General features: G+C 36.0%; 10 protein-coding genes and 1 long non-coding RNA gene across 16 annotated transcripts; 8 read left to right on the top strand and 3 right to left on the bottom strand.

Moving 5' to 3' along the window:
- Positions 1-912: 912 nt before the first annotated feature.
- LOC110709606 (caffeine synthase 1-like) lies at positions 913-6,262 on the bottom strand. Its single transcript, XM_021887819.1, has 4 exons — positions 5,031-6,262; positions 2,620-3,042; positions 1,927-2,199; positions 913-1,642 (listed from the first exon to the last, which is right to left on the bottom strand). Exons 1-4 carry the CDS (start codon positions 5,103-5,105, stop codon positions 1,301-1,303), a joined length of 1,113 nt encoding a protein of 370 aa, XP_021743511.1. The 5' UTR covers positions 5,106-6,262; the 3' UTR covers positions 913-1,300.
- Positions 6,263-7,396: 1,134 nt separating this feature from the next.
- LOC110709705 (serine/threonine-protein kinase PEPKR2-like) lies at positions 7,397-10,792 on the bottom strand. Its single transcript, XM_021887931.1, has 3 exons — positions 9,652-10,792; positions 8,157-8,453; positions 7,397-7,957 (listed from the first exon to the last, which is right to left on the bottom strand). Exons 1-3 carry the CDS (start codon positions 10,436-10,438, stop codon positions 7,599-7,601), a joined length of 1,443 nt encoding a protein of 480 aa, XP_021743623.1. The 5' UTR covers positions 10,439-10,792; the 3' UTR covers positions 7,397-7,598.
- Positions 10,793-28,203: 17,411 nt separating this feature from the next.
- Positions 28,204-33,384, top strand: LOC110709704 (phosphoribosylaminoimidazole-succinocarboxamide synthase, chloroplastic-like). Of its 2 annotated transcripts, XM_021887929.1 has the most exons (13): positions 28,207-28,456; positions 28,660-28,993; positions 29,451-29,552; positions 29,631-29,760; positions 29,878-29,970; positions 30,052-30,140; positions 30,531-30,611; positions 30,796-30,885; positions 30,985-31,074; positions 31,222-31,272; positions 31,374-31,420; positions 32,688-32,745; positions 32,827-33,384. In XM_021887929.1, exons 2-13 carry the CDS (start codon positions 28,667-28,669, stop codon positions 32,884-32,886), a joined length of 1,218 nt encoding a protein of 405 aa, XP_021743621.1. In that variant the 5' UTR covers positions 28,207-28,456; positions 28,660-28,666; the 3' UTR covers positions 32,887-33,384. The 2 variants fall into 2 exon arrangements, with proteins under 2 accessions (XP_021743622.1, XP_021743621.1); XM_021887930.1 differs by lacking the exons at positions 32,688-32,745; positions 32,827-33,384 and having other exon boundaries at positions 28,204-28,456; positions 30,985-31,115.
- Positions 33,385-34,041: 657 nt separating this feature from the next.
- On the top strand, positions 34,042-45,865 carry LOC110709703 (chaperone protein dnaJ 1, mitochondrial-like). Of its 3 annotated transcripts, none has more exons than XR_002509015.1 (19): positions 34,042-34,605; positions 34,717-34,780; positions 34,917-35,015; positions 35,113-35,204; positions 36,665-36,748; positions 36,849-36,887; positions 37,092-37,238; positions 37,433-37,474; positions 37,555-37,642; positions 38,178-38,242; positions 38,350-38,412; positions 38,503-38,575; positions 39,368-39,459; positions 40,174-40,245; positions 41,195-41,251; positions 42,436-42,484; positions 42,599-42,668; positions 44,216-44,377; positions 45,221-45,324. XR_002509015.1 is itself a non-coding variant. In XM_021887928.1 (19 exons), the coding sequence occupies exons 1-19, from the start codon at positions 34,549-34,551 to the stop codon at positions 45,211-45,213; spliced, it is 1,368 nt and encodes a 455-aa protein (XP_021743620.1). In that variant the 5' UTR covers positions 34,042-34,548; the 3' UTR covers positions 45,214-45,322. The 3 variants fall into 3 exon arrangements, 2 of the variants coding, with proteins under 2 accessions (XP_021743620.1, XP_021743619.1); XM_021887928.1 differs by having other exon boundaries at positions 44,216-44,302; positions 45,186-45,322; XM_021887927.1 differs by having other exon boundaries at positions 34,046-34,605; positions 44,216-44,302; positions 45,221-45,865.
- Positions 45,866-46,714: 849 nt separating this feature from the next.
- LOC110709702 (probable carboxylesterase 18) lies at positions 46,715-48,501 on the top strand. Its single transcript, XM_021887926.1, has one exon. The coding sequence runs from the start codon at positions 47,189-47,191 to the stop codon at positions 48,251-48,253; it is 1,065 nt and encodes a 354-aa protein (XP_021743618.1). The 5' UTR covers positions 46,715-47,188; the 3' UTR covers positions 48,254-48,501.
- Positions 48,502-51,700: 3,199 nt separating this feature from the next.
- LOC110709701 lies at positions 51,701-52,968 on the top strand. Its single transcript, XR_002509013.1, has 2 exons — positions 51,701-52,077; positions 52,714-52,968. It is a non-coding gene; the product is annotated as an uncharacterized LOC110709701 (long non-coding RNA).
- A 2,811-nt stretch (positions 52,969-55,779) lies between these two features.
- LOC110709724 (purine permease 3-like) lies at positions 55,780-58,121 on the top strand. Its single transcript, XM_021887952.1, has 3 exons — positions 55,780-56,669; positions 56,987-57,417; positions 57,536-58,121. The coding sequence occupies exons 1-3, from the start codon at positions 56,384-56,386 to the stop codon at positions 57,881-57,883; spliced, it is 1,065 nt and encodes a 354-aa protein (XP_021743644.1). The 5' UTR covers positions 55,780-56,383; the 3' UTR covers positions 57,884-58,121.
- A 1,164-nt stretch (positions 58,122-59,285) lies between these two features.
- LOC110709604 (extensin-like) lies at positions 59,286-60,889 on the bottom strand. The gene has a single exon (XM_021887816.1). The coding sequence runs from the start codon at positions 60,498-60,500 to the stop codon at positions 59,691-59,693; it is 810 nt and encodes a 269-aa protein (XP_021743508.1). The 5' UTR covers positions 60,501-60,889; the 3' UTR covers positions 59,286-59,690.
- Positions 60,890-74,666: 13,777 nt separating this feature from the next.
- On the top strand, positions 74,667-84,138 carry LOC110709700 (AT-rich interactive domain-containing protein 5-like). 2 transcript variants are annotated; one of them, XM_021887924.1, is made up of 14 exons: positions 74,667-74,977; positions 75,280-75,648; positions 75,786-75,922; positions 76,045-76,084; positions 76,858-76,910; positions 77,123-77,168; positions 77,628-77,717; positions 80,173-80,292; positions 81,632-81,683; positions 81,769-81,835; positions 82,194-82,260; positions 82,384-82,434; positions 83,195-83,287; positions 83,759-84,138. In XM_021887924.1, exons 2-14 carry the CDS (start codon positions 75,289-75,291, stop codon positions 83,861-83,863), a joined length of 1,281 nt encoding a protein of 426 aa, XP_021743616.1. In that variant the 5' UTR covers positions 74,667-74,977; positions 75,280-75,288; the 3' UTR covers positions 83,864-84,138. The 2 variants fall into 2 exon arrangements, with proteins under 2 accessions (XP_021743616.1, XP_021743617.1); XM_021887925.1 differs by lacking the exon at positions 80,173-80,292 and having other exon boundaries at positions 74,668-74,977.
- Positions 84,139-84,801: 663 nt separating this feature from the next.
- On the top strand, positions 84,802-91,653 carry LOC110709699 (protein DETOXIFICATION 28-like). Of its 2 annotated transcripts, none has more exons than XM_021887922.1 (9): positions 84,802-85,538; positions 87,081-87,364; positions 87,650-87,736; positions 88,040-88,096; positions 88,189-88,427; positions 88,512-88,630; positions 89,358-89,444; positions 89,564-89,703; positions 91,067-91,653. In XM_021887922.1, the coding sequence occupies exons 1-8, from the start codon at positions 85,254-85,256 to the stop codon at positions 89,615-89,617; spliced, it is 1,212 nt and encodes a 403-aa protein (XP_021743614.1). In that variant the 5' UTR covers positions 84,802-85,253; the 3' UTR covers positions 89,618-89,703; positions 91,067-91,653. The 2 variants fall into 2 exon arrangements, with proteins under 2 accessions (XP_021743614.1, XP_021743615.1); XM_021887923.1 differs by having other exon boundaries at positions 85,427-85,538; positions 85,760-87,364.
- A 9,581-nt stretch (positions 91,654-101,234) lies between these two features.
- On the top strand, positions 101,235-105,903 carry LOC110709575 (protein DETOXIFICATION 27-like). The gene is made up of 5 exons (XM_021887791.1): positions 101,235-101,770; positions 103,330-103,416; positions 103,583-103,639; positions 105,441-105,679; positions 105,821-105,903. Exons 1-5 carry the CDS (start codon positions 101,235-101,237, stop codon positions 105,901-105,903), a joined length of 1,002 nt encoding a protein of 333 aa, XP_021743483.1.
- Positions 105,904-121,045: the final 15,142 nt, after the last annotated feature.

Below are 121,045 nucleotides of genomic sequence, written 5' to 3'. Positions count from 1 at the left end.
AGACTGAGAAATTTGCCTCGTATTTATAGAAGAAATGAACAGAGTGATGCACGAAACCCTAGAAATGAAATGTGCCGTGGAGGAAAACCTAAAAATTGTCGTGACACGGCAAATGTGTTTTCTAGATTTCCGTCCAAATTCATTTTAACCCTATTTCTTGATCATTAAGTACGTGATATTTAGGCATCGTTTCAGAGTTCCGAACCTATTTAGGGTTTTATTATTTATTAATCGGGCTTAATTAATAAATAACGAAATGGATTAAAAAGGGTTTGAGCTACACTGTGAGTTGGACAATGTTCGAATAAATGTTTGGACTGATTTGTTGACTGATGTGTATGACTAAACATGGATTTTAAGCACTCCCAAGATTAAATACTCAACCCGACCAATAATGACGGAGAAAGGTTGTTCATCATCGGGTTTAGTTTTTGGGTTTTTGGGAGACATTTTTAGGTGTCTACACCTCTAAAAAAAATTAAATTTACCTCCCAATGCATTTGGGCTGCTAGTGAATGGTTTTACTCCTCAAAAGATCATGCAACTAGAATAGAGCCCAACCTGGATCCCCCCTTCCTTCCTTCCTTAAGATTAATGTTGATGCATCCTTTGTCAACCACTCCAAAGAAACTGGCTGTGTAAGAGTTTGTAGAGATGAGAAGGGCCAATGGAAAGGTGGTTTTCAATGGAAGGGTTATTCTACTTCACCCAAGGATGCTGAATTACAGGGCATCTTGTTAGCAGTGGGTTGGATTCATGCAAAAGAGTGGCGTAAGTGTTGTGTGGAATCGGACAACAAATACCTAGTGGAAGATATAAATGACAGCAACTCTACCTATACGCTAACACCAAAATTGAATATTTGCAGGCTGGAGTTGCAGGAACTACTTGAGGTGAAGCTATACTATGGGAAAAGAGGGAAAAACAAGGTGGCTGACATCCTGGCGAAAGATACAATAGGAAATTTAAATATTTTGAACCAGATTTGTAATATAGTAGATCTTCCTCCTACTATATGTATTTATGCTTTGGAGAATGACTTAGTAATGGTAGCACGGGATGAAAATCCCCAGGATGTAATTTTGGGCTATCCTATGGGAAGCCAACCAAACTATGTTAACTCTTTGCGTATGAATTAATTCCCTCTTTTACCTCGGAAAAAAAAAATAATTTGTTTCACGATAGACATGAATACATATGCATTTAAATTATAAATTGTGTTATACTATGAATGAATAACAGGGGAAAAGGGAGAAAAAAAAAAAAAAAACAAGAAATTTTTACTATAATCTAATGATGCTTATTTTTTTCTAAGCAAGACTGTAACAGCGTGGTTCTGAGCAGGTTGAGCATGATCCAAATGTTGGAATGCATAATATATGAGTTTATCATATAAAGGGGTGACTATGTCTTCTCCAAAATGACGCGATACTAATGATTCGGAGAATGCTCTAATGAAGTTCGAAATGATTTGAGCTCGTTCCCATTTGTCTTCAACTTCAGGTGCTATATCAAGTACCATTGTCCTTGAAATTTCAAATTCAAATGACCCTTCCTTTTTCACTATGCTTTCAAGTTCCTCTGTGTTTGCGAAATAGCAAGGGAAATCGAAATTGTCGAGCATTTCTTCATTAATCAATCCCTGAAAAACATTCACGGTTAGCTATCAATTGTAGCCCTAATATAGCAAATTGAATATTTAATAGAAATTTGGTTTAGGTACGTAGTACTAACTTCTAAGGGTTAAGTTGAATATCTTTTAGTTATCGATGCATTAAAAATACTAGTTGATGTACGATTTTGTCTAAACTAATAAATTTATTATTTTAGAAAAAATATTGAATGTTTATATTTAACCCTAAAGGTATGGCATACTGACATTAAAAACAAAAAAGAAAAATGATAGTAGCGGATGGAGTGTAAGACCTCGGAAACAAGGCAAGTAAGAGCCTTAATAAAGATTTTGAACTCAAATGATGTCCAAGTGAACGAGTCTGAAGAACATGGTCGACCTCGAAGGGTCAAGAGCATAGACCCGTTGGTTACCACTTCTTTCGAGCGGCATTTGAGGAACTGGATGAAGTCTTGCTCAAATTGATCCCGATAAGCTATAGCAACTGGTCTAGAACTTGTTTCGGATATATAAATGTTCCTCTTGTTTATTGACATGCCCTGCTCATCATAAAGTCCTGGTGGTGCCTGTAATATACATAGCACAAAGTCATGAAAACGCTTGTTAATTACCAAAAAATCATAATAAGTTTAAATTTTAATTGTAAAAGTTTTTCCATCAAAAAAATCAAGAAATTTTGATAGAAAAATAATGAGATGGTTTATGTCATGTTAGAAGATGGTGTTAGTTAAACTCTGTTTTATTGTTATATAATATTTTCACATGAAATACATAAGACTCATAATATTTTATTTTTTTGGTGTTTAGAGAGTCATAAGGGCGAGGTGAGAATCGATCTCAGGATCTCTTGGAACCGGGAGGGAGACTCGTAAATTGATAGGCTTAACTTGTCAAATTTAAGATATATGATATTATATTACACATGATTACAATTTAGGTATATTCTAAGAAAAGAAAATTAAGTAAAACAATCTAAGAAAACGAACCTTAGACAACCAGTGAAGAGTGTAATTTGCATGAACAAAATGCAAAGTGTTGCAAGGAAAAAGTACGTCATAATAGGAACCAGGTACACCCATCACGAAGCACAAGGGCACGCCATCATCTTTTCTTTTTAATACCTTCAAACTGAGCAAATCTTTGAACAATAAGTTGAAATCATTTGAGGGAAGGTCATTCATGTACATTTGAAGTTTAGACACTTGATGATGAGTTTCATTATTGAGCTTCAATTCCTTGCACTTCCTTTGCACAACTTCCATCACTAATGATATTAGAGTCAAAGGAGCTGGGCCTACGCCACATCCTAAATCAGCTATATTAAGACCTTTAGATAAGCCAATTTGCTCTGAAATTAGAGATTGAATTGTGCTCTCTAATATATCTTGGTTCATTGACAACGCTTCCCTCTGTTGCAATAATTGAATATGATTATCATTTGAATGATATTGAATCGAAGCTATTCAAGTATGTGATTTTAAATGAACAAACAAAATACCAGTCACTCAGTTCTATTTCCATCATAAAATTCGTTTTAAAAAATTCTTTAAAATATATAGACATGGCACACCCATCAAGAAGCATGGCTGATTCTGTTTGAGCTTATTTGCATCAAGATTCATTATTTGAGCTTGAGTATTGTATGCTGTTTATATCCATTTATAATATCTCTTATTTAAACTGTTTATTTACATCAAGATTCATTATTTGAGCTTGAGCAATAATGCCCCGTGTTATTCGTTATTATATGCTCTTTATTGTCCACTCTTAATCATTATTAGATTTCGTGAAACGATTCATGTAATATTGCGTGACGTAGATTAGTGGATGAATCTTTGATAATCAAGTATGAGGTTGTGGATTCAAACCTTGCAAGTTGCATCAGTCATGTTTATATCTTATTTCCATATAAATAATAAAATTATTATTAAAAAATAAGAAAATTTGTCAAAAATCACCTTTTAAATTCTTATTATTATTAAAAACCACATTAAACAAAATGTTGTAAAAAATCATCACATTTAAACTTTATGTTGTAATTCACCACCTGTTGCATGCAGGAAAATGAGCTTCAACCATTAACAATTCAATTGTCATCATTTGCTCGGTTGTTGATGACAAATTACAGCAAAAATTCTAAATTATGTGGTTTTTACAACAATTCATTTAAAAAAAGGTAGTTTTTCACACACAAAAAAAGGGTTTAAAATGTTTCAAAAAAAGGAGGGGGGGGGGGGGGTTTATAAGGTGATTTCTCATAAAATTTCTACAAAAATACATTATTATTTCAAATTTAATTCCAAGTATAAAGTAAATTTATAATAATCTATCAAAATGTGTTCCCAATAAAGTCAGTATCTTGAATTGATAATCAAAGACTTATTCACTTAGTCGTCCACGTTAATTTACATTCATGTTCTTTTTTCTAAACAGGATAATTATGAAGAAAATGTCAATTAAGAATGAAAAACGAAGTGTACGTAATAACTTGAAATACCACCCAGAAACAAAACTAATTTATGGAGTACTTAATTGTGTGCATTAAAGCTTTCTGTTTATGTATGGGCGATATCTCAAGTTATTATTTCCTGTTTATGTAGCATCTTACTCAACGTACAGTTGTTAGAACATTATTTCATGTCATATAATGTGATCTACGTTACGTTTAATTTTCTTGCTTGTGTAAGTTGTTTTTATTGCTTTGGTATATATTGATTGTTTGTGAAACATTTCACATGTTATACAACTATATATATACGTAGTATATTTCATTAAATTCACGAGCCATTGTGGCAGCCACATATACGTATACAATTCAACCTTGAAAGCTCACCTAGGAAGACTGGTTTACACACTAAAGTTTGTCAATTTTGATCATATTTGTAACGATTAATGTCTTATTGTTGATAATAACATGAGTGTAGCGCAAACCAATAAACCCAATCCAATAGACAGGATGTAGATCACTAGATGATTCAACAAACCTATTGATAACAAAACCTCTAGGAATTAAGATAAGATTTTTACCAAGTGAATGAGTCAAGCTTTGATTGATAACAAACCAAAAGAGTTGGTCTAAATATTATTCCATGGATTTAAATATGAATCAAAATTAATTAATGATATACCAAGTTTACTGATGTTTATGCTTTAATATTTTCAATAGAAATTTACTGATGTTTATGCTTAAATTTAATTTGTTCATTAAAAACAAACAACAATATGAAAATTATAAACAATAACAAGATTGTATAACGAATCATGGGTACCATATAATAATGTGCTAGTTTACTAAAAGACCTAAACTTTTATTTCAAGTTAAACAATATATAATCAAATTAAGATTAGTAACATTAATTAATTGGAGAAAAATCAAGATTAAATTGTAATGAGTTACCTGAACAGAAGAATTTTTAGCATAACTGAGCTCCCCATCACCTGTAGTCATGTGGAAAAACTCCTCCATTCTCATTTGCTTTTAATTTCTAGCTTTCTTTTAATTAAGTGCTCTTCTTTTTTTCTTTCCTTTCTTTTAATTAATATTGGCCAAAACCCTCTTCTATAAATAGAAGTTCATTTGATGGAACGAGCCATTTTAAACAACCTATTCACACCGTGTTGTCTACTTGTCTTTTTTAATTGTTAGAAAATTTTATTGTTTATTTGTGTTGTATTAACAACGTTGCAAATTAAATGGGCTGGTCGTCAGATTATATCATGTGCGGAGTGCCAAATGAGGATCTTAATTGTCGGCAATTTTTGGTTCGTTGAATATATTCCAGCTCATGGAAAATCAAGTGGTTTACGCTATTTCTGGGTGATTTTTTTTTTTTTTTTTTAAGGCAATGAATTAAAAAAGAACTCTGATTAAACCTTAATCCTTGATGATATTTAATTTAGTCAATATAAGAAAATAAAACACATACATTGCACACGTGAAAGTATGAGACCTCGTTTGATTCATATATACTTCGTATATTGATACATTTATAGTATTTTAAACTTTAAAGTGTAAATTGTACAAAGAATGAAATAAGACTAACAAGTAACATATAAACAAGAAGGGAGTAGTCCATAGATACGTTAATCAAAAATTTGTAAAAAATTATGAAGCAAATTTCCTAGGATAAATTATTTTCAATGTACTTATATATTTTTTCTATAGCAAAAATGTTATTTTGTTGAGCAGAATAAGAGTCTCCCATGAGAAATTCTACTTACTTAATTAAGTAGTAGGGTGGGCCTAATACCTATTTTAACAACTTTCTTTTGTAGAAAGTATGTAACTTCGTAAAAAGTAGGACTTCTTATGATTTTGCTAACCAAATAATTCTATAACGATATTTCATTTAAACTAACAAGCACCACTAAATAGGCCGAGAATATAATATTAGTATTTGTAAAAAAAAAAAAAAAAAAAAAAAAAAAAAAAGTTATTTTATGTCGTTAACCACCAATTATGGCAGCTGGGCATACATATTGTACACGACAATATGACATTCGATTTACAAAATCTTGAAAGCTCACCAATGAAGACTAAAACTTGTGCATTCGATCAATTTAGAAGGCCACCAAACTAGAGATCATACAAAGGATCGATAAGGATGTACATTATCCAAATAATGTATTTTCCGCCTACCTTAATTTGAAATATACTACATGTGCTTGTTGATTTTCTTTATCTGTATGAAAGCAGAAAAATTATTATTAATTATTAATTTTATAGTTTTATCATTTATGTGAAACACATTCTTGACGATCAATTGGTTGAATTCTTAAGATCCTTTCAACATAAATAGAAGTTTGGTTATTACCATCCATGTCCTAATGTCCTACTCCGTATTATAGTGTAGACTTGTCCACATTATTGCATGCTTATCATATACTTCGTATTCTACTTTTATACCAGAAATAAAAGCAAAGTTATGGTCCTGAATTCCTAATTATTGTATGTTAGTTTGAGGTTAAAAGGGAATTATTATTGTTAAATTGGTCTAACTCATAGGTCTTATCATAGTACGACCATGCTTAATTCATCTTAGTTTCACTTATCATGTTATTGAATAATTACGATAATCTTTATTTTTCATTGTTAATGTTACTCCGTAAATGAATTTCGAATCAATGGATTAATCTTAGTACAGAGTATATAAAATCAAACAGAATAATAAATCTATGAGCACATGCCAACAAAAAATAGCTAGGCCTAACATACATCATATTGTATATATGGCCCAATTCAAGTTTGATATGCTCGTGTTTTTCTCAATCATCGTCAATTCAGAATTGACAATTTACAGACTTCAGCAAATGATGCAGTATATACGGACGTTGAGGTGTAATAATGTTTAGCCAAATGAAGGAAATAAAAAGGAATTATTATCAGAGAAGCTTTGCTTAAGCATAAATATAGCAATACATAGGCAATTCGCGGATTTTGTGAAGCCCATACGATCAGGAATTGAGGGGAGAGATGAGGAAAATAAAAGCACTCGTATGAAGAGAAGAGGGTAGAGCAAAATCATACGCAAATAAGAAAATGTTGTAATAAATACGAGTAGTATTCTATCATTCCTTTTTGGTTGTTATGCTTTTCTCTGACAAAAACATTTTAAACATGACCATCAAGTAGGAATGGAGAGAGTAAGAACATAGATCAGTCATTTTATGATCCAGTCATTTGCCTCAGTAGTAAGAACTAAGGAGGGATGCGAATTCACCATTGTTGTGGCTTCACAATAGAGTTCACGTATTAACGTATGGTGATTGCAATGAGCATAATCAAGTGATTATATACATGATCAAGTGTACTGTTTGGATTACAATGACAGTGAGCTCATTACACAGAGCCAATTAGGTTGATTAGAGACATTAAATTGATGCTACAGCTTCCATAAAGCTAATTACAACCACCCTATCCAATATTAAGAGGAGAAAATAAAGTTAGCTATGTCAGCCAACTAAATTAGAATGCTTTACAGAGGCTGTTAGAAGAATACTGCAGTTGGACTGAGCTGCTGTCGGAGAAGCACAGCCTACTTCTTTTCGGTTCTGAAATCCTAACTTGTGAGATTGCTACTACAAGTACATCCATTAGACCACAGTCATCTTGCTTGTCAGTATCACAAGTCACGAGATGCTTGGTTGTTACAGCCGGATCTAAATTCTCATTTGATGGGCAAGAGCTAGGCAGGAGTTTGTGTGATTCAGGCAACGAGGTTTTGTCTGATTGGTGGGAAGGAGTCACTGATACATTTCTTGAATTAGACTTGATGGAAAGCGATTTTAATGTCCTCTCTGTATAGAACATTATAAATGGATGCCCTGAAAAATACAAATCAAGGAAAACATTGTATTAAAGTACTCTTCCATCCGGAAATTAAAGTATTAACTTATTTGTCAAAAAAAAGTTGTCATACTTCCTAAAGTTCCTATGATAGTTTCTCCCACCCATAATTAGATTAACAAGAACTTTGTTTGTTGAAAAGAGCTTATACATAAGTAATATAAAAAAAACACTTACCAAGAACTTCATCTGCTGAAATCCTTTCTGAAACATCCCTCGTCAACATTTTCTCACCTAAATCTCGTGCAAGTTTGGAAACCGACAGCCATTCGCCAGAGTGGAAATCTAGTTTATTATTCTTGATTGCCTCAAAAACCGTTTCTATTGACTTCCCTTGGAATGGAAGAGAGCCTGTCAAAAGGGCATGAAGGAGAATGCCAGCACTCCAGATATCCACTTTCTCCCGGTAAGCTCCGGAGAGTACTTCAGGTGCAACATAGGCTGGACTTCCAGCTACTCCAGTCAAGCTCTGACCTGTTCACATACACAAAATGAATACAAGCCAAAATTTGTAAAGACTAAAGTACGCATAGCATCCACAACACCTAAAGAATGAAGAAACCATCGCACAGAACCAGAACACTGCAGCTTAGAAACAAGTGACTGTTAAAATATTAATCTAAATATGATCTGAATTACTCTTAAGAAAATATCTAATATAAAATAACTAGAAAAATCATGTAACCAAAGTATCTAGAAAAATCATGTAATCAAAGTATCTAGTATATTCTAGTATCGAATGTATCTAGAAATCAACTAAGGAAAAATCTAGTAGATTGATATCAGACTATCTAAATTAATCAAGAAACATTGTAAAAATTATTGTAAGTTGGTAATGCATGATCACCGACGTAACTACATGATCTAATATGAAGCAATGTAATGAATACAGGATAATCAAGTTCCACTCAAGTATTTTACCATCAACGCCATTTTATCGCATTTCCTCTCCAGATATAAAATAGCCCACTACTACTTCCGCACAACTATTTTCCAGCAGTGACAATTATGTGCTATTCAACGAAAAATATCATACTCATATACTCCATGTCTCGTGAAAAAATATCACATAACAAAATGGACAGATTTTGCATGCAGTGTGAATTTGCAGATGAAACACAAGTTTAAAAAAACCCAGCAAGCATAAAACAAAGGAAAAACAAATAACAATTGGTCAGTTATTTTGGACACTGCACAATGAATGAATCAAACGAATGACAAGTCCACAGGCAATACTTTTTGTAGCAAACATCTGATAAGAGCCTAAGAGAGACTTAAGGAAGCAAAAACCATCTACAGATACTGAACTCCCAAATTGGATACATTAATGACCAATCTACAGCCAGCATTATTATGATTGCATTGCTCCATGCTACTAATTTCTATAGACGTAATCGTATAAAAAATCATGCAAGTATTGTTCACAAAAGCACATTCCAGGGTGCAGGCAACATGAGTTTGTTACTTGCCAAGCACATACTTCAAATCGTACGCAAGCTTACAACATATAACTCTTTTCAATATTCAAGATCGCATTTTCAAATCACACACCTTATTTTTCCTGTAACATTCAATACCAGAAACAACGGGAAAGCACCAGAATGTATCATCCAGATAACAACTAACATACATGATTAATGATATTGAACAGCAGAAGTTTTAAGAGATTTACCACTAGCAACTCTGACAGCCAAGCCAAAATCAGCAAGTTTCATCTTCCCTGAACTTGTAAGCAATATATTCTCCGGCTTTATATCTCTATGCACAACTCCCATCTCATGACAGTACTTGATCACAAGCATCAATTCCTTCAATATATGCGCAGCTCGTTGTTCCGAGCACCTATTCTCCTTCATCTCATCAACCAACCTGCCCCCGGAACACAACTCCATCACAAGATGAAAACAATCAGAATCCTCATACACTGCATTCAACATCACAATCCCAGGATGCCCTGATAAATGCTGCATTATCTCGACTTCCCTATGCACCGTCTCTTCACCTTTCTTCAATGTCTTACACGCATATTCGCGCCCACTCGCCTTACACCTACACAACCAAACCGACCCGAATTTCCCCTGCCCTATAGTCTTGATCATAACATAATCATCCTCAAGCTTATTCTTCCTGCTACCAATTTGTGTAGCAACATCAATACACCCAATCTTCCTCTTCAAACCCCGACTCGGTTCGACATACGACAATCCAATCGAAGGGGGAACAGTCGAAACCCCAACAATTCTATTTCTAACACATGATGATCCATCAAAAACATTATTACTACCCACATCTTCTTTACACTTCTTCTTCAACCTAGAACAATCTTCAAGCGATAAATGTGCCCTAATAATCGACCCTCTATCTTCATTAATCAATTGCAACGGATTAATTGGAGTCTTAATTAGGTTTTCACAATCATCATCAATTCCGCTTCCTTTTCTTTTCTTCTTATTCATCATTATTGTTCGAATTATAACAACAACATTGCCATCAAAATCCAAACTAATATATCGATCGAATTAAGATATACCAATTAATCAACCCTAATTTCGGTAATAACCCAATAATATAAATCGATTTCTAGGGCAAGAAAAGCACAAACCTGCGGATCAATGCGGTGGGAATCAGAAAATTGAGGGTTTGCAGAAACGGAAGATTGAAGAAAAGGGGGAGAAATTTGGTGAGAGATTACGTGAAGATGCGGGGGATCAGACATCAGAGTAAAGTTGCGCGGAGGTTAGATTTGGGAATATGTTTTGGTAGGGAATGTGAAATTTAACCGAAAAAAAGTTGCCAAGAATAAGGATATACGTAGAACAAGGCTACGAGCATATACTTACCAAAAAAGAAAAAAAGCAATACTAAGGCATTGTTAGGCTATGTTCTTTTGAGCTGCTCTGTTCTACTCAGCTCTATTAAAATTTGCTCTGCTCTTCTCTGCTCTACTAAAACCTGCTCTGCTAATTTCTGCTCTGCTTTACCCAAAAGCTCAAAAGAACAAGGCCTTAGTCTGTTAGGCAATTTTTTTTTTTGTTTTTATTAGGCAATATACTCGTTGTTTTTTTTTTTTCGAGGGAAACGCAAAGCTAGTGCATTAATTCATAGACAAAATGTCCGAGAGTACATAAGGAGAGATCTCTGCGGGACAGTGATTCTTCCAGACTTGTTCCACACTAGGCCAAACGACACTAACTTAGCTAGGTGATGAGTTACAAGATTCCCATCCCTTTTTACATGAGACCAAACTAAAGAGTTAAAAGCACTACTCAAAAATAGAATATCTCCTAGCACATTATCTAAATCTGTGAAAAAGACTGCTTCCTTCAAGAGACGGTTCACCAAGACTTGACAATCGGATTCAAGGATAACATCACCATACCCATGTTGCTTCGCAAGCTTAACAGCCAAGAGGAGTGCCTTACCTTCAGCAATGTCAGGTGACCACCAAGCCCAAACTCTCCTAGTTGCTGCAAACAACACCTTTCCTTCAAAATCACAAGCAACGACCCCCATGCCAACCCATCCATCACTGCCAACAACTGCATCTGCATTAACCTTCACACAACCATTAGGTGGAGGCTGCCATGTCTTGCAAGTTGAAGGGTGTCTTCTAGGGGTTGCTGGGTAGATTTTCTTACCATAGGCTCCAAATTCATCCACCAATCTTGTTAGTCTAGCGAGCAAAACTTCATCAGGGTTACACCCTCCATAAAAAAACCTTGTGGTTCCTCTCCCCACAAATTATCCAAGCAAGGTATGTAGCTTGTTGAGTGAGCTTGGTATCCGTACTCTTCCAGCTAGCAATCATATCACACAAGCTATCTCCCCTCTTGTAACAATATCGAGGAACCATTTTCCTCCTACATATCATGAACTTTAGAGCAATCAAACAAGGCATGTGTAGTTGTCTCATCCTCAACACCACACCACGGGCATCTAGCACTGTCAACTAAGTGGCGAAACTTCAGCAGCCGTTTAGTAGGTAAAGTATTAGTGCAAACGCACCAAAGAAAGTGTCGCACTTCTGGGGATGCATCAAGCCTCCAAATTTCAACCAAAGCACGATGGAAAGCATCAAAGTTGTAGCCTTTACCCAACATATATGATGTTTTCGTAGAATACTCCCCATCCTTAGAGAATGCCCAAGTAAGCTTATCACTTGGAGCTCTAAGGCTCAAAGGGATCGAAAGTATGCACTTCTTATCCCTATCGTTGAAGACATTAGAGATAAGTTCTTCATTCCATTCCATTCTCGAAAAATCCACAAGATCACACACTTGGTTCACACCTTAGGCCACATTACTAGTAACAAATCGCCCCTCCTCATTGGCTAACCAAGGATCCGACCAAATATTAACATTAACACCGGTCCCAATCCTCCATATCATACCCTCCTTATTAGAGCTTTAGAGCTCCAAACGCTACTCCACGAATAGCTTCCGCCATAGCCCAGAGAGGCTTCAAGGAACGAGCTATGGGGATAATACTTTGCTTTCATGACTCTTCCAAGTAAAGAATCTTCCCTTTGAACTAATCTCCAAGCTTGTTTCCCGAGAAGAGCAACATTGAAGATCTCCAAATCCTTGAAACCCATTCTTCCAAAACATTTTGGAGTACACATATCATCCCACGATCTCCAATGAACTTTTCGATTGTTACCTCCTTTCCTGCTCTCGTAGTTTTTAGACCCGGACGATGCCTCAAAACGATGTATCTCCTCAATGTTTAGACATTACTAGTATAATACCCGTGAAATTGCACGGATATAAAAGTTCAAATATTAAATCTCACACAATCGAAACTAAAGTTAGCTTAATGCACAATAGTGATATTTTTTACATTATTTGATTATTCATTCACAATAATATGTACCCATCTTATCATGATACTGTGTATCATAATTTTAATTCAATGTTGAATAAAAAAATTTAGATTTAGAGATATAAATAAAAAGGTTTATGGCCTTTACACATTTTATCTTTTAGATTTACTTTTGGTTTAATCAACATAATAAAATGCTCTCTCCGTTTCTTAATGTGGTCACAAAATTTTAAATCATTTAATGAAAACCTTATGTTTTGTATCTAATTGAGACCGTGTACTTTACATTATAAAATTATATGTTTAGCTTTTTTTGTTTTTTTTTTTAAAATCTTAATGCATGTTTTTTAGGTACTTAAATTATTTTGTAGCACCATTTTTTTTTTTTTTTTGCCTTTAAAAAATAATTAAGTATTATTGTAGTATTTCATAATAATAAATTGCTAACCAAATAGGTCTTTTTGTTAGAGTGATTAAGAAAACACTTGGATCCCATTATCACAAATCACAGATGTAGATTCCTATAATATAAATTTCATGATTTTTAAGTACATAAATCAATTATTTTTAAACAACATCATATACTTAATTATGTAGCAACTTTTTATATAGTAAAATTTTACCTTATCTTTTTCAGGCCAGGCGAAACTTCTTTTAATTTATTGAAAGACTGAACATTGACATCATCTTCTTGAAAATAATAAAAAAAAAATACAATACTTGCATCGTAATTGAACATAATACGTCAATCTATCCTTACCCCCGCGACCTCATTACTATTGACTTCCAAAAAGGATTTTGTTAATTTCTCATCATTACTTATTTTGAGGACTATAAACTTATCCCAATTTATTTCGAGATTGTACTTTGAAATATGAACCTTGAACAATAATTTTTTGTCCAAAAGTAAATCAAGTTCTTTTGGATATGGATCACTTTTACCTTTCTGCATAAAAAATAAAAAATAAAAAAAATCTATAACTATATATTATATAAAACTACTACTAATAGTTACTTCTATCTTTTATTTTTAAGATTTAAGCCCACCAATAAAGTTATGAATAAGAAAATGTATACTGTATGTTGTATTAGAATGATTGAACAAAGAAGGGTACGGTCGGCTAGTCAAATAATATGAGTATTAAAGCTCAAAAATGTTGTACTCATATTTTCAATTACCTTTGATAGCTTATCCTTCAAATCCATTGCTGATATTTGCAGAATTTGAAATATTTCACGATCAAACAGGACAAAAGTTGTTATTCTGCCATCATCTTCAATTGTTACAGTCACTTTGTATCTACCACTAATAGAAATTTAATATTGTAGATTATATTACAAAAGTACTTAGTATTTAAAATTTTTATATAACCATGTACTATTTTTCGAAAAAGTACCTTGGTGGTGCAGATTTGACATGTGCGTTAAACTTGTCGCACTAATACTTTCCACCTCCTTCATAATCAACCTTTTTGTTACGTTGCTTGCAAGAGCTATAGTACTACACGGTATCAGATTCTATACTAACAATGGTACCAAATGTCACAAAATAGCATTCTCGTAAAATATTAACACATACTAATTAGATTATTTTTTAAGATGAATCTCATTAACCCAAAAAAAAAAAAAAAAAAAAAAAAAAAAAAAAGAGTGAGGTAAAAAAAATCTATAACTATATATTTAAAAGGAATTTATTATCCCGCAAATTTTTATTATATCGAATATATTACTACGTATATTATGTGATTGGATTAATAAAAAATTCTATAGAATATATTACCTAAAGAACAACTTCTAGCAAGATACTTGTAAAACTACTATATTCTATCTATAAAATAATTCTGTATACTTTATAGATATTTATATACACACATAATTATTAAATTAGCTTACTTTATTAGTCTCACATATTAAGATTTTACTAAAATAAAAAGACCCGTCAATTATATAATAGTGGAATATTAAGATTTTACTAAAAGTTTACTAAAAAAATCATCACCGGGATAGTAAGTATTTCGGGGTTTCCTGATATCCCGCGAGAGAGTTACAATTTCGGGACTGGTATCCTTGCGCTTGTACCTGCAAAACAACGGAGATTCCGGGTGATGGGAGTTCCGCCTCCGACGGTCAAGTTAGTACTTTTTTGAGGAGTAATTAAGTGCGGAAAAGTAAAGGTGGGAGATCTGGCTCCTCAAGGGGAGGAGTGATTAGTGTGTTTAGGCTTCTCCAGGTGAGAGCAATTAATTCTGGATTAGTCTTTAATGGAGGCTTAATAACGGTATTTATAGCCTCGAGATGCGTGCCTAATTCTAGGGTTTTTGGTAAACCGTAGAACTGACTGGGCTTCCCTCAGGAATTGGGCCTAGGTGGCCTCTTTCCAAGATGGCAGTCATTAGGCCACGCGGCATGGCATGACTGGTCCATGGTGGACAAATGGTCGTATGCCACGTGGCAAGCCCTGATAGGTCCAAATGGGGGACACTTGGCAGGACCTGATTGGTCCACGTGGCGCACACTGATTGGGCGAGGAAAATCCCCTAATCATTTGCCCCTCACAGGTGGCACGTGACTGGTCGCATGTCACCTGTGACAGGTGTCGGCCTGTAACAGGCGACGGCCTGCTACAAGTGTCGTCCCGTGATAGGCCGAGAGTTTTTCCCGCCTTATTTCAAATTTTGGGAGTGACCCTTCGCATTCTCATTTTACCCTATATAAGGGCATGTTGACCAAGTCTTTTGTTCACATTTTGCGAACTTTGCAAGAGACTTCTTGAACCCCTGAACTTGAGCTCTAATTTTCTAGACGACTGATTTTACCAACCGCCTGCTTTTATTAGACGCCTGTTCGATCAAGCTTCCTTTCAGAACTTAAGTTTTATGTTCCTTTGTCCTTTTCTGCTTTGCTTTTGCATTTTTTCTTTCTTTTTGAAAATGAGGCCTCAAAAGCATCCGGCACGGCCTAGGTTAGTAATCAGCTGGTCACTAGGGACGGCTGAGTCTAGGACTAGGGGTGCCGACTGCCCTGCAGTACTTCAAACTTTGCGCAAGTCACGGAATCCAACTGTCTTTGTATCTATGCAGGACATTATGGCAAGAACCAAAAGAACAAAGAGGATTGAAAACTCTGATGGCTCTTCATTCCGGGTTCAAGTTAGCGAGCTATCGGACCAGATGCCCGATACCGCCGGGACCCGAGGTGGCTCTGCTGCCGAGAGCTCTGAGGAGGGGGCCAAGGTGGCTGCTTCCCATTTTACAGTTGACTTAGCTGGTCAGTAGTCGGCTCCTTCTGAAGAAGAGGGGTCGGCCCCCTCAGGGAGAGGGGAGTCGAGCTCCTCTGATAGTGAGTCCGAAGCCAGCTCTTCTAGCCGCCTTTCTCTAAGTTCGAAAGAGAGGCATTCTCGTTTACATGAGGCGAGACGTTCTCATGTGGCTGAAAAGGGGGATGACTGGTCAGAACCATCTTCCTCCCATAGGGAGTTAAACACCCCTTATTACTGTCACGTCCCAAAAGGACGAATCAAGGCTATGAAGGAGCGAATAGAGACTTTTCTCTCGGACCATGTGATGGGTCCAACTTTTGAGTTATTTATGCCGAATGCTGAAGATACAGTCGTCTGGCATGCAGGGTCTAGTTACGGGGACGCCTGTTTTGGCTGCTATGAGGCGGCCATTAAGGCTGGACTCCGATTTCCCTTACATCCGGCAGCTCAATAAATCCTTGATGGATACGAGGTGGGGCTATGGTAGTTAGCTCCCAATTCTTAGTTCAACATCCTTGGCTACGTAGCCGGATGTGAGATGTGTTAGGTTTTACAGTAAAATGCAATCAAGCAAAATACTTAAAGTATGTGTGGGAACAAAACCTAAATTATATGATTACAAAACAATAATGTATTGCAATAATTCAAACACAACACGATGTGTTACAATCAAGTATTAATAAATTTAAGAAATTACAGTAAATTTCTAGAGACAGCACTAATGTGAAGTTTAATTACACTTGCCTTAACACCAAGCCGATCAAACACACATGAACATGAGAATAGCAATGCCCCTTGAGACTACGACCTTGATACACTGTCAAAGGCGTATGAATACTTTCCTAAAGGGATTAATTTCCCCCACACGGTGCTTGGGTTATTCCGGAGATTCCCTTTAAGATACAATTGACAGCCCTTTTCGTTCTTAGCACAAAGAATCGAAACAAAGATGAACAAATTCACAATATTTTGGAATGATTGCAAGAGTTTTCTCACAAAAGTTTGCAAGGATTCTGAGAGAAAATAGTAGAGAATACTTATGGAGAGAAGAAGAGAAATTTTTTGTGTATATTCGAATCTGAAAACAAGCCTTTTAATAAAGACTTAACCGTCAGAATTTCGCGAAAAAAAAAAGACTGGCGCGGGCGCTCCTAAACAGGAGCGGGCGCGCCTCTTCTGAACTTACGAAATTCACAAAGGAAGGCAGAGTGGTACGCGGTTTAGGCGCGACCACAGGCGCGGGCACGCCATCCATGATGCGCGGCCGTGCCACCAGACGCGCGGCCGCACCAACTTCCCCCTTCCAAATATCCAAATTCCAGTGAGGTCCGCGGTTTAGGCGCGACCTCAGCGCGGACGCTACTCATGGTTCGCGAGCGCGCAACCTAAACAACAATCTAAATATTCCAACAAGATTCACGGGGTAGAGCCGAATTTTGAGGCGTTCGCCCATATGAACTATTTAAGCCGAACCCCCAAAGCAAGAGGTACCGGCTGGTACCAAATAACAAGCCACAAAGGCTATTTGATGACTAGGGGGAAAGAAAATAAGTGGAAAGATTGGAGAAATACTTTCCTCCTAGTCTTCAGTCCTGACAAGCTCCTGAACAAGTGGTACAATAGGTGGAATAGGGATTCGCCTCTTCTTGCAGGCGGTCCTAGCATGCCGCCTGTTCCTCGTCAGGAAAGGGAAGAAATCCTTGACCGAGGACTCTTCAAAGTAGAGATTAGGGCCAACTCTACTACTGGTTTATGGGATCAAGTGCCTTTGAACTGCGTTCCCAAATTCTAATGGCTGTACGATGAATATTTTTTGGTCGCCTGTGGCCTGAGTAGTCGGACCTCCAGAGGTAGCCGGCCTCTTATGCCTGTATATGCGTCATTTGATTAACTTTCTCAAGTTTTACTAACACTTTGTTGTCTATTTTCAGTCGAAGCTATGGACAACATCTCCGCATCTAAGAAGGCGGCCGCCCTTCTTCGAACCTCCATAATGAGCCTCAAGCGGACCTCATCTGATTCTCCTGCCAAGGAGACGCCCATAGTGAGTTTCTGATCTTTCGAGTTTCTCTTTGAAATCCTCTTTTTGCCAGTGCTGACTTTTATATACTTTTGCAGACGGGCTCGTCCAAACCCTCTTCCTCCCAACAGCCGGACTCAAAGGTTCGGAAGGCGACAACTGGGAGTACGCCTGGCTTCGCCAGGAAGCTGGCGGCTAAAAAACAGTCGCGCACCCCACAAAGTGGGGGAAATCAAACACAAGTCCCTATGGACAGCCGGCCTTCAAGAGGTATAACCAACCCTCTCGAACCTTGTCCCATTCTTCTTTGATATTCCTTCTTTGTTCTGACTTACTGTTTTTGAATACCGGCGGCCACCAAGAACCTGACTTGGTCCAAATGGCCAAGTTTATGGTTAAAGCCATCCCTCTAGAGGAGAGGGATGCGGTCAAGGGAGTTGGCACCCTTGACCTTGACGGGATCATGGGTCTCCTCTCCGAGGTATATTTAGCATTTTTGTAATGTTGAATGTCTTTTCCTGCCGCCTGTTTTTGCAAATCTAACGCCTGGTGCTCTCTTTTTTCAGACCATGCTCCGTGTACACGGCCTCCGTAGGCCGATTAGCGCCAAGAATAAAGAGGTAAAAGCTGCCAAAGCCATGGTCGCCTCTGACTTTGACAAGGCAATGTTTCAAATTGCCTAAAATGAAATTTTGACAACTGATATTCTTTATTATCAGGCTTAGGCCACTTCGGAGATCAAGGAAAAGTTGGAGGCGGCCAATAAAAAGAACCAAGAGCTGGAGAAGACGATCAAAAGCCTCCAAGATGAGTTGCGGCCACTTAAACATATTGCACATCATGCTCAGAGCCTTCAGAAGTCTTTGGATGCTGTCAAGGACCGCTTAGTGAAGCAGGAGGCGGCCATCACTGAAGAGCTCAAGGCCAAGGCTGAGAACGAGAAGATGGCTTTGGCTCAAGCCATGATGGAAGACTCGGCCAATATCATGAAGATGACCTGGTCGTCCCTCTTCCCAAAAGCTAGCTATGCCGTATGGGATAAGAAATTCAACGCTTGTACTGAAGAGTACAACAGAAGAATCATGCAGCAGGCGGCTGATGAGGACGAGAAAGAAGAGGAAGCGACCGGCTCCAGCTCCGAGGAGGAAGAAGAGGTGGTGGCCCTAGAGCCAATGGAGGAGGATGCGCCTAAAGCTCCTTCCCCTGAAGACGAGTCAACAAAAGAGGATGCTTTGAAGAATCAAGCGCCCGTCGTTGAGCTCGATCAGCCGGCAGTTGAGACCCAAGCCCCTCCCAATGTTTAAAGCTTTTATTTTTTTTAACTTTCCACCGGCCTGCGTACCGTTTGTTTCCTTGTATCTTTACCCGACCAAGGGGTCGGGGTTATGAATATTTTGTCGGTCTTTATGGCCGGCTGTTTTATATATGAATCTGGCAACCACGTTTTGGTTGCCTTTGATCACAACATCTTGTTTATGCTCATTTTTGCCAAGTATAGAGGGTCCTTGACGTCTGCTTGAATGCCATACCGACTGTTTCGACTTGTATGATTTTTAGAATTTTGCAATTTTAGAATTTTGCTTAAATTTTTGCAAGCAAAGTTTATCAAGTATCGACTGCTTATGCCCCTGGACGACTTGTTGTCTTGGCTCCAGATGGGCGACTAGTCGGCCATGTATCCAGTCGGTTTCCCAATGTATTTTAGGGAATAGGTTAGGTCTGTTTAACTTTTTCAAGTTAGAAGGAACAGGCCGCTTGCAAACGGGCAGCCTGTTCGTTTAAGTAGAAATAGAGTCCTTGCTTGCCTTTAGCCAGGCGGACTCTTTATACCTTTTTGGATCCACACTAAGTATGTGGGAGTGACTATGAGTAATTTTTGAGATTACCCAGTCGTCACTTCTCTTGCTTGAGTAGTAGAGGTACCAGGCGGCGGAGGCCGGCTGATCCCCTTGATTCGCCAAATTTTGTTGGCTATTAACTCAAGAGGTACCCCCTGTACTTATCCCAAGTGATGCAGGTGGTTATCCGACTTGGATGTCAACTGCTAACACTTGTTTGGTTAGTGTTAAGAGTTATCCTTGTCTCGAAACGGCTACGCGGCTCGTCCTTGGGGGACAGTCGTTTAGATGCCGTGTACTTGGTTTATAGAGCATTATTCCACCCAAAAGGGAGCTGCTCTCTGCGATGAATCTCATCCAGAGGGATGTCGCCGGACGCCTGCTATTATGTTGGGAGAGTATTAGTTTAAAAGAGAGGATCAGTTGTCTAGGCGCCTAAGCTGATCATCCGGCCATAGGCCTTGTTTAGTTCACGGTGAACAAGTATAGGAGAGTAGCCGACTGTAGAGTTACAGGCGGCATGCCCCTCTGAAACAGTACAAAGTAAAGAAAATGGGGAGTAGCCGACTGCCAATGAAACAGGCGTCATGCCTCTCTGTTTACTTATAATATAAATGAACCACATTTGCAAGTTTTATTAGCTGCTCTCAACAATTACATCATTCAAAAATAATACTTCTTTAAATTATCTACATTACCGACTGCTTCCATCTTTCGTAGTACAAAGTCCCCCATTTTGAGTGGACGCCTGTGTACCCTTTTGTTATATGCCCTTGTCATTCTCAGGCGGTAGATTTTGTGGCGCAAGGCTGCATTGCCTCTTCGTTCTGGGAGTGAATCCAATGCTAGGCGCATGGCTTCCCAATTTGCTTCTTCGTCATACAACATTATTCGAAGAGTCGGCTCGTAGCGTTCGATTGGTAGAACAGCTTCTGCCCACAAGTTAGGAGGAATGGAGTCTCTCCAGTCGCCTCTTTTTCAGTTGCCTGAGGGCCCAGAGAACATGTGGTAGTTCGTCTGCCCATAGGCCGCTTGCTTTTTCAATCTTCTTCTTAATACCGTCTGAGATGATTTTATTGAAGGCTTCTACTTGGCCGTTTGCTTGTGGTCGGCCGGCTGATGCAAAACAGTGCAAGATGCCTTGGTCTCCCAGCCAATTTTTTAGAACAGGCGTCTCAAATTGGGGACCATTATCAAAAACCATAGACATGGGTACCCCAAACCGAGTGATGACATTTTTCCAGATGAATGAAATCACGTCCTTTGTCTTGATACCCTTAACTGCACTTGGTGAAGTAGTCCACTGCAACCAGTATGTACCGCTTGCCGCCTGTTGCAGGCATATATGGACCTAGGATATCCATGCCCCACTTAGCGAATGGTATAAGACTATGGATGGCCGTGAGGGCTGTGGCCGGACGATGGATTAGCTTGCCAAACCTTTGGCACTTGTCACATTTTTTAACCATTTCCATAGTATCAGCTTCCAAGGTAGGCCAGAATTAGCCTTGCTGTCTGGTTCTTTGAGCAAGCGACCTTCCGCCTACGTGAGAAGCGCAGTACCCTGAATGTAGATCTTCTAAGACCTCTCATCATTTTTCTGGGGTAACACATTTCAGGAGGGGCTGAAGATACCCTTTCTTGAAAAGTTCCCCTTTACACATCTCAAAGTTGGACGCCCGTTTTTTAAGTAAGGCCGCCTGGTAATGATTACTCGGCAAGGTGCCGGCTGTTAAATAGGCTCGGATGTCATCCATCCAAGTTGAGCTTCTATCAAGGATTCCAATAGGTTCTTCCTCAATACTTCGTTTCTCCATAACTTCCCAGAAAACGGTCCTTGGTGTGTCATAGGAGGCCGAGGATGCCAGTTTAGAGAGGGCGTCTGCCTGGTTGTTCTCGGACCTGGGTACTTGAGTTAAATGAAACTCTTCAAGTGACCCAACCGCCTGCAAATATTTAATCATGGCCGGATGGGTTGCTTCATATTCGCCGTTGTATTGGCTTACTATCAACTGTGAGTCAGAGCAGGCGTCTAATTTTCTTGCCCTAGCCGCCTTGCTCATGCGGATACCGGCCAATAAGGCTTCATATTCCGCCTCGTTGTTCGAGGCTTGGAAGTTAAAACGTAAAGCATACTCGTACCTGTTGCCTTCTGGCGACTGACATATGACGCCTGCACCACAACCATTCGAAGTGGAGATCCCGTCCACATAAACCTTCCAGACTTGGTTTGGAATTCCAAAATCAGAGGGCCGAGTCATCTATACTATAAAGTCAGCAAATGCTTGTCCCTTTATTGCTTTTCTTGGCTCGAACGTAATTTCAAGGCTCTTAATTTCTATTGCACATTTGATCATTTGGCCTGACGACTCCATGGTTGTCAGTGGTCGCTTGATTGGCTAGTCTGTGTAGACCACAACTGGATGCGCCAAAAAATAGGGCTTCAACTTTCTAACTGCCATGAAGAGGCAAGGCCAAATTTTTCAACCAAGGGGTATCTTAATTCGGCATTTTTCAGGACGTAACTTACAAAATAGACCGGGAGTTGACAGCCGTCCCTCTCAGCAAGGAGGACGACACTTAGAGCATGGTCGGACACTACAAGATACATATAGAGCACTTCTTTAGGCAAAGGGCTGACCAGCCTTGGTAAGGAGTGCAAGTGTTCTTTCAGCTTTTGGAAGGCCGCCTCAGCATCCGGCCCCCATTCAAACATAGCTTTCTTTTTTATTGCTTGAAAAAAGTAGAGGCACTTGTCGCCTGCCCAGCTGAGAAATCTTTTGAGGGCCGCCAGACAACCTGTTAACTTCTGGACCTCTCGGATAGTACGGGGCGACCGCATGTCTATGACCGCCTGTACCTTCTCGAGGTTAGCCTCTATCCCCCTTTGATTGATAAGAAATCCGAGAAACTTCCCAGACTCAACTCCAAAAACACACTTCTTGGGATTGAGCATGACATGGTGCCGCCTGAGTGTGGTGAATGTTTCTCGGAGGTCGGCTAAGTGGTTTGTCTGGAGTTTGGATTTCACAATCATATCATCTATATATGCCTCCACATTCCTTCCAATTTGGTCAAAGAAGACGGTATTTATCATTCGCTGGAAGGTTGTCGGGGCATTCTTCAAACCAAACGGCATGACCGTGTAACAATAGAGGCCCTGATCTGTGACAAAGGCCGTCTTCTCTTGGTCCTTCTTCCACAGGGGAATCTTATGGAAGCCAGAGTAGGCGTCCATGAAACTCATTAAGCGTGTCCGGCTGTAGAGTCGACCGGGCTGTCGATCTTGGGCAATGGATAACTATCTTTCGGGCACGCCTTGTTTAAGTCTGTGTAGTCCACACACATACGTCAGGTACCATTCGGCTTTTTCACAAGTACAACGTTTGCAACCCAATCAGGGAAATAACATTGCCGAATGAACCCTGCATCAAGTAGTTTTTTAACCTCGGCGGCGGCCGCCGCCTGGCTTCTTTCTTCACCATGGTTCCGCTTCTTTTGCCTGACCGGCTTCTTTTTCGGATCCACAGCTAACTTATTCACTGCCAAGTCTGGACTTATACCTGGCATCTCGTGTACTTCAAATGCAAAGATATCCTTAAATTCCTTCAAGAGTTAGTGAAAATCATCACCAAGTGCAGCAAGAGCAGTCGTCCCAACCTTAACTGTTCGGTCAGGACGTGAGTCGTCCAGGACGACGTCCACATGTTCACCAGCCGGCTGAGGGCGGAACTCGTCTGACCACTCCTCGGCCAGTGATTGCTATCGTTTTTCTTTCCTTTCGGCCCCCAGTTGGGCGGCCTTTCTCTTCTTGCCGCCTGCTACTTGGGCAGGCGCATCCTCCTTGATTTGTTCAAGGTCCGTTTTCTCTCCACTTGGGCCAGCAGTCGCCACAGTGGGTTTAATATCCGAGAGATAACACTATCGTGCCATTTTCTGGTCTCCCCTTAGGGAGTCGACTGTTCCATCATCCTTCTCGAACTTGAGCAGCATGAGAGATGGAATGATGACAACTTTGGAATTGTTCAGGGTGGGTCGCCCTAATATCATGTTATAGGCCGAGAGCTCTTCAACAACTAAGAACCGAACCACCATGTGACGGTCCTCCCTTTTCTCACCCAGGCGGATGGGTAGATCCACCCGTCCCATTGGGTGCACGACACTTCCTCCAAACCCTACTAAAGGGTGAGATACCGGATGTATGCAGTCCGGTTTGTACTTGAGCTTTGCCAAGCACTTGTTGCTGATTAGATCAGAGGAACTGTCGGTGTCTATGAGGATCCGACCAACTCTTTGATTGGCCACTTTACATTCAATAACAATGGGGCGTCATGCGGCCCCCTAACGCCTCCCAAGTCTTCCTCTGTGATGACAATTTCTGGGAATGAATTCTGGGAGGTCCGTCCTTGGTTGACGGAATTAACATCTAACCGCCTGATGTTGTCTTTGTTGCCCCTGATAGTGGGGCCGCCTCCTGCGAAGCCGGCTGCTATAGTATAGACGACGGCGTCGTCAGTGTCAGAACTGTCAGCCGACCGGTGCTTCTTCTTGGCCGCTTGTTTCTGTTTGGGAGGAGCATTCCCCTTGGATTTCTTGACATAGGAGTCAAGGTCGCCTTTTTCTGTCAGGCGGTCCAGAAAGCGTTTGAGGCTTATACACTCATTGGTTTCATGACCAATGTCTTCATGGAAGTGGCAGAATTTGCTTTGGTTCTGGTTGCTAACCGAACCTTTCATGGCGGTCGGCTTCTCAATTGTGACCCGGCCCCTGATTTCATTGAGGATAGCGTGGCTATCCTTGTTGAACTCATACTTGGGTGAGTATGGTTTATATTCTTTCTTCTTTTTCTGGGACGGCTGTTCAGAGGAGTCGGTCGCCCATATTTCTTTTCTCTTTTTCTCATCCTTATTTGCCGATTGCTTTTGTCGGCTTTCTCTTTTGTCGAGCCTCTTGCTGTCCGACTGCTTTTCAACATTACAGAGGTCGGTTGCCTGAATATAGGCGTCCACCTCCATCATAGCTTCCTGGAGGGTGGTTACCCTCTTCCGGACCAGGTCGAATTTGAAGTTCGACCCATCCTTTAGTCCTCTGAAAAAATCAGTATAGGCTACCTCATCCGGCAGCCCTTCTATCTAAATCCTCATCAGGTTAAACCGCCTGATGTAGGAACGGAGTCCCTCCTTCTCTCCCTGCTGTATGGCCCCCAAGTCAAGAGTCGTTTTCTTAGCATGAATGTTCATCGCAAAATTGGAGGTAAACAAGTAAGCGAGGGTCTTAAAATTGTTAACACACTCGGCTGGTAAGTTGCCGAACCACTGCTGGGCAACGCCCTTCAGTGTTGCCGGGAAACATTTGCACCATGTGTCATCATCCAACCCTTGAAGGTACATAAGGTTGGTGAACGCCATCAGATGATCTTCTGGGTTTGTAGTGCCATAATATGCTCCTACCAACACATTCTTTACTTTGGCCGGCTGGGCGGCCTTAATTATCTCTTTGGAGAAGGCGGACGGCTGTTCTCCAAGTTTAAGCAATCTAAGTTGCCAGTCCAAAGGCTAGACATTCCTTGCCGCCTGTCCTCCAAAGGGAGTAGGCTGCATGAAATATTGGAGTTGCGGCACGTATGGCTGGGGTGGCTCATATGGGGCCGCTTGATTTTTCTGGAAGCCGGACCGGTAGGAGGTACCACCTGTCTGGCTCTCATAATTCGATTTTGAATACCTCAAGGAGGTATTGTGGAGACTGTCTTGAAAATCAGACGTAGAGGCCGACTCTGATAATCGACCATTCTTCTTCTGCTCCAGCAACATTCGAGCATCAGAAATGTTTTCTTCGACCCGTCCGGCTGAACATGACGGACGAGCTTTCTCTTCCCTGGAGAGGGGAAGCGGTACTTAATTAGATCGATCACTGGTGGCTCCCACTCCCTAGACTTAGGGTAAGGAGTCGCCTCCCGACCTTTTACAGGCTTCTTCTTCCCAGACTGGGAAGGTTTTTTGGCCGACTGTTCCTTTGGTGGGACAGTCGTTCTTTTGTTCATAAGCTCCTGGATCTCCCCTTTGAAACTATTCATGTAGGCCATGAGTTCATTTCTGGTGATGGGGGCAGATCCCTCGGTCACCTGCTGATGATTAAACGGCTGGCCGGATGGTTTGCTAGATCCAGCCGGGCAGTCCTCCCGTTCCTTCCTTTCAGAGGGACGGGTGCGTTGAGCTCTTAAGGTCCCGTCTAAGGCCGTGTGAGTCTCGACCTCGACCTCATTGTCAGTATCCTGGTCAGTGTAGACCTGAGGGTCGTCCATAGGACGCTTCTCGCTTTGATTCGGTACAGACTGTGATGCCATCTCGAAAGTACTCTCCCCACAGACGGCGCCAAAATGTTTCGGGGTTTTCTGATGTCCTGCGGGAGAGTTACAATTCCGAGACTGGTATCCTTGCGCCTGTACCTGCAAAACTACGGAGACTCTGGGTGACGGGAGCTCCGCCTCCGATGGTCAAGTTAGTACTTGTTTGAGGAGTAATTAAGCGCGGAAAAGTAAAGGTGGGAGATCTGACTCCTTAAGGGGAGGAGTGATTAGTGTGTTTAGGCTTCTCCAGGTAAGAGCAATTAATTCTGGATTAGTCTTTAATGGAGGCTTAATAACGGTATTTATAGCCTCGAGATGCGTGCCTAATTCTAGGGTTTTTAGTAAACCCTAGAGCTGACTGGGCTTCCCTCGGGAATTGGGCCTAGGTGGCCTCTTTCCAAGATGGCAGTCATTAGGCCACGCGGCATGGCATGACTGGTCCATGGTGGACAAATGGTCGTGTGCCACGTGGCAAGCCCTGATAGGTCCAAATGGGGGACACTTGGCAGGACCTGATTGGTCCACGTGGCGCACACTGATTGGGCGAGGAAAATCCTCTAATCAGTAAGGATGTACCTTTTTATTAAATAAATACCAAGTACTATATTTTATTAAACAATCCGTCAATTATATGAAAGTGAAATATCAAGATTTTACTAAAAATTTACTAAAAAGATCTATATTAACTTACTAGTCTCTCCGTCCCACAATACTTGACACATTTCCATATTCGTCCGTCCTACAATACCTGACACGTTATTAAATATGGAATGAGACTACTAATTAAAAATATTTTCCCACATTTTCTCTCTCCTCACCTACCCCACTCCCACCCCACTTCTTGTTTTCTTATAATATAAAAATACAAAAGAGAATCTTTTATACAATAAACAAATGTTTTAAATAGACCTACTTGTAGTTTTCTTAAACTACGTGTCCATCCCAACATCCCAAATATTATGGAACGGAGGGTATATAAGTTTAATGAATTAATTGCTTTATTTAGGATATCGAAAAAGGGCGGGAATATTTTTAATGACATGGTGACACGTGGAGCTTTTGTTTTTAGTGCCCTATGTTTTAGTATAGTTATAGATAGATGGATAGATTCCTTCCCTCCCTTTATTACAGGCAAATATTCATTTTAGCCTTTTTAGGTGTCTCAAAATGTTATGCCTATTTCTAAAAATATCACATAATCATTGCTTACTTTTTATTTTTCCCATACAAAATACGCATATACCCAAAAAATCATTACTTACTTTTTTTTTATCTTTTCCATACAATATTCTCTACTTTTTAATATTCTTATATAACATTCTCTACTTTTTTTTTTTATTTTTTTTATTTTTAAATTTTTTTTTTATTTTAATCTTTCCCATATAATATTACTCAGCTATTTCCATCCACCTTAATGCCCGTGTATTTTTGAGATATTTGCCTGTAATTAAGGGACGGAGGGAGTAATATTTTATATTACGAACATAACATCAATTATGTTTAGTGGTTAAAACTTTAATGAATAAACTTGTGGTCATAAGATCAAATCTTGTATTGAGCACTTTGCATATTTTTAATATATTAATATAGATGTTCCGTTTACATGATTCGATCGGGATTTATCTGATTTAATCCCCATTTGTTATGAATTTGTATTTTACAAATATGAAGCTTTTATATTTTTTAAATCATGAAAACAAGGATATTTCATCCTTTTTTTTGCATCATTTAAATCACGTTAGATATCTAGAGTAATAAGAATAAACGGTGAGTATACTCCATTCATTTTATAATAATCGCAACAGTTGAAGTGGTACACGCATGCACAACTTTGACTAATAGTATGGTTTGAATAAATACTCAGTATTTCATACTTGTATTATGAATAAATATGGTCTGACTTTTACTCTATACTTAAAAGTTAAATAAATTGTTGCAATTATTATGAAATGAATTTTTGTGGTAAGATTTTGTGTGTATCTTTTTTGTTTTGTTTTGTTTTGTTTTGCATTTGCAAGATTCTGTCATTCTGAGCTTCCTTACGCAATTACTCTAGTGAGTCCTCTTCTCCAATCCCTTACCCTTTTCCTCAGCGGCCAAGAGACGACGGCAGGAGTTCACCGGAAGACGACCAAACCCCGGAGAGCGGCGGCGCTGCGTACCGCAACAGCTATATTACACCACCTTTCCCTCGTATGTTTCTTTTCTTCCGAAAACCTCAATTTAAATCAAATTTATACTACTGTATTATGTTAGGGTTTCATTCTTCTAATTTAACTCCTAAATTCAAACCTCTTTGTTTATCTTATAGCAATTAATCTCACTATACATTATTAATCATCCCTGAATTGTTGAAGAAATGCATAAATTCTTAAATTTGACTGTGTTATTTGCAGAGAAATAATGGTGGATTGTGTTGGATGCTTAAACCCTACTAAAACCCTTTTCAAAAAAACACACTTTTCACCTCTTACTTCCCCAAATCACAGTTTCCATTGCAATTACGGTCAAAATGGATTCAAGTTGAAGAGCAAATTCAAAGGAATTTATGCTTCTTCAACCATGTCAACCCCCAATCATCCTCGACCCGATTCGTCAATTGATGTTTTGAATCAGGGTAATGCCAATTTAGAGGTTTTGCAAGCTATTGAAGGGTCTCTCTCCAATTGTCTTTCTGAGACCAACCTTCATCTCACTGTTCCTGGCCTTAAGTCTAAAACCCGAGGCAAGGTATAAAACTCTTCAATTCCCTTTATCTCTGCTTCTTATATAAAGTTAATATTAACTGTTTCTGTTGGAATAATAAATTTTGGATCTTTGTCAATTTTTGTTTTGGTTATGGAATTTTTTAATACTAAAGATATTAAGTTCACAATTTTTGCTGCTACCTAGAGATTTTATAATTTTTGTGGAAAATAATGGGCATTCCTATTGTAGTTCAAACCCAAGAGTGACCAATTAATATATTGTCTCAATGTTTGGTGAAAGACCTACATATGTGGTCATCAGCCTTTGATTTTTGGGTGAATTGGGTGTATTTTTGTTTGGAAAAATCTGAGCTTCTAATCAATGTATTCATTGGATTGCGGAGGTGAATAGTTAATATCATCTAGCTCTTGAATATGTTGAATATGAGGAACTCTTTGCTTCGGGTCTAGTAACTTTTGACAGGATAAGCTATCTGTAGGTTCGAGACATATATGACGGTGGTGATTTTCTTGTTCTGGTCACTACAGACAGGCAAAGTGCTTTTGACAGAGTTCTAGCTTCAATTCCATTCAAAGGACAGGTATTTACAACTTTGATTTTTAATTGATGAATAATGGGAGTTCGCAGGTGTAATATGAGGTCAGTTTCCCCGTTTCAGGTACTGAATGAGACGAGTTTATGGTGGTTTGACCAAACTCATCATATCACTCCAAATGCAGTAGTGTCAGTTCCTGATAAGAATGTCACAATAGCCAAAAAATGTACCATTTTTCCTGTTGAATTTGTTGGTAAGTTATATAGTTGTGAATCTTGTGATATTCAATTTTTCTTAAGTCTTGGTATAAACTGCAAATGCTCATGCCTTATTGTGTGGGTTCTCTGTGTTGTTTGATGCTTGTTGATAGTGAGAGGATTTGTTACTGGAAGCACCGATACATCATTGTGGACAGTCTACAAGAATGGTGTACGAAATTACTGCGGGAATGCTCTGCCAGATGGTTAGCTTGCCAACCCACTTAAGCACTTCATTATAAATTAGTTAATTTCTTTCTCTAGAAACTTATGCTATCATGTGGTAGGCCTGGTAAAAAACCAGCGGCTAGAGAGAAACATACTTACACCAACAACCAAAGCGGCTGATCATGATGTTCCTGTTACTCCAGACGAGGTAATGCATCATTCACCAAATTATATTGATTTTGTAGTTTACTTGGTCTTTTTTTGTTTTTTTTTTGTTGTTACCTGCTTGTACCTTGCTATTCTAATCCACAACGACCACAACAGTATTGCTTGGATACATGTAGGCCTTTCATTTATGCTCTATGGCTCTTTACCTTCTTTGTGACCTTAATTTCTTCCCCTTTTCCTTCTTCTTTCCTTTAATTTAGTGAGACATGAAATAACTATAAGCTATAACGGTACATTTTTTTCTCATTGAAGCTATTGTTGTTTGACGTTAATATACAATGAAATAGTATTTCTTGAATAGATTTCCTGTTTTGAATTCCAAACTTTTGGTTTTTATGGTAGTTTTGTTGCAAATTTATTGATTTTGCAGATAATAGAACGTGGGCTGATGACGAAAGCTGATTTTGATGAAGTTAGTGAGAAAGCTCTGAGTTTATTTGAGTATGGACAGGTCATTCTACATCTGACTTTTGTTGATGAATTGTCAATAGCTTTCTAGACACTTGCTAGTTTCACTTCACAACTTCAAAAAGTCTAGCTCATTCAGAACTTCAATGGCATGCCTATTGCTTTGGTTGTTTAGCTGGGTAGTGCAAATGATTTGATTTTTTAAATCATCATTTTTGAAATTCCAGCGTGTGGCATGGGAACATGGTTTGATTTTGGTGGATACTAAGTATGAATTTGGAAAGACAAGTGATGGAACAATTGTTTTAGTTGATGAGGTCAGTAATCAGTCATTAAAGCTTCCATCATTTGCCCCTTTGGTGTACTGATAATCAGATTGCTGACCCAATTTCTATTCATCTGCCTATTCTTTGTAGGTGCATACGCCTGATTCTAGCAGATACTGGATTGCAAAATCCTTCGAGGAACGTTTCCGTAATGGTCTTGAACCTGAAAATGTTGATAAGGTATCAACGTCTGAAATTTGCAGCTGTCATTGTTCTTTCGGGTGTATAAAGTGTTTATCCATCCATCATCCACTGTGTACTGCTGGCCTGATTTTCTGGAGTACATATTGAAAATTTAATATTAAGTATATTTTTTTGGTTTGTCAGGAGTTTTTGAGACTGTGGTTCAAAGATCATTGTAACCCATATGAAGATGAGGTGAGTCATTTGGGTGGGTCTATTTATGACTTATTTGTATGCTCACTTGTGTTAAAAATTTGATATCCCTTGCTGATACAAATGTGTCCTTTACTCTTTAGGTTCTTCCGGATGCTCCTAAAGAACTTGTTTGTGAGCTAGCTTCGCGGTATGTCTTATATCTCTTTTAGCATCATATCAAGATTATACACACTTCTTTTTTCCTCTTTGGGGGCCTTGGGAGAGGGGTGTGTGTGTGCGTGTGTGTTGGGTGGGATCTTTATTCTTTTTTTCATTATGAATCTTTTAAGGCTTTCTTTGTGTGATGATTGGTGTGAACAAATGATGTAGCTTAACTGCTTAAGCCAGCTTAAGGCCTTGCTAAGCTTAAGATAATATTTTTTGCATTTAAGCAGTCCTTTGGCTGGATGTAGGGAGTTTCCGTGATAGGCTGCCCTAGAGAGGGGCACTAATCTATATAAAAGGGGGTCTTTTTCCTAACCTTTTAAAGCACCACATAGGAAATCAAATTTTAGCAAATGAAAAAAAAAAAAAAAAGAATTGCAATTTCTTTTCAAGTTAAAGAATTCAAGTGCTACATTAGCGAAATTAACGAATGATATTTGAGAGTTTAAATTAATTAAAAATTACTGTAAGATATTATCACATGATATTAGGAATTGTATCTGAATATCTAATGAAAGAAAAAAAAAAATTTACAATTTATTTTAGAACAAAATTTCAAGTAAAACGAATAAAATCATAAAATTTATCATATAATTTACATAAAATGTTGGGAAATTCTCTTTGGTAACATCGAACTTTTTATTTCTCTCTTTGGTTAATTGTAAAAAACTCTATTATCTTTGGTAACATTGTATTTTTTATTACCAAAAGATAACTATTTTAAATAAAATCATTAACCATGATTTTTCCTTTTTTTAAATAATTAAATTATTTTAGAAATAATATAAAAAAAACCAGCCACCCCCTCCGACTGCCCCCCTCCTCACACGGCGCTGCCCGGCCATCTCCCCTCCGGCAACCTGTCCCCCACCCTGAATCGACCCCGCCTACCCCTATTATGGCTTTCCTGTTGGTTTCTAAGGATGCCTTAGCCTGATATTGTCCATAGACTGAACCTTTAATATAATGAGTTTCCACTAAAATGAAAGACTGATTTCATTTTAAGAGCAGTAGGCTCTTGGTACATTTCCTTAGCCTTTGCTGGTTGTTCCAGCCCTTGAAATTCTCAGCTCTCTATTTCAGTTATTAAAAGTAATTATAAGGATTTATTAGAGTTGAGGCACAGAGTTGGTATATATATATATGTATTGTTTCAAAGATGAGCACTGGTTTGGTTCTTGACTGTAGTTCCAACTGTGCTCTTTAGTTTATCAACATTAAATCACTTATGTTTTTTCATTTTACTGCAGATATATATATTTATATGAGACAATAACAGGCTCCAAATTTGATATTCCAAAAACAGAGGTAAATCAGTGTTGTATCCTTGTGTAGTCTCTTGCACCACTTAGGATTTGACAAAAATTGACATCTCTTACCTATGTGCAGATACCAATTCATGACAGAATCTCTCAAAATGTCTCATCGGCAATGGCATCTCTCAAGTGAAGATTCTCATTTGGAATGCCGACATCAATGCTTTGTGACTGAAAGTTACATCAGGGACGTTGAGTATCTTAGAGGCTTGAAGTCATTACCCTTACCTTTTCTCACCTTCTGCTGGATAAGATAGAAGGTTTCCCGAAATAACAGTTGCTGGTTGCCACACAAGGGGGATTTCAATTTTAATGCCTGCATCTCCAAAATTTTGTATTACTGTATTTCTGCTACTAATTAGTGGTCGAGCCAGATATTCTCCATTGGAGGCAATAGAATACCTAATTGTAATATTGACAACTGCAGGCAGAGTGAGCCATATAGGAATAAGTTAGTTGCAAAGGCTCCAAATTGTATGTTAATTGACAGATCATATTGAACTGATGCTTACAGAAGCTAGTTGTGGTACTTCACTAGTATTTATTATTTGTTTTCAGTTCATCTGCCATTGTAGAGACAATAGATTTCTGTAACTTTCAATATAAATAGAAAGCTTTTGATTTCTGCTGATGCTGAGCAATGACAATTGTTAGACAACTAGTGTCTGATATAGCTTGGACAGAAACAAGAACTTCATTACATTCTACGTCATATTTGTCAAGAATGGAGACCATGGGGTAGACGTAGACCTTTGGAATAGGTGATCACCAACCCCACAGCTCTACTGTGGTATTTAATTTTTCATACTTTCCTTTGAGTCAGTTGTTGGTGGTTCTGATTTGACTCGCGCTCTAGATGAGTGCTTGGTTTTGTGCCTTTGTACATTGATGGGTTGATTGAAGCCACTAGTCCAAGTGTCTCTTGGTTCTTTATTCTTTTCCATTGGAGATGTGTGAACTAGTGAATGTTGGCTCAATATACCATTCTAATTGTAATGATTAGTTTACACATTTGCTAATCAATTTATTGGCATGTACTCCATACTAATTCGTACAAAGGTAGAAAATCATGAATTATGATGTTGATTATTAATTACTCTGTATAAATTATGTTCAAATTTGTGGCCGGTTTTATTGAGCTGCATAGTAGGTTAGTAAAATTGAATTATCATTTGCACCATTGCACTTGACCACCTACTAGGGACAAATCGAGCTATGACAAATCAATTTTCGAAATTAGTGAGTAGAAAGATTAGAAACCAATCGTGTTTACGTATACTATCAAAAATTAATTTCTTTGATAGGAGTTTCACCTTAACCTAAAAGGACATTCTTTTGCGATACGCCGATACATGTGTGGGACTGTGGATTGGGTGCAGGAGACGTTTTGTAAGGGACCAGTTCGGCTCGACTCAGGCATTCAGCCAGCTTCTTCCATTTTTAGTCTTTACTACAGTCTACAGGCTAAACCCTTTAAACCCTAACCCCCAAAATAAAAAAATACGAAGTAAGTAATAAAATTAAAGACAGGGAAAGAATTAATGAACTCTACTCGAATTTCATTCATTTCTTCATCTCCAAGCTTCTACCATTGCTAAGCAGCTTTAACTTAGTTATGCGCCCAGAATTCGTCGTCTCTTTGACTACCTCAATTCACCATTTTCCACTTTTCAATCTCCTTTCTCCCTTATTCCAAATGTTCAGTACTCTCTAGAACTTACTAGATAAACTACTTTTTTGAATAATAATTTTTCTTGAATTTCTGGTAGTTCAGTTCAATTATTCATCTTCAAAAATGAGGAAAATCAAGCTAATTGGGTTTGCCTCTAAATCTCTAACCCGCATTTTCAATGTAAGTGATCAATTCAACTTTTGTTATTATTATATACTCTATTTCGTAGTTTTTATTATTTTTTGGATGATTAAATTTGATGCTCATTTTCTGCTATTTGATTATGTGCAGTCGCGTGGATTCAATTGCAATTCATTTGAAGGAAGTCAACAAGCATTATTAGCTCACAGAAGAAGTGTATTATCATTCCTTTATCTCTTAATTTCTGTTTTAAATTTCAGCTGTAATTGGTCACAAAGTTTTCTTTTTTATTATCTATATAATTATTATACGATTGACTGATGATTTTCTGTAATACTGCTTGATTTTAGGATTTTGCAGTAATAGATATATAACTGGGATTAATGGGAACCCATTCAAAGAAACTGTATATACAGTTCCATTGACAAAGCGCTATTTTCATGCCACAGGTTCTGAAAAATTAATTTAAGTTTGTGGCATTATTGGGTTTTTTCTTGTATGATGTGATTTAGGGATTGATTGTTGGGTTGATTATGTTTACTCTAGGGTCTTTGCGGTTGAATGAACGGAACTACTATGATATATTGGGGGTTCCGAAAGATGCTGGTCGTGATGATATTAGAAAAGCTTTCCATGAGGTGAGTATTGCTGTGTTGATTGTTGATTATATGTTAGGGATTGGTTCTATTTGACCATATATGATTGTTTGGGAATTGTGTGAGCAATGTTTGTGCCTTTAATTTTACCGGATCAATTTGTGGAGTTTGAGATTTTGATGATGTTTAGAATGACCAGTGATGTTTTGATCGTATTGAAGAGTTTTGCTGCATTGTAATTATTTAACAGACTGAAAAAAAAAAAATAAATAAATAAAATTCTGGCCTTCTAGGAAATGCTCTCTCAAAAAACGAAATGGTGGCGCTAGGCCGCTAGCAACAAGAATAAACACAATATTTAAAAGAGTTTTAATTGGTTTAGCATGCTTACAGTCTATCTAATACGTGTTTCTTTGTAGATATAAAGCATATATAATGAGATTGTTTGCTTAGATACTTGGATGTGCTTAGTCTTGACATTTAGCGGTAAGCTGGAATCTAATAAGTTGAGAATCAGAACTATAGTTATTTTAGCACATGGAGACTAGAATATGTCTCTCTCTGGACCTGCCATCTTGACTCGAAAATGTTTGAAGTCAATGATTTTGAACTTTTTTGAATCTGTGAGAATGTGAGAGTAGAGTGTCTATACTTAGTTTTAGAATAAGACAAAGTTCTGTATCTATGGAGCTTTGACTATCAAGGCACCTATATTGGTATGCATGGTTCTTTTCTCTAAATAACAACATGGTCAATTGGTCACCTGTGCTGTTAAACACAATCTTCCCGAGAATGGTTACCATATTACATGGGTGTTTTGATTATTCAGGCTTGACAGTGTCATTCTACTACATAGTCTCTTCTGTACTGCTCTTAGGTACAATTAATCTTGGCCATCAGTGTGAGTTTAGGATGATTTTGGTAGGGTTTTATTGTGTGCTTAGATTTGCCAATGAATTACATCATTTATTTAGATATAAAAATTGTGGAAGTGAGAATAGTGGTTGAAATTGTTCTCTCTTGTCCCAGTGACTTTAACTTTGTGAAACCATTTTCATTCTAGTTTGTCTTATAAGATCCATTTATTCTTGCTTAGTGGTATATTGATATGTTTTGTTCATAGATTGTGGTTGTTTGGATTTCAAATCATAATCTAAGTCATGTTTTCCTAAGTCTTTCTTATTGAATTGAATAAACTATAATCCGTTTCATCAAAATTAAAATGAAAATTCAATTACTAGATATAATTGTGAGAATTATTGGAAGATTTTTTCTGTTTTGGATCAATTGCAAGAAATACTTTACGAATTCATACATATAAATATCAATATCCGTAATGATTTCCACTTTACATGATTGGATATATATAAATACTAAGGTTCCACTTGATTTATCTAATTTTCCTCTTATTAAGATCCCTTTCCTGAGTTTAGCTATTTATATGTTTAATTATAAATTTAATTATATTTTAATGTCTAAATTTTGCTTTACAAAATCTGCAGTTGGTGAAGAAGTACCATCCAGATACAAATAAGAACAATCCTTCTGCAAAAAGAAAATTTCAAGAGATAAGAGATGCTTATGAGGTCACTATCTTCATTTTTAGTTTACCTGTTATGAAGTGCATCTTTATTGGATTCTGTAAACTAATGGTCTTTCTTCTTCACCATGGTGGCATGCTTGTAGACTTTGAGAGACTCTGAGAAAAGAGCACAGTATGATATGGTAATTACCAAGTACATTATATAGCATTTTCACTTAGTCTGTGTCCGTAAAATTGTGATCTAAAGCTTTTGGTCATTGTTATATATGTAGTATCGATTATTTTGGCAGTCTGTATGTAAAATCTTTGCAGACATCATAGTGATTATTATTGAAACCCTGTGTAATTTTTATGACCAACATTGTCTATTTTTTTTCCCTCTCAAGAGCCTAAACTTAGGTTCGGGTTATGCAAGGCAAAATTCTGGAGGCAGGGGTCCGGAGAATGTACATTATGATTTTGCTGATGCCGAGGCGTTTAGACATGCTTATAAAACCCACTTCTCAGATTCATTCCATAAAATATTTTCTGAGGTATAGTTAGTGGTCTTAATTCTATTTCATAAATCTTCTTTAGGTATATCTATGTATATGCTTGGATGGGTTCTTGAGTATGGGCGTGTGGTGCGTTTGGAATGATTGGAATCTATTATTTCTTCAATTACTCAATCCTTGTTCAAGGATTATAGATTATTGATTGAGTCATTGAGTAATGTGTCATTTTGCAGATATTTCAAGATGAAGTGGAAAATTTTGCGGATGATATTCAGGTTCAAATGTCAAGAATACTATTTCTCATTGTCTCTTATAATTTACAACAAGATTGCTGAACTTGTTTGGAACTGTTCAGGTTGAGCTCTCACTTTCATTTTCTGAGGCAGCAAAAGGTTGCACAAAGCAGCTGTCTTTTGATGCATATATTCCCTGTGAATCCTGCCGTGAGTTAAATAACCTCTACTGTTCTTCTGATACTGAATGCACCTTTTTTTATTTTATTTATTTTTATTTATTTTTTTTATTTTTTTGTATAACCAAATTTCACACAGAAAAGCCCTTCTTGGCTGAGATAAGACTTATCTACAGCCAATAACCTGAGGTCATGTGTTTGGAGAATTTAGAAGGGAATTTTTTTCTTTTTGAGATTTGGCATCATTTTCTTTTGCTTTAACCAGAGGTCTGGAAGCAGTTGTTGACGTGTGTCTTGGGGTTTTATCATTCTCTCCTTATGATCTGATATAAGGAAAGCTGGGACGGGATCTTGGTATGACTTTGATATTGAAATTGATAGTTGGGAGTCTTGGCACTATAGGCTCTAGTTTGTGCCTTCATTTTAAAGAAGAATTTTGCAACTTCCTATAACCTGATTTTGTCAATTTAACTGTTCTGTACACTAACCTTCTAAATGCAAAATTTTCTTTTAGAACGTATCAAAGTTGATTTTGTCATGACTTGGCTTGTTATTTACTACCTTAGATGGACGTGGCCATCCTATTGATGCAAAGGCTAGAATTTGTCCTACTTGTGGCGGGATTGGGAGGGTAAGTTTATCTGGACCCATGACCCTCTCTCTTTCTTCTCATGTTGATACTGTACCGCATTTGGCCTAGTGTTTACAATATGTGCTGATTAATTAATTTATGAGCAGGTAACTATTCCTCCATTTTCATCAACCTGCAGCTCTTGTAAGGGGTCAGGAAGAGTAATTACAGTAAGTAATGTAATTCTTTTTATGTTACACAGTGAAAGAAGTATATGCTCTTTGTATTTGAGTACTTCAGGGTATACATTTATTTTCCAGGAAAAATGTGAGAATTGCTACGGACATGGGGTGCTTGAAGGTGTTAAGGAAGTTAACGTTACAATACCAGCTGGTTAGTAGTGAATACTGCTTGTGTACTTTCTTTCCTGATCAATCTTTACAAATAGAATGGAGAGACTCCTTACCAGTATACATGTAATAGAATTCTGGTTCTTAGTCCTTTGTTTAATAAAGTATTAGCTCTACATCTAGAATTGAGCTTCTCAAAATGAAAAAATGAAGCACAAAATTTGTCTAGCACACACACACACACGTGCGAATCCTAGGAGTAGGCAAATCTACTATTCTCAGTTAAGAGTTAGGAAGCTATGATGAGTGCTCTAGAAATTGTGATTATCGAATTGGAAATGCATTTCTATTCTCAGTTAAGACTTAAGAGTTAGGAAGCTATGACGAGTGCTCTAGAAATCGTGACTATCGAATTTGTAATGCATTCTTGGAAGAGTGTATTTATCAATTCTTTTTAACAATAGTGTATGAATGTACCGCCATGTAAATATAGTCCCACTAACAAATGAGCTTGACTTGTGTATTTCCTTCCATGTCTTCCAAATTGTCACGAGTTTTTGTAACAAAAAAATATTGATTTTGTTGAAACTTTTGGTCTACATATATGAATCCTATACTCCGTACTATTATGATATTTTCCTTTTTTTTTTGGGGGGACTGGGGGGGGGTGGGGGGTTTGGAGTTGTGGGTGGGTAAGGAGAAGGGTCTAGTAATTGGGATTAAATCTAGGCTAATTTGTTTTTTTTAATTGCTATTTATTGCCAATGTTCTGGTTCTAGCCATTATCCCTAAAACTACTGGTTTTCTTTATGCCTTGGTTTGTTTAATTGCATAGGTGTGGATTCTGGTGACACTATCAACATCCCTAAAGGTGGTAACTCCGGGGGACTAGGAGCAACATCTGGAAATTTGTACATAAGATTAAAGGTATTTTTAGTATTTACTATCCAGCTATCTGAGTTTTGTGAAAGTGCAGGTGTACAGCATTTACTGTGTGCAAACTAATAATTCCTCTGTTCTTTTTTAAATGACATGTTTTGACTTTTGACACTATTTACCTGTTCTGCTTTGATTAGCTTTTGTTATGTACAACTATAATAAAATTTAGTCATGTGGGATCTTGTTAGAATCATTTTTGTAATGTCACCTTTTTAGAATTTATACTCATAGATAAGTGGAGATATTAATCGTTGAAATTGTGCACTGGAAAACGTGGTAAAAAAATGTGTCAACTAAAAAAGAACAGAGGAAGTATATGATACTCTTTCCTTCTCTAGTAGTACGCCATATTTGATTGGGGCTCATTTTAGAAAATTGAGTTATATCACCAAAAATATTCTTCACTATGTATCATTATGGTCTTATGGGTAGGTTTAGGAAGTGGCCTATGAATTTGGGATGGTTGAAATTAGAACCATGACCTATTCTTTAGGAATAGTTTCTGAATTGAGTTCCTACTCCATAATTGTTATGACTTGACTCCCACCCCTCCTCTGATGTTACTTGTTAGTTATGTTGCTTATCCTGAGTTTCTTGTTTTGCTGCAACTGTGCTATATTTTTAGGGTGACTTGACATGTGATCCTCTATTTGCTTCCTTACTGCCTTTTTCTAACATCCCCATTTCTCTCTTCATATGTAGGTTGAAGATGACCCTGATTTTAGTAGAAATGGTTCAGATCTTCATGTGGATGCTAATATAAGCTTTATACAGGTAATTGTTTAATTACTTCCCATGGTTATTGGTTGTCTTCTTTTTTTCTTTTCTTTTAAAATGATGCTTTTACATGCTTCTGTTACAGTTCCTTTGGTATATTGTTGTTTCTAAAGTTGAGTTTTTAATGTAACCTTGATGTGTTCAGCATATACTGCTGTGACATTTCTGTTTTTCCAAAATTCATCACATTTACAGGTCCATTGGCTACAAGGGTAAAAAATTGAGGAAACATCAATAAAGTTTGTGTAATATCATCCGAAATGTCTCGTGTGCATGTCCTAAGTAAAAAATATCCACTTGAAAAATTGAAATATATATATTTGTCTTCATTAATTCCCATCACCACTCGTATGGGGGATAGCAGTAAGTAGTGAAGGAAAATACACGTTTGCAAGTGGAGAACTGGAGATGCATTACTTCAGACATTATTTTTTAATAGGATCTTTTTGTATTTTAAATTGAATAAAATCTTCTCTCCTTTTTTCTTCTCAAAATGAAAAGTTGTCCACAAACAAAACACTTTCAATAAGTTTCTTTTGTAAGACCTAGCTATCGGGTTCATCCATATAGTTAGTAATTTGACTGAAAAGAAATTGACTATAATCTTTGATTAAAATAAATAAATAAATAGCTTTAATTTTACCTAATTTCTAAGACTAGTAATTAATGTAGTATTCTCTGTCATAGCATGTGGCATATTCCATAGTGATTTTCCACAACATTTAATGCCAGTCTCTCTAGTGTTCATCACTTTCTATACTTGTAATTAATATCAAGCAAGCTGTATGTGTGTTTTAAATGTTTCAAATTGAGCTGCATTTTTTATTTCTTGAACTGACTGTTTACTGGTAGTAATTTGGACTATATAAACCCTTTGGAAAGTTCTTCTGGAGCCTGTCAAAAGACTCCAAACAAGGGATTTTCTCTGACTGTTTGACTCCTGCAGGCTATGCTTGGTGGTAAAGTTGAGGTGCCAACTCTAGCAGGAAAAATTTCATTGGATGTGAGACATTCTCTTCCATTGCAACTCATTTAACTATTTTTGTTTATCTTTCTAACCTCTCCCCACCTTCTGTCCCCATCCTTTTTGCCTTTGTCTGCGTGTATGTGAGTTTATTAGCTGCTTCCTTGCTAATCATTGTTTGCATCATGAGTTAAAACACTATTTTTGTCATTCATTGAAACACTATTCAACATTGCTACTTCAAATTACAAGTACTATATTACTATGTTGTGGTGATTGGTAATTAGAAAGCTTTACTCTGTCTTCACAACTTGCATAATAAAAGTTTGGCATGTTGCTTAGTGATTGTGTAATATGTCCTCATAAGGGTGGAAATGGATGGATTCGACTTGGATCTTATGGAGTCCGAATATTATTTGATTAATCAATTGGAAGATGGACCTCCCTCCTAATCTGAATCAGAATAGAATATAATCTTGTCGTTTGAATGTGATTTGAATTGAAGTTTACTAATTCTGATCCAACTGAATAACTAAACCTAAGGTTGTTGACTGTTACAAATACTTATTGTTGAGTATGAGAGCACTGGCCTGGAAATAGGATTAATTGGAACTTGGAAGTAACGGGTTGACAGGTTGACTTTGTAGTCTTCTGTCATTCCATTATCATCCTTTTGGGAAATGAGCTCTCTGGAAGTTAGGGTGGAGTATTAAAGAATTGGAGAGAGGAGGTAGAAAATGGATAGAGAAATCCATAAGGAGCTAAGTCTTATATGACTTATTTATGTAACTGGGAGAAAAAAGTAGGTCTCTCATGTAGCAAATTGGACATCCTCTCTAGATTTTGGCTTTTTTGTTTAGAATTTGGATCAGACCTTTTTTTTTTTTTTTTTTTTTGTTGGGTTCTCATTGAACTGTTGCCTGTTGATCAGGTCAGATTTGATCGAATACTATGGTTTTCCTTAGTTCTCTTTTGAACCACCTAAGCTGCTTAAAGACCATATTGCAACTTATCTCTACATGTGTGAACATGAACAAAAAAAAAAAAAGACTAATCATCTGCCTTTCCCTTCTCTCTGGTTGGTTACTGCTTGCTGGGTAACTTAGTTCTGTTTATCGCTTTCTTATTGGCAATAAATTGTAATGCTTAATGTAATATCAGATTATCAATTTATACGTGTAGCTATCTTTCAAGTGTCATTGTCCAGTTTCTGTTTCTTTCAGATACCCAAGGGAGTTCAGCCAGGACAGGTTCTGGTGCTACGAGGGAAAGGTGAGTATATATTGTATACTATCTAGTTGCATAGCCATTTAGTTTTCCTTTCCTACTAACTTGATTTCAGAGGAAACATATTTTGTAGTTACATTAATATACTCTATGTGGCAGGACTGCCAAAGCATGGTTTATTTGTCAATCGTGGTGATCAACATGTTCGCTTCTGCATAAACTTCCCTAAGTAAGATTTCACATTCCTTACTCAAATTCTCTCATTCTCTCTCTCTCGTTGTTTTTATTCTGAATTTTCCAGATAATTTTGGCCCCTTGTGTTCAGTTGATAAGTTACTGGAACTTTAACCCTCACAACTAATCCATTGTCGAGGATATCCCAAATATATTGAAGCCATTAACCCACACAACTAACCTGTTCCCGGAGAATCATAGGCCTAGCCTGTTGCTGGCAGCAAGATCCACCAGAAAAATTGCCTTCATCCAGTACCAAACCCCAGTGGCTTCCTTGGTAGATCAGTGAAGTGGCACTTGAGCTGTTAGCTTGGTGGCTATATCTTGTGTAGTGTCGACCACTACAACTTGTCGATAATTTATACTTCCTCCGTTTCTATTTAGTTGACTTGTTCAATCTAGGCACACATATTAAGGAGAGGAGAGAGAATGAGATAGAATAATAAAGCAAGTGGGGTACACTAGTAAATGTAAAGTGTAAAATTTACCCAAAAAGCAAACATGTCAACTAAAAATAAACTTCCTAAAAAGGAATACGTGTCAACTAAAAAAAAACGGAGGTAAGTATTACTTTACATTGTTTTCTAATAAAAAAGGCCCTGGTTGGCCTGCCGATCTCCGGCTTTTTAGAAACCACACATAAAAAAAAGAAGTAATAATTAAATAATAAAAAAAAAAGTCTATCCTGACCCTTTCCGCAAGATAACCTAGCCCCCTCTGATCCCTGCCTAGTTACCCTGTGGGAACCTAGTATTTCCTGGTTACTCATTGAGTCACTGTACTAATAATAGGCCTTTTCATTTTTCAAAAAAAAAAAAATAATAATAATATAGCCTTTTCTGTGGCTATGCAAAAGCCTCTCAGTTCTTTTAAGGCCACCTATATTATGGATTTTGTGTGTAATTGAATCACAACTTAAGGGTAAAATTTTCTGCTGATGTTAATCAGTAGGGGTGATAGTTGACCAAGTCAGTCACAAGTTGAGCTGAGTTTGAATTTACTCGAAATGAGTTCCCATCAACTTGAAACTCGTCAACTTAAACTTGATTCGAGCTGAAGTTGAACTCGATTACTTTTCACCTATGCTTGAAATAAATTTTACATTTTACAATGTAACAAAAATTGCAGAAATAATAAATTGTTCATGGTTTTTGGTATATATATAAATCCCCATACTTCCAAGGCTGCATTGAGGAGCTAAAGAATAGGCTCTGAAATCTCCGTTTCTTAAATCTAAAGGTCCCTCTCTCTCCTCTCTTCTTAAAAAGGGATGGAGATGCAATACCTACCTTTATTGCCTATTAAGCTAAGTTCATTGTATATCATAATGCCTAAGTTTTCTTGTGATTAATTCATTGCGAGCAAAATTGTAGTAACCTTATCATGCCTTTTATTTTATGTTATTTGGCATGGAATTTTTTTTAATCGCTTGCTATGTTGAAATTTATTTGCTTTTGACCTTTGCTCTTCCAATTGTGGAATGTGCGTGTTCACTGTTAACAGTGATCTTAGTAGCTTGTATTTTTATCTTTATTCTTATAGGAAGGTAAATGAACGCCAAAGAGCTATACTGGAGGAGTTTGAGGAGGAGGAAATTACTCGTGAAGAACGTTCTTCTGAAGAAAGTTGGTGAGCCATACAAAAACATTTTTGCTCTCTGACATCACTTTGAGGCTTGAGCTGTTAATCATTGATGCTGTTATGGTAATTTGGTGCAGATCATATTTCATATATACAACCATAGCAAATATGTAGTTGTATCTTGCATGAGAGGCTACTATTAGGCTGCCCTTCCTTATAGCAATAGTTTATTTTGTTGCTTTACCATGTCCATCAATCTTAAATTGCCTGCGCTTCTTAACTAATGTTAACTAACAGACATTTGCTTCATATCAATTGGAAAAAAAGCCTCTTAAAAGAGTAAGGTCCCTTTACCCCTTAGGATGGGGTAGTTTTATTGTTGATGTGGCTTTTGTGTTGTGTGCATCCTTAATAAAGGAAGTAATATCTTTGAAGCAAACTATCAAGGTCCATGTACTCAAAATTTAAAAGTCCTACATTTCATGATAAGCGTTGTCCAGCAACTTCATGCTGAATATCTTTAGACATACAACACCAAGCTTGTTACAAGTTAGGGACTGCTCTATTTCAGCAGTCATCGTGATGGTATATTTGGGATTTTGTAGACACAATGACAACTGTGGTTGCTTCTTGCTATAGTAAATGTATGTAACACCAGCTGCTATCAAACTGCACTTTATTTATAAAAAAATATTCTGAGGACCTTGTGGAGTTTAGCTGCTTTTAACATGTTTGTCTTCCCTTTCTGAAAATCATTTTCTTTGTTAGCTTCCCTTTCGCTCTTTAGGCAACTCTTGATAAAAATACGACCTCAATGTTTCCATCTAGTTCATTAAGTGATGTGTTGGGCAGAATCATACAATACCTCTCCTAGGCTAATTTACTTAATGCCCTTCTAATATATAATATAAATGTTGGATATGGATAACAGGCTTCATCAGCAGCTATCTACTGGTTGACTTTCAGGTGGAAGCAAATTCTTGATTATGGAAATAGGCCGAAATTAATGCTTGAGTTGTCGGTGCTCCTGCTGATTCTTTTACTCATGAAGAATATCATTCTTTGAGGTTATGTTGGACAATCCTCCCTGCTGATTGTTACCTCGTTGTCTTCATTATTTCAAACTGCGGGAATGTCGATTGGAGGTATTTCTACTTCTCTTTTGCTGAGTTTGCATTACTCTTCTGGTCTGACTCTGAAGTTCATGCTGCTGCAATCGGGGCTACAAAATACTTGTGTATAGAAATTTTGACATTCTTTATAGAATAAAAAAAAACTTACAATACTAATAGTTGCTCTGCACTAAGTCACTGCCCCTTATTGTTCAAAAAAAAAGAAGAAAAAGTCACTGCCCCTATTGTGTTTGTTGGAGCCCCAGTAAACTGCCCATTTTTTTACATACAGGAAGTTCTCTGTTATACTGTCCGTAATCAGTGTTATAGCAACTGATCAACGTGTAGTTGTGTATGCTTGACGATACTCCTGATTAATAGAAACCCTGTTCGTTTCTAATTGTTGTAGTTATATTGTGCGACACGTATCAGCATTTTGTAACATTAGTCTCTGTCTCTCTGAATTGGTGATCATATAGTTTGGACTGGTTGTTTGCATTAATGCTCTGTTTGTTCAGTAAATTTAGTTAAGCCAACTTGTCAAAAAGAATACTAATTACGAAGTACATAGTATTACCAACTTGTCAAAAAATTTTGACTGTCCTTTAAGATAATAAATTTAGTAGTATATCCAACTTGTCAAAAAAGACAGCACTATGTATTTAGGATGATACTTGTAAAGTTGTAAGTGATACGGAGTATTCTTATGACTCAGAAACCTTTCCTAGATGAGTTTTTGTTATCCTATTTTTTGAGTTACTTGTGATTTTTTTTTTCAATAAAAAAAAAGTATTCAAGGAAATAATTTTTCAAGATTACTAATATATTTCTTAAAATTTATTTATTTAATATATATTCATTTCTACTTCATTTACTATGGCACACTCTCATCCTTTGTCTATTTCGCATTTAAGGTTTGAGGTATGATCAGAGTCTTTTTTTTTCCTTACCATAAAAAAAATAACTTTATAATAAAGGTAAAATTGGCTAGAATAACACAAATTATTGATTGGTTCCGCTCAATAGCATGAACTTTAAGTGGAGCAATAAACAGTACGAACTTTGAGGGTTGGGTGCAGTAAACGACTTAAATGTTTCCGGTGTCGGATATTTCACGGATTTCGGCAATTTTTTTTTTACTTTTTATATACTCCTTCCATTTCATTATAATCGCAACACTTTAACTGTCACATATGCAGACATGTCAATGTTCAACTTTGACCATTAATACTTGTAATTATATATAATTAAGAATTATAAAAGATTAATATAATGAATATATACATAAAGACAAATCCAAATAATTTTTACATGACAACATATGTTTTTTTATATATTGGTAAAAATTATAGTCAAAGCATATGAATAATACAAAATTTAAACTGTTGCGATTATTGTGAAGTGAAAAGAGTATAAATTTTAAATAAAAAAGATAAATAAAAATAAACAATAAAAAACCTCGCGTTGGTTCTGTGGGTAACTCGGATTCTTGTTGCGTTCTCCTTTTACCTACTTTTATAATCTACGTGCGTCCCTTATGTAGCAATTTATCTAGAACAGATGAAGTGCTTATTTTTAGGTCCTACATTTTAGATTTGATATTTTTTTTTAAAGAGAATTATAAATGTGATATATAATCAATATGATATGATTGAGAGAACAACCCTTCCTGATTGGTTGGCATTGTTTGGAAATTTTTAACCCACCATGTTTTTATCTGCTAGACTACTACGGAGTACTCCGTATTTATTAATTTTTTGAGGGATTGGGCATCAAAGTGATGAAACCTCATAAATAGTTAAGTTGCAACACTAACTTTTTCATGTTTCATCCTTACGCCACTCAACTTAACATAAACATGAATGCAGATAAACTACAAGATGATAATACTTCCACTTGTGAAGGCCTTTCTTTCATGACCAAATTACAATACGCCGCCCACTCTTTCATCACCAAACTCGCCTACCACTCCGACGGCACCGTCAACCGCTTCCTTGTAAACCTCGCCGATATCCGCTCACCACCTTCTTCCACCCCTGTCAATGGTGTCACCTCCTATGATCATACCTTTGACTCTTCCCGTAATCTTTGGTTTCGAATTTTTATTCCCGCCAACGCTCCCTCCACTCTTTCTCTTCCGGTTATCGTCTACTTCCATGGCGGAGGCTTTGTCTCCTTCTCTCCCGCCACCATGCCTTACAACACTTTTTGCCGGAAGATTTCCGGAGATGTTTCCGCTGTCGTCATCTCCGTAGGCTACCGCCTTGCGCCGGAGCATCGGTGGCCGGCGCAGTATGAAGACAGTTTCAACGTCTTGAAGCTCCTCGACGACAAAGAGATGAGGGAGAAAATCAGAGTTTTTCCGGCGAATGCTGACGTCAGCCGGTGTTTCCTCGCCGGAGATAGTGCCGGCGGGAATATAATTCACCACGTGGCGATACGAGCTTGCGGGACCCACTTCCAGTCGGTTAGGGTTCGCGGGCTTATTTCAATTCAACCGTTTTTTGGCGGGGAAAAAAGGACTCGATCCGAACTTCGGGTGAAGAACCCCCCGGCGTTGACTTTAGCCCAAACCGATTTCTTTTGGAAGGCATTCTTACCTACCGGGTCGGACCGAGACCACCCAGCAGCGAATATAATCGGGCTAAGGTCCGAGGATATCTCGGGTTTAGAGTCATTCCCGCCAACACTCGCGGTTGTTGGCGGGTTAGATATATTGCAAGATTGGGGGAGGAAGTATTGTGATGTGTTGAGAAAGTCCGGGAAAGAAGTGGAATTAATTGAGTATCCAAAAGTTGGTCATTTCTTTTATAGTGCTCCAGAATTGCCTGAATATGAAATGTTTGTTGCTAAAATTGTTGAATTTGTTCAAAGATTGAAAACCTGATATGTGAATAATATGTGTGATAATTGATATTGCTATGTATATTACACTTTCCGATGCTTGTATTATTTTATGAAAGCAAGATAATGTTAGTCTGTATAATAATTTATTTATTTTTGAATAAATCTGTATAATAATATAGGAGCATCTTTTGTGTCAAATGATGGTTGTTGCTTACTATATTACTATGTATTGAAAGATATTACTATGTAATGTATATTACTATAATATGTTTGCTCAGAGTTGGTATTGTCTCATCATCAAAGTTGTCATATTTATCGAGAAGTCAATCAATTGGCTATTAAAATTTTAAAAATACTGTCATTATTGTTTTCAAGTGAGTGGCAAACTTTTCAAACGAGTTTAAAATTTTAAAAATACTGTCATTTTTTTTACAAAGATTTTGGGGGGTTTGGTTCGCAGAGTGGTATGAGTTTGGAATCGGGAATGGGGTTAAGGTATTATCGGATTGGAACTTGATACTTAATAACATGTGTTTAGTTCAATTTTGGAATGGAATATCTCACTATTCCTTTTATTTGATACCTAAGGAAATGGAATTGGCCAAACCCACATTCCCCCGAGGTTTCTAAACCCCATATCTCATGGGTTTGAGGTATGGATTTATAATTCATACTTTGACAACCAAACATATAGTATAGGTTTTAATCATTCGAAACTCATAGCTCATACCTAATTCTGCGAACCCAACGCCCCCAATGTTATCAATTTAATGGACTATTATACCAAATGAGTATCTGACTTGCTATAAGTCTGATCTTTGTCTCGATTATTACTCCGACTTGACAAGATTGCTAGAAGCTACTCGTGGTCGTGGCTAGCAGTTATGTGGACTAGCCGACTAGCTAATGTCGGCAGTCGGGTATACGTGTGATGAATATGCAAGTTTATGTCCATTTTATATGGTTGAGGTGCGTGAGTCTGTTACTCTTCTAGCAAGATGATCATTTGCATTTATGTGATTATGTCATCTAGTTGAAATGATGAACATACGTGAAAAAGTTGACTTTCTGACTATCAAAGCATGGATGTTGAACTTTCAATACGAGTACTAGAGAACCATTCGATCAATGTGTGTACCATGAGCATTGTAGTTTATACTCTTTCTATCCTTAAAATATTGCTCAATTTATGTGTCAAAAATAGATTTTACTATAATGATTGTTTCATATTATAATTGGTTATTTTTTCCTATTAAAATTTATGGGGAAAATATTTCTCTGTATTTTCTCATTGTATTTTCCCAATCATAATGTTCGGCCACATTATTTTATATATAGACAATAAGAATATTTAACCCTAATATTCCTTAAATATCTTAACTTCCTAAATTTATTCACAATATATCACATATATCTTTTCACAATACTATCTCATATGATATTATTCTCATAATATCATATTATGATATATAAGGTCCGACTTAGACAATAAAATAAAATCTGCATCATGTCATCATCAAGCTGCAATATGTAATCATCAAAAATCCGTCGGAAATCACAAAAAAAAAAAAACCTCTTGAACTTCATCATGCCACAATATTTCTCATCATCGAAATCTTCAAATTTCACCTTGATCAACATAGTCACAAAAAATTTGATTTCTCATAAAAAAAAATAATAATAAATTTGTGAACTCTCACAATCACTCTATATTGTACGCAATTAATGAATAATGCATACAATAGATTACTCCTCTTACACAACTCTCGTGTTTAAGCTTTTTTTTCTCTCCCTTGATGAGAACGTCATTTTTTTCAAATTCATCAAACAACAATTAAACAAGAACACCATTCTTTTCAAACCTACAAATATTTCAATACAACGAGAACGCCTTTCTTTTCGAACCTGTCATAATTTTTTTCACGATCTCCCATGTTTAAGGTTTTTCTCATCCCTCACACGAAGTCTCCTGTTTGCTCTTGATACCATGTTAAATTATGGGGAAAATATTTGTCTCTCTGTATTTTTTCCCATTCATAATATTGGACCACATTACAATATATATAGAGAATATCCAACCCTAATATTCCTAAATATTTTAACTTCTTAAATCTATTCAAAATATCTCACATACATCTTTTCATAATAATATCTCATATGATATTATTTTGATAATATCATATTACAATATATTATTCTCATAATATCATATTACAATATATATTCCTATCTCAATATTTCCAAACGTAACTCTACTTACATATAGTTGCGCTCTCTCTCTCTTTTCATAGATAAATGTATAAGCTTATTGTGCACAAATTGCATAATTTGCTTTGGTTCTTAGAAAAATAAAGATAGAGCTTTGGGACGATCTTTAAGTGTAGTTTATACAAGTACTCTTTATGAAAATGAGTTTTGTTAAGATATAAGACGTCGTGAAATTGTGAGATCAGATATCACGGATTGGTCCCTCCATCGTCTATTTCTTTCAAGATCATTCACTACTTAGAGTTGACAAGGATTTAATTTTGGAAAAATTGACGCTACCAATCCCAATAATGGACTTCCTTCTTTAAAAGATCTCAACTATCGATTAACTCATAACGATCTTAAATTTGGGGAGAATCTTCTTAAAACAGATCCTAACTTATTATGACTGTATAAGCTAGTTAAAATTTCACTTGTTGAATTTTTAGTGGTCTATCTGTTTTATTGAATAAACAGATCCTAACTTATTATGACCGTATAAACTAGTAAAATTACAAATACTTATATTAATACCATTAATTAAATCTTTAAGAGTAAGTTGAAAAATAAATAAGAGGTAGATGACGGCTTTTATACAATTTTGATATAAGGATTTTATATTTGGGCTTAAATGATAGATTCCGGTTTCGTGTACCCTATAGAGAATCTGTACTAACAGGGTACCCTACAGGTTTCGGGTCCAAAATTTTATTACCGGAACCTATTGCAACAGGTTCCCAATTTTATTACTTGGAACCGAAACCTGATCTACAGGTTCCAGTTCTGAAACCTGCGATTCCGAGCAGGTTTCGATTCCAGATCAGCGTACCCTGAATTTTTGCTCACCTCTAGTAATAAGTCATATAGCAATTGTGTATTTGTGTGTAGTGGAAACAACTCAGTAGAAAACAACGCAACCGCAACCGCTACAAGTATGTTTTTCCTAATTTTGCGTCTTGTTTGTTTCTCTGTCCTTTTATCACAATTATCCTTTTCGGCTTTTCCTAATAGGACTATAAGAGTATCCATTATTATTTATTATCACTATAAAAATAGAAGCAATATCTTAGCAAAAGAAAGTACTATTAAAAATTTTAATTAACGGGGGACTGCAGTGGCGGAGCCAGGATTTTCAACTTGGGGGGACAAAATGCTTAACTTACGAAAAGCTTAACAAAAAATAAAAACAAAAAAAAACTCACACACAAATTGGTTAATACTTAATATTAAAATTTCAAAATACAAATATATACTTAGTCATACAATTCAAAATGATGAAAAAAATTACATAAACATTACATTAAAATTACAAGTTCATTCTTCGAGTCTTCATACTTTGAAATCGATCAATAATCTTTTCGTCGGAAACTCGTAAGAAGACATCCTTCTCAATAAAAGTGACCAAACAATCATTCATAAGTTGATCACCCATGCTATTTCGCAACTTGTTTTTGACACATGTCATTGCAGAAAACACTCTTTCAACACTTGCCGTGGCAACGGGAAGAATCAACATCAACTTGATAAGCAAATGAATTGCCGTTGCCATAATGTTTATTCTTTTTCCCGGATCATGAGGAAGAAGTTCAACATCGTACACCGAATCTTCCTCTAATGGTACATTACTATTACTTGAACCACCCATTTCCATACTATTTTCTTGACTTTGAGGGGAGCTAAATGAAGGTGAGTTATTGGACTCATTTTCATTGGACTCATTTTCATTGAGTTTCGTTCTTTTAAACAAGAATTGTCGAAGATCGGGTTGTTTAGTTGCCTTTGATTTGTTTGAATTTGGTGAATCGTTTGACATTTCCTAATTAAATCGAAAATTATATATCAATTTCCACAAGACCACAATCCACATCATTACATAATAACAAAACCTAAGAGGCTAAGATTTTAAATTTCTAATTCAACTACACATTTCAATAATTTACAATAATTAATAATTTAAATTCACATTTCACAAAAACAACCAAAAACTCTAACAGGGGAAACAATCAAACAAATATAAATCAATAATCATTTATCAATTCAAATTATTCAATAATCAATACCCACAAGGCCACAAATGACAAATTCACAATAAAAATATAAACAATTAAACAATTAAACATTTAAACAAGTAATAAAAATATGAAATTCAGAATTTCAGATTTACTGTAAATTTAAACAATTAAACATTTAAACAACAAAACAAGTAATCAATTATTCAATTAATCATACATTCATACCTCCATTGAAATCCAGATTTACAGCAAATGTGTTATGCTTATGCATATGACGAAGTCACGAAGACACGAAGTCACGAAGGACGAAGGCTCAAGGGCGGCTGTTGAACCTCGTCACTGCTGCGAACTGCCGGCGAACGGTGGACGGCGTCACGGCGAGCCGGCTAGGCGACAGGCGAGGGCGAATCGAAGAGAGAGAAATTGAAAATTGAAAAACTTAGGGTTTGGCTGGCAAATGTCGCAACAGAGCACTGTAATTGCATTTTTTTTTTTTTTAATTTTTTTTTTTTGAAAATGGGGGGACAAGTGTCCCCACATGTCCCCTTCTAGCTCCGCCCATGGGGGACTGAATCTTTTTGCGTTCAAGGCTATGATAAGATTAACTTTTTTGCTGAATTTTTTTCTGACGTTATGCATGAAGCATGATTCTTGAAAATTCTCTGATTAAATCCTTTTGAATTGTTGAAGATTTGTTTGAATATTTGTGTATTATTAAATCATCTCAGTTAAGTGTTTAATATTGTTGTGAAACTTATGATTTTATTATATTTAGTTAAAGTTTTACTTTGCTGGTTAAGGTGTTATAATTGATTTAGAAAATTCAAATTTCGTGGGAAGGTTTGGAAGTGTTTTAATTTTATGGTGTAGTTTTGTTTTCGTGGTTGACACGCCGCAAGAATTATATGTTTTGAAAGGCGATAATTACTGGTACGTATCGATATGACAATTAACAAAATTTATGGTTATGCATTGGATTAAACTTTATTGCCATGTATTTCAAATACCATGGTTTCTTTGCTTATATTCGTTTCAACTTATTAGCAGGTGACGTATCACTGTCTTGAACGTTATTATTGTTAAGTTCTATATAAAGTCGTTCACCTCTAATATGGAGTAATTATTATCGTCAATCTAACGGGTAGTTAATGTAAACAATTACTTCGATAAAAAAATGATACTTTGATAGGAAACTCTGATAGGAAACTTTTGATCAATTTACGTGGTCAAAATAAAACATACTTGTATTATATTATTTTAGGTCAGAAACAATTATTATTGATAGGGCTTGTCTCTGCTCTTGAGATATTACGTTTTGACCCTTATTTATGCTTCATACATAAATTAATATATAATCAATTAATACTTGTTAGAATCGTCTCTATATTCTATATCTATTGATAAATAAAAATATTATTAGTCAAAGTCGTGAATTGACAAGTGTGTCAATTAAATAGGATACTTAAATAAAAATAGAGGGGTACTAGCAAGTGGCAAATAATAACATTTGGAGCTTAAAAATAATATTATAGCGGGCTTTGAGCCCACTGGGCTAATATCTATTTATGGCTAATTTATACTCTTTTTGGGCTCATTTAATTAAGGCAATGAGCAACCAAACAAATATCAACACTAGCTAGTAGAAAACTGAGATTTTTTAGTTGTGTATACTTGTGTGTGATTGTCGAAGACTAATTGAAGTGATGGTATGTCATAGAATTTCTGTCATCTTTTAATTGATGGAATGATATTTTGTGTTGCAAACTTTTCATTGGATAAAAATTATTTTCACACTTGAAATTTTGAATTCAACACTCCACTTTGTAACATGTGCAATATACAAAACAATGCTCTTATAAAAGAGTGTCGAAATTAATTTTTAATTAAGAGAGGGAAATTAATTTTCGCTTTATTGGAAGATCGGTAACCAACCCTTCCATAGTACTATCCCAATTGAATTAAAATCAATTTGGGCTTTTGAATGATTAAACATTTAAACCCAATTTCCCCTAGTGTAAATTGTAAAACAATTCTGATTCAAAGCTGCTATGAATAATAATGCGATGTGGATAATCAATTAGCTTTTATTTTTATGATGGGGAGATAATCAACTAGCCTAATTGATTAAAACTAGCTTATTTAGTTAAAATCCAATCTTCGTTAATTGCAAATAAGAATTATACTTAGATACAAACTCTTATGTCTTCATTATTAAATTAGGAAATTATCTATTTATCAAAAGCCTATATATATACACCTTATAGTGCTCATATGTTTCGTTGTTTCAATACACAGCTACTCTTTCAAAGATCAGCTACTTCAATTCTCTTGCTCATCTCTTGACTACGATAATTTTGTTTTAGAGGTAAGGGGTACTACTCAAGACGTGGGATCAAAAGGTAATTCTAGTGTAGTCTTATGACTTTTGACTACCACAATTTTTTAAAATGGACAGTTGAGATTATTTGTTTTATTTATTTCTTTTTAATTAGTAATTTTGATTAAAAATAAATATTGAATTATTTTAAATACATTTTTATCTTTCAGAAATTATTTTTTTAACATTTTCGAAATTCTAGAAATAAAAAATATATATATTAGAATTACTAATTAAAGCTAAATAAAAAAACAAACAATTTCAGCAATCCATTTTAAAAAAAATTGTGGTCATAAGACTACATTAGAATTTTCATGAGATCAAACCCTATCTATACTATCTGCGCTTTCTTTACACCAAAAAAACTGCAATAATTTTATTTTCGGTAGTGATGGAAGAAAATTGGAATATACTATAAAAAGGAAATAGAAAAAGAAATAGCAATAATAAAAAGATTAAAAACGACTTGTACTTTCTTTAATTTACCCTTATTTGACTTGCTTTGCAAAAGTATAATTAAATATTAAATATGTATTTATATCACAAAAGAAACTTGATTACCGTCGTCTTACGGCGATATACTTATTATGATAAGATTATAAGATTATATCTTTGCCCATAAAGTAGAAAATATCTTTATTATGGTTTTAGAAAACTGGCCCACAAAAACGTGGTGCACTGGTGTATAATGAAATGCCATTATGTTTTTTTTGTGATAATTTGCCAAGGATATAAACAATAAAAGCTGTGGCTCTTAGGCTAAAAATAATTTTACATCCAAACACGACAAATTAATTGAAGGTCTTGTGTTTCTTAGGTACGCCTATACTATTTCACTAATTTGTACTCTCGTCTCTAATGTTCTTGTTTTGACATTCAAAACAAGAATATTTAGAGACAATAAGAGTACTTTGTATAATATTTTGTGTATGTTTGAACTACTTTGCTTAGATTTCAAATGAGTGGTGCATGATTTTTTACTTGTTAACATCTATTCATATTGTTTTTTGATAAATGATGAAAAAAATTTCATGTAAATACAAAGTATATACAGTATTATTATTCGTGACGCATCTTGGTTAATATTGCTGTCAAAGATGTTGGAAATTTGGCATACTCATCTTGGTTTGTAGTGAGATACTGAGATGTGATAACTTTTCATTTTTAGGAAAAGTTTTCCTCAATTTTCTTGTCAAGGTTGAGTCACTTGAGTGTCTTCATTTGGGTTTGCAAAGGCCTAAAATAATTGTTGAAAGTTGAAAATAGTTTTCTAAATGATGGAAGAAGTTTTCCATTTTGAGAAAATTAATGAATGTTACATTTTTCTCTATTTTTCCTCAATCCTGCCAACCTTCCCTTTATTTTAATTTTTTTTTTCCGTTATTGTCTAACTTTTCTGGTGAGTTATTGTGTGTCCAAATGTTATTGTGTGAGTTGAACATACCCTTATTGGCGTAAAGATGAGCTTATTATTAAATGTTGTAACAAAAATAGCAGATTTAAAGGCTTAGGAAGAGATAAAGTTGGAGAAAACATGGAAATGGAAACTCCAACAATGAGTCCAAAGATGAAGAAATATTTGTTGATAGTAAATTGCATAATGTTAGCAATAGGAATAAGCGGCGGTCCACTAATCATGAGGTTGTATTACCTACATGGTGGTAAGAGTATTTGGCTTTCATCTTGGTTAGAAACTGGAGGATGGCCTATGATGATTGTTCCTCTCCTCGTTGCTTATTTTCGACGCCAAGTGGCTCATCCTACGCAAGCCAAGCTCCTCTTCATCAAGCCTAGTACCTTTTGTTTTGCTGCTGTTGTTGGTAAGTTTTCCAAAAATTAAAAGAAATGGGACGAGTAAATTGAGGAACCCTTTAATAAGTAGGAAAATTAGACAAGTAAACTGAGAAGAAGTTAGAAATAATAATTAAATTCGATTCTGTATTAATTAATTTTTGTTTAATCCTTTATTCCAGAGAAAGATACGCTAGACAAAACTTGTTTTCTTTGTTCATATGCGCACTCTACTACTCTAGATGACATGATTTAATTTATCATTCAAAGGCATAGTTAACTTGATTTGCCATAATTATTTTGAATGTGCATAATCTTTTTAACCAGCTTTACATCCACGTAACAGGACTAATAGCAGGGTCAGCAGACTACTTGTATGCATATGGAGTAAAACACATACCAGTCTCAACATCATCTTTAATCTTAGCAACCCAACTAGCCTTCACAGCAGTATTTGCCTTCTTATTAGTCAGGCAGAAATTCACAGCATGTTCAATAAACGCGGTTGCTCTTCTAACCTTCGCAGCCATAGTCTTAGCCCTTCATGCTAGCGCTGATAAACCAACGGGTGAATCAAGTGCTCAGTATTACTTAGGGTTCTTCTTTACCCTAGCTTCATCTGCCTTATTCGCTCTTATGCTTCCTATGATTGAGCTCACTTATAAAAGAGCTAAACAAACTGTTACCTATTCTTTGGTGATGGAGATTCAGCTTGTGTTGTCATTCTTTGCTACCGCTATGTGCACTATTGGGATGCTTGCTAGCGGCGATTACAAGGTAATGTATCATCTTTTTTTTTATTTTTTATTATTATATATTATCTGACCACTTAACGAACTTTTATACTTTTGTGTATTGTATAGTTGGTTTAAAAGTTGTCCTTTATATTATGCAGGGTTATGTAAGCGAAATGCACGAGTACAAACTTGGGGTTGCCATGTACTTTGTTGTGCTAGTATGTAGTGCAATTATATGGCAATTCTTCTACCTAGGGGCGGCCGGGGTCATATACTATGGCTCCTCTTTGTTGTCCGGAGTAATCATAGCGGTTGCACTTCCGATCACGGAGATAGCCGCTGTGTTTTTCTACCACGAAAAGTTTCAGGTAGAAAAGGGGCTATCTCTTGCTCTTTCACTTTGGGGATTTATTTCTTACTTTTATGGTGAGGCTAAGGATGTCAAGAAACAAAAAAAGAGAGAAAGAAACAATTTAGAATCTAGAAATGCAGATATAGAATCATAAAATAGGATGTTAATCATGTTATAGAATATTGTTTTAATTAAAGTACCTAGTGTGTGAATTCTACTTGTTAGAATTAGATAACCTGGATTTCAGTTGGCTCACATCAAGGAATAAGCAAGGTTTTTCCTTAGATGAGAGTTGCATATCAGCATATGATTTCAATTTTGTAATCCTTTTGATTGTGTAATATCCTCTCAAATCATGATTTTTTAAAAGTTGATTAGAGTTTATAATTTAATTTATGATCAGATCATATGAGGATTTTTTATCTGGTTTAATAATGTATATGGATTGAAAATTCCATTTTAGAAAAAAAAAGGAAGTAGAAAAAAAACAACCATAAACATCCTAGCTAATGAATAGAAATGTAATTAGGAGAATAAATACAAAAATAACACCTCTGCAACTAGGGCCTTGTTTTGTTCAACTTGTTTTTACTTATTTCAGAAAAGATAGGTTCAGATCAGATTAGAAAAAAAAATAAGTTTAGATTAGCTCGTATCAGAAAAAATAAGTTTAGATCAGATTATCGTTTTATGTGCAGTTTTTTTATCGCTAATTATCTTTAATTTCGTAATGAAAAAATTTATGAAAATTACACATTATTAGGAATCTAACAAGATCCCACTTGATATATTTTTTCCTTATACATTATTTTACACTTAAGGTCAAAGTTTGGTCAAATCTGACAATCAGGTCAGACCAGATCAAATATGTTCAGATAAGTTTAAATAAGGTGAACTAACAAGCCCTAAATATTCAAGTGGTATCCAAAATATATGATATTAATTAAAATAAATAATTTTTAATTTATTGCGCATTCTGTAGTGTTAGTGTTAACTATGAATTCTTTTGACAAGGAAATAATTGAAAATTAAAAACGAACTTATCATACTTTTAAGGGCTTGTTTAATTCACCTTATTTTTACTTATCTGATCTGGTCTGATATGGTTTGATCTGATTGTCTGATTTGACCAAATTTTGACCTTAAATATACGATAATCTATAAGGTAAAAATACATCAAGTGCGGTCTTGTTAGATTCGTAATATTGTGTATTTTATTAGTATATAATTTTCATAATTTTTTTCATTACGAAATTAAAGATATTTAGCGATAAAAAAACTGTACATAAAACAATGGTCTGATCTGAATTTATTTTTTCTGATCTGATTTGAACTTATTTTTTCTGAAATAAGTAAAAATAAGTTCAACTAAACAAGGCCTAATTTTTTTTTTAGAGGACGTACTTACCATGCTTTCTATAAATTAAACCAGCTTTAAAATTTAAGAAAATAAATTATAACCATAAATATACAAATAAATAAACCACAATAATGAACATTTCTTTTTAGGTACTCTTTATTATATTTATGTGCAAGGATGGCTACCAAAACTCTAAAAAAGCTGTTTTCTTGCAAGAAAACAATTTATATTATTTATTTTCTCCAACATTCAACAAACTTTGATGCCATATTTCAATTTTACATAATTACAATTTTAAATGACCAAAATAATTGGAATTGAATTTTGCGTACAAATTGATAAACATAACATGATCAAATGAAATTCAACCAAATAATCACAACTCAAGCATACAAACAACAGAAATTATCAACAAAAAAAATTAAAGTAAAAGATGGGATCATTATTCACTCATTCAGGAAGTTTCCTCTTGCTTATTTAGTAGCTGCAATAACAATATTGTTGGCGGGAGCTAAAAACAGTATGTACCACCATAGTAGTAACATCCTTCGGCCGCGCATCCACTAGCAGCACCACCGCCACCGGAACCGATGGAGGTGGTTTATTCAGTTGCAGCAGCTGGAGGCACTTGTGTAGGCTTCTTCAATTTCTTAGCTACACAACATAGGCAAATGGATAATAACGCAAGGAAGAAGAAACCGCCTAAAGATGCACCCACTATTATTGCTGTGTTGTTATGAGTATGTTGCCCTGGGGGTGAGGTGGGAGGGGGTTTTACGATGTCACTAGGTGGTGGTGAAGAATAGATTGCGGGCGTTGGTGGAACTCCACCGCCGCCGCTAGGCCCTCCGCCTTGTGGTTGAGGTGGGGATACTAGAGGAACAACCACACCATGTGGTGGTGGTGGTGGTGTTGATGGTGGTAATGATGTTGGCGGGGGAATTCCATGATTTTGTGGTGGTGAGGCTGAGGGCAAGGGTGGTGATGGTTGTTGGGGTGATAGTGAGGGTGGTGATGTGCCATGATCAGGTGGTGATGGTTGTGGGGGTGATAATGATGGTGGTGATGCACCATGCGGAGATGGTTGTGGGGGTGATCGTGATGGTGGTGGGCCAAGTGGAGATGGTTGTGGGGGTGACAATGAGGGTGGAGATGGGGGCCATAATGAGGGCGGTGATGGGCTGTGTGGATATGGGGGAAATGGCGAAGGTGGTGGTGATACTGGTGGTACTCCAGTTATAGGTGGCCATGATGGTGGAGATGATTTGTGATGTCCCGAATGTGGGGGACTACATGAAGGAGGAGGTGAAGTGTGTATGTAATGATTCGGTGGTGGTGGTGAGACATAGGTGTAATAGGATGGTGGTGGTGGCGTAGATGGGGTAGAGGAAAACTCATTTAAATAGCGCATATTTTAGAAAACAAATAAATTAAACGATGATAGACTTGAAAAGGTTTGTGAGTTGTGACATGAATTTGTGTATGACTACATAGAGTAAGTGAAGTTATGTTTGATGCCTTGTAAGAGAGAGCGCTTAAGGATCGGAACGCGATCCATTAGACATAAATACACATATGATTTTGGCTTTTTCGTTATTTATATATATTTTCTCTGTTTCACAATATTGTAATAATTGGACTTTTTTTTGGAAACAATTGAACTTTTGCACTATTCACCTAGCCGTCGTAAACCCGCCGAAAACCCCACCCAGCCGCCGAAAACCACTGACAACTCTATCCCAACCTCCCTAACCAGCTCCGAAAAATCCCACCCAATCTCCCTAACCACCCCAAATATCCCCACCCTAACCCCGAAAACCCCCCTTAAACACCCTAAAAACACATCCTTGGTTTCGGCTGGCCATTTTCGGAGGTTAAGTAGGGCGGCCAACCGGTTTTTGGTGGTGGCTAGGGTAGGGGCTAGGGTTTCATGGTGGGGGTTGGTGGCTGTTTTTTTTTTTTATAAATTTTGTTTTCTGTATATATTTTTGCCTTTTTTATTAAAAAAATGAAATAAACCTATTACATATTGACACATGGCATATAACCTACAAAAATCGGTCACTAATAAGTCAGGGTCTATTAAAAGAAGATGACATGCAAAGGTGGGATTATTATTATCAGACCACGCAAAGGTGAGATTGTTTATTTTCATTTTTCCTTTAAAATATTATTACTCCTGTATTAGACAAGTAACTAACTATATAAGATTCCTTATCAACAACCTATTGCAATAGAAAAGTTATTAAAATATAATTACAAATAGTTAATTTGGAGCTGTCCCATTTAGAAATAATTTTTCTACAACCATGTTGTACTATGTTGTTGCTAGTGGTTGTGGATACGTCCATGTTAGAAGTCTTGTAATCATTATTGATTGTTTGTTGAAAGTAATAATTCGTGTGATATTGGTCTTAGGACTCTTAGATTACAGGGCATGGTTAATTTCCATATTAGTTATGGAGCTTAATTTTAGTGATGTATGTATAGTACTATAGTAGTACTAAAATTGGACCTTGAAGTAGTATGTGATTATTTGAGGAATTGAGGATGACTAGTAATGAGAGTATGATACGTACATTAGATTATTTTGTTGCAATCTTACAAATGTTTTTCGGATAATTCTATAGAAATGACTACCATTATACTAATTCTTCCCTACTTTTTTTTCTCTCTCTCTAAAAATTGAGAGCATCTCTCACTAGAAAGTGAGTTCTTCCTAGTTTACTAGGGTTCGTTAGGATTCTTTAAAATCTTCAAGGCTTGTCTATCTGCATGCTTTAGATTTCCTTCATATCTCTGCAACAATTTAGATGAGTAGGGTTCATGCATAGCTCCTTCTAGGTGGGAAGGGATATCAATCGTTTTTCTTTGTCTATGGATTACCTCCTTACTTTTTAGCCACTCAAGAAAACCAATTTCTTGGTTTGGTGAAACTCCTCATCTCCAGTAAAAGGGATAAACCTTTTAACAGCTTTTGCGCCACCTTGTTGGGTTTCTCACCCAATACAATTCAAGCAGTTACTTCTCTCCCTCTACTGGTGCAGTGGGCTTATAAGTAGAGTCGGCTATTTATGTTTGAGCACTAATTTCGCCAATCCTTGCTCCCCATGCTTGATTTGGTTCCAATTCTCAAAAAATTGAGTTCGGCTATTAATGTGGTAGAAGTTTCAGGTTTCAAACTCAACTTCTCACATTCCTTTCTTCTGTCTTTTTTCTCTTCTTTCCTTATTCAAGTTTCAGTCCTTTTCTCCTCTTATTTTAGTCTGTCACACTCTTAAATCATCCTTTTCTCCTTAAACTCTCCTCTTTCCTTATTCTTTCTATCGAAATTATGAACAACAATAATAACTCAGACAATGCTCATAACGAGCAGTAAAACCTGGATCTGAGAGGGGGCCCTCTTATACCCCCTCCACCAGATTTTGATTTGGAAAATAGTAGTATAAACTTCAATGCTTGTGTTATAGGAATCTTTATTGGTCACCACCCTCCATCCGAACCATTCGTGCAACATATTATTAACTCGAGATGGATAATGAGGGGGGAAATAAGGGTTCACAGATCTGGCCCTTATTTTCTATTTGAATACAGTGATACTCAGGATCAAGAGAATCTAATTCTTGTAAACACTGCTATCTTTGACGGCAGGATTATCAACTTTAGAAGGTACCAAAGAAACTTAGCGCCCCACCAGATGAGCTTTACTCTCACAAAAATAAGGGTAAGCATCTAGGGGCTCCCATTGGCCTACCTTACTTTAGGTTGGGCTAGACAGATCCTTCGCCATGTGGGGTATATTGAGGAACTCGACCATGAAGGAAGCAACTTGCCGCTACAAGCAGAGTTGAGAGCTCGTATGCTTGTAGATCTCTCTATACCTCTAATTTCAGGGTGTTTTATACCATTGGAAGGCAATCGAGTAATTTGGGTATACTTGAGATATGAAGAGGTTTATAGATTCTGTAAATCATGTGGGTGTGTAGGGCATGCAACGTCTCAATGCTCTCTCCACGCCATTGTTGCCAGGAGAAAGGGTAAGACGTTGTAGGGAATATTTCAACACTCAACTTTGACCCCACTGTGATCATGCACTTAAACATGGTGGCGTCCAAGGGAAAGAAGCTAGAGCAAAAGAGTCGCCAACAAGTTTTAGGAACTTGTAAACCATCCACAGGTGTGAAAGTTACACCCCATTCACGATCACAGAGATCGCTAACTCCATAGTGGTCCGGAACCATGATTGGATATTCGGGGATGATGGTATGAATCCAACCTAAAAGAGATTGAACCCGCCCTAAATAGGCCTCTACTTTTTTCTTATCATATTCATGTGCGCTTTCCAATTAACATACAATCAATGAATTGTCCCTAAACATATTTAATCTATGTAGGTTGATTATTAATGCACAAATAAATCTATTATTGGCGATCACTTGAATTAAAATCATACTAAACCTAAAGCAAATTATTAATTATCTTATTAGGAGTGATTTCAAGTACAAATTCCCTTTAAACCTGCAAGAAAGGCGTGATCAAACAATAACAATCAAGAATAATCAAGCAATGTAATAATTAATGACACAACAATCATCATAATAAAGCAATATCTCCAAAATAATATTAGCAAGATCCTAGACATGATACTAAATGAATTAATAACAAATCTTAGCATGTCACGAAATAATAAAGATTAAAACTTTATCCTAAACATGATATTAGAAATATTAATTAAGCATCCTAACATGATACTAGAAATCATAACGACATCCTAACATGATACTAGGAATTTAAATAATATTCTAAGCATAATTTCTATATCAAAGGAATAAGGTGTTTGGGGTAAAATTACCCATGTCACGTGGCCCAATAGCAAGCTGACACGTGTCATCCCCATAGAGGCCTAATGGGATGTTGACACGTGGCAGAGTAACCCTAATAGGGGAACAAATCTTCTTCTACTATAAATAGAGGAAATTCTTCATTTATTACACATTTATGCACAGTCATAAGTACAAAACACAAATACCGAGCAATATTAATTGCAGAATCTCCCGAAATCCGAGAGACTATTTACTTTCTGCATCCTTACTCACTCAGACATATTCTAACTTGATTGTCGGAGGCGGAACTCCAACCAACCGGAGTCTCCGTGCTTTTGCAGGTACAGGCGATCGGCTACCAGTTCTGGTGTTGTAACTCTCCCATAGGACACATCAAAAAAACCCCGAAATATAAGGATAGTAGATCTACTCACTTTGATGTCTCGTACCTCTTTCTATTAAAACAACACACACGTTAGTAACTTCAATAAAGATGAAATCAAATAAATAAATCAAATAATAATTGAAATAAGGATTTGGGATCAAACCCTCAGAAATATCAACCTTTCACGTCGAGGGCGAAGGCAATTTCGAGCTTGGCTTGATGTATTAGGGTCTCGCAAAGGACGTATGGTGTGTGTTTGTAAAAAAGGGTTTAGAAAGAGATTTAAAAAATCAAGAGGGAGAAAGAAAGAATAAGCTTTAGGTCAGAGAGAGAGAGAGATGATGATTGTTGGTGAATGAAAACGGATGAAATTGGCCCTATTTATATAGAAAAACGACCGACAGATCAGAAAACGAGTTAGAATTCCATCTGAAATAAAACAGGATTCATAGCGACGCTACAAATTTATCGTGATGCAATGACTTCATTTCGTCGCGATAAATCCATCGCTGCGCGACGGATCTGACGCGATGCAATAATTTCTGTACGATAAGATTTCGTACGGAATCCAACATCCAATCAAATTGAGCTAGTTGAATATCCGTACTTATCCTTATTAAATCAGATTTAAATCTTTTAAAAACACTTATTTATCCGATGTAGAATTTTTAATCATTATCTTTTCAAAATAGGATAAATTGGAACCTTCTAGAAGATAATAATCAATCCTAATGCCTTTAGAACTTAAAGCAACTTTCTAGAAAATTCTAGAAGCTTAAGATAAATCCTAATGGTTTTAAAAATACAATTAATATTAATGGACCCTCCATATGATCATTGGGTCCGCATATAAAGCTCATTTGGGCCCAGTTTAGTATTTTGGCCATAACTTCCTCTTTCTAACTCGGAATTGGGCTTATAATATATCGTTGGAAAGTTATTTTCAAGCCCCATCCAACTACACAATTATTGGACCCAAATTATGGACCAAAATCAACTGGATTGGTTGTTTTTCATAAACAGGACATGAAATGAATGATTTAAACATTTTTCGAAAAAGGGAAATTCACGAGACTCTTCAACATTTCACCTTGCTCGATAACCAATGACGTGAAAGGTACTCATTATTGTATTTGGTTTTTGGGGAGACACAATCAGGTGTCTACAGGCGCCGTCTTGATGAAGTAGAGGCGGACGGAGTAAGGGTATTGTACGGTCCGGCGAAATACCCCTTTTACTCTAACTTTATCCATGGATTGTTGGACTGGTATAGATTCAGGAATACTGGGGTTGATTTGAGGCATCATGAAGCGCTGGAAGACCCGCCTTTCTATAGGCGAGTGCTAAGGGAAGACCTGGTGTTTGATGAAGGGAATCCTGATGAGCAGCCCCTATCTTCTCCGGAGAGTGATAATAGCGAAAGGTTCCATACGGGAGAAGAGGAGCTTTCGAATGATGATTCAGAGCTAGTAGACATGGATGGAGAACCAATGATGTCGGATCTTGCGCTCTCACCTGGAAGAAGGTTGGGGTTAGGTGGGAATCCATATTTGGAGTTTATCCAAGGAGGGCATATGAGCCCTAATCTTGGTGACTCCTCAAATGTTTTTAGGGAGCAGCATGTTAACACTGGTCGCGAAGCAACATCAAGAAGGAGTACGGGCTTTGGCCCAACTAGACCCATAGCGGAGAGGGTCGTCACCTTACCATTGCCCAACAGTTTACCTCCCCCATCGCGACATTTCTTCACGGGCTCAACATATGAAGTAGGTGAATCTTCTTCAGCACAGCAAACTAATTAGCAAAGGGGAGGCCTAGGAACTATATTTCATACGTTGGGAATTTCAGAGTAGGCCACTGCTCCAGCCGAGTTCGAGAGAAACAATGCGAACCTGCTAGGAACGGGGTTTAGGCAGATCAAAATAGTTGCTACTCTGCCTCTTGTGACGCCGCAACATGAGTTAGAAAATTCATCTATTATGGCTACTATGAGAATGGATGAGGAACAGATGGCTGATGAGGAATATGCGTGCATTATAGGCAAGCACTATTCTAACCTTGGGGATTCGTAATGCTAGGAGATTGGAGATTCATGGAATCCATCAATCCGCAAGGGCAACTACTCCACCGTTTTTGAGGCTCTCTTCGGTGGACTTGGCGAGGCTGCCAAACCTTCCTCTAACGGAGTTCGATCCACCTAATACTCCGGTATCGCATTTAAGTTCTTTCAATTTCATTGGATTATTTAATTATGATGATAGCGCAAACACAAGAAAGAGGATAAGGGAAGCGATTGGGCATATGCCGCTTTCATGTGATGGGGATTTGGTTCACTATAGTGAGACGGACTATGAGTGGGTTGAACGCAAAAGGCTCAAGAGATGACATAGGTGGTCCGAGCAAGGTGGTTTTAGAATTTGGCTCAAGGATAGAAATGGGGCTAGCAAGTTTGCTTCAAAAGCAATATCGGATCCAGACATGACTCGAGAGTTCAGGGTCGATATTGATGAGGACATTCGGCAAAGGGTTAGAAACAAGAGGCCTCAAGAAATTTCGTCTTCTTCGTCTGGTTCATATAAGAGGCAAAATAGTGAGGAGGTAACGTCGGCATTCAGAGAAATCAGGGATGACATGGATATTGACCTGCAATTGTCTATTCTTGAGTCGGTGAGGATTTCTTCGAGGGGTGAGGCGGCTGCACCAGATCAGCCCCCAAAGGCAATATGAATATTGTGGCGTAGAACTGTAGGGGTCTAAACTAAGATGAATTTTGTTAATGCGGCAACTATCTTAGGTGTTTTAGGCCCTACTTCCACTTTTAGGTGGGATTCTGATGGAAGTAGTGGGGGTCTGCTAGTCCTAGGTTGGTCTAATGACGTAGTAGAATGTTTTTACTCTTCAAAAAACTTTATCCTTTGTAAGATCTATGAATCTAGTGGAAAATTTAAGTATTTTTTTATTTTATGGCGAGCCTCAAGTAGAAAATAGGAAGTTAGTATGGGAACAACTACAATGGTTCTTGAATGAGTTTAAGAATGTGTTAGCAATAGGAGATTTCAACCAAGTGGAAAGTGGTAGTGATTAGCTAGGGGGTTCGATTCAAATTAGAGGAATCGATGTTATCCTAGATTGGAGATTTAGTAGTAATGCTACGGAGGTTCGTTTCTCGGGGTCAAGGTTTACTTGGAGTAACAAAAGGGAAGGCACCGACCTTATTCTTGAAAGACTAGATTGAGCATACATTACGGAAGAATGGTTCCAACAATCTCCAGATGGGAGGTTAACTCATGAGCCTATCATTCGCTCCGACCATGCCGTAATCACTTATAACTCCCACCCTAGAGTGACTACTCCGAATAGACTGTATCAAATTGAAAATTGGTGTCTCAACTTTCCAGAAGTTAAGGAGATAGTGGAAAATTCTTGGAATGAGGACTTTCAAGGTTCTTATATGTTTCAACTCTCAAAGAAACTTAACAGGTTAAGGTCAAAGCTTCAAGTTTGGTGTCTGGATAATAAGAAGCTTTGGGGGATTAACGGGAGGAAACTGACAAAAGATCTACAAGGTACAACTACTAATATTAATTCCATTCAATAAGGGGAAAGCTATATCCAAAATATAAATCTTATTATCCCGGAGAGCCAGCTTTGCTACAACTTTTGGAAGCAAAGAATGAAGTCAAAGTGGGTTAGATTTGGGGATTGCCCTACTCCAACAATGTACAGGAAGGTGAAGCAACGACAACTACACAATGAGATTTTAACTCTACGGAATGATAATAATGCCTGGGTGGAAGGGCAAAAGGAGGTAGAGGAGGTGATCCTAACCTCTATTAAGGGGATCTATAACCCTACCATTCTGGATAATCATGGGGAGGGTATCGACCTCTTACTTCGACAACTGGTATCCCCCAACTCTCAATGGAGGACAGGATAGGGCCTGATCGACCCTTCACAGATATGGAAATAAAAAAGCAATGTTCAATATGCATGGTTCTAAATCCCCGGGGCCGGATGGGTTCACAGCTGACTTTTTCCAGACTTACTGGAAAGAGGTGGGAGGACTGGTGGTGGATAGTGTCCATCAATTTTTGAGAACCGGAAACATGCTCAAAGAATGGAACTAGTCGTTATTGGTGTTGATCCCAAAGGTTAAAGTACCAGAATTTGCTAACCAATTTTAGGCTGATTAGCTTGTGCAACACTGTCTATAAATGCATCTCCAAGTGCCTTGTCAATAGGTTAAAGACAGCTCTCCAGAGGCTTATTTCTGAAAATCAGCATGCTTTCATTCCAGGGAGGTATATGGAGGATAATATCCTGTTGAGCCACGAGCTCATGCATCTTATCAACTCGAGGAAAGGCTCGAATTTCACTGCGGTTAAGATTGATATATCTAAGGCATATGAAAGAGTGGACTGGCTCTTTTTATTGAAGGTTACAGGCCTATGGTTTCTCCAGTCACTGGATCAGGATGGTCTCACAATTTATCTCAACAGTTAGTTTTAAGGCTGTAGTCAACAGGAAAACCACAGAACACTTTTTCCCTAAGTGTGGGTTGAGACAAGGAGACCCTCTTTCCCCATATCTCTTTATCTTCTATATGGATATCCTCTCAAGAATGCGAGGATATTAACCAATTCAAGGGATTGAAAGTCTCACGGAGGTCTCCTTCCATTTCTTATCTGTTTTTTGCAGATGATGCAATGCTTTTCTTCAAAGCTAATGAGGAGTCGTGTCTGTGCATTACTAACATTCTTCACAAGTTTGGTAAAGCTTCAGGTCAACAATTGAACCTCCAGAAGTCATTTGTGAAATTTTCACCAGGATTTGACAACAACACAAGGTTAGCTTTGAAACGGATCCTTTCTATGTCAGAAACTGAGAATATGGGAAATCATCTGGGAGCTCCAATATTTATTCAGGGGAAGAAAAGTTCGGCATTCTAATACCTAGTTGATAAAGTCTCGGAGAAAATTGTTTCTTGGGCTTCGCTGCATCTCTCTCAAGCGGCAAAATTAATTCTTATCATCACAGTTTTGGTAAGCATCTCGGCACATGTCATGAAGTGCATTAAACTTCCTCAAAGTATTGCCAACAAAATTGATTCGCTTGTTACTCGGTTCTGGTGGTCTAACAATGGGAATAAAGGTATGCACTGGGTAAGTAGGGTTATTATTCAAACCCCTAAAAGTATGGGTGGTCTCGGGATTCGAGGGTCATCAATTCTCAATGATGCCCTCCTATTCAAGCAATCAACAAGGATGCACCTCAACCCACAGCTTCCGGTTTCAAGAGTGCATAAAGGGTTCCAACCTGGGGAACCCATCAATGGGGAGGACAAGCCTACAGAAAGTCACTCTGACTTTCAAGGAAGGATTTGCATGGAAAGTAGGTAATGGAAGGGATATTAAGGCTATTAGTATGCCTTGGGTTAAAGGGGAAGTCCCAATTATGAACTCAAATCAAATTGTGGGGTTGTCCTTGAGGTGAAGAGTGAAGGATTTTATTGATGAAGAAACGACCACTTGGAATGCGGGAAAGGTGAGGGATTGTTTTGACTGGAATAGTGCAAAGTCAATTCTGTCAATGGAGTTAACTCATTCAAAAGAGGATGACTTCCTCTACTGGAAATACCACCCATCAGGGAGATACATGGTTAAAACGGGGTACTATTACCTTTCAAAGGAATTGGGGTTAGAAAGATCCTTCTTCTCTACATGGGATCAAGAATTTATGAAGCTGGTTTGGAGAATGTATATTCAACCGAAATGGAAGCTTTTCTTATGGAGGCTTTTTCATGATGGCATTGCAGTTAAAGTCAATTTAGCTAGAAGAGGAGTACAAGTCAATGAGACTTGTGACTTTTGTGGGGTGGCAATGGAAGATAGCCAACACCTCTTTTGATTCTGTAATCTGGCAAAGGAAGTCTGGAAGAATGGTTCCCTGGCAATTTTCCCTGACTCTCCTGGGTCCGACTCTTTGAGAAAATGGATCCAGAATTATATCCTGCTCTATTATAGCGAGGATGGTAAGCTTGGTACCCGTAGCGTTCTGTTCATTGCAACGCTGTAGGGGTTGTGGAAGACAAGGGTTGCAAGATATTTCAAGGGTGCTAACGGGACTGCTAGTTTAGTAGCGGAATTCACAAATTTAGCCATACAAGATCATGAGTCTTTCACCCAACATAACAGTCATTCCAATGTCAACACGGACGTGATCAGGGAAGGTCCAATCATACCTCCAGGTTTCAATTATGTGCAACTAGGAAGAGAAAAGGTGGGTTATGACACCTTTTATTGTGGAAGTGGATGGCTCATAGGACAAGAATACTACCAAGGTAGGGATTGGCTGGGCAGTCACAAGGAATGAACAAGGCAACGACATGGAGGAGGGTGGAAAACACGGAGCAACCTCGTCGGTAATTCGATGTGAAGCTTGGGCATGCCTCGAAGCGATGAAATGGGCCCAAGCACAGGGAAAACAGGGGATCCTCCTCCTCTCAGACTCTATTTCCCTTCTTAGTAATCTACATGATAATTTTGGTAAGGATATCCCAATAACTTGGATGTTAAAGGAAATTAGGGAAGTGGGGGCTACGTTCCAGAGATGTGCAATCTTAAAAGTCCCAAGAGATCAGGTTCAAAGGGCAAACGACATAGCAAGAAGATGTCGGTTTACCCTTTCTAGTAATTGGTAGTTATTTTGTGTTTTTGCCTTTGCTATTGTCAAAAAAAAAAAAAAAAAAAAAAAAAAAAAGATATTGATTTATTCTATGGTTGGATTCACGTAGAGTGAGTTTGACTCACACTATTTTTCGATTTCTAAATTAAATTTAATACTTGTAATTAATACGTAGCTCAAACAATATGTGCATACTACGTATTATTTATTGTGCTCGTATATGCAGTGAGGGTGGTGATGCATGATGTGGAGAGGTTTTTTATTTTTATTTTTTATTTTATTTTTATATTTTTTTTTTACAGGTGGAGAGGGTTGTTAGAATTGCCTTAAATACATTAAAAAAGATTTGGCCTAATATAGCAAACTTTTATATTCTAACTAAGGCGAGTAACGCGTGGATCAAAACTAGTCATGTCCGGAGAGCTCTTTCGGTTTGGCCTTATGTATTTAGCCGACGAGCATTTTCGATTTGGCCTTATGTAACATATTTAGCTATTAGCATCATTAATGAGGAAAAATATGTAAACAAATATTTTTAGGGGTATATATGCCTACACACTATTCTTAAGATTTTTTTTAAAAAAAGTAATTAACATTAATGAGGGGAAATAAGTAAATAAATATTTTAGAGGGTAAAATTATCCAAACACTATTCATAAGAGTTATCCCAAACTTTTTAAAAGGTAGGGATGCATATTTAATGAGTATAATGCGAATATTGGTCCTTTCACATCCCTAACTAAAATTTTCATTTCCTCTATATTACCTAATACTCACAACTAATACAAAGTATAAAACTCATCAACTCCCTCAATTGTTACAAAGAATATAGTGCTTACTAACTTGTAAATCTATCTATACTTGGTATTTAAAAACACAAACCACAAATCTATACTAAGCCACATGTCACCATAACCACTCATATGCCACGTGTCACTTTTCTTAATATTTCCTTTTTATATTCCCTTTTAAGTCTTTATGCATTGTGAAACTTGCAATAAGTAAGAAAATGAACGAAGTGCTTCATTTCCAATATATAATAAATTAAAGTTAAATTAATTAGTATACATTACATAAACAATAAATTAGTCTTTTCATCTCCTAAACTTCAAACCAATACGTCATTTCATACCCCACAATAAATATGTATATATACCTAACTAAATTCCTAAACAACACCAACGCATATAACACAAATATGCAACACATTTCAAGAAAAATAACCTAAGTAACAACCCGTGCATTGAACGGGTCAAAAGGCTAGTTGTAATTACTATATATTACCAACAAAGAAGACAATAAGTAAGCAACCAAATAAAAAGCATATAGAAAAATAATTACTATTTCCTCTATTATTTTTTATTAAATGCATCACTTTTGAAATTGCTGACTCTTACGCAATTTTTAGAATAGAGTGAGATAGACCAGAGAGAAAAAAATAAAGAGGACCCATGTGATATAAGATAGATAAAGAGAATTAATTGATTAAAAAGGAAAGTGATACATCTAAATTTAAACTTACTTATATAGAAAGTGATGCATCTAATAAAAAACGGAGGAAGTATAAAAAAATTTGAGAATCGGGATAAAAAAACCACCAATGCACTATAGAGTAATACTTAAATGATAAATGGTGAAGGTTACTAGCTTTTAACTCACCATTGAAAATCCCTACCTTAAAATTCACTTCAAACTTAAAACCTAATTGAGTCTTTCTTTTTGTCTCATACACTCAACATCCCCTGATATAAGGACTAAGTGTGCATAAGTACATATAGTGTTAAGTATAATTACAATCAAACGGACAAGAAGGTTCCACATCGCTTAACAAAAAAGATGCGAATTGCTACAAAAGACCGAATTCAGGTGTTTAACCAAACTTCAAGACAAATGATTTGAACCACCAACTAGGTATATTTGCTTCGAGTTTGAGTGAACCACCAACTAGGTTCGACAAACACTACTTTCCACAAAACCACAAGCTATACCACCATATAGCTCCACTTTGATTAAGTCTTGAAACTTTTCCCGCACCTTCTCGAAATTAGCATCATCACCCAACAAACCTTCACTCGTTTTCACTTGTAATCACTCGCCAAACCTTAACTCATTTTCACCTAATTGAAACGGGTGCAAGGTAGACCTCTACTAGATTAGTGCCCGTGCGATGCGCGGTAGTAATAATCTTTTTCCCATAATTAATTGTGATATAATATAAAAATGAGGTAACTCATTTGGAGTAAACAAATGCAATGCAAATAGAACTAAAACAATAAGGCAAAAATTATTAAAACTGCAATTGAGAATAAAAAATTATTGTTGATTAGTTGTGTTGAAAATATTAAAAAGTAGTGTACATTATATTATATTAATGATGCATATTATTCCCAATAAAACTGTACAATCTAGTGACTATATGACTAAAGTCTTATTTATATAAAATCTAAATTTAAACTACTAGCACAATATACATGTATATATATTGATTACAAATAATATATCACCTTTATATCCAATAAAATAATTTCAATGGAAATAAATACTACTCGGATCATTAAAGGCAATAATAAACAACAATTAGGCAACACTAACCTATATTATTAATAGTACTATGAATTGATGCTCTACGTGATATCGTCACTCTTTGTTATTATATAAAAATGTGTTTGAAGCTATCCAATAATTGTAGTTTGATCGTATTTTGATTATTGCCTTAAAAGTTTATTTGTAGATGATAGCTATTTGTCGAAAAAAAGATACACAAGAAGATGTCACTTGTTACTATGTCCAATGTGTCTTTTACTATGCATCTTATTTATAATGTCGAATGTAATAAATTTATTATCTCAATCACATATTCCAACAAAAGATAATAATTTTTTTTTTGGTATTTACTAAGATATTATTATTTAATTAGGTAATAACAAAAAATTGATTGATATTTCACATTTTCCTAGAATTAAACATACGTAATATGAAAACAACCTTTATTATAAAAGTGATGTTTTAAAGTAATTTCTTTAATATTAGGTATATGAGTAAATTTTATTATTACTTTTTGGGCAAAATTCAATGATACTCCGTCTAAAAGATGTCCAAGTAGTAATGATAGTATCTTGTACCTGAACTAGTGGCTCACTTTTTCTATAGTTAAAAAAGAATTAGAATAGTATTTTAGGTAAATATGGGTGGAAGAATTAAAAACACAAACATTTTATGTAAAGATAATATTTAAGATTTTGAATAATGTTATTATAGTTATATTATACAAATATTCCAAAAATAAAATATTTTTTGCTAAAAGGGAAGGGAGAATTTTGAAGGAAAAAAACAGCACCAGAAAATGACACGTGTCATTCCAAGTGTTTGTTTTACTTTTATGTTATTGATTGGATTTTGGCTTACTAACATTCCCTATAAAGTAAATAGGGAGTATAACCTACTTTTGTAGTTGTATAAGAAATACTATATTTTTTTTTCCCCTAATATGTACAACATTGAAAATTGATTAATTAATTTATATACATATATATATATATTTTTTTTTTTTTTTTTTGACAACAACAACTAAAATGATCTCTCTAAATTGATATATCATGTGAGAAATTTATGACCAAATCATGGATTGATTATGTATTATTAATAATTTTTAATAAATTGATATTATTCTATATTTAGGTAAAGATTTTTCCAATTTTGAAAAAAAATGTTCCAAAGCAATATTCGACCTTGCCGAATGCCCAGACCTCATAGTTGGAACTTGGAAGCATTACACTATTCCTACGTATTTCTCTACAATTCTTCATCCATTTCAATTTTCCAGCCTTTTCAACTAAAATTTCACACTCAATTTCCCTTAATAAATTATCTTTCAATTCCCCCTATTTGATGTACAAAGAAGAAGATTGAGTGCAAAACAATTCTGGGCAAATCAAACTTTTCCCAGAAAATCGAATTCAGAATCGCAAAAACCCTGAAATTGTCACTCGCTTTTAGGTAAATTGTTGTCTTAATTCTTATTTTTGTTGCCCCTTAAAAGGGTTTTCCTTGTTTTTGTTCTTCGCCTTTTTTATACCAACAAGCTCAGAAAAATTCTCAGATTTGGGGGTTTTGCTGAACCCACTAAACCCCTAAATTGGGAAAACTTTTTTTTGGGGGTCAATTGTTCACGATATTAGTGCATAACAATTAAATTTAAAAATTTGGGATTGAATTATTGTTCACAGTTTAGTAATGGGTGATTAACAAATTTAATTTTTTTTTTTGAAAATTAATGTAATTATTCATTTGTTTGTTAGGAGTAAGAAATGGGTAGGAGTCAGTGTGAGATGGATGTAGATGATGGTCCTGAGGAAGAACCTGAGCTTGAAGAGAGTGATTCACCTGACCAAAACCAAACCAGCCTTCCTGCAAATGGGAATGGAAATATGAACGGAAATGGAAATGGGAATGGGAGTGTCAATGGGACCGAAAACTCGTCAAAGAGGGCGCGTGGTGGCGGTGGCGGTGGGGAGGACCATGAAGCAGGTGGAGCATCTGATAACAAGACCCAAAATGGTGTTGGTGGGGACCCTACTACGCCTCGGTCCTCCTCAGGGAGACCGTTGATAAGAACGTTTCATGATGCCAGCGGCGGGCGCTCTAGTAATGGTGCCAAAAGACTTAAGGTAACTAAATCCTTGAAATTGAATTGAATTATCAATTATTAGTACTTGGAAATTGGAAAGGTATATGGCATTATTGTTTTTGTTTTGTTATTATCGAATGCGGTTTAGGAAACAACCCTTGTTTGAATTACTTGTAGATGATTGAAGAGGATGAGGAGGCCGGGACTAAAGAAGAACAAGCTGAGTTCATCAAAGAGCTTGAAGCCTTTTATAAGGAAAGATACATGGAATTTAAGCCCCACAAGTTTTATGGAGAGCCGCTAAATTGCCTTAAGTATGCTCCTTTTATTTTTCATGTTTGCCTCTCGTTCCAATTGCTTAATCATTACTTATTAAATATGAAGTATGTGGAACATGTCAGCTGACAAAGAAATTTCTTATTTCTGTGCTGCTTAGGTTGTGGAGAGCTGTGATTCAATTGGGTGGATATGACAGGGTATGATTCCTTTTGCAGATTCTTTGTTTCAAGTCTTATATATTCTCATTCTTTGTATACTGTGCAGAGCCTGGAAAATGCTAATGGTATGTTTCATGTTTGTGTTAGTTCTTCAAGGGTTTGGCAATAACTTTCCGCTCTAGAGACTAGAAAGTTTCTTAGTTGTTATCCCCTTATACTTCTACTTATGCTGTGTTTCATGATCTGGATATTTTTCTTGTTTTTTACCCCATATTATGCATGAATTTTACATCATATTATTGATGTGCAAGAATGATATGCTGGACCTTGTATTGCCATTTGTGGTTTAAATTTTTTTCCATTGCACGACGAAACAAACATTGTATATCATAGCTTACAGAACTGAGCTGTGCAACCAATTTAGAATTGTATAGGTTGGTACAGGCCTATCATAGGCTAAAACAGCCTGACAACAAATTTGAAAATCATGCAGCATCTATTTCAACTCTTTGCTTGACACTACTATAAAGTATGAATCTATGTTGCACGATCATGACCATGATTGTAATTTGTAACCTTTACCAACATTTAAAACCCTATGTCCAGTTAGTTTAACATGGTCATTTTTCTCAGCTTCCGCATTTAATGTAAGTGCAAGGGTTTGTAAGCACTTGTTTGTTTGTAATGGAATAAAGCGAATGTTGATCTATTGGTTGATTTTATGTTCCTAGTTAACTTGAACCGGATATTCTCTTTCATGAACAAAGGATTGACATAGAAAATTTTAAAAGTTATTGCCATTTTTTTCACAGGTTACCACATACAAGCTGTGGCGGCAAGTTGGAGAATCTTTCCATCCGCCCAAGTAAGAAATGTCTTGTTTATCAATTTTTTTTCTTGTATGTGCTGGAAAAGTCAGAAGATAACAGTTTTTGAAGTGAATAAACTGCATTTTATTTTGGACTTTCTGTTTATTCATAATTCAGGGAGACTCGAATTTGTATAACGTCAGGCATATTATTCTTCTGTTATTTCTCTACATATAACCTATATAAATTCTTTTCTTTCTTGTTTCAGGACCTGCACTACAGTTTCTTGGACATTTCGAATTTTCTATGAGAAGGTAATGCCTTTGTACAAAGATATGGCTATAGGTCTACTTTTTATTGTTTCTTCTTGTGTGCTATACTTCTGTGATTTATTGTATTGTGCGAAGTGCGAACTCAGTTGTATATAATCCTTTGTTGCAAATAATAAGAAACGGAGGTAGTATAAAATTAGTTGTGGATTTGTTGTCAAGGATGAACTTATACATGGTTAGCATTTTGAAATTGAGTTTGTAACTGGGTGCCCTCTTGTTGAACCAATTAAGTCTCAAAGCTAGAGGTAGAAAACTTTTCCTGAGGCTGCAAAGAAGGATTTAATTTACTCTTATACTTCAACTGAAATTCTTGTGTTCACACCTCTAGTATAACTATATTTTATACTTCAACTCTTATACTGACTCCATGTTGCTGTTTTAGCTGCTGTTCAATTTACCAGAGGTTTAATGGATTTATTGTTGCTTTTGCTCTCTGTACAGGCACTTCTGGAATATGAAAAACATAAAAGAGAAATCGGTGAGCTTGAATTTCCTGATGCACCAATGCCTGAGCCATCTGCTGAAAATGAGGTAGACTTCAAGTTTATAAAATTTCTTATAGAGTGATTGTGTGGTGGTTTTTTTTTTTTTTTTTTTCATCTTTCAAATTTCGCATTTGATCAAGTGGCTATGAATTCAGTCTATATTGCTAAGTCTTTTTACTTGGATCTTATGATCCTGGACTCATACTGACAGTATAGTCAATATTGCTAAGTCTTTTTACTTGAATCTTATGATCCTGGACTCTGACAATATTTGTAAAGCCTCTTACTGGGCTTTCTATGTTTTATTTCCTTTTCTTTTCTTCTTCTTCTTCTTCTTTTTTTTTTTTTTTTTTTTTTTTTTTTTTTTTTTTTTTTAAAAAACTTTTTGGTAGCATAGGTTCATGTCATGTTGGCTCATGTCATGGGATGTGACAGTTTTACACTGGCTGTCACTGGCCTACCGTAACCCTCCTCCTTTATCCAGGCTTGGGACTGACAGCGGGAAACCCACTTATGGGATTAAGGCTTTGATTGATTGATTGATTTTTGGTAGCATAGGTGCCTAAGCTTTCTTTTTCATCCCAACTATCCTCAACTCCTCAAGTCCAAGGAGCAATTTCTATGATAAACTTACTTGGAAGGGAAACCATAGAAGATCTAAATGTCTATCTCCTTTACATGTCAATCTCCGGGTAGTCTTAGATGGGAAGATAACACGTGAGAATAAAAAGAAAATTTTTGTAGTCAGCTCTAATTTTCATGCCACTCCTAGGTCGTTAGTATAGGCTATTTATCCCTACAAACCCCAAAAAGGGTAGAAGGAAAAAATTGAATAACCTTCCCCTCCAAAAGTTATAGTTCTTTATGTCCTAATGTGATACTTAAATATTGATGCTTTCTTTTCTGAAAGCTCTATGATGCTTTCTTTTTAAAAATTAGCACATTCCATCACCGGAATATGAAAATAGGGTAAATTTGGGAAATTAGGTGATCTCCTGTTGGCTTTTGCTTCAAATAAGCTCATGTACTACCAGAGTGGCTTTTCCTTGGGTAGGAATCTCTGCAATCTTTTGCATGTTACAGTTTCCTGGGGTTAGCTCCTGGCCTTTAGAGCTAGAGTGGCCTCTAGCCCTCTACACAAAGCTCCCATTCAAATTGCATAAGTTTTTTTTTCTTTCCCCCTTTATTGCGTTTCTGAAGCAATCTAAGCATGATAAGTAGATGCTATTATATTCTTTGTTTGGTATCTGGTAGAACGCAGTCTTAAGAATTTTCTGTTGCGCAGCAAGCAAGACGAGATGGGAAAACAGAAAAAAATTGTCAAGCTTATGGCATTGTATTTTTTTAGAAAAAAACTATTGTAGTCTTGTGCCTTTTTATTTGTCGGGTAAGGGTTAGTGGTGGAAATTTGGAAAATCGTTCTGGATCCTTCCACACTTTAAAGAACATAGATTGAAGATAAGGAGGGGGAATACTTCATCAGATTCCGGGATTTGATTGGTCTCAAATCTCACGTTAAAGACAGCCGGCAAACCATGTTAAGGACACAACTTTCTATTGCTTACATTTTTATTGAATTTAGTGTAACAATTTTTTTGTGATTCATTTTTATTGAGAACAAGATGAGGGAGTGTCGCCTAAGATGGTTTGGCCATGTAAGACGGAGATCAAGTGAGGCTTAGGTAAGGAAGCTCGAAGAATGACAAAGTGATGGAATCGTGAGGGGTAGAGGAAGACCTAAGAAAACTTGGAGGAGGGTGATTGAGAATGATATGAGCCTTTTGGAGATTTAAGGAAAATATAGTGTTGGATAGGACGGATTAGAGGGAAAATTCAATAATTTAAATGTACTACCTCCGTTTCTTTTACCTAAATCCATTGTGTTTTGCAAACACTATTTATTTTTCTTAGTTAAGTTTGTTCAAACTTTTTATGTGTATTTACTCTTGTTAAACTTTTTTATTTTTTAATTTTAATCACCCCTTAGTCCTCCTTTATAACACTTTTTCAAATTTTTATTTTAATATCCTCTTTTTAGGTTTTCACCTTACGTTGTCCTCATTTTTTTGCTCACTATTTTTTTTTTTTTTTTTTCATTTTTCTTCCACTTTCATTATACTCCCTCTGTCGTCCCTTTTTTATTGCTGCATAGAGCAAAGTTCACTTTTTTGAGAAGCAAGCTAATATTGTGTACATGGGGTTGCAAGTGGGGTTGATGAAGAGAGAGAGAGAGAGAGAGAAAGCAAGAGGGGTTGCAAGTGGGAAAAATTATGAAATAAGTTAATGGAGCAATCTCAATGTGACATCCCAAAGAGGATTACAGGACAAACAAAAAGGAATGGAGTATCTCTTTTGCATCTTTGTTCCATTTTTTGGTGGACAGTTCCTTATGACGATTCGTGTTAGCCGACTCCAAATCATCTTGGGACTAAGACTGCTGTTGTTGTTAGCTTTACTAATGATATGGTGCAAAATTCTGATGTGTTGAATCTCCGTTTTAGGGAAATGCTTACCAAGCCAGTTCAGGAAGGGTGAGGAGGGATGCTGCTGCTCGTGCAATGCAGGGTTGGCATGCTCAGCGGGACATTGGATTGGGAGAAGTAGGGGAGCCCATTATTAAGGTATACAATGGTGGAGAATTGGCTTTATAATACTTAGCACGTTTGGTGTATATGCATAAGAATTGAAATGTGGTACAGACTATGGCACATTTTAGGATTTAGTAGGCAATAGAATAGAGCTACTGTATATAAGAAGTATTACAGCTGAGCAATGTGATATGTTGGACAAGAAGGGAAAAAGGGAAAAAGAATATTTAAAAACCCTCCTTTCCCTTTACCTTCTCTTAATGACCTGTTGTATTCTCCTCCCTCCTTTGTCACAGTTCCTCTTCTTAGTTCCTGCCTATGTGTCCACGGAACAAAGCCATTGCCCATCCAATCGCCTAGATTTAACCCATAGAGCATTAAAACTCTTTCCATTTTGTGCTTTCTTTCTCAACCCCATCTCTTATACTTGTTGAATTCGGAGTTGCTAGTTCTAAAGACGCCCTAGGCCCTTTTCCTTACGATATTAACTCCCCTTATTTATTATTTTTTTTTTCCCTTTGTTTCCTCCTATTAATCTTGTCTAGAGTTGTAAAAATGCTAAGTGGGGATGTAGTGCTCGCCAAGCATGTGAACTTGAGGTTTGGCACTTGATTTTTTTTTTTTTTTTTTTATTAGAAAATTTGATGACATGATAGACGTTAAAGAAAGAAATCAAAATTTTACAGTATAAAAATATACTGCAAATATTTACTAAATTACTTGCAAGCTGACCTGAACCTGACTGAGCTTAGCCTCATCCATTTTAGAGATTTGGCTTTGCTGGTCTAGCCAAGCAGAGTTGAAGAGTCCTCTGAGCTGGGCTCTGCTCTGTTACATTCCAAATCTTGTCGAATGCACTGGCGATGGCTCACCTGTTGCTGTCAGAATTTCTTGATTGGGGCTAACAAGGGTAGGGTATCTTGGCAAGGGGAATGGGTGATGACAGGAGGAGGAGCAAGTGTAGCACTGGTGGTAGTAGATGGCAGCCTGCGTTGGTGGAGGAGGCTCTAAGCATATGGGATCATGGGGATGGTGAAGAATTTTGTGTTTTGTAGGGGGAGGAATATATAGTTTTGTTTCTTCATTTTTGATTTTATCTTAATCAATCTCAAGTAGTATATTCTTGGAATATCTTAATGCCCTTTAGCCTCTAATTCTGACCAGCAAATAAGTCTCTAGTACATATCACTTTTGTAACTAAGTTTTCTTTTTGTGGAGTTTAATTTGCATATCACTAATGTTAAGGTAATTCTAAGTCAATATTTGTGAAAAGATTCTGTGATGTTTTGACTTTCTGGTTTGGAGATTCATAATTTGATAACCTGTTCATCTTCATTCTCCCGAGATTTTATTAAATGCTTTTTGCTTGCAGGATAAGAGCATTAATTCTTCACAAAAGCGTGAAAAGCATCTGAAAAACATTGGTATATTGCTGTATCTTATCATGCTTTTTATACATGCGTTTAGCTGAAATCGTTGCTGATATGTTTGCATGATTATGTGATGCAGGTGTAAAGCAGAAGAAACCAATTAATCCAGAGCTTGCAGAAAATGAGATGCCTGAAGCAAACAAACAGTTGAGATTCCCAGATTCTCCTCTCCTCTTAGACCCCTTTTGGTCCCCCTCCCCAACATATACAAACACAGAAGACCCTATAAAACAAGAAGACATGATTGAGCATAGCATTTGTATATCCTTTCTGGCTAAACCAAACAAAATACGAAAAGATATGCCTCTGTTTAGTCTTCCAGTCACTTGTAACAACTTTAAATGCTACATGTTATATGACTATTTATGGAATAAAAAATTAAAGAAACCAGCTGCAAAAACTTAGGGGAGAAGGCTGATGACTAGAATTTATGTAGTAAGTGTAATTTTGCCAAACTCACCTGACTTATGTATCTACTGAACCACATTTCCCTCTTAATTTCAGGACAGTGCCAACAGTTCTGGATGCCGGCCCCCCAGCTGATTGGGTGAAAATCAATGTCAGAGAAAGTGTGAGTTTTCTGAGGCTGGTTCCTAGTTCCTACATAACTCAGTTGTAACTTTCTCCCCCTTCAAGCAAATGTTTCTTGTTGCTGATGATGTTTTGGTTTGTATTTCTTCCTCTTCTCTTGCAGAAAGATTGTTTTGAGGTTTATGCCTTAGTCCCAGGGCTTCTTCGAGAGGAGGTACCGTATTTCACCCTTGTAGAATGAGATTATGTGTTCCTTTTAATCCTCTGGCTTGATGTTCTCTTTCTCTTGCATTTCTGTTCTCCATGAAAATAATCACCTATATTTGCAGATAGGTTTTCACTTTTTGATTGAAAAGATCTGTTTTTACTAATTAAAATACTTACTAAATATGAAACTCTCTGTTTTGAACCTTCAGAATTCATACGGTTTGGTTGCTTGGGTAATGCTATTTTTTCATCACAAAAATATTTATTATATACTTCGTATACATGAAAGGTTTAAGTTGCTAGGTATATGGGCATCATAGGTTGTGCTTTACAATGGTCAATTAGGCAGATCAATGTAGGGAGAATAACGGGGAGACTGCTCAGTTTTGAAATGCAGTTATGAAGTTTTATGTGGTACTGTGTATTGTAGTATATAAGATATCTATGTTAGAGAGAGCTATTATGAAATAAAGTTCAAATTTAACACATAGGCATACAAGTTTCATCTGGACATTTGGTGAAAGATTGGGGCTTCTTGGGATGCTATGGCTTCGCAATGTTATCTCCAATCTCCATATTTCTGTATGGTATCTAAATTCTTTTCATCATTCATACATCAATAAATGCTTGTCGGCATTCCTTAATATTGTGGTTTCATTAAAGGGCCTCCTTTATCTGATGTACTTTCCTTACATATTTTTCAAAAGGTGTGCCTCTTGATTTAAATTGATGAAATACACTTCACCTTCTGTCTCTTAATCCTTCAGGTCCGCGTTCAGTCTGATCCTGCTGGTCGTCTGGTCATCACCGGTCAGCCAGAGCAGCTTGACAATCCCTGGGGCATCACTCCGTTTAGGAAGGTAAATTGCAACAAAGTTTGATTTTGGGTGGTTCTGTGCTTTGTATTACAGGTCCATTAGTTCATCTAAGCATGCTTTTCCAGAACCTGCATATTATTAGATCTTTCCGCTCATGACATGCTTGTAAAATCATCATTTAGTGATGTCATTGGACAATTTAATCTTATGGTTTTATCATTTAGCCTCATCGCAGCTTCACTATGTGTTGGCTTAAGTGGTGGGTTATGTTATCAAATCTTAGATGTATTAGTATCTCTTATCATGTTAGAGGATTCATGAAATGAGATTAAGGAACGGCCACTCATGTCTAGACAGATGAAAAGAGATTAGTGGTCTAATGAACTTGCTTCCATTTCCTACACCTAAGCCTAAGCTCAGTCTTTTGCCTGATTGCAAGAGAGAGTGGGATAGGAGGAAGAAGAAGAAAATGTGTTATAATCTGACTAATTCCGTGTGGTTGATGGCTTTCAGATTGTTATCTTTCCGGTGAGGATAGATCCACTACATACTTCTGCTGTTGTTAGCTTGCATGGAAGGCTCTTTGTCCGTGTTCCTTTTGACCGGTCAAATACCTGAACATTCTTCTTGCATATTCTAGTGATTCTCATTAGTCTACCAGGGAAGTATGAAGGAGCAGAAGTTGCTACTTTTGGGGGAAGAATATTGGAATTAGAGAAGCTGACTAATTGTTGTTCTTAGGTTAGGAGAATTAAGGGACATATCTGATTTCTTGCCTGCAACTTTGTGGCTCTAGTGACATTTGTAGTGGTACAGCTTCCAATTTTGTAAATTTAAGTAGATGAAAATTAATTCTGTTCATTGTTGAATGAATGTATGATGCTGTTTATCTACATCTGCTTTCTTCTAATAGTATAATTGGAAAAACTAACTCTTACACAATTATCTACACCAAAAAATAATCGGAACTAGATTATTTGATGTTGAGAGAACCAAAATTGCCTGATTTAACTTCTGGAAATTAAAGGCCTCTAAATTCACTTGATATTGGTTCTCTTTTTTCTTTTCTGCTTCTTGAAAACATATATCTAGGCTCTTAAATATGAACATACATAAATATAATCAAAACCATGTTTTTTTTTCAATGAGCAAAACAGATTTGGTAATGAAATTGGTATACTTAATATTCTCTTCATATGACAAAATGAAGGTCAATTAACTTAGGCTCGGTTGAGTTGTATCGCCTCAACTTAGGTAAATACATGTTTTAGCAAAATTACATTTTAAAATTTTGATATCTTTAATTACAAATATGGAAAAATTATAAAAAATGATATTAATAAACTAAAAATTGAGATGAATCTAACACTATTTTTCCTTGAGTATAAATTAGAAATGCTAATTAAAGTAGAGTATATAATAGTTTAAAAGTCAAAGTGTTGCATTTAAAAGAGAACGGAGGAAGTATATATATATATAGATTTCCGTAAGAATACTAGATGCCTAGAACAAAAAGAAACGAAAGTAGTAACATTCTGGAAGAGGAATTCTCAGCCTATAATAATTTGAGTCATGAATGACTCTAATAACATACATTGGTATTAAATTATACTTTAGATGGTATTATTTTGATACCAAAATACTTATTCAGTGGTACCACCGTACCAATGAGGTAACGAATGCTTTAAATATCAACACCGTGTTATTAGAGTAATTCATGACTCAAATTATTAGAGTTAGAGAATTCCTCCACTCCATAATGCAGATTTAGTGAAACCATAGGCTAGCAATGTTGAAATATGTCAAAAAAAATAAAAAAAAAATGGTTGAAATATGTCAAACATCAGAAGATTCAGAACACTAAATTACAAAAATTTGTAAACGAAAAGAAGGCCACGGAACCCGCCACTTGATTCGCATAAACTGATAAACTGAATGCCCAGTTGCTGAAGCAACATATAACTCAAAAATGATGTTAGAAAATTGACAAAACCCCAGATTCCAAACTATGAGAGAGGAGCAACAACACCCATTGTTGCTTCACCCCAATAACCCCAACAATATGGTTGATGGAAGAATCACAAATACAGATGATTTGATTGGAGGAGAGAGAAAGACATGGGATGAGCTCAAAAAGATATGGAAGATTGCTGGGCCTTCCATCTTTTGCCGTTTTGCTATGTTTTCTCTTACTATTATCACTCAATCTTTGGCTGGTCATTTGAGTGACCTTGATCTTGCTGCTTTTTCCATTGCTACCACCTTTCTTATCTCCATTAGCTTTGGTTTCTTGGTATGATTTCCTTCTGTCTCTTCGTTTGTCCTTTAATTTGATCAACATTACTGTATTTCAGGGTTTTGTATTGATTTTGATTAAATTCACTAAGTGGGATTTGTTGGGGTTTTTGAAATGTTTAAGGGTTTTTAGTTGATTTGTGTAGAGACTAGAGAGTGACAAAGAGCAATGATGTTGACAAGATTCGATTTTACATCTTGAACTTTATTCTATTCTAGGTCTTGGGTACCATGACTAACATCTACAAGGACTACAATGAACTTTTCCTTGCTTGCTAAGCTAGCTGACATCCACAACTATATGTGATGGAAAAGAGTTCTATATTACGCCAAGTATAGGTTACTATTCTATTGGTATTTATTTTGAAGGAAATTAGGTATATTTAAGGTCTATATGTGGGTGCTTAAGGAGGTTAATGCTTATAAAAAGAGGGTGTTTTTTTGCTTGTAGGTTGATGATGGGTGATTGCAGGTTAATTAGTGACTCTAATTTTGTTTTGTTGATGATAAAGCATTATATAACTATGATGATCTTGTGTGTAAATAGATTCATTTATATGTTTACATCTAGACTGTATATTTTCATCGACAATCTTTCATTATCTCCTACATTACCTAAACCTTGGATTATAAAGGTAAAAAATATCTCTCTAGATAACAATTATAAGATCTTTCACTCTTATGGATTATTGAGTATACAACATCTCCGACTCCTATAGTAACCATTTTTGTAATATTGGAGGTATTATTGATGGTGTATAAACATGAAGGGAAATAAATCGTTATTAGTCAGAGAGTTGTTGAGGGGATTTTTTTTCCCTGTCACACTGTTAATTTGTTATTTATAGCTAAAATGGACTTACTATTCAAGTATTGTTGTTCAAAGTATAATTTGAATGTACAGCATTTAAAAATGGTCATGAATTATGTTACTTGGACTCGAGTACCCATGTCCGACATGGGTACGTGTCCAAGCGTCCGACTCGGTTATTTTGTGAAAAAATTTCATGATTTTGAATTAAAAGTGAAGTGTCCGGGTGTCATACCCATGTCCGAGTGTCGAGGGTCCAATACGGGTACGTGAGGTGAAACGAAGAATCCAAGTAACATAAGTACTCATGAACTCATAATAAGCCATATCCATATTTTTGTTATACATATATGATGGGCATGAGTAGGGCACAGGGATTGGGGATTACACTTGGGGCAACAGCAAAGTTAAGATGTTATTTGGAGCTTATGTAAGATTGGGAAGAAAGGTCTCTGTTACCTTTTTAAATTGATTTATGATGTTCAGATAGGAATGGCAACTGCATTGGAGACATTATGTGGGCAAGCCTATGGTGCTAGACAACACCACATGCTAGGAATCTACGTGCAGCGCTCATGTGTAGTTCTCTCTTTTTGTGCAATTCTTTTGCTTCCCATGTTCATATTTGCTGCACCTCTACTGAAGATTCTTGGCTCATAATTTACTGGCTTAGTGGCAAGATGGCTGATCCCCATGCACCTGAGCTTTGTATTTCAATTCTCATTTCAGAGATTCTTGCAGAGTCAACTAAAAATGGCTATTATTGCTTGGTCTTCTGCTGTGTCTCTGGGAGTCCATGCCATTATTAGCTGGCTTTTTGTTTATAAGCTTGGCGTTGGTATAGTTGGGACTGCCCTTACTCTTGATTTCTCTTGGTGGCTCTCAGTTTTTATAATGTATGGGTATGTTCTTTATGGTGGGTGTCCTAAGACATGGAATGGTTTCTCATGGCTTGCTTTTACTGATTTGTGGGACTTCTTCAAGCTTGCCTTGGCTTCTGGTGTCATGGTCCTGTAGGTATTTTGACTCATAATTTACTTTTCTAATTTTGGATTTGGTCTATTGTTTAGCTCTTCAGGATATGATTTCTATTCAAAGTTTCTATCTGAAACTAGTTATTTAGGCTAGCCTTGACTGATATAATTAACTTCACTTATGTTGATGAGTTAATTCTTATTAGTTGATTTAAATCTATCTATGAAATGATTTTTTTAATGTTATGTTCTTTATTGCAGGTGTTATAAGTCAATGAGCAAATAATAAATATGATCTTTTCCATTATTTTCAATGTGTTGTAGATTGGAGAATGTCTACTATCGGTTGCTGGTTATAGCGTCTGGGGATGCTGGAAGCTCGCATGTTGATGTTGATGCTCTCTCTATATGGTTGGACATGGATCCTTGTTGTTGTTTTGGTTTATGCTTATCATTAGCCTAATCAGCTTCTCCAATTGTTGATGAAGTCATGTTGTTTATGCAATTGGTATTCCAAACTGACTAGTTTTTAATTTAGTTGTTATTCTAAAATGGAAACTAAAATGAAGTATTAAATTATATAAATATTTATTCTTATGTGGAATGATTTTTTTTTTTTTTTTTGGTATTAAGAGGTCAGGTAATATGGAATGGATGCTAGTATTATATCTGAAAGTGCTCGCCTAATTAGGTTTGGTGGATTTTCATTGACAGTGTGACCTTGTTTGGCTGGGAGTCTATGGTTCCTCTTGGAATACTCGCTGCCACTGGGTAACTTCTTCAAAGTTGCAATGTTCTTGTTTTAATATTGACTATAGAAAATGTAATGTCAATTTCTGAATTATTTCATTCTTGGTGTACAGCGTGCGAGTAGCCATTGAGTTGGGAGCAGGAAATGTCAGTGGTGCCAAGTTTGCTGCCAAAGTGTGTATGCTGACATCTTTAATCATTGGAATGATATTCTCCTCACTGGTCTTAGCTATCCCTGACAAACTAGCAATGATTTTCACACCTAATTCATCCGTGATCTCTGTTGTCCGCAAGTTAGCATATCTGCTGGCTCCCACCATTTTCCTGAATAGCATCCCTCCAGTTCTGTTAGGTGATTTGTTTTTATTTATTGGAAAAATGTTTTGAATAGACTGTCTTGATTTCATTATCTAACAGATTCAATGATTTTCCTCAGGCGTAGCAGTTGGATCAGGTTGGCAAGCGTTGGCAGCATATATAAACATTGGAAGCTATTACTTGGTGGGCTTCCCTCTCGGGATTTTTATAGGACGGGTGCTAAACTTTGGATACATGGTAAGTTGTAATAGACTGGAAACTTGTAATTTTAGACATGAGGAAGAACAGGATTAGGGGAATACTGGTGATTTAATGCAATTAAATAATCACGAAGGAGAATTACAGTCCAAACCCAGTCCTTTGAGTGGATGGACAATCTCAACTACAAGCTAATAAAGGAATATAAACCTAAAAGTACTTTCATTGTCCTCCCTGATATCCTCTATATATAACATTCTGAATTCCTTTCCCTCTATCACCTCTAACAAACTTTCTGGCCCGTTTCTTAAGTTACTTCTAATAGACTAATTATGCACACCCAACTTAAGCTTTTTATGTACTATCTCCTACGTTGTTATAATTTTAGCATCAACCAATCTCCAAACTTGTCAATGGTGACAAGTATATACAGCTTTGATTGGTACTCTTTCCGTGCCACTGAATTTGCCTCATATTCCTTTTTTGGATGTCCTATTGAGTTTGCTCCATACCGTAAATGGCATAAGGGACCATTACTTTGCTCTCACATACACTACTTTGGTCACACCAATTTCTCACTCGTCAACTTTATCCAACCAGTACATAAAAAAAGTACGGAGTAAATTTAATGGGATGGAGGGAGTAATTATAAATGGCTACCCTTGGAGGACATGAGAAATAAGGATAAATTATTTTCTGATTAGATTATTTGTGATGACTGACAATGCCCCTTTATTTTTTCTTTTCTTCCCTTCCAAATGATCAGGGAATCTGGGCTGGAATGCTTGGTGGGAGTGTGATACAGATATTGCTTCTGGCCATCGTTGCAGTCACGTATGGATGGGAAAAGGAGGTACTGAACTTGAAAGTCATTAAAACAAAACCAGCAGGTGTATATAAGTGCATCGCATCTGATGTTTTTTCCTTACGTGATGTTAAGTATCAATTGTCTGTGACCTCAATTGTCTGCAGGTTCAGAAAGCTCGCGGCAAACACATTTTGATGGATAAAGCTGTAGATGACTAGACATTTCGATCTGCTCAATGTGCTTTGTTATCCATCTTACGTGGCAGGTGCCATGGTTTGGCCTATGACTTTGATTATTTTTAAAGGTACTTTATTTTACTTATTAGCAAATGATCCATATATAAAATTTGTGCTGTCTCCTCACTTCTTCCCGCTAAGTTAAGTTGTTATGTATACTTCTCTGTCAAGAAGGCAATGAAAGGTTTGATTGCAGAAAGGCGTAGTTTTGGAATTTATAAGTCCTCAATCTGTAAGGTTGGCTGTAGATCTAGTGAATTCCAGGATGCTGTGAATATTCTTGAATCTTGATAATAAATTTGCAAAATGAGTTTGCGGCCTGTTTATGAGTCAATTTAAGGGTACTCATTTTACATGGCATTGTGATTGTGTCATCTCCAATTAAGTCAAAGACTCGAACTAAGGCTAGCCTTGCCTGTTGTATAATAACAAAGTGGTTGCAAACTCATTTTGCTAAATTTAGGAGAACTCATTTTACATGGCATTGTGATTGTGTCATCTTCGATTAAGTCAAAGACTGTAACTAAGGCTAGCCTTGCCTGTTGTATAATAACAAAAGATTTTTGGGCCATGCAAAATAAATTGTAAAATTCCCAGCATTTAGTGACTATACCTATCTACCTTTTCTTAAGACAAACTCTTTAGAGAGGAGAGGGGAGGTCCAAAGCAGGGGTAACACTCAAACAATTTTTAAACTAAATAAATTGTATCTCGTCCTCTGAATGCCACTACCCATAATTTTTCTTTTTCTCCTATTTATACCTGGATATGATGATATTCGAAATTGTGGATGTCGTGGATCTCCAATTTTACGAATGGATTTGAAGTGTCTAACAATAGAAATTAGGATTTTTAAGGAATTAAGTTAAACCCTTACCTATACATCTTCTGTATGAGGTGAGCAGCCGCATGGCTGAATTCTCTTCCTATTCACCCTGTTCCTTATGAACTCTGATGGGGGTTTTATGAAGCGCCACATGGTTGACCGGCATTTAGAAATATGGCTGACTGGTGTTCTGACTCTTCTGTGGTTTCACTCAACTGGATGATTCTCTGCACAAATGCAGTGCACACAAAGGATCCTCCACATGTAAATGCCTGATTCGCCTGGTCAGAAGAATAATTTGATTTGATCCTAAAGCTAAGGTTCGGTCTGAGTCAAGAAGGAAATGTGAGGCAATGAGCAAAGAAGTGTGTTTCTGACTTGCTGTATTTTATTGATTTGCTGTTATTTCTTTTCCTGCTTGCATTCATTAATTGAACTTGCCTGCAGGGAATTGTTCAAGGATTGCATGGTTTTAAAAAAAAAAAAAAAAAAAAAAAATTCAAGGATTGCAAGTTTATTACTCCTATTTGGTTTTTCAAGTGTTGATTTCATTATGTGATAGGTTAAACACTTAAATCTCTCTAATTGGGGTCAATCTTTTGCAGTCAGGCAGAGCTGAAGCAAAACCGATGTTGCTGTTAGGGTGATTAAATGATTGCTACACTCAAATCTCTAACTTAGACAATACGGAGTACTATACATCTGCATTAGCATGCATTTCCTGCATTTTTTATTCTCTTTATTTAAAAACTTTGCAAAATTAAAAATATGCATCAATAAGACATGGGTGACTGCAGTTCAATTTTAATAACTCAATACAGGAAAATTATAAGTCGTAACTGGTTTTTTCTTAAAAAATTTAATTATTATTGATATTATTGTAATACAGAGTATAGTTATGGGAAAATTGTAAAATAATAGTGTTTGAATTGCAGAATCTAGAATACAGATTATATATTTAGAGCTTGGATAGAATTGGTGTTTTAAGTCAAAGAATTTCTGGTGAGTACATTTGCAAGCTAAAAATGTGTAGGCAAATATTCCATGTAATCAAAGAAGCCCTCCATAACCTTCTTTTATCCTTCCATGCGGTAGTTCTGTATAATGGTGAATAAGAACACCTTGATCTGCTGCTCTCTTGCAATAAAGAGGTAAAGAAACTGCAGGAAGTCTTGCAGAAATTCTTTGTAAACTCGGTAAGCTTTTATGCTTTGGGCTTCAATGTCAGTTTATATGGTAGAATCTCTATCAAATTAGTGTAACCAGCAGTAACCAAAACATGATCCATACAGACGACTGCATATCCCATGTTTCTCAGCAACAGAACAAGAAAATCGCTGTGTTTTGTACAACCATGCCCCCCTCAAATTTCCTGATGTAAACTGTTTCCTCTGCTAATGCTAACAATGATAGTGCATCAGCCTGCGCCCCCATAAGTGCGAAATGCTGGCGGGGCAATTGGGGGCATGGATGTGGCATGGCCCGTGCACAAAAGAATTATAAGAGTGCATGATATGCACCAAATAATGGACATTTGACATTGGCACTCCTAGTCTAGGAGATTTTGACATTCTTCTTTGCGGATAGGCCATGTAATGCAAAAAATTGTTTTACAATGAAAGTGTCAATTACTTTTGGAGCGCCAAAATCATTTTTCTAAAACTCTTGCTAAATTATGAAGTTGTAATGTAAATATATTATGTCAATTTGTAGCGTTTTAACAATGTCAAAAACTTTTTTTTATTTTTATTATTTTTATATATTGATGATATATTAATTTTTTTTTTTTTTTTGTTGAAACATATTGATGATATATTAACTCCTGAAAGAAGAATATACGTAGTTATTTTTCTAATGCAAGGATAGTCACAAATGGTACATAATGTACATGAAATTCGACCTCAATGTTTGAATACTTGCTCTAAAAATTTAATCACAACACCACCAAAAAAAAAAATAATCCACAGAAACTATTCATGTTAGATGGCTACTGTTATGAATAAATTCGGTTATGGCCCCAAATGTCGCGTAAACTCGAAGTCGAACCCAATACTACATTCTACATGGACAACATTATTCTTCCAATCTGAACTAGATTAGTACTCTAGTATCACTTCCAGCTAATCGATAGCATTTTAAAGATCATTATAATACGGAGTGCTATATCATTGACATAATTTTTTTTTTTTTTTGGTTGTTGTTGTTCTACCTGGTTCACCCTTTGAGCTAATCCGAATTCGGGGCTCAGTTTTGAGGGGTTAGATTTAAGTCCCCTGCCAATTATTGTTACCAGAGATCGAACACGCAGTCCTCCCTACCAAGTGCAGCCTCAATCGCCACTACACTAACAATCAATTGGTATACCATTGACATTATTTACTGTATGTAAGTCCATATCATCCAATAAAATTTGACTAAAGACCAAAAATTGTATATACAAGATTTAGACATTTAACCAATCATGTTAGGATCGAAATTAAATCAGATTGATAAAACTGGTCTAAAATTCAAACTAGACCAATTTCGATTTTTTTCTATATTTTTGAATTTATTTATAATATGTTGGAATAAAAGAAAATTAAAATAAAAAGAAAACTAATTATCGATTATGGTTCATAGTAAAAAGTAATATTCTCAAAAAGTTTAAAACATAAATATGGTTTTTTAAAAGATTAAGACTAGACGAAACTGGAGAACAAAATATATTTTTTCGATCTGAAGACCAGATCAATTCTCTTCTTATTCGAACCGGTGAAGTCCAATCAATTTTTCTGGTCCAGACCAGTATTCCTAGTACAAATTTTACAATTATTTACGTGCGAATATGACCGACAAATATGACTAAAGAAATTAAACATAATACTCCTCATGAAATTATCAATTTTATATAACCGACAAATATGACTAAAGAAATTAAACATAATACTCCTCACGAAAAAAAATTATCAATTTTATATAACCGACAGATATGACTAAAGAAATTAAACATAATACTCCTCACGAATATAAAATATAAAAATTGACAATTTTCCTAGTACAAATTATCAATTTTATATAACCGACAGATATGACTAAAGAAATTAAACATAATACTCCTCACGAATATAAAAATTGACAATTTTCCTAGTACAAATTATCAATTTTATATAACCGACAAATATAACTAAAGAAATTAAACATAATACTCCTCACGAATATAAAATATGGATGAAGTTCACAATTATTTTTTGAATCGAATCAACATAGTACAGAGTTACTTACTTATTCAGTAATGATTTTTTTTGACGAAATTTATTCAGTATTGTAGCTAGGTCGGTCAATCTGGAGGATATATCTCAGCAATTTTTTTTTTTTTTTTTTTTTTTTTGAAACAATTATATCTCAGCAATTAAAACGAACAATCATAGTATAAAATTGTACACGTTATACACAAATTTTGCGCAAAAATGATTTCGTCAGCACTGAGCGTAACAATAAATACTCGAGTTCTCGTGGGAGCCACATAAGTGCTTGTGTATCATATATTCATATGATTCATTTACGTGCGACATTTTTATTCACTCTTATATAAAAACCATATTCTTTTCTAAACAATCCCATTTAAATTCCTACACACCAAATTAAACTCCTCCATATTCAAATAAATTCCGAGAACAAAATTATGAAGAAGATTGAAGAGTTAAATCAACCATTAATATTATCAAAACACGATAATAATATCAATGGCGAAAAATCGGTTATTGTCAAGGATAATAATGTTGATCAACAAGGGTGTTTAAAACTAGGAGAAAGGATATGGGAAGAGTCTAAGAAGTTATGGCATGTAGCCGGTCCATCGATCGTTAGTAGGATTGCATCTTTCTCAATGAACGTCGTTACGACCGCCTTCGCCGGCCACCTCGGTGATGTTGAGCTTGCATCTCTTTCGATTGCTAACACCGTTATTGTTGGGTTCAATTTTGGCCTCCAAAAAAAAATTCGGTCCATTTGTTAATAAAGATGATGAAAGTAACACCGAATAAAAACAAAGTGTAAAATAAAATGCAGTGATGCATGCAAAAAATGGTAAGAGTACAACTTTTATTTATGTTTATCTTTTATTATTTGATAATTTTAAGAAAATTAAGATAATTTCAAATAAGTCAAAATCAAATGCATACTCATTTTGTTTTGACATTTATTCATACTAAAGTCTACAAAAATATTAATGAAATATATACTGTATGTATTTTAGCTAGTTAAAAATAGGATTTACTTTATACAGAATACAGTGTAATTATTGGTAAAATCTAAGATAAAAATTAAGATTTACTTTATATTCAACAGTTTTTTATTTATTATTATTTTTTTTATTTTTATTTTTTTTTTAATAAAAAAGGTAAGAAAACAGAAGGCATTAGGAGACCTTTCTTATGAGGGAAATTCCTAATGCATAGGTCTATCTTTAGTTTAATATATAAACATAATATACCTTTTAAAAAAAATAAAATTTATTTAATTTATTTTTTATCTGAACCGCCAGAAAAGTTTAAAATCAGAAGAAAACAGAAATTTGTTGCTCACGAATACAAAGAGCTGTTTGTATTTATGTGGTTAATTCCCAGCTTTCTAGATAATGCCAGCACAAACTTTTTCCTTTTTTTGAGCGGTTGTTGTCTTGTTTCTTTCTCCTACTTCTTACAGTAATTTTCGACAGGCTTCCCATTAGGAAAAAAATTATACTTTATCCGTTTTCCTTAATATTTCCCCCGTTTCTTAATAGATGACACGTTTCTTTTATCACGTTTACCAACACACAATTTTCACGAGTTATATCTCCCATTATTAACATAGTAGAATTATAAAAAGTGGATATTAATAAAATATACATTAAGACGATTCAAACAAGATCCCACATGATTATGTTTTATAGTAGCTACAAATCACAAAAGCAAGTCAAAGTGTTGTTTATGAATAGTGTAAAAGTCAAACTGTGTCATCTAAAAAGGAACGGAGGAAGTATGCAATATTTGACTTTACCCTATTTATATACGAAGTATTTTATTAGCTTTGCTTATATAGTTTAAGAAAAATATAATCATGTGGAATTTTTTTAGATTCGTCTCGATTTAAAGTTTATTATTAATCTCGACATTATTTCAAAATATCTGGGACGTTGGACTTTTTTCACTATTTATGTATTAGATTTGACCATAATATTTTTACTAACATAATAAAAACATATTGTTGGATAATATTCCTCCTTATTATTAGAATTTGCTAAAAATAAATAAAGGAGAATTTACAAGAAAGAAGAGAGAAAGAATGAGAGGAATAAAAGGAGAGAAAAAGAAGGAGAGTAGTAGCAAAATAAGAAATAATCAATTGCAAATTATATAACGATAATTTGCATCATTAGTTATTTAGATATAGGCTGATTATAAATATGTAATCAGATTATTTGTTAATTGTAAATTGAGATAGAATTTATATTACATTATTTTTGATAAATAGAAATATATACAATTTAAATTTGAGAGTATACCATCGAATATTAGTTTATAGTTTATAAACACTTTGTGAGTTAATCTATTATGGTACAGAGATATAATTGTTACCTATTTTATTTATACACAAAGGGAAAGTAAATATTATTTCCGCTGCAAGATTATTTGTGATATTTCCCAACACATATTTTATCATAAAATATGTTGTTAAGTAGGTATTAATATAAAGTTTCATTATATAATTTAAAAAATAATTTTCATTAATATTTAATTATATAAAAATAAAGTCAAACTAGTGCATTGACATGTGTACAAAGTTGACTGTGTCAGATATTCTGGGACAGAGGGAGTATTAAATTGTTACGAGTATAATTTTTCCATATTAATAATAAAAGATACAAAGTATTAATGATTGAAATAATGCATTGGCAAGCATATAATGAGAAGTGTTGCAAAAAAAAAAAAAAAAAAAAAAAAAAAAAATAAAAAAATAAATAGAGGAAGCATATTCAAGTAATTTATCAAAAATTTCAAGTAATCTTATAAAATTAATTATATTGTCTATTACAGAAAAAATTTCAAGTATCTTTATAATAACTTACGAAGTATAATTTAAATGGCTAGAAAAAAAAAGGATAAAATACGAGGGGACCAAAGAAAAGTGTAATATTATTATAGAATTGCTTAAAACAAAATACAGTCAGAGTGTCGAACTATTTAAAGCACCACATACAATAAAAATAATAATCAAACCATAAACAATAGAGAGAACTTTTATTTTTGATAAAAAAAAATAGAGAGAACCGTTTTTTTTTTTTTTTTTTGAAACAAAATAGAGAGAACTTCTATATGAGCATAACGTAGTTTTAATTATATTTGCCTAAAGGTGGGACGAGAAGTTTTAGCCAAACTCTTTTTTTTTAAAAGAAAGGTATATAAAAAGTTAGGAAAGTTTTAAGATGTTTTAGCTGCATTGCTGAAGCATTAATACAATATTCACCATGAGGATCATGGACCCCAGGAGTGACCTAGGTTCGATCCTCACCCTACCCTTTCCGTGATAGGAGATACACGTTTATATCTTACCGTGTAAAAAAAAAAAAGAAAAATACAATACTCACCCTGTGGAACTCGAGAGTTGGCATCCTTGACAATGACTTAATACAGTATATTCAAACTTTGGGTGCTATATTATCAAGTTAATAATTTTAAGTTTGAAGTAACGTCCCGCGCCTCAATATGACTAATCTTTTACCTTTTTTTTTTTTTTTTTTTTAATTTTATTTGAAGGGTAAAATCAATCAATCTTTATTAGTCATTTCTCTTAGTAATATGTTAATTAATTAATTAACGGAAACAATTAGAATATTATCAACGGGTTTCTCTTTGGAAAAGAGTGCTTGATTGAAGTCCTACTTTAGACGACATTAACTCCACTATTATGACAACGGTTAGTTGTTGATCAATACGTGGTTAAGGCTTTAATTTTGCTTTAAATTAGTGTACTAAGGATGGAGTACTTAACATGACTAATTCTACGGTGAGCATGATCAATTAATAGTGACACAATACACAAATTTAAACAAGAAAATTGTTTGAATAACCTGGAAATTTAGTTCTACCCTTCCTTATAATTCTTTGAGAAGGTATTGGGTATGGAGTGCCGCACGTAATTTGCATGCGGCAGGCTAGACTGATATATTTCACTTGTTGACTGATATGTTTCATTTGTTAGCTGATATATTTCATTTGTTGGCTGATATGTTCCTTGTGTTGACTGATACATTTTTATTAATGTCTGATATGTCCCTAATGTTGACTGATATCAGACATCAAGTTCATTTTAATGTCTGGTATGCATTATTTGTTGGCTAATATGATACTAGTATTTTTTATTTCCTTCTCTCTCCTTTTCCCCCCTCTTTCTCTCTTTCTTTCTCACGCCACCACCCAACAACCCACACCCTAACCCACGACCCTAACCTCACGCCACCACCCTAACCCACGACCCTAACCTCACGCCACCATCAACCAGCCACCACCCTAACCTCGCTCACCACACTAACCCACAACCCCTAAACACTAGACCTGTTACGAGCTCAGCCACGCAGCCACACAAATCGTAGCACCACCATCAACCAACAAACTCCACCAGCGAATCACACCTCCCCTTCGACCTGCACTAGCAAATCGCACCTCCCCTGCAACCTGCACCAACGAATCGCACCTCCCCTACGATCTTGAATCAGAGGGTAGTGTTTCAAGATTATCATATCCGATCTTTGATTTTTGTTCTGATAATCTTGCAACGAAATGAGGTATAGTCTGATAATCTTGAATCTAAGTTTTTGTTGATTCGATCTTTGATCGACAATTGCTCCTTTGTTGCAATTGATATGGAGTTTCTCGGCGTATTTTTCCGGCAATTGCGACCTGCAACTCCACCTCTGCCGCTGTCGTTCCCAATTTTTTCTCGCCGCACCCAATAGTTTGTGTAATTTTGCCGGACTTATATGGTCAACTTTAAAAACTTTGAATATAAGAATTCACTATTATAAACAGTAAAATCATGTCATGTGAAATTTTGTTAAGTTTTGACTTTAAATATTTCAAAATATTATTTTTAGATTTTTTTTTCCCTATATTTATGATCAAATATCGACATTGATTAAATAATACGTAAAAATCAAGAGTAAAGAATAAAAAGGAATGGGGCGGGGAGAGTATTTAACACACGAAAGTAGGCGAGCGAGTGTAGTAATGAGCCCTTAAATTCAAAGGAGAGTTCACTAATGACAATATAATGGCTATCAAATCTAAGGGTATCAATTTTTTTGAATGTGAATTTGTCTAGAGTGTGAATTTGTCTAGAGGGTATTAATTTTTGTGAATGTGAAATTGTCTAGAGTGTTCCAAACTTCCAAACACTGAGGAATCCTAATGAAAAAGCATTTTTTAATCATCCCAACGGATTTGATAAAAGTAGCAGAACTTTTTCATCTAATTTATTTTTCGGAATGAATTCTACCAACAAGGCAACAAAATACTTCGTATTAGGATTATCAATTCGGGAAAATCGTTCAGATTTAGGTTGGGTTTATCAGTTTTGAGTTATAACGGGTTGAAATAATTAGCGAGTCAGTTTGGGTCGGTTTTGAAAATCATCTGGTCAATTCGGTTTGATTTTTTTTTATTTTTTTTATTGTGGTTTCTATTCGAATCGGGTCCTAACCGGGTCGGGTTGTAGTTGGTTCGGGTCATAATTAGTTTGGGTTGAACTGTGTCGGTTTGAAAACGGGTTTAGCCAGTTTAAAGTGGGTTTCAGTTCAAAACAAATAGGGTTCTAATCGGGTCGGGTTGTAATCGATTCGGGTCATAATCAGTTTGGGTTAAACCGGGTCGATTTGAAAATGGGTTTTGGTTCAAAACAGATCAGGTGAAATCGGGGGTCCAGTCATCATCGGTTCAGGTCATAATCGATATGGATTGAACTTGATCGGTTTAAAAACGGGCTTTCCTAATTTGAAGCGGGTTTCAGTCCAAATCATATTAGGTTAAAATCGAGTCATATCATTATCGAGTCGAGTTAATTAGATAATGGGTAGGATCGGGTTATGTTATAATCAAGTTAAGTCATAAATAAGTTAAGTTTATCGAGTAGTAGGTTGAAATGGATCAGATCATAAACATATTGGGTTACGGGTTGTAAACGACTCAGTAATAATGAGTTACCGGTCGTAAACTGTTCGGTCTCAACGGGTTACGGATCGTAAATAGTTTGGTCTCAACGGGTTACGGGTTGGAAACGGTTCGGTCATAACAGGTTATGGGTTATAAATGGTTCGGTCACAACGAGTTACGGGTTGGATCGGTTCAGGTTTATTGGATTTTTTCCAAGTTTAAACGGTTTTCGATTTAGAATGGGTCGGGTTACTATCGAGCTCAAAGATAATTGGTTTGGGTTGTTTTCAGTTTCGGGTTGCAACGGTTTGGCTTGATAACGGGTCGGGTTAGTAACGCTTCGCACAAATTTAGTTCAGTTTAGTTTCGGGTTAGAAAAAAATGGGTTGGGTCACTTTTCGGTTTCTAAAAAACGGATTTCTAACGGTTTAATTCCTTTTCAAATCAGTTCGAAAAAGTCGAATTTAACAATTCGGGTTAGAAATTTACATCTCTACTTCGTATTAATTTTCTAATTGTAAGAGTAACGTCAATATCGTGGAATGGTCAACACTAAACAGCTACCCCTTTTTATTGTGCTCCACTGGTAGATTTCACGAAACTCCTTCGCGAATAAGTTTCGTGGTAAAATCAAACACGGAAGAATAATGACAAATGATGGACTTTTATTTTTTATTTTTTTTATTTTTTAATTTCTACATTTTACTAGGCTTCATAATATGAAAGTTGCTTATATAAAATTATTAAAATAAAATATCGATCTAGCGCGCACAGTGTAATTCTTATTGGGTGCAATCAAATCAGTAGCAAGAATCCCATATACACTAATTTTTTTCACAATTCTTCATAAGAGAACCACATATTTATGTGTAGCAATAATGGATAGTATTTTCTTGCTACTACAGCGAACAGTAGGTTATCGTCATTTAATATTTTCTTGTAATTTCTTGCTTAAGCTCATGTAAAAAAAAATAGTGGATACTCCCTCTGTTTCATACATGACACAGTCAATATTGCATACATGTCAATGCACTAGTTTGACTTTATTTTTATATAATTAAATATTAATTAAAATTATTTTTAAAATTATATTATGAAGCTTTATATTATACCTATTTAACAACATATTTTATGATAAAATCTATTTTTATTATGTTAGTAAAAAACTATGGTCAAAGTTAATACATAAATAGTGAAAAAAGTCCAGCGTCTCATGTATTATGAGACAGAGGGAGTGATATCTTTTACATTATTCTCAATGCATAAAACATAGTCATGTGCATGGCGTTCTGCTTGATTCGTCACAATGTGCTTCAGTATTATCACATGTTATGTGCATGGCGTTCTGCTTGATTCATCACCAATGTGCTGCAGTATTATCACATGTTAATAATATACTTTTTTACTAAAACTGCATATAAACTAAGAAATATACTACCGTATATAATAGTTGTAAATGTACATTGACATACGTACATCAAGGAGATTACAATGTTACAATATGTGATTTTCTAAGTTTCAATCTTGAATTCAATCCTAATCCTCTAAGCAATATTCTTACTAACACTAATTTATTCACTTTACGTAAAATGTTCCACAGCTAGGGATGGCAAGTGCATTGGAAACACTATGTGGGCAAGCATTTGGAGCCAAAAAACTACACATGCTAGGCATCTACATGCAAAGATCATGGATAGTTCTCTTCCTTTGTTGCTTCCTCCTCCTCCCTTTCTACATCTTCGCAACTCCGTTACTCAAACTAGCAGGCCAGCCAGACGACATAGCTGAATTAACAGGCCTAGTCGCAGCATGGCTAATCCCTCTACACTTCAGCTTTGCTTTCGCGTTCCCGGTGCAACGCTTCCTACAAAGCCAACTTAAGACGGCTATCATTGCTTGGGTTTCGCTTGCAGCATTCTTTGTTCATGTATTCATGAGTTGGCTCCTTGTATATGTCTTTAATATGGGAATTATTGGCCTTTGTGTAACCCTCAATGTCTCTTGGTGGATCCTTTTCTTTGGCGAAATGGCGTATGTTGCTTGGGGTGGTTGTCCTGAGACGTGGAGTGGATTTTCTTGGCAAGCTTTCGTAGGTCTTTGGGAGTTCGTTAAGCTCTCTGCTGCCTCCGGTGTCATGCTTTGGTACGTTACTTACAACTTTCTTTCACTTTACACACCGTAATTTTTCTATTATTCGACTGTTCCTATACAACGGCTGCATCACAATATCGCATGATAATGATACAATTCTTCCAAGAAATTCAAATGTTATTCATGTCATAGTTAGTACTCCATAGTAAATATTGTATAATTATACTCGTAGTTGGGTCATTAGTCCTCATTACTAAATAACATGTCGTTTTAAGTACTGGTAGTATTTTATAAAGACAGGGAACGGGTGAATTTTGAAAAGAATTTTACAAAGCATGAATTTACTAAATTAAAATTGTAATTTACTGAAATGTGATTTACTTGTCATACCATCATATCATTAATAATGCAACTGATGATCTGATGCACCTAATATTATACTTCCACCGTTCTAGTAATATTGCAACAATTGGACTTTCGTAGTATTCATCACACTTGTTTGACCACATATTATGATTTATACGTAAAGTAAAATATAGTTATGTGGGATTTTGTTAGATTCGTTTCATAAAATACTTTCACAATATCAACTTTGTATAATTTTTATTCTTATATAATTATAGATATTTAACATATAAAATATGCTTTGGAATGCGTACGTAATTTTCATCCTTGTTGCAATATTTGTGAAACGGAGGAATTATACAAGAGCTTTCAATTCACTTTCTAGGTTCTCCTTTAAAATGGGCTCACAATCTCACATGTAATGTCCTCACAAAATTAAATATAGACTCAACAACATTTATGAATAGATCTAGAATTCTAGATGGGTCGTCACTACAATATTGCTGAATCCTTAACAGTATATGTATTAATCATAAATTCATAATAGATCACAATCAATCATATATAGAATTATAAATTTTGGGTCAGTGATCACAGAATAAGTCTATGGAGTGTTTGCTTAAGAGAACTTTGGGGTAAATAAGAGAATTGGCTTGTCTAATATAGTAGAAGTGTTTGTCCAAGAGAAGATTTAAAAAGCAATTGTGAAACAATATTTGATCATAAAATTGATCAAATTAATTACCTGTTATCAGGGGTTTTTTAAAAATTCTCTAACCATTCAATCTACACAATAAAATTATGATTATTTACCAAAAAATATACACAAACTACTAATACAATCACCTAGTTATATCAGCAAACAATTAATACTACCAGCTTGTTAATAGAACTAGCTAGCTACCAAGTATTAATTACTGAGTAATAAACAGTTATCAATAAGTAAAGGATATCTAAAGTTGTTGAGTTGAACTAACTTGAAAATGCGTGCATAATTGGTAGGGCTAGCAATAATAAGCTTCAATAACAATAAGGATATTGCTGTAAAGAATACGGAGTATAAAATACCTACATAATACGAAGTATATATGCATTAATATTGAGTACCACGTATTAAATTTACATAAACATTACGAGTATTTTTTTTTTCGTCAAAACGAATTATATTATAGAACGGAAGGATTAGATATTTTCCGAGTTTTGTAACCTTACACCCTTAAACTAAATGTTTGTTTGTGTGTATATTTTCCCTGATGCAAATAAAGCTTGGAGAATTGGTACTACAGAATACTGGTTTTGATGGTAGGTGGCTTAGAAAATGCTGCGATTGCCGTTGATGCCTTATCAGTTTGGTAAGTAATGTCATTGTATCTTATTGTTCATAATTCTATTTTTCTGTTACAATTATATATATTGTTGATAATTTCTATTTTTGTGGACCTGCTATTTATAGTACATTACATGACTAATTTGTATAAATTTTATAGTACTGATCTTGTCAATTTATTGAACGGACAGCATGACAATTAATGGTTGGGAGATGATGATTCCTCTGGCTTTCTTCGCCGCAACCGGGTAATATTTCTTTTGTGTTTTCTTTCGACCAGTTCTTTTCAACAAGAGTACTAATATACATAGCAGTATGTAGCAAAAATTTTATTCTACTTAGAATATTAATCGTATTATACTAAATCCTATAGTTATATTCATCCGTTATTTAATTATGAATATATTACCAAGTAATTTTTTTTATCTATTGGAAAATTAGCATCCCACAAACATTGACATTTTGTCATCACATCTTCCTTCCCCACTCCCATAGGGCCTAGCCCGTTAAATCAAGTTGGATTGGCCTTTAAGAGTATATAGCCTAACTTTGAAAAAAAAAAAAAATCATTCGTTATTTTATAAATTACTACATACAATAGAAATACGATAGTAATAGTATGTACCATTATGGTCCAGCAACGAATACGAAGTACTAACCAAGCTTGAGTTGATGAGAAACTCACCTTGTGACTTTGAGGTCATGAGTTAAAGTCCCACTAACTACAATTGCTTGGGAGTAGGGGGATTCAATTCCCTTACCTCCCCTCTCTACTCTCAAGCGTTGACCTGCAAAGCTGAAATAGCTTAACCTGTAAGAGGTGCTGGTTCAGTAGAGTCTTTCATCTTACCTAAAAAAAAAAACACATACGAAGTACTTCGTATAACATATACAAACTCAATATGTAGTATGTACTACATATTTTTTAATTTATCCTTTAAATTTTAGCTTGTGCAAATGCAATTCCAATATTTAATGATGATAATATCAACATGAGATGTATGCATGCTCCCAAACAACTATTAACTATATTGAGTACTACACATTATTAAATATTTATTTTATAATCTACAATATGAATCGTGCACAATGAAGTTTCAAAAGGAGTTGGTTTCGAATTTTCGATAATGCTAATATAGTTGGAGCCCTTGGCCCTTGGGTGATAACTGGTAGGTAGGACAGCCTTATTTAATTTCTGCTATGGCTTCTTTAACCCGGCCCTTTAGTCGTTACGTTACCAACGTGTTACATGTCTAATTGAGGAAATTTCTATCACTGACTGAGTTACTGAATTTACCGTCCAACATGCAAGCTAGTTTCACACATTGTACACTTTCAAAATAGATGCTGACCATATAGGTTTGAGCTCAATCAAAAGTGTAGGCGTATTTGGTGAAAAGATGATTGATGAGATTTTATCTTGTTGTAATTAAATATTTATTTGTATATAGGCGGTTTAACAACAAGATAATTTAATTTTGGTGTTTTGAAAATAGATGATTTAAAGAGCTTATTGGAGTCAATAAGCTAATTTGAAAAGGTTGCTCAATCAATCCTTGTTTGAATCATTCTTGCAATCAGCTATTTTGATGTTTGGTGAATTAGATTATTTAAAGAGTTAGTCAAAACATCTGATGCAACTAGCTTGTACATATGGCCTCTTCGAGTAAGGAATATCTTACCCTTTAACTTTAATTTTTCCCTCGACAAGTTTGAAACCAATCAAAGAGTTTAACTTACTAAGTTGGACTGAGTTTACTAGTCCCTTTGTTAGAGGTAGATCACGTACGACACTATAGTCTTGGTATGATAACTGCCCTGATTACAATTATTATTTCTCATAAGGATTTTGTTCGTAATAACCTCTATTCGAAATAACTTATATGACACAGTTAATTAATTAGGTTTCATCCTCTCTACCTCTCATAAGTTACTTTGCATTTGCTACATACTCGTAATTCTTTGTATAACACTTTAAAATAATATGTAATGGATTTGACGATGTATTTTGCTCATTAATTACTTACTCCGTATGGTATGTTTCAACAGAGTAAGAGTGGCTAATGAACTAGGAGCAGGCAACGGCAAAGCAGCAAAATTCGCAACAAAAGTGTCAGTGGCAACCTCCACAATTATCGGACTATTCTTTTGCGTACTAATCATGGCACTCCATGATAGGTTTGCCATCATATTCTCAGACAGTGTTCCTGTTCTTGAAGAGGTTGATAGACTTTCATGGCTTTTGGCTGTTACCATTCTTCTAAACAGCGTTCAGCCTGTCCTTTCAGGTAACACCATCGCGTACTCCCTTAATTGACTCCATTTATCATATATTTGTATATCTACTTTTTCGTCGTTATTTTTCTAGTACTCTAATTATTCCTAGTATTTCTAATGATATTGCGTTTAAAATAGCTAATCAACTCTAGGGTTACTCAGTAGAATTTATGGTTATAATGGACCTCTTCGAGATGGCTATTACCATTCTTCTGAAATGCGAGTACTCGTATAAAATAATATTCAAGAATAGGGTTGCATTATCATATATATTAAAATGGAGTCAATCTAGTAGAATCTGTCGTAAAACTATGTTACATTAGTCTATTACTATCAATTTGATGCTAACGATAATGATCAAACGGGCCTAGCTAAAAGTAATAGACGGGATAAGAAGAACTTACAAAGGTTAAATTATCAATCACTTTTTCTTTCATAAAACTTTTTAATAATGTGCATGATCTGACGGAAATTAAACCCCTGGTTATAAAGATGAAATATGATAGACCCAAAAAAAAAAAAAGTTTGCAAGATTATGACATGGGAATAATAGAATGCTTACATTCTCTAGAAAAGTGATAGTTCAAGAGATGCCTTTTAGATTGCCCCTATTCTGTTACATGAGTGTGGTACATGTACTTATATTATTTAACGCGTTAAGTGACATACAAATTAAAATTAGATGATTTTAAGAAGTGTATGAGTGGAGAGATAAGATATAGAGGTAAAAGAGTAGGAAGATTTAGTTATACACTCCATTTTATTTATTAAAATTTATGGAAAAAAGGAAAAGAAATAAAGGATGCACGTATATTATGAGAGTTGTACATGTGTTGTAGGTAGTTTTTGTTATTGACTACTTATATCAAATTAATAAAAACGGCCTTTACTTTCTTTAAATCAAATTTAAGAAGAAAAATCAAATATACCGAAATAAGTTAAAGAAAACCAGAAAAATAAGTTATAAGTACACCGTATATATGGAATAATATGTTACTCCGTATTTGTTTATGGTGGTCCAGGGGTGGCAATTGGATGGGGATGGCAAGTATATGTAGCATACATTAATGTCGGGTGCTACTATGTTGTTGGACTTCCTCTTGGAGTTGTTATGGGGTGGGTGTTCAACACTGGTGTTACGGTAACCTTTTTCAACTAACTCAACTTTCTTATTTTATGATCATTTCCTACCATTTTTTTAGGAGTTTTTTCTTATAATGTGTATGGTTAATGCATATAATAGGGAATTTGGGCTGGTATGATCTTTGGTGGCACTGCTCTTCAGACATTGATTCTAGCCATAATCACATTGTCATGCGACTGGGATAAAGAGGTACAATAAATGTTTGTCATTTCTAGCTTATTCTCTTGTTTTGTAATACAGTCTATTGGGTTAAATGAGACTTTTGTTTGGAGACGGACAAAGTATCATATTCTATATTTTGATCACCCTATACTTGTCATTTTGTTACGAGCAGGCACAAAAGGTAGTTGCTCATGTACAGAGTTGGTCGACGGAGCCTCAGTATAGAGTCAATCAAGCTGCTGTGGAGTGAATTTTTGATCAAGTAATCTTGTGAATATTATCAAATTCAGACGTATGATTTGTTCTATAAAGGGCAGATGCTTAAGGAAGGCGTTCATGTCCATAATTATCGATGCTAATCATTGATTGGCTTTGAGATCAATACATTATTGTTGTACTAAAACTACAAAGAATGAGGTTTTTTGGTTTAATGAAAAATCAGGTTTTGTTGAAATAGATGGGCAAATTTTGCATTCACAAGATCAATGCCCTATCAGCCGATAATAAAATTTGTTACTCCGTATTAGTTTACAGATCAATTACAGACAATATAATTACCATTCTCATGAATCATGTTGAAATAGTTGTATCATTTTGACTTTTTAAACTGTTCTCGTAAAATTATATTATTCATAATTTGACTCAAATATCCAATATTGATTGGTCATAAACTCATCTGTTAATGCTATCAAAATAAGAAGATGTGAAATTATGTAGCAAAAGTTATGTGCAAATTATGTATCATGACTTATTAAGTATGGCGTATAGCTTATAGAATCTTGCCAAAAAAAATAAAAATAAATAAATAAATAAATAAAAAAAAAGTAAAATAAATAAAATAAATCTTGATGGTTCCAATGTCTATATTTGTAAATGGGCTTTACTTGTCAATTCCAATGGATTTAGGTACGGGCCGTGTAAATAAGGCAACAAAGTTTTACTACGTAGTATATTCGGATGGCTCAACCCATTCGAAATTGGGCCAAAAGTATTGTATGCATTGTTGTCATATTGTGTAATGAATTAATGATATTGCATATTCTCATAGAGTCATAATCATAAAACATAAGTTTTGAGCCATTGAGCGTTGTGGGCTAATGGACTATGCTTTTTCGTCAAAATTCATGTATCCAAAAAGCTAAGCCATACTCCATATTATTGTTCTTTTCAAAATAAGATGTTAAGACATGTTTAAATTGAGCTTCTAAATTTTTTTACCATGTTTTAACACTAATTTATAAGAAAATGCTCCCTTCGTCCCTATATTTATTTATTTTTATTTTTATTATTATAATAATTATTATTATTATTATTATTATTATTATTATTATTATTATTATTGAGTTTTCACAAATATATTAAGGAATTTAGTAGGATGTAGTGATAATGAGAGATAAACAGAGTTAGTAAAAGGGTGAACTGATCATGGATTGAGTAAAAGTATTTTTTAATTTTAAGTAACAATGAGATTTTTTGTAGACATCTAAAAAAAAGAATACAAGATTATTTGTGTACGGAGAGAGTAAATTATCTTTTAGGGTCTCATTATGTGTCTGGATGTACATTTGCTCGCTCGCTATTTAATTTGTTAAATATATGTAATTTATAGGATAAGGTATCCGGAATTCATAATATCAATTTTCTAAATATTTTTTTTGATAGTATTGCTTTTTCAAATTTTAGGAAGCCTGCTTATACTTGTACTGTATTTTGCTTACTTTGTTTTTTGATGGGATACTTTACACATACACCAAACTTATGATTAAAGAGTCAAACCTACAAAGTAAATCAAAAGTACTTTAATTATTCTCATAATTATAAGCTCTTTTATGTAGATCTCATTACTTAGCTTGTACTTCGTACTTCGTAAATCGTGATTTATATTTACTACATGAGTTATTTTTATCTTTTATTTTGGAGGGGGAGGGTAGGCGGGGCAATGTTTATACCAGATATTATCAAAGGTTGATTTATTATTATCTAACTTACTTAACTCAGGAAAATCGACACATTATAATAGGATAGTTTAGAATGAGATAACTGATTTATTATATAGAAAGGAAAGAACTTAATATCCTATTGTTCAATCAACAAGAAATTAATAAAGCAAAATTATGTTTCATCATGAGCAAAGACATCTTTATTAACATGACCACGAGAAAAGGCAGAAATCTAATAATAAAGAAACGTCCAATTGCCTTTGTTTAATGACCATATGCATGCAATAATTACATTTTCAATAACATAAAATATTACGTTTATACAACTCCATACATGGTTGGTGTTGAATCATTCTCATTACTCATCAGCATCACAGTCAAATAAGACTACCACATGGATGGAAACCAATTAAGCATTGTATGATAATAACTTTCCTCTCCCTCGGAAGAAAGGGCGAAACTCCTTGAAAGAAAGACGCTTCTCCGTCTCGAACGACTGCGCTACGCTCTTTGCCTCTGATTGAGCGTGGTTCTCCAGCGATGGCCGACGATTTGGCAATTCAATATTCGACACTTAGAATTGAAGAGGAAGAAGGAGATTTGATTGATGTTGGCGATATCGAAGGTACGGAGTCTGACGACAAAATTGACCTATTGCTTGTAGGGCGACTATGTACTGCACGTCCCTATACTGTCCAAGCTTTTAAGCAAACGATGTTGAAGGTTTGGTCCTAACAAATTAAGAGGAAAGAGAGAATTGAATGGCATGATTTATTATTCATTAATAAGTAGAATATTTATACACAACTAAGATCATAAGATAGGAAATAATATTCCTAAAAGATATACTATTATAATCATATATCCTTAAGATAAATTAACTAAATAATATTTTTAACATAAATAAACCTAAATATATTATTCTCACGATAATATCAATATGGAAAATATATCACACATATATTTTCCGATATTATTTGATCTCATATCTCTAACACCCTTCCGATTCGCAATCGTAACGGCAGTAACACGAACGTTGCGATTGAAAGTTCTTCACTTTGTTGAAGTCAATCGAGTTGCACTACTATGTTGATGTAGCCTTCAATTTTTTTCTTTTTTCTTTTTGAATGATGAGAACGTTTAGCTTTTCGAACCCATCAATCATCAAACAAGCAGGAACGTCATTCTTTTCGAACCTGCAAAAATAACAATTTTGGTTTTTGCTGAGCAAAACCGAGCCCTAATCAATATTGGTTTTTTAGAGCAAACCACACTCAATGGTTTTTCCTGAGCAAAACCGAGCTCCATTCAAATATTGGTTGTTTAGAGCAAACCACTCAAATCTCTTATAAAACCAAACTCATATCAAAAGGAGCAAAATCATGCTCGAATCAAATAACAAACCCTGTCTTACGGCACAAGGAGAACCAACAAATAAACCCTGCCTCAAGGCACAAGGAGAACCAATATATCTTGTCTCACGACACAAGAGAGCTGTTTTTTTTTTTTTTTTTTTTTTTTTTAAATAAAACTCAAAGGTTACCCTTTGTTTTCACCTTGTCAACAACATAAACTCACAAAAAAGTCACCCCATTCTCAAAGAGTATGTGACAAAAGCCACGCATGCTGATGTAATTACATCAAGTCATCACCAACAAATGCTTAAAGTGCATTCACGTACCGGTGGGTTTATTTTATTATTTTTGTGAACGGTCTCAAGATTTAACCTGCTCTTGATACCATAACAAATTAGCATGAAAGAGAGAATTGAATGGCTTGATTTATTATTCATCAATAAGTAGAGTATTTATACAAAACTAAGATCATAAGATAGGAAACAATATTCTTAAAAGATATACTATTATAATCATATATCCTAAAGATATATTCACTAAATAATATCTTTAACATAAATAAACCTAAATATATTATTCTCACGATAATATCAATATGGAAAATATATCACACATATATTTTCCGATATGATTTGATCTCATATCTCTAACAAGTCCCTTGTTCATGATCTGATTATTAGCCCTAATCTTTATGCCTTTCAATTTTTTCATTGGAGGGACAATGAGAAGGTGTTGAAGGGGAGACCATGGTGTTGGGAAAATGATCTGTTGATTTAGAAGGAAATTGATGGGAATGAACAACCAGATCAGGTGAAGCTAACTCACTCACCCTTCTGGGTGAGGGTGATGAATTTACCTTTTAACTGTCGTATTGATGCATATGCTAAAGCCCTAACATCGAATTTGGGGGAGTTTATGGAGTTAGAAGAAGACACCTTAGGGCTTAATAGATATCGGAGAGTTCGTGTAATGTTAAACATTGAAAAAGAGACGATATCAATGGATGAAAGACAAAAAGGGGAGATGGTAAAGATTGAATTTAAAAATGAACGGCTTCCATTCTTCTGCTTTGCGTGTGGCACGACCGGACACTCAGAAAGAGATTGTGTGGCTGTTTCTGAGGATGAAAAATCGAAGAAACTGGGATGGGGGACGTTTCTTAAAGCTTCTCCAAGGAGAGGATTTAGCAAGATGAATGAGGAAGTGCTTCATATTACCCAGAGCAGGAGGCAACTCTTTGTTACAAAAGAGAAAGATACTATGAGGGAGGAGGTGGGTAGGGAGAGACAAGGGGATGGGGATGGGGTGGCTATGAAGAGCTGATTGAAGGGCGGAAATCTGGTGTGGGTGAGATAGTAGGGAAGTCTAGTGTGATGCAGACAAGAGTGAATGATGACACTACTGAAAACAATAACAAAGCATTAAATCACCCACCAACTTTGCTTCTCAAGAGCTCGGATAGTGTCAACATTAATGATATAAAATCTAGGGATGCTTTGACTATTGGTGCTCCCTCTCCAAGTGAGAAAAATGTAATCTCGAGTAACATGCCTATACAACACCTGCCGTTCTCAATTAGAGTATCTGGCGAGCAATCCAAGCTTAAGAAGCAAAACAAGGTGATTCGGTTCTCTAAAAAAAAATAGGGGAGTGATGAGGGAGTTAGGAGGGGGTTAGGTGGGCAGAGGGAGTTAGGAAGGGGTTAGGTGGGCTTGGGGGATGGTGTACTGGCTAATGTGATGGAAGAGGATTCGAGTGAGGGGTCAGGGGAGTTGAGTGAAGGAAAAAGGAAGGTTGCATGGAAAGGTAAGGAAGGGGATTTGAGGATTGGTGGGAAGAGCACTAAAAAACTAAAAAATGGTCATAATACCTCAGGTAGGGTGGAAACAACTCAAGTAGCGGAGATTGGTGGCTACCAATCCCGCGAAGGGCAATGAAAATCTTAGCATGGAACTGCAATGGGCTTGGAAACCCATTGACAGTGACAGCCCTCCAAGATTGGTGTTGGAGGGATAGGCCGGAGTTGGTTTTTGTTTCGGAGAAAAAAATTGATAATCATTGCTTGGAGCAAGTGCGTAATAGATGTGGGTTTGTAAATGGTTTATGTCTTAGTAGTGATGGTCGTTCGGCTGGTTTAGGTATGTGGTGGAGGGAGATAAATGTGACAGTGTGCTCATATTCGGCACATCATATTGAGGTTGATGTTTGTAATAGTGACAATTTTCTTGTATGGAAGGTTGTGGGGGTGTATGGGTGGGCTGATATAGCTTGTAAATACAAGACTTGGGACCTCTTGTGTAGCTTGAAAGGGGAGCTAATGCTCCTATGCTGTGTTTTGGCGATTTAGTGAAATTTTGGGGTTGAATGAGAAAAGTGTGGGGCGGTGAGAGAAGAGAGGTTGATGGATGCCTTTATGGGTGCTTTAGATGATTGCGGGTTTAGAGATCTTGGGTATAAAGGGAACATCTATACGTGGAAGCGAGGGAACTCAATGGAGGCTCTTGTTCGTGAGCGTTTAGATATATATGTGGCTGACTCGACGTGGTATGCTTTATTCCAGTGTTTAGAGGTAATCCATTTACCTATCTTCCATTCTGACACTACTATAAAACAGGCCATTTTCGACGACAAAATTCCGTCAAAAACACCCTGAATTCCGTCGGAAAACCCGTTTCTGACGGAAATTCCGTCGGAACCAGTTGTCGGAAAAGATTTTGTAGGAAAAACGACCTTTTCCGACGGAAATACTGTCGAAAACACTTCTCCGACGTTCCAATGGAATTCCTTCTTCGGAAGAGATTTTACGGCCCCGGAAAAGTCCGTTGGAAATTTCCGACGGACACAATTCCGCCGAAAATTTCCGACGGAAATTCCGTCGGAAAATGCTTCAATTAAATTTAAAAAAAAAAATACGCCACACCACCACTGGCACAGCGTATCACCACCTTCAACCCCTAATTAATTTTAACCCTAACATCAGACCACCACCGCCACTACCCCCCACATCAAACCACCACCAGCCCCTAAATAACCCTAGCCCTAAGCCCAGACCACCATCAAACCGCCATTCTCCCCAAACTAAACCTAAGCCCAGATCTAAACTATCCCCACCCTAACTCTAAACCCACCTAAACCCACAACCACCACAAACCCAACGCCACCCACCACACACACTCACACATCACACACGCACACACATCGGCCACACACACCACCACCACCGAAACCCTTAACCCAGATCCGCACCCACCACAACCCACAACGACCCACAACCCACCTTATTTCACCACCTCTCATCCCTTTCACCTAAACCCTAACCCTAGATCGACCCAAAATTACCCACCACCACCGCAATTCAATCACCTACGAGCTTATTTATTACTTGGCTTGCAATCAAAAACAGACTTGTGACTAAAGAAAGATTGCAGAAATGGAACATCCAATGTGATCCTGTTTGTTTTATGTGCAATCAGGATCTAGAAACTATTCAACATTTGTTTTTTGATTGTTCTTACAGTAAGAAAGTGCGGTTACAGGTTCTTAGACTGTTTGGTTGTCAAAGGTCTGTTGGGCAGCTTGAGCCTAAACTGCAGTGGATTCTGAAGATTTGCAGAAAGCCTAGACCTAAGAACAGATTGCTTGGAATGTGCTTTGCTGAATCAGTGTACTACATCTGGCTGCAGAGAAATGCTCTAATCTTTACAGGGCAATTAAAGCCTGCTGAAGTTGTGTTTCGAGACATTCTTTTTTCTGTAGCTTGTAGATGTTCAGCTAGAGACAGACAGTTGCTTATTGTGTAATCTTGTTTTGTCTGTGTAATGGGCTTTTGCTTGTTTGTTTTGATCTTATTTTCCATCTTGGTGAACCCTTCCTAGAAGGTGGCATCAATTGGAATGAGATCTTGAGTAGTTAGGGTGGAGTCTCCTAGGAACCCTTCCTAGAAGGTGGCCTAGGTTCTCCTTCCCTTAGTTTGTTTGGGGGCCTCTTTGTTATTTTGTTGATTTCAACTTAGCTCATTGTAAGTTGTAATCTTTCCCCTTTTTGGTAATAAATTTTTCTATTTACCAAAAAAAAAAAAAAAAAAGTAGAAAACAAAAACTCAAACCAAATTAAAAGAAAGAAAAAGAGGACATACCTCACATTCCACCGAAAAACCTCGAATTTAGGTTTTAAAGGTCAAATTCGACCATTAAAACTCTAGATGGTTGAATTTGACATGAAAAACCTTTTGTAGACAGTGTTTGAAATGAATCTTCCTTTAGCTACTCAGTTGATGGCGTTCGAAAAACCTCAAAATGTTCGCTGATGGTGATGTGGGCTAGTGGGGAAAAGAGGAGAGGAGAGTGAAAGTGGAGAAGAGATCGAAGAGGAGAGAAAAAGGGCGGAGAAGAGAAGAGGAAAGGAGAAAGAGTGAGAACTGAGAAGAGGAGAGAGAAAGGGCGGAGAAGAGAAGAAGAAAGGAGAAGAGAGGAGAGGAGTGAGAACTGAGAAGAGGAGAGAGAAAGGGAAGAGAGGAACAGAGAGGGGAAATAAGGGAGAGTGGCGGCTGGCAGTAAAATTTAGGGTTTAGATTTTTTTTTTAATTTTGTTAATAGTTTCCGACGGAAAATCTGACGGAAAATTTGTCGGAAATCCGGAACTCCAATGGAAAAAATCCGTCGGAACTTTAATTAGGATTTTCTGACGTATTTAAAATCCGTCGAAAAGTTCCGACGGATTTCTGACGGAATTTTCAAATTTGTCGGAAATTTCCGACGGAATTTAAATCCATCGAAAAATTCGTAATTTCCGATGGATTTTCGTGTCCTTCAGAAGCAGTCTGCCGGAATTTGAGCTATTTCTTGTAGTGTGATCATGCGCCTATATTGCTCAAATATGGCGACCGTAGTGATTATGATAAGAGGGATAAGGTTTTCAAATTCGAGTCGCTTTGGCTCTCGAATGATTAGTGCATCCAAGTGGTGGGTGATGCATGGAGTGAAGATTGAGCTGCCCCTATCGCTGACCGAATTGCCATGATGGAAGTGAGACGTAAGGCGTGGGCTAAGAAGGTGTTTGGTAGCGTGAAGAAAGAAATTCAAAAAGCTGAGAGCAGATTGCGTAAATTGCAAGGGGGTCGTATGGATACTTGTGTTCTTCAATAATGCAAAGTTGTGAGTGGTGAGCTCCTTCTAGAGGTCTCCGACAAGGGGATCTTTGTTTTTAATTTGTGCAGACGCTTTCTCTACTCTGATTTCGAAGGTGGCTAGAGAAAATGTGATACACGGGGCGAGAGTATGCCGTGGAGCACCTAGGGTATCTCACTTATTTTTTTGCTGATGATAACATCCTCTTTGCGAAAGCAACGTTGCAAGAATGTTCAAAAATTGCTGAAATTATCAGTATATATGAAAGAGCATCGGGACAAAAAGTTAATCTAAGCAAGACAGAGGTTGCCTTTAGCAAATGTGTAAGTGCGGATAGGAGGAATGCTATTGTAGAGACTCTTGGGGTGAGGGTGGTGGAAAAACATGAGAAATATTTGGGGTTGCCGACCATTATTGGGAAATCAAAGAAAACAATTTTTGCTTGTTTGAAAGAGCGTATCTGGAAGAAGTTGTAAGGATAGAAAGAAAAGCTTCTCTCTAGACCGGGCAAGGAGATCCTCATTAAGGCGGTGGCACAAGCTATCCCTACGTACATGATGAGTATTTTTAAGATACCCGATGGCTTGATTAATGAAATTCATTCTTTGTTTGCCAAGTTTTGGTGGGGGTTAAGTGGTTCAGAGAGAAAGATGCATTGGCACTGTTAGGTTTTCAGTGAATTCAAACTAGAAAAGCACTTAAAACTTGTGTGGGACAAAACCTAAATAATGTAATTACAATAGCAAAGTAAAGTAATTACAACAAACACATCTAAGGTGTTACAATCAAGTATTAACAAGTTTAAGAAATTACAGAAATTTCTAAACAAAACACTAATGTGAAGAATATGTAACTTGCCTCTACTCCAATCCAATCAAAACATACATGAACATGAGAATAGCAATGCCCCTTGAGACTATGACCTTGATACACTGTCAAAGGCGTATGAATACTTTCCTAAAGAATTTTATTTCCCCCACACGGTACTTGGGTTTAAACCGGAAATCTTCTTTGAGATACAATTGACAGCCACTTCGTTCTTAGTACTAGAATCGAAGTAAAGATGATAAATTCACACAATTTGGAATGATTGCAAGAGTTTTTCTAACAAAAGTTTGCAAAGTTTTTGATAGAAAATGTAGAGAATACTTTTGGAGAGAAGATCAGAATTATTTCTATATCTTGGAATCAAGAAAACCAAGCCTTTTATTAAAGACTTAACCGTTAGAATTTCGCGAAAACTGAAAGGCGCGGGCGCTCCACCAGGAGGCGCGGGCGCGCCTCAGAGTGGAGCGGACGCTCCTAACAAGGAGCGGACGCTCCTCTCCTGAACTTCCGAAATTCACCAAGGAGGCAGAAGAGGGCGCGGTTTAGGCGCGATTCGAGCGCGGGCGCGCCAACCAGGAGGAGCGGGCGCTCCTCCTAAAACCTGCGAATTTTCATACAGAAAGTCAGAGAGGGTCGCGGTTTAGGCGCGACCCAAGCGCGGGCGCGCCACTTGGATGCGCGGGCGCGCCAAATGACGCGCGGGCGCGCCAACTTTCTCCTTCCAAACCTTCAGATTCCAGTGAGGTCCGCGGTTTAGGCGCGACCTCAGCGCGGCCGGGCTTACCCAGCGCGGGCGCTACTCATGGTTCGCGAGCGCGCAACCATCAACACTCTAAATCTTCCAACAATCCTCCCCCATTTAGAGTGTTACTTAAAACATTCTCCACTTCTTACAATTAAACCACATCTCATGCATCAATGTCAATGTCCCTTCGGATTGAATTGACACCTAGTACAACACACTTAACGATGATCATATCCCATGATTTCCATATGGATTGAATCACGCGGATATATCCAATCATTCGAAGGTGAAGTACACATAAGACAAATCGAATTAATCATCACTTGACACCTTTAAACAGCCATGTGTCCGTATCTTTCATAAGTTCATCAAAGTCTATATGTCCAACTAGACTTCTTGAAGCGGCTAAACTTCGAACTTATATAGGTAGGTTCTCATATATGTAATTGTGTCCTTGTGACAAGACACTTACATTTAGAGCTTCTCAACTCTAAACCTTTGAGAACTTTAAATGACGCTACCTTACACATCACAAGTACCATAGCAATATGGGTCATCAAATATTGCTAACAAACAACAAAAATGAAATTCAACCACATTGAATCTAAGACTTGATGTTTCTTTAAGCGTTAGATTGGGTTTCACAAATTTGTGTTTTTGGACATAACCCCATTCCATTCATAGCAAATATGATGGAATGTCTTGGCATTGCCTTTGTAAAGCAATCCGCCAAATTCAACTTTGTTGGAACATAGTCAAGACTTATGACCCCATCATGGATAAGCTCTTTCACTAGGCTATGCCTTAGTGAAATATGCCGAGACTTACCATTGTACACTTGACTATAAGCCTTTATCAACGCCGAATTAGAATCACAATGGATTGCCACCGGTGGCATTGGCTTTGACAATAAAGGCAACTCTATCATGAGATTCCTCAACCACTCAGCTTCTTTGCTAGCTGAAGCAAGAGCTATAAACTCTGCTGCCATAGTGGAGTCGGCAATGCAAGTCTGTTTCTTAGAAGACCAAGAGATGGTACCTCCTCCAAACATAAATACCCAACCACTTACAGAAGAATCATCTTCTTTGTAAGTGATCCAACTTGCATCCGAATATCCTTCTAATACCGAAGGAAATCCACTATAAGATAGACCATAGTCTAACGTACCCTTAAGGTACCTCAAGACCCTCCTTATTGCAAACCAATGCTGTGCACCCGGGTTACTAGTAAATCTACTTAGTTTTCCCACAGCCAATGCAATATCCGGTCTTGTACTAGTCATGGCATACATCAAGGATCCAATTATCCTTGAATATTCCAATTGGGAAATCGTTTTCCCCGAATTCTTAACCAATTTGACATTTGGTTCCATGGGGGTGTTCACAGGACACTTATCAAACATATTAAACCGTTTGATCATTTTCTCAACATAGTGAGATTGACTTAGAATAAGTCTTCCATTGTCCCGAATTATCTTGATTCCTAAAATGACATCCGCCTCCCCCAAATCCTTCATCTGAAAAGATGAGGATAAGAATTCCTTGGTCAATTCTACTTGTTGTAGACTTGTACCAAAGATAAGCATATCATCAACATATAGACAAATGATGACACCATGACCTTTGTCATCAAATTTGCTATATATACACTTATCAGCTTGATTCACCTTGAATCCAAAAGACAAAATTGTGTCATCAAATTTCCGATGCCACTATTTTGGTGCTTGTTTAAGTTCATATAAGGACTTAACCAATTTACACACCTTATCTTCTTGTCCTTCCAAAACAAACCCTTCGGGTTGTTTCATGTACACTTCTTCCTCTAGATCTCCATAAAGGAATGTCGTTTTCACATCCATTTGATGGATTACTAGATTGTATACCAAAGCCATTGCAATTAATAACCTTATTGAGGTGATTCTTGCAACCGGTGCATAGGTGTCAAAATAATCAACACCATGCTTTTGCCTAAAGCCTTGGATAACCAATCTGGCTTTAAACTTCACTATGGAGCCATCCGGTCTCCTTTTCCTAGTGAAAATCCACTTGCAACCAAGAGGTTTGCAACCGGAAGGTAAATCCTCTAAGACCCAAGTGTTATTTCCCATGATGGAATCCATCTCATCATTTATAGCCTCTTTCCAAACTGCACTATCTTGGGAAGATATTGCTTCACTATAAGTCTTTGGGTCACTATCCACATTGAAACAATATGGAGTAGTAGAACTTAGGGTATCTCTAGATCCTTCAACCAAATAAATTATGAAGTCATCTAGAGGATTCCTAATTTTCCTTTCTCTAGTACTTCTCCTCAATTGAGGAGTTTCAACATTCTCATTTTCGAATGTACTTTCATGAGTTTCAAGTTGATCATTCAACTCTACTATCTCCTTATCATTGGCACTAATTTGTAGATCTTTCGGTCTACTCATTGATGAAAATCGGTTTTCATCAAAAATTGCATCTCTTGACTCTATAACTGAATGAACAGATATATAGTAATTTTGTTCTATTACATAGAACCTATAGGTTTTGCTATGCTCAGTATACCCTATAAATATGCAATCCAAGCCCCTTTCACCGAGCTTTCTTTTCTTGTTGCCGGGCACTCTTACGATTGCCCTACAACCCCAAACTTTGAGATACTTCAAGTTTGGCTTTCTTTTGTACCATAGTTCATAAGGAGTAGATTCTTTTCCCTTTGTGGGAACTCGGTTAAGAATGTGACATGTTGTCAACATAGCTTCACCCCAGAACCCTTCACTCAAACCTGAGTAAGATAACATGGAATTAACCATTTCTTCTAGGGTTCTGTTTTTCCTCTCAGCTACACCATTTGATTGTGGTGCATAACCAGCTGTAGTCTCATGAATTATACCCAAAGATTGAAAATAACTTGTATCATAGTATTCCCCTCCCTTATCAGTTCTAATTCTCTTAATAAATGAATCTATTTGCAATTCTACTTCCTTTTTATAAATATCAAACTTGGTTAAAGCTTCATCTTTCGAATGCAAAAGATACACGTAACAAAACCTAGAATAATCATCTATAAAAGTTACCAAGTATCTTTTGTTCCCCAAAGAAGGCGCACTATGAAAATCACACAAGTCATTATGGATTAGTTCTAAAATGTTAGAACTTCTCTCAACTCTCTTAAATGGAGTTCTAGTGATCTTGTTCAACATGCAAGTAGAACACTTATTAGGAGAAATATCACAACATGGAATCAATTCTTGTTTGGACATAAACAACATTTTACTATAATTCACATGTCCTAATCTCGAATGCCACAAGTCAAATAAATTCAAAACAACATGATTATCATTGACATCAACATTAAAACATAAATCATCATTACAAACATACTTGTCTTTCAAAGAAAGTTTAAACAAACCATTATCCAAGTAACAACGACCTATAAACATTACACCCCTAGTAATTATGCATCTATTAGCTTCAAATACTAACTTATAGCCAAGACTATTCAGGGAAGGCCCGAATACAAGATTTCTACTAATTTCCGGAGCATACAACACATTCCTAAGAACTATTGCAGTCCCCGAACTAAACATAAGCTCAACTTTCCCTCTTCCAAGGACCTTGATGGTAGAGTTGTTCCCCATGTAGAGGTCTTCTCCATCAACAACCTTTTGAAAGGTTTTGAACCAATGCTTACTCTTGCACACGTTCCTTGACGCCCCCGAATCAATCCACCATGAGTCATCATCCTGCACAACAAAAATGTTAGGATCCGTTGCATTTAAATCCAAACCGGAATTAAATTCAACCTCGTGAATTGGATTACCTTTGGTGGGTTGGTCCTTGCTAGTGCTAGCATGACCCTCCTTGGCCTTTTACATCCTTTTCTTAAAGGAAAAACAGTCCTTCTTGCGGTGTCCAACTTTACCGCATTCCCAACAAGCAAACTTTTTATTGTTTGCTTGCCGTTTGGACTTCCCTTTGAAAGAATTTTCATTCTTCCTCTTGAAGCTAGTAGAAGCTTTAGCCCTTCCTTCATCTACCATATTCACGGTAGATGAGCTAGGATTTCCATCCTTAGCTCCCTCCATGG

The sequence above is a fragment of the Chenopodium quinoa genome, unplaced genomic scaffold, assembly GCF_001683475.1.
Source record: "Chenopodium quinoa cultivar QQ74 unplaced genomic scaffold, ASM168347v1, whole genome shotgun sequence".
NCBI classification, from domain to species: domain Eukaryota; kingdom Viridiplantae; phylum Streptophyta; class Magnoliopsida; order Caryophyllales; family Amaranthaceae; genus Chenopodium; species Chenopodium quinoa.
Note: the sequence above shows the minus strand (reverse complement) of the source record. Positions and strands in the feature narration are given on the sequence as shown.

Coding starts and splice junctions, on each gene's coding strand:
- LOC110709724 (XM_021887952.1), top strand. CDS start 56,384: ATGGAAATGGAAACTCCAACAATGAGTCCAAAGATGAAGAAATATTTG. Junction 56,670..56,986: donor TTGTTTTGCTGCTGTTGTTG/GTAAGTTTTCCA, acceptor TCCACGTAACAG/GACTAATAGCAGGGTCAGCA. Junction 57,418..57,535: donor TTGCTAGCGGCGATTACAAG/GTAATGTATCAT, acceptor TATATTATGCAG/GGTTATGTAAGCGAAATGCA.
- LOC110709704 (XM_021887929.1), top strand. CDS start 28,667: ATGGTGGATTGTGTTGGATGCTTAAACCCTACTAAAACCCTTTTCAAA. Junction 29,761..29,877: donor TTTTCCTGTTGAATTTGTTG/GTAAGTTATATA, acceptor GCTTGTTGATAG/TGAGAGGATTTGTTACTGGA. Junction 31,075..31,221: donor AACCTGAAAATGTTGATAAG/GTATCAACGTCT, acceptor TTGGTTTGTCAG/GAGTTTTTGAGACTGTGGTT.
- LOC110709702 (XM_021887926.1), top strand. CDS start 47,189: ATGTTTCATCCTTACGCCACTCAACTTAACATAAACATGAATGCAGAT.
- LOC110709606 (XM_021887819.1), bottom strand. CDS start 5,105: ATGAGAATGGAGGAGTTTTTCCACATGACTACAGGTGATGGGGAGCTC. Junction 3,043..5,030: donor CTAAAAATTCTTCTGTTCAG/GTAACTCATTAC, acceptor TTATTGCAACAG/AGGGAAGCGTTGTCAATGAA. Junction 1,643..1,926: donor TTACTTGCCTTGTTTCCGAG/GTCTTACACTCC, acceptor AATGTTTTTCAG/GGATTGATTAATGAAGAAAT.
- LOC110709703 (XM_021887927.1), top strand. CDS start 34,549: ATGAGGAAAATCAAGCTAATTGGGTTTGCCTCTAAATCTCTAACCCGC. Junction 36,749..36,848: donor AGATAAGAGATGCTTATGAG/GTCACTATCTTC, acceptor GCATGCTTGTAG/ACTTTGAGAGACTCTGAGAA. Junction 37,643..38,177: donor TATTCCCTGTGAATCCTGCC/GTGAGTTAAATA, acceptor TTACTACCTTAG/ATGGACGTGGCCATCCTATT.
- LOC110709699 (XM_021887922.1), top strand. CDS start 85,254: ATGAGAGAGGAGCAACAACACCCATTGTTGCTTCACCCCAATAACCCC. Junction 85,539..87,080: donor CCATTAGCTTTGGTTTCTTG/GTATGATTTCCT, acceptor TTCTCATTTCAG/AGATTCTTGCAGAGTCAACT. Junction 89,445..89,563: donor CGTATGGATGGGAAAAGGAG/GTACTGAACTTG, acceptor AATTGTCTGCAG/GTTCAGAAAGCTCGCGGCAA.
- LOC110709604 (XM_021887816.1), bottom strand. CDS start 60,500: ATGCGCTATTTAAATGAGTTTTCCTCTACCCCATCTACGCCACCACCA.
- LOC110709700 (XM_021887924.1), top strand. CDS start 75,289: ATGGGTAGGAGTCAGTGTGAGATGGATGTAGATGATGGTCCTGAGGAA. Junction 75,923..76,044: donor GAGCCGCTAAATTGCCTTAA/GTATGCTCCTTT, acceptor TGTGCTGCTTAG/GTTGTGGAGAGCTGTGATTC. Junction 81,684..81,768: donor AAAGCATCTGAAAAACATTG/GTATATTGCTGT, acceptor TATGTGATGCAG/GTGTAAAGCAGAAGAAACCA.
- LOC110709705 (XM_021887931.1), bottom strand. CDS start 10,438: ATGATGAATAAGAAGAAAAGAAAAGGAAGCGGAATTGATGATGATTGT. Junction 8,454..9,651: donor GGCTGTCAGAGTTGCTAGTG/GTAAATCTCTTA, acceptor GTATGTGAACAG/GTCAGAGCTTGACTGGAGTA. Junction 7,958..8,156: donor TTCAGCAGATGAAGTTCTTG/GTAAGTGTTTTT, acceptor TGTATTTTTCAG/GGCATCCATTTATAATGTTC.
- LOC110709575 (XM_021887791.1), top strand. CDS start 101,235: ATGGCAAGTGCATTGGAAACACTATGTGGGCAAGCATTTGGAGCCAAA. Junction 101,771..103,329: donor GCCTCCGGTGTCATGCTTTG/GTACGTTACTTA, acceptor ATGCAAATAAAG/CTTGGAGAATTGGTACTACA. Junction 105,680..105,820: donor CGTTCAGCCTGTCCTTTCAG/GTAACACCATCG, acceptor AATCAACTCTAG/GGTTACTCAGTAGAATTTAT.